This window comes from Somniosus microcephalus, chromosome 12, assembly GCF_052327205.1.
Source record: "Somniosus microcephalus isolate GS21.2 chromosome 12, FLI_Smic_1.0, whole genome shotgun sequence".
In the NCBI taxonomy this organism is placed as follows: domain Eukaryota; kingdom Metazoa; phylum Chordata; class Chondrichthyes; order Squaliformes; family Somniosidae; genus Somniosus; species Somniosus microcephalus.
This window is the reverse complement of record NC_140998.1, coordinates 25400147-25544325: the sequence shown is the minus strand read 5'-3', so window position 1 is coordinate 25544325 and position 144179 is coordinate 25400147. Positions and strand designations below refer to the sequence as shown.

Genomic DNA, 144179 nt, shown 5'->3' with positions numbered 1-144179 from the left:
GGGAGCAAGCAGCGAGAGAATGAGAAGAGTGATAAAGAGAAAGAGAAGTTGGCTAAGTAGATTGAACGGAAGAAATGAGGCTGGAGAAAGTGGGAAGGAAGAATAGGAGAGAAATTAGAAGCAAAGACTAATCTTGGCAGGTTGGCAGGCAGACTTAAGAGAGGGACCAGAGTGAAACTGGACGGATTATCGGAGGAGAAGGCATGAGGCAGGAACAGCTTTCCCCCAGGAGCTAATTGCAACTGGGCAACCTGGAAGTGCCTTAACAGACTTAGGACCGGTGTAGGTTGCTCAAAGGTGTCACTAAGCAAATGGGGATATTCAACCAGCCCGACAACTTGTGAATGTGGAACTGAGGCACAGACTATGCAACATCTCCTGCAATGCCCATCGTTAGAGGAACCCTGCACTGTTGCAGATCTTGCCGAATTCAACAACAAGGCGCAAAAATGTGTCCAGTTCTGGCTGGGCTATGTATAGACTGTCTGTGGACACTGTAGTGATCAATAGCATGTCATTCTATAGTGGACACTAGGTGGAGCTGTGTAGAGCTGTATATAGCTGTATGTATAAGACTACACTACCCAGCTGTATGATATTAAGACTACATTACCCATGAGGCACTAGGCGACCCACAAGGCAACAGTCAAGATGGCAGCATGCACACAGGAGCACACGTGCTGCATCTCTACAGATACTGTACCTAGAGAACGTGTACTGAATAAATGACTAGCTAGAAGCTAGCAGTGTTCATAATAAGAATGTCTAGTTATTAATGAACATAACAGACATGATAAGAAAAAGAAGCTGCTAAACATGCAGTGAGTTCTGACAGCGGTAAGGGGGAGAGGGAGGAGGCGGCACCAGTGTGGCGTACCGACCACAGAAAGGACACAATCCGCTTTTCGGTCCGTAGACTATAAATCAGGCGTCATGCCTTTAAGAAGGATCACACCTTTAAGAAACTCGATCTGCAACATAGTTAAGCCCAGAGCAGGGGAGGAGCAGTCGAAGCTGTGGACTGATGAAAGGCAGTCGGACTTGGTGTAGGCTCTGACGCCATTTTGTGTTCAACATGCAGTCTCAACAATTAAACCTTTTCTGTTGAACCTCTCTGAGTTCAGTATTTTTTGCTAGGAGTACGTAGACTCCTACACCAGCATATTTTCTACAGTCATTACAAGTAATGAATATTATAAAGTATAAAATACAGGAGTATACTGGAGCTCCTTCAGCATCTGAAAGAGAAAAGGCAGGTTAAAGTGTTGAATGGACTTGTTTCATTCGAGTCGCAGTGCACACCTGGGACACCGCAAGTGTGATATAATCTTCACTTGCAAGGCATGAAGCCATTTATGTCATTAAGTTTCACTTTTCAAAATTTGAAGTTTTAGTGTAAAAATTTGCTCTCTGTTCCAACAGCAATCAGACATTGATCACTTGCTAGTGAACCTGATAGTGGAGGCTTTCTACATCAAGGAAAACTTCAACATCAACTGGGTGGCTGAACTCGGTATTGTGGAGAGCATTCATGGCCTTATTAAAGAATACAAGCAAGCTCGAGGACTTCTGGTAAAGCTGTTCATTATCTCAATGATTGATCATTTCTTAAGAAAGTCCTTTTACACTCTATTGCACTTGGATATTTAAGTATCTGGTAATTTATATTCCTCTTCATACTCAATTCCTTCACATATAGGAAGAATGAACCAAGAGGAATGCACAAGCAACTGCACTCTTTCAAGATGTTTTGATGCTATCCACACTCCCCCCTCCCCCTCCTGTGCCTGATTTGGACCATTCACTTTTCCCCTATCGCTGACAGTGAGAAATCCTACTGTTATTTTTGCACTGGATACTTATTGAAAGTTGGAAGAGTGCTGTGTTTATTTCTATTGTTGCCCCTCTCCCTCCAATTTTCTCCAGTCCTGTTCTGAAGACCTTGATTCAGGTTGGGGTACAGTTGGCCTCCCTCTGTTCTCTCACCCAAGTGACCGTTCTTCATGGGTGAGCCTAGACCAGGGGTGTTCAAACCTGCAGCCAGTGCCACAAGCAGGTCCCAAGCACTGGCAATCTGGCCCTCAAAGTAACTCAGTCCATATTTAATTTTATATTTCTGCTTTACCTTGTTTGAATGTTGTGGGCCTGAAGGTTTGAAAGGGCTGTGTTAGCACCTCTGCCTCATTGGTGGATAAGTCCCAAATCAGAATAGCAAGCAGGAGTGCTCCTCTGAGCCCCAAAAGACGAGGTCCTCCCTGCCCCAGACTCACCCACCCCACCTCCCCCACCTTTCCCTCCTGAGAGACCCTCCTGAAACCCCTCCCCCACACCTTCCAGTAGCCACCGGTATCGTATTCTTCATCCATAGTTGGTGTTACTAACTGTGTCATTTTTTATTTATTGTTAAAATACAATTATTTATTGTGGAGACCCGAGCTGAGCCTCTATCGGGTGGGAAGTGGACCGGCAGCATGTTAATGAGGCCCGGGAGTTACAATACTCGCCCCGCCCAAAACACGGCTCGAGTTAAAATCGGGGCCTCATCTGTTTGCTAAATAAGGTGTTTCAGCCCTGCTACGTCTGTTTTTGTTTTCTGCCTTCCCGCCAAAGGATTTTTGTTATTTTCCTGTAGGAATGTTTCGCCGTTCAGACACATGCAGCCGACGGGTTTATGGTAGTGAGCTATTTTGTTTTTTCACAGCCACTAAAAATCGCTATTCTGGGACCATCTGCAGTGGGGAAAACCTCGGTGGCGGAAAGGCTGGCCAAGCACTACAAGCTGCACCATATCAAAATAAAGGATGTCATCGCAGACGCTATAGCTAATCTGGTATGTTTGCTCGAAATGGACATAAGAAAAGGCAGGAATGAGAAAAGGCCACTTGACCCATCCAAGCTCATCGCTCCAGTGCCCTAACTCTCTAATCGGACCATCCAATTGTATGTTAAACAATCCCAATGTTCTTGCTTCTTCTACCATGCCTGGCAGATTTTTCCAAACATCTATCGCTCTTTGAGTAAACAATTTATTCCTGAACTAGGTTTTAAGTTTACTTTTCACCAATTTCTATTGGTGTCCTCTGCTCCAATTTTCCTGGCTTACTTTGGAATAATAAGCTATACTATTTAATATTTTATATGCTTCCATGTGATCCACCTTAATCGCCTACTTTTTCAAGTGTGTAAAGCTTAAGTTTCTCTAATCTTTCCTAATAGCTCATTCCCTTTACACATGGGGTCAGTGTTCTAGTTCTGTGGTTACTTATCTCTTATCTTCATTGATTTGCTTCTCCAGAAAACATGCAGTTATTTTTGCATGTGTTCTTTTTTGTTGCTAGTTTTCTCTGCTGGATGTCCTGACTTCTGCCAGTGTACGGTTCCATAGGTGCTAGCTGCTCTCTGGCACCTCATCAAAGTGACTGTTCTTCATGTATAAGCCTAGATAACAATTGGCAGCAGGTTATTTAACCATGGGAGGATCACAGCCACGCTCCATCCTGTGGTCTACTGATGTCCACACACGTCACGTTCTTTCCAGCAGAGGGGTTACTGGGCGGCAATCGGAACTGCAAACCATGGTTGATCATTTCCTCCTTAGCCCAGGGGCACTGAAGCCAATTATTGCATACCTCCTTCTACCTTGGCTGAGACATGTAACTCAGCACAGACCAGTGATGGCTGATGTCCACATTACCTTTACCAACTGAGCCATTGGGGCGAGCTTAGGCCTCCTTTTTTTTTCAAAAAAGAAAATTGTGTTATTTTCGCAGCTTTATTTCAAACTGAACGTTTGTCATTTTAGGAATTAAAGTGTTCGCAGCCTGATGCTGAGGAAGCTGAAGAAAGTGAAGAAGAAGAAAATGATGAACTGGGAGTCGGAGAAGCCCAGGAACTCCTCGAGCAAGTCAAAGAAAATATGGACCAATCTGGTGGTAATGGGTGTTGTTAGATTATTATTTTTTGCATTTATTTTTACTTATGAATAAATGTACTAATCAAGATAAGAGTTGCAAAACCTTTTAAATGTTGCATCAAGTCGTAAGGCCATTTATGACCAAGTAGATGCAATGCATAGCTCCGTCTCACTACACTAATCCAGTAGTTCCTATGTTTGATTTTTTTTTCTCCATAGTCTGTCTCAGCAACACTGATTAATACCTAATGTCAGGACACATTTGCATTGCGAACTGCTGCCCATTAGGAACTTGGTTAACTTTAGACAAAATTAAGAATAGAACTTGGGAAAATAAAATGGACAACAATATTGGCAAACAATGATGTAGAACAGCAGCGGGAAATATTTAAAACGGTATTCAACAGAGTTTCGCTAAAAAACAAGAACAAGCTAAACACTAATGAGACACCATGGATGAATAAAGACATAAGGGAAACATTGAGGGTAAGGAAAGAGGCGTACACTAAGTACATGGACAGCAGGGGAGAGCATGACAAGACAGAATGTGACAATTCCAAAATTCTATCACTTCGTTGGTGTACAAGATTAATTGTTTTAGGAAATCATAATGGGCCATACTTTGCTGTGGCAGGGCATCTAATGGCGTCTGCCATTAGTTAAACTTGCCCTTACACGTTTAGGTTTTTTAATTTTTTGCGCGGCAAGTTGCTGAAAGTGTGAGCTGATAACGTCGCAGCGAGGGAAACAGGGCATCTGGAACCTGAGTGAGCAGGGAAAGTAACTGTGTACCTCCTTAACCAATCAGATTGACGGATTGGGAAATAAACAGTGCAAGGACTGAGAATTAAGTGTAAATCAGAGTGCGCGAATTCAATGCCAAATCAGGTACAGGAAGAGAAATAAAGGGAGGGAAAGAAAGATTGAATTAAGAGAGAGAGAGAAAAAAGAGACGGAAAGGAAAAGTAAAAAAAATTTAATTTAAAATTTTACATTTTCAAAATCTCCAACAACAATTAAAACCTCATGGAATGAGACTCCACATATGTAATAATTAATTTTCAGTGCCAGAGAGGTTGACTGGCAGTAATTAACACTAATTACATTGTTAAAAGGGTACTTAGACTGAAGTGGACAAGACTTAACTTTCTGTGGCAAGTTTAGTTTGTATCTACTGCACAAATGCAGCAACTTCCATGCCATTCAATTCATTGCAATGGTGAGGCAAGCAGCCTTTTACACAAAGCTAACGACGGAGCGGCACAACATTTGGATATTTGAACTTAACCACGCATCTGCCCCTCGCCTGAAGTTGCTGCAGCATTTGTGCATAATGGCGAGCGCCATTAGCCTCACCGTCATTTTGACCGCAAATTCTGGCCCATTGAATGACTTACAGTTAATTTGCATAGCTGGGAAAAATACTGCGTTCTTTGCCACGACTATCCCCCACCTTGCAGAAACCTATTAATCTTAAATGTGGTCGTTTGGAGAAAAATAAACTTCCTTCTACAATCTAACTGTTGGACTCTTTGGCTATTGACTCTGTAGGTCGTCTGGATGACTCCTATGTCATCAGGTTTATGAAGGAGAAACTGTCATCCATGCCTTGCCAGAACCAGGGTTTTATTCTCGATGGCTTTCCCAAGACCTATTTACAAACCAAGGACCTCTTCACTTGTAAGCTATGTACATTTTGCTATTATAGTTTCACAGTTGTCATCTTGAATTGCAGTTAGCCCCAGTGCTGCCTGACACTCCAGTCAAAGACACACATTGGTGCTGATTAGAACGAGGCTAGGGACGTACTGCAAGTAAAGCAACATCCCATGATAACATACATATTTTGTTCAAATCTATTTGTAACAAATATCGAATCCCGTTCGTTGCCATTTTTCAGTCAGTCGATTGATCCGCCTGTCATGGGTTGCAGAAAAACAGCAGAAGGTCAAACAGAGTACAGAAAAATGACAAAGTGAATCCGATGCCGGATGAAGTCCATTCTAGATGATGCTAATGCACCTGGCCCTGATTCACACTGGCTGTCATTTTGCTGCCTGGCCTGGCTTTTAAAAACAGTAAAGTAGTACAGGAAAAATGCATGTGAGGCATACAGAGACAGTGGGAGAGAAACGGAAGGGAGAGGAGACAAAGGGAGGGACAGTTACAGAGAATGGGAGAGAGAAAGAGTGATAGTATGAGTGAGAATCAAACAGTAATAACTAGAAAACAGCACTTGTTGAGAGAGCCATCCAGAGAGAAAGGACAAAAGACAAATAGAAAGACAGAAATAGAAAGAATTAGAGACTGGGAAAGAACCGAGAAACAGAACAGGAAGACAGACAATGGGGCGGGTTGCGATAGCAGGGGTGGCGGAGTTTCAGACGGGAAACCTGGAAGTCTGGGTTTCCCCACATGCTGTGGAGTTTCAACTCTACAGCGTGCGACTTTTGGCCCCGCCCAGAAGTCAGCCTGAGTGACAGGCTTTGCTTCCAGTCAAGTGGGGGGGGGCACTTAGGAGGAGTCCGCAGGACAGGGTAGGTCCGATCCCCGACCCAGGGGAGGGGGGTCTGATCCCTGACCCCGGGTGAGGGGGGTCTGATCCCTGACCCCGGGTGAGGGGGGTCTGATCCCTGACCCCGGGTGAGGGGGGTCTGATCCCTGACCCCGGGGGAGGAGGTTCTGATGGTGGGGGAGACTGGGGGGCCGGGAGGAAGCGCTGCTGCTGCTCCCGGCCGCAGTAAATTCCGAGGTTACATCCGAGGCTTCCAGTCTCATTAACATATTTAAAATGCCAACCCGCTTCCTGGGAGCGGATGGCTGCTCGCTCCTTGTCCCGCCTCAGTGAAACCCGGAAGTTGGCGGGTTGGAGCCGGCTTCCTGACATGCTGAGAATTTTAGCCGATTTATAACAGAGGAGTCAAGGGAAATTTAATTGCAAGTGGAAACTTTTGCCACGAATCAAAATTTGATCCTGACGAAAATCCCGTGAATATTCTGTAACCCACTGCTACAGCTGAGTTGTGCCAATATGCCATGCCATGGAGTGATAGGATGTCGATTGGGTGTTCAGTTCCCCGTATGGTGAGATCCTGACTTCAGCTGGGTTGCCTAAGGGAGCTGCTGAAAACAGGGAATGTACATCACCAGCGTGAGTGAGGGGACATCACCCAGAGGGTGGCTCAAACTATGGTGCTCTCAAACTATGCCTCCCAGTGACCGTCCACAGAGCCAAAGTGGCCGAGGCGCGAGCGTAGAAACGTCCTGGTCAGGAAATGGGGGTGGAAGGAGAAACCTAAAGAAGGGGGAGAAAAACATGAGGGCGGGAGTCAAAGAAAATTTCGGGATTACCAGATTAAAACCTTTGACTGTATTATTCAAGCGTTTATAGGTTGAAGATCTTTGCGAGTTACTTAGAGGTCTGGATTTATGAGCATAGTCAAGGGTAGAATAAAAAAAAAGCCTTTCAGCCCATTGAGCACACTTCTTCCAACAGAACAGATGAAATTGGACTATCATGGACTGTGCCCAATATACAATATAGGGAGCTAAATAGCCACACACAACTTCCAAAATGATAAATCTATGTGAAATGTCTCCTCGACTCGCAAAACACAAGCATATATGCCTAACATTACTGTCTATTTCATTCAATCCTGATCAGTTACATTCCACACGTCACATTTCTGCAGTCCCAGCAGCGCAGACACAACAGTGTTCTTTAGAGGCTGTATTCATCCTTGTCTGTACGCATCCTTGTTTTTGTCTTGTCTTGTAATGCAGCTGAAGAGGATGAGGAAGAAGAAAGTGGCAACAGCAAATTACCACAATATGACAAGACAATTACTCCTGGTTAGTAATGTTTCATTGTATTTATAATTTTTTAAACTATCTCAATAATATCAGTCACACTTTATTCTTTGCCACGGCCATGCTGCAAATACCTGTGAAATCTACTGTCTTCACATATAGAATCTATCTGTTGATGGTCCAACTTAACCGAATTAAGGGACTTCAGAAAGTCATAAGAGCAAATGAAAATCATGGAATGAGAAAAGGTCATTTGGCCCATCAAGCTTGCCCTCTCCACATGCATAATCTACCCTATTGTGGATTTTATTCTACCTCTTTTACCTCCTAAGGGAAACATTTGTTTGAAACTCCCTGATCCTCAAAGGTAATCAAGGAAAACTCCACAATATCTACACATCACTGCAGTTTAAACCTGCCGTGAGTGACTCCGCATCTTTGTTGCATTCACCTACACCTAAACTCCCCAACCCCTTCTCTTCTGACTTCTCTACACACCTACCCTCGCTCAATCTCACCGTACACGGAAATTCTCAAATCCACACCCATTGCCATGTCGTCAACATCGCCTTTTCTTTGCTCCCGAGGTCTCAATCACCAACAAAGCTTCCTCTGACCACTTCTCTGCCTCCCTTACCACCCACACCCCCCCCCCCCCAACCCCTTACCATCTACCCTTAAAAAAAACCTCACTAATTCACTTTAAAAACTCCTGTGCTCTTGCAGAGAGCCGACACGGGCTCGATGGGCCGAATGGCCTCCTTCTCTGCTGTAACCATTCTATGATCCCTCTGACCCGGCACCTGTCACAACTTCTGCTGATAATTCAAGTCTCTCTATGCCTTCTCTCCACAGAGTACATCTTTTCTTTGGACGCCTCCGATGAGTTCCTGAAGAATCGTGCCTTGAACCTGCCAGAAAGCGTTGTCGTGGGAACCCATTATACACAAGAAAGGTTCTTGCGCTATCTTGCCCAGTACAGGGAACAAAGCACAGAAGATGAGACCCTTCTTAATTATTTTGATGAGATTGAGATTCACCCTGTGCACATTGGTAAGCTTGATTGATGTCTATGAAATGGCTGACTGCAGTGTTGTCACTAGAATTTCAGTATATGCAAGGGTGGCCATGCAAATTTTTGTATTACGTCCACTTGAACTGAAAACAACCAGTAGCACAATTCTAGCTTTTGTCCATCCAACTTTGGATTAGAGAGAGTATTTTGAGCTGTATCACATTGGGGTGTAATACAGAAAATGGTCTTTTCCAGTACAGTCTTTAAATTACTGAGGACATTGGGGCAGATAGTGAGACTGGGTTGGAGGTAGCTAAGTATGCCTAATAATACGTCTTGAATAACCATGGCTTCTTCGAACTTGTTTTATTGCCTTAGAGAGTCAGGGAGGAATTTCCCAGAAAGTCGTTTTCTTCGCTTTTTTGTTTTGTCTCTGCCAGAAGTTAGCATCATTAGCCATTGGGGAGGGCCTAATGAGTAAGGTGAGTATTGAAGGGCTTGATAGTCCTTTCTCGTCTTTCTTTTCATTTGTATGTCACTGGTGGTGGTAGTGAAGGAGCAATCTGGGGTCATGAGTCAAGAGTATCATAAGACAAACATATCGACACAACATTTAAAGCGTATTGCCTTGTGTGCTTTTTACCTGCAGTGTATGGTACCAATGTGCTAAATAAGCATAATGATGACGTTATTTGTAGTAGCAGTTAAGATACATCTCAGTGGTGGCTAATATTAATCATTCTCAGCACAGCCACCAAGTAAAGTGTCTCAGCCTGGAAAGGTGCAGTGCCAGCTACAGGAAACTTTCGTTTAACCGGAGGTTAAATGTCCGGAAAGCTCTATCTACCGGCAAAATTCAGGAGCCGTTTCCTATAAGTTTTTTTACTTCTCGTTGCTTTTTTTTTCCAGTCAGGCTCTGCAAGGTCTAGCTGAAGCTGTTGCTTAGCTACAGAGACGCTTTTAAGCTGCGGCCTACTGTTTTGAAGCTGTTGCTAAGCAACAGGGTTTGTTGATTCACACGGAGCTCAAAAGCTCCGTATGTTTTAACATTAGTGCTGGTTTCTACGGCAGTTTTGATGGTACGGCACCAGCTCGGTCCCGTCAGTGCCGGATACCAGAAAGTTTCCTGTATATCTATAATCTATAAATCTGGCACATAATGTGTACTTCGTGCAACTGTAACACTTACTTCCTGTAACACTTTTCTGTCACTTTTCTATCACTGTTGTCTGTTATGCTTGAACTTACCTATTTATTATACTTGCCTCTGAGTCCTCCAAAGCAAGTGGTGCTACTTTCCACAGTTCCACCCACTCAAGGCCTGCAAAGTATAATAGGGACATGGAAAATGTTCATATTTTGTCCACTTAAAACACCCAATACTACAATAATAGATTTTCTTCTTCCACCCCCCTGCCCCTTTCTCCATTCGCTTCTGCCACCTCCTGCTTTTGAGTCCCCAAGCGTTGATGGACTTCCCCCACCCCAGCTTGCGGCTCCCTCGTCTCAGCTCCCCACCTGCACCCACCTGAGAGCCATTCTGCCACGGTCTGCTGCCTGGTGTCCGCTGTTATCAGACCTCGTACCTGATCTGACTTGCCACCTTTCCCAGTACTGGCCCGGCAATGGATGCCAATTGTTTAAAGCGCTCGGTGTGCTTCTATCATACTTATCAGCAAAAATTCACACTTCAGAGAAAAAAAAATGGTTCTTGCACGTATTTGTGATTCAGACCTCTTGTGGCATCACTCACGCTGAGTTTGAGGTCGTGTTTTACGGGAACATAGGAACAGGAGGAAGCCATTCAGCCCCTCGAGCCTGTTCCACCATTCAATTAGATCATGCCTAATGCTATGAAAAGTACAATATTTACCATACTTGTCTCTCGGAGTCCTCCAAAGCAAGTGCTGCTGCTCTCCGCAGTTCCACCCAGAGCCATTAATTGAACAAGTCAAACTGCAGCGAGGGCGGGGGCGGCGGTGGATGGTGGCTGGCTCGGCGGGCTCTCTAATTGCTTTCACTCGAGCCAACCACTATGAGATGTTGAACTGCGGCTCTAGCTGACTTTCCCTCTGATTTTTCCTTCTCTCCCTCCCTATGGGGAAGTACCTCAGCTGTATTCAGCCCTGGCCCCTGGTGGCACAGTGTGTATGGAAAATCGTGGGTGCTCGCGCATTTATTTCTTAAATATAGATAGCTATTTTAATGTATGGTTTACTTTTAGCTGTTGACAGAATCATTATTTCTGTGGCTAATAATAAAAGGTGTAACTCATTAGAGTGTGATGTAAATTAAAAGGAAACACACGAATGCTGACACTCTGAAATAAAAGCATAAAATGCTGGGAATACACAGTGGGCGAAAAATTGAGTCGCGCCCCCTTTGGGGCGCTAACTTCGCCGGGGCACTACTTTTAGCGCCCCGGAAAAATTAGCGCCCCCGTGACCGAAATTGAGTGGTAGCGCCCCAAGAGGAAAGCGGGGTGCTACTGGAAGCACCCCGCCTCCCTCTTGGGGCGCTGCAAGGGAATATCGCGTGGCACTGCGGCATGTCACGCCGCGGTATTGTAGGCCTTCCTCCCCTTCTTAAAAGGGAGGGGCCTTGCGCAGCGCGACCCGGGGCCCAGCTGGGCCCCCGGGAATCAGGAGTGCCGGCAAAAGAGCCCGGCACTCAAGAGAAGTGCCGGGCTCATGGAGCGCAGCCGGCACTCCGCGGGGGGGGGGGGTGGGGGGGGGGCGGGTATGGAGGCCGGGGATGGCAGCGGAGGCAGCTGCTGGCAGGCGGCCAGCAACAAAAATGGCTGCCCGGCACCTCGCCTTTAAATAGCGCCGCCCCGGCCGCAGGTAGGCCCCCCCCCCCCCCCGACCACGTTGGACATAGCGACCGGCGGTAAGTATGGGGGCGCTACCAAAGATCGCAGCCGGGGCTACAGTGGGTCGCTGTGCACGGCGATGATGTCATTGCCGACGGCGCAGCGCCGCGGGGCGCTAACGGTTAGGTGATCGGCTTTTAGCTGTGTACAGAGAGCGACTTTATGTATCTTTCGAGTACACTCTGACAAACTGTTGAAAACCATAATCCTTTATGTACCATATTTTGACTACATCAAAGGAAAATGTCAAAATGACGTATCTATTTCCAAAACCTTTGAAAACAATCTATCTATGTAAACAGTTTGCAATTGTTTACCTCAGAACCACTTCCCTTGAACAAGATTTCCTTTACCTACTGTTATCTTTAACAAATGGACTCGCTACCCCTGTTTTATTACCCTACACTTATTTCTTTACACAAGCACTTTACATATCAGAAGACAAGCCACGCTTTCTCCAAACGACACTTCAATGTCATTCTGTTTATATCTTGGAAAGCCTTTTGCTTTAAGATAAAAAAAAGTTCGACTGTTAACTCCCCAAGATGTCCAAAATACATCTCTCCAGGATCCCCAATACAGATATGCTACCTGGCATTACAAATGGTTTAATAACATGTAAGTAACAACTTAAAATAAAGGAGAGCGGTGTAAATCGCTGTATATGATGCAAAGGTCATTTTGGTCAGCTATACGAATCAGAAAGACAAAGTTAAACGTGGCTCTGTGACCTAGTACAGTAGAATTGTCTGTCTCCATAAATAATCAGGCACCATGGGTGGGGAAACTGCAAAATATTGTGATGCTGTGGTCAACGGTTGATTTTTCCAGTGTGTTGAAGATTGCAATGGGTTTAAAAGAAAACTTGACAATGCAGCCTGTAACTGTTCCTCTCAGATGTTTCGCACGACAATGATGCTGAAAACACTCCAGTGGTTGAAGATATTATTAAAATCGTGGGAAATGCCAAAAACTACGGGCCCACATCCGAAGAGTTGAAAGAGTTGCAGCGCAAAGAGGCAGACGAGCGTCTGGCCAGAGAGGCTGCTGAACATGCGGAGCGGGAACGCAGGGAGGCAGAGGAACATGCAGAAAAATTAGCACGCTGGGAGGAGTGGGTAAGTGAGGGAAATGTGCTCAAAGATGGAACTTTCTGCCTAGTTAGGATAAGATCCTGCACCCATGTGGCCCACGATGTTTGTTAAGATGATAACTGGGCACCAAAAGAAAATAGTTGAAAATGATCGAGTTAGGTACCAGGTCCATGCTTAAGGGTCACTTTTGACACTTGCTTTGGCTACCATAAATATTTTGATTATTTGCCACCTAATCATTATCAGAAGCTATTTTTTTAGTGTTTTGCTTTCCTCCCACCATGAATGTAAGTTGAAGATCTGCCATGAGATATCTTTAATAAAGCACAGAAAATCCAGGTCCATGTCTGCCTGATATTTTTTGACAGGAATAGTTACGTTACCCGAGTACAATTTCTCTTCAGTCTTTATGTGCTCCTAGCAACCACCAGGCTGAAATCCATGAGAACTGTCCTTGTTACATTTCTCTCTGCTATCAGCCCGTAGTTATTTCACCTAATGTTTAAACAAACAAACCTCTTGGTTCTTGAAATCCGATCCGTTAATAACAACATGGATAATTGGTAACCTCCAAATTACCAGGTGCGTTACATCTGCTGGTTCTGTTACATAATGTAATGGTATCTTCGTTGCAAAGTTTACCTTGAAAAGCTTAGCTAGGTCTTTATTATTTGAAAATGCTGGAATTTAAATATTATTTCATTTCTCCTATATTCTTCACCCTGTAATTTCCCAAGATACTATATCCAGTATTACTGTACTGTAGTACTATCGCCAACTGGTATCCTATTAGAACTGATGTCCAGGACCAATATGGCCAATCTCTAATGCCAGTGTTTCACAATCAAATAAAGACTTGTAGACGCTACTTTAAAACAGCCTCCGCATTTGTTAAATTGTTCTGATGAAGGGTCCGCACCCAGAACGTCACACCCTGTCTGTGCTCTTTGCGGATGCTGATGCCGTGTATTGCCAGCATTTTTGTTCTTATTTCAGATTTCCAGCATCTGACATTTGTCCTTTTTATTGTGCAAATGATTGTGTTGCTTTCTGAGCAAATGTAGCTGTTTTAAGTGTTTTAATTTGATTTGATTTTTTTTTAATATATCTGCAATATCTATAATAAAACACAAATACTATGTTCTTGCTGGAGTGAAGTCTGGATTTAGTACATATTAGCAATTCCGGGAACTTCATTTTCAGAGCCAAAAACTTTTCCTACTGTAAATCTTTCTTGCTGTTTTTGCATTTCTGGGGATTCCTGTGTAATATTCAATGTGGCTATTCCCTGATCATTTCTAATCTACTTCAGGTTGATGGAATTGACAATCAGTTCCTGAGAAAATAACTCTTTGACATGCTTATTACAGCTGCACTTACTGCAGTTTATGTATGTGTGAGTTTGCATTTCTGTGTACAGTATAAGCTGAAATGATAATGTCTCTGGGTTTTTCATGCAGAATAAGCGTCTGGAAGAGGTAAAGAGACAAGAACAGGAATTTCTTGAAGCTCATTCGGTCCCACTAAGAAATTATTTAATGCAAAACGTCATGCCTACTCTGACCCAGGGGCTGATTGAGTGCTGCAAAATCAGACCCGATGACCCAGTGGACTTTCTGGTAAGGGAAATAAAATATTGATTCCACCTCATGCCGCCCCCCCCCCCCCCCCACCCCCACCCCTTACCTTTTTAATTATCCTCCCTTCCCTCCTTCCCCAGGACACAAACCAACAGGGACTCATCTCTATACAACAGTATTTAGCTGTGAGGACATTGCGCTTGATGATAATCAATACCAGTGCCAGGTCATGATCAGTGTGGGGGTGAAATGATCAGTTTTCCATCCCAATCAGCAGCCTGGGCTGGCCTTCCACCACTGTGACTGGCCCACCGGCTGTGAAAGGAATACATGCTGTGAAGCGAGTGAACTACATTTGATTTAGTACCAAACATCTTTATTCCCATACACTTAACAATGACAGCAACTTTTCCCTCCTCTCCTCAAGAGTTGGCATGGTCTGGCTTCACAGGTGCCAGCAGTACTCTGTTGATTCATCTCAGAAAAATGTAGGGCAATATATATATTTGCACATAAATATACAGTGAATGCTCCACAATCCATATTTTGGAAACTACATTGGAGTCACTGGATAACAATCAGGAACAGCGGTCCTGGATGATTTCCCCCACCCCTATGAGGCATATTGTAGTTCCACAATGGAGGCAAATACTAGCTTCTCTGCTGCCCCGCCCCATCCCCACCCCCTCTCCCCCACCACCGCTGAGATCAGACAATGCAGCAAATCCCTGTTCCTCCTGTGACATTAAGTAAAAATATGAAGGTATGCTGAAACACAAAGGTATAGCTGGCTCCTCCCTCAAAGTTTAGTTTTCTAATCAATGTTCTGTAAAGCCAATGATCAGATTATCATAAAACAAGAAAAGGTTTACCGTCACCTACTTCAATTACACCTCCCCCAAATATCCCTACATACTCTAATGCACTCAACCTCACCCGGAACTGACCAACCATGCTAACATGTATTATATATGTATATATTTTTAAGGCTGAGTACCTGTTCAAGAACAATCCACAAATTGAATGAAGAGAACGGAGAAGAAGTTGATATACTTCCAGACATCAAATAGATATTAAAACCAGTTCCGATGAAATGCATTGATTAGAACTGTGTCTTTTTAAATTGTATATTAGCAAAAGAAATTGTAGTGGAAATGTAGTTTATAGTATTAAAATAAATCCTCCTTATATATTTGAATAAAGAGTCATCTATTCATTTGTACTCTTAAGAGTGCAACATCTTTGTACTATTCAGACTTTAGAAAAAAATCCTATTCCTCTATTGAAAAGTCTGTTGTTTTCTCATGAGAATTTGATTAAATGAAGCACAGGTCAGAAAAATCTTGTGAAACCAGCTGTGAGCAATGATGTGCTTTTTCAGGTCAGAAACAAAACCGGATGTCCATAATAAGCAAACTCTAGGTTTAATCAGCAAAACAATTTCAGAAAGAACAAATAAAGTACTTTCCAAACACCTGCACAAAGTGTAAAGCCAAAAAGAGGCTGATGTACGTCTTGGGCTGAGACGTCTTCTCAGCACCTCTCCCACATTGAATGTTGTTTTGCTGTCCGTACATGATACAGGTGACTGAACGGGCCGCTGTACGTCAATGCTGTCGATTGGTGTGCAGAAACCTCTCCCTACACCAGACAGGGAAAGCAGTTGCAGGTGTCACGCAGGAACTGCGATATGCTGATGTTGCTGGATTTCATTGTGTTTAATCCTAACTTTTCGATTCGTTTTTTAGGAGGTAATTACCGGGTTTAATCCTAAAAGCAGCTGTTAAATTCTGTACAAGTGTTGTTACTGGCACACAAATAGAATGACCCATATGAGCCACATAACTAATGTGTGCACTTTAAAGCAGCTAACCTTGTTTTGTTTCTTCAGTTTGAAGTACATAAATGTTATTTATTCCATGCACCTCCATATTGTAACTTTATTTTTTAATGTAGTATTCCAGTTTCTCGTCATTCCCTCTTAATGGCCTTCTGCATTAGGAACCACTCCCAGACGATAAGTTTGACGTGACCTGTTGCCAAGCCTCTGCCACTCAATCACGCAGTGTGTGATTGTGGCTGCAGCGATTCTTTCCTCCTGTTTTTCCCTGCTTTCACATGGGGAATGTGCTTGCCTTCTGATGGTGCCTGTCCACAATTGGATGGCTCATATCAGTGAGTTACCCCGTGGGAAATTGTGTCCCATCGGTGATCCACCACATCTGAGCTCCAGTATGTGGCACTACCACGTCATATTGTTTTTTAAACTTGTATTTTAAATATAATTTTAAAAATATTTATAGGAGCACAGTCAACTTGGGTGGTATCCATGCTCACCCTGGGCCCAACATATTGATAGAAGTGATGGCTGCTATTTGATGGTTGCCATAAGTGATGGTTGCCATAAACTTGAGCTTATCCAAAACTCTGCTGCCCATATCCTAACTCGCACCAAATACCGCTCACCCATCACCCCTGTGCTTGCTGACCAACATTGGCTCCCAGTCCACCAACGCCTCAACAACAACTTACATTTCTATCACGCTTTTCTCGTAGTAAAACGTTCCAAGGCACTTCACAGGAGCGTTATCAAACAAAATTTGACATCAAACCACATAAGAAGATATTAGGACAGATGACCAAAAGCTTGGTCAAAGAAGTGGGTTTTAAGGAGCGTCTTACAGGAGGAGAGAGAGGCAGAGAGGATTAGGGAGGGAATTCCAGCGCTTAGTGCCTAGGCAACTGAAGGCATGGCCAGCAATGGTGGAGCGATTAAAATCGGGGATGCTCAAGAGGCCAGATTTGGAGGAGTGCAGATTTCTCAGAGGGTTGTTGGGCTGATGAAGGTTACAGAGATAGGGAGGGGCGAGGCCATGGAGGGATTTGAAAACAAGGATGAGAATTTTAAAATTGAAACATTGCTGGGCCGGGAGCCAATGTAGGTCAGCGAACACAGGTGATGGGTGAACGGGACTTGGTGCGAGTTAGGGTACGGACAGCAGGGCTTTGGATGAGCTCAAGTTTACAGAGGGTGGAAGATGGGAGGCCAGCCCGGAGTGCATTGGAATAGTCAAGTCTAGAGGTAACAAAAGCATGGATGAGGGTTCCAGCAGCAAATGAGCTGAGGCAGGAGCGGAGTCAGGCGATGTTACGATGGTGGAAGTCATCGTTTAGTTGGAAGAAATTTCTGCTCATCCAGTACTGGATATCAGTCAAGTAGTGTGATAAATCAGAGACAGTGGAGAGGTCGAGATAGGTGGGGCTGAGGTAGAGCTGGGTGTCATCAGCGTACATGTTGAACCTGATGTTATATTTTCGGATGATGTCGCCGAGGGGCAGCATGTAGATGAGAAATAAGAGGGGGCCAAGGATAGATCCCTGGGGGACTCCAGAGGTAACAGTGCAGGAGCAGGAAGAGAAGCCATTGTAGGTGATTCTCTGACTACGACCGGATAGATAAGAATGGAACCAGGTGAGGGTGGTCACACTCAGCTGGGCGACGGAGGAGAGGCATTGGAGGAGGATGGTTTGGTCAACAGTGTCAAAGGCTGCAGACAGGTCGAGAAGGATGAGGAGGGATAGTTTACCATGGTCACAGTCACAAAGGATGTCATTTGTGACTTTGATAAGAGCCGTTTCGGAACTGTGCCAGGGGCGAAAACCTGATTGGCGGGATTGCAACATTGAGTTGTGGGAAAGATGGGCACGGATTTGGGAGGTGACAGCACGTTCAAGGACTTTGGAGAGGAAAGGGAGGTTGGTGATGGGGCAGTGGTTTGGAAGGACTGAGGAGTCAAGGGTGGGGTTTTAGAGGAGAGGGTGATGACGGCAGAATTGAAGGGGAGGGGGACAGTAGCTTAGGAGAGGAAATTGTTAACAGTACCAGCTAACATGGGGGCCAGGAAGGAAAGTTGGGTGGTCAGCAGTTTGGTGGGAATAGGGTTGAGTGAGCAGGAGTTGGGTCGCATGGACAAGATGAGCTCGGAGAGGGCATGATGCGAGATAGGAGAGAAACTAGAGAAAGATGCGAGGTCAGGGCTTGGGCTGGGGGAACCTTAGGGGAAGTTTGGCCCAATGGGCTAGGGGAAGGGAGGGAGGCGGCAGAGGCAGTTGAATGGATGGTCTCAATCTTTGGGACAAGTCCATGAGCTCGTCCCACTTCTTGTTGGAGGTGAGGGTGGAGGAGGCAGGGGAGAGGGTTTTAAGAAGACAGTTTGTAGTGGAGAAGAAAGTCCGGGGTTTATCTTTGCATTCCAGGATAATCCTGGAATAGTGAGCAGTTTTGGCAGAGGAGAGCAGGACCCGCTAGTGCTTTATGTGGACCAGCCAGATTTGACGATGAATGTTTAAACCACTGATGTGCCAAATAACTGCCTGAATCCATGAGGTTAAAGCTTAAAACTAAAGGTTTTTATTAAGTAAGAACATGGCATCAAGTTAACACAGTCATCACCGACCCAGCCCTTGGTAGAACATTCCAGAAGAGGGGTGGGGCTAGGGAGGAGCATTAGTGGTTACACCGGTGGAACATTCCAGACATTAACAAGTACAACAACAACAACAATACAAATGCCAGAACACAGAGTTATTTCATCACATTCACCCCCTGCTATAGATTCAGTCTGGCAGGAGGTCTGATAATCCTCTGGGAATGACGTAACTCTTGCTGAGGCTCCTCCCGGAGTACTAACTCCGGTTCATTCGAATTCCCAGAATCATCAGTATTTTCCACACTGAGGGTTTGTGTCTCTGAAGGTCCAATACCACGATTGAAAACTCTACTCTCAGAGTCGAACTCTTTTCGAGCTCCAGCAGGTGCAAGATCTTTAATAGAGACCGTATCCTCTCGCCCATCTGGATATTGAATATACGCATACTGGGGATTAGCATGGAGGAGTTGTACTTCCTCCACCAGTGGATCAGTCTTGTGGCCTCTCACATGTCTGCGCAACAACACAGGGCCCGTGGTCGTCAACCATGTGGGCAACATTACTCCATTAGTAGCTTTTCTTGGAAAACTAAACATCCTTTCATGAGGGGTGGCATTCGTCGCTGTACACAAAAGAGACCTTATGGAATGCAGCATGTCTGGCAGGACATCCTGCCAGCGAGAGGTCAGCAGGCCTCGCGACTTCAGAGACAGTACGATAGCCTTCCACACTGTCGCATTTTCTTTCTCGACCTGCCCATTACCACGAGGGTTATAGCTGGTAGTTCTACTCGTTGCAATCCCTTTTGATAGCAAAAACTGTCGCAATTCTTCGCTCATAAAGGAAGAACCCCTATCACTATGTATATAGTTAGGCATGCCAAACAAGGAAAACAGTTGGCAGAGGCATTTAATTACAACAGCACTGGTCACATCCGGACAGGGGATAACAAAAGGGAACTGAGAGTACTCGTCTATAATATTAAGAAAATAGACATTGCGGTCGCTTGATGGAAGGGGACCTTTAAAATCGAGACTCAAATGGTCGAGTTGCTTTAATAAGATGAGCTGGCTCGGACGGCTTATAGAAGCGGGGTTTGCATTCAGCACAAACACGACAGGCTCTGGTCATTGTCCGGACCTCCTCAATAGAGTAGGTCCGGACAATGACCAGAGTAGGTCCCTTCCGGAGGAGCTTAACAACTTCTATGCTCGCTTCGACAGGGACAACAAGGAGCCGGCTACCAAAGCCTTGCCACCCCCGGAAGACCAGGTGCTCACTCTGTCGACCTCCGACGTAAGGGGCGCTCTACGCAGAGTGAACACACGAAAGGCTACTGGACCGGATAGCATCCCTGGACGGGTACTCAAGGAATGTGCTGATCAGCTGGCTGATGTCTTCACCGCCATCTTCAACCTGTCATTGGCCCAGGCAGTAGTCCCTACATGCTTCAAGACCGCCACCATCATTCCTGTGCCTAAACAAGCGGCTGTGACGTGTCTGAACGACTATCGACCTGTCGCACTCACACCCATCGTAATGAAGTGTTTCGAGAGACTGGTCTTAGCCCACATCAAAGCCAGTGTTCCTGCCTCCCTTGACCAACACCAGTTTGCCTATCGGGCAAACAGATCAACGGAGGATGCAATCACAACTGCTCTACACTCGGCACTGAATCACCTAGATGGTAAGGAGACCTACATCAGAATGTTGTTTATAGACTACAGCTCAGCATTCAACACTATCGTCCCCAACAAGCTGGCCACCAAACTCCAAACTCTTGGCCTGAACACTTCCCTCTGCAACTGGACCCTTGACTTCCTAACAAACAGACCCCAGTCTGTCAAATTAGGTAACCACACCTCCCCCCCGCTGACCCTGAACACGGGGGCCCCACAAGGATGTGTGCTGAGCCCCCTCCTTTACTCCCTCTTCACCCACGACTGTGTGGCTGTTAATGGTTCCAACACCATCATCAAGTTCGCAGATGACACCACGGTAGTAGGCCAGATCACCAACAACGATGAGTCAGCCTACAGGGAGGAGGTCCAGCATCTCGTGAAGTGGTGCGCCGACAACAACCTGGCCCTTAACACCAAGAAAACAAAGGAAATAATCGTGGACTTCAGGAAGTCCAAAGGCGGAAGTCACACCCCCATCCACATCAATGGGGCGGAGGTGGAAAGGGTGGCCAGCTTTAAGTTCCTCGGAGTCCACATCACGGAAGACCTCTCCTGGTCCCTCAACACCTCCTCTCTGGTGAAGAAGGCCCAGCAGCGCCTATATTTCTTGAGGAGGCTGAAGGGATGTAATCTGTCACCCCCGATCCTCTCTAACTTCTACCGCTGCACTATAGAGAGCATCCTGACAAACTGTATCACGGTATGGTACGGCAGCTGTAGCTCCCATGACCGGAAAGCCCTGCAGCGGGTAGTCAAAACTGCCCAACGCATCACCGGCACCCGGCTACCGACCATAGAACATATATATCAGAAACGCTGCCTACGGAGGGCACGGTCCATCATCAAAGACCCTACCCACCCCAGCCACAGTCTGTTCACCCTCCTACCATCTGGAAGACGCTACAGATGCATTCGCACCCATACGACCAGATTTAGGAACAGCTTCTTTCCCAGGGCTGTCATCCTACTGAACTCCACAAATAAACACTAAAGCCTGCACATCTGCCGATGCACTTTATTATGGTCATATTTATGCTAACATATATGTACAAATGTATGTTGAAATGTTTAAGTGTCCTAATCCAAATTGTACACTCTCGGGAGCCGCAAGCCTACATTTCGTTGTACTGCACTTGTGCACTAACAATGACAATAAAAGTTGATTTGATTTGATTGTGGGACTTAATGAAGTGGTTCATTCTGGTAACCCCAGGGTGGCAGAGTGCGTCGTGGAGACTTTGAAGCTTATCTATACCTAGACTAGCACATACTCCTCGTGACAAAGCATCCGATGGCTCATTAAATACTCCAGGCCTGTACTGAATATCATAGTCATATGTTGACAGTTCTATTCGCCATCTTAAAATTTTATCATTTTTGATCTTGCCTCTCTGTTTAGTGTTGAACATAAAGGCCACGGACCGCTGGTCAGTAATGAGCGTAAAACGTTGGCCAGCGAGATAATGTCTCCAATACCTGACTGCCTCGTTAATCGCCTGTGCCTCTTTTTCCACTGAAGAATATCGAACTTCTGGTCCTTGCAATGTACGAGAGAAGAAAGCTACTGGTCTACCAGCTTGGTTAAGAGTTGCTGCCAACGCAAAATCAGATGCATCACTTTCCACTTGAAAAGGGATCTTCTCATCCACGGCACATACCACTGCCTTCTCAATGTCCCGTTTGATATTAAGGAAAGCCTCCTGAGCTTCCGCCGATAGTGGAAAAGATGTCGACTTAATAAGAGGTCGGACTTTATCTGAGTAGTTAGCCACCCACTGGGCATAGTACGAGAAGAATCCCAGACACCTTCTTAAAGCTTTTACAGTGTGAGGTAAAGGTAATTCCTTAAGTGGGCGTAATCTTTCAGGACCTGGCCCGATTACCCCATTCTCCACAACGCAACCAAGAATACACAAACGTGTAGTATTGAAGGTACACTTGTTTTCGTTGTAGGTCAGGTTTAACCTCTTTGCAGTCTCTAGGAACTTCGCGAGATTTTGATCATGCTCCCGTTGGTCGCGCCCACAGATAGTAACATTGTCCAGGTACGGGAATGTTGCTTCCAATGCGTATTCATCCACCATATAATCCATCTCCCGTTGGAAGACGGATACCCCATTCGTCACTCCAAAGGGCACCCTAAGGAATTGGTACAGGCGCCCATTAGCTTCGAAGGCCGTATAAGGTCGGTCTTCTATTTGAATGGGGAGTTGATGGTAGGCAGACTTTAAATCAATGGTGGAGAACACGCGGTACTGAGCTATCTGGTTCACCATCTCAGAAATACGAGGCAAAGGATAGGCGTCTAATTGGGTATACAAGTTTATAGTCTGGCTATAATCGACCACAAGTCTTTTCTTTTCATTAGTTTTAACCACCACCACCTGGGCACGCCACAGGCTATTACTGTGTTCGATGATTCCCTCCCGTTGAAGCCTTTCCACTTCCTCTTTTATAAATGTTTTATCTTCTGAATTATACCGTCGACTCTTAGTCGCTATAGGTCTACAATTAGGAGCACGGTTCGCGAACAAAGAAGGCGGATTTACTTTTAAAGTAGAAAGGCCGCAGACTGAGTGGAGGCTGAGATCCACCATACTTAAGGGTAACGCTCTCATGCTGACACTGGAAGTCCAAGCCTAAAATTAAGTTCACACACAACTGAGGTAATATGAGGAGTTTAAAGTCCTTATACTCCGTATCCTTAACAGTCAATGTGACTTTACAATATCCAGTTACCTCTGAAGTAAGGGACTTGGACGCCATCACAATTTCACTTCGAGTAGGATACACCTTCAATGAACAGGAGTTAACAAGGTTGGGGTGTATAAAACTTTCAGTACAGCCACAGTCTATCAAACACCCAGTAGGACGACCATTAATCTTGATGTCCATCATAGATTTCGACAAGGAACACGGTATGTGTGATGAAATATGCCTTCATCAGACCTGCTTGTATTTTACCTGCTTGTATTGTGTGAACCGCACCCTTTTGTTCCTATTGTGTGTATTGGCTACGCCCCTGTCTTTTGCCATATAAAGGTCTCAGGAGCTGCATGAGTCACTCACTACCAGACGAACCCGATGTGGGAAGACCTGCTATGTTCTTAGTGATTAAAAGCCTTCAGTTGAATCCTTGTCTTTGAGTCATTGATGGCATATCAATTTTAATCACTAAAACACCAAGATAGATCGACTCCTGAAACCAGAGCGCTTGGATCTGGACCCCCATGCCTCAGACGCAGCCACACAGTTCGGACACTGGTTCCAATGCTTCGAATTTTTCATTGCAAACTCATCCACTGCCATAGCCGCAGCCGAAACCGCTACCGGAGACATGAAACTGGGAATCCTGCGAAACTGGGTGAGCCATCGGGTCTCCCCTCTCATCCAAGATGCCACCAGCTACGAGGAGGCCTGCACCATCCTGAAGGCCCACTACGCGCGGCCAATAAACGTGGTGTACGCCAGGCATCTTCTGACTACTCGCACGCAGCGGCATGGTGAGTCACTAGAGGACTTTATACTAAACCTAAAAGTACTGGGCAGAGACTGTAACTGTAAGGCCGTGTCTGCCATCGTGTACACGGAGGAGCTGATTCGAGACTCCCTTATTGCGGGCCTCAGTTCAAATTATATTCGGCAGAAACTGTTTGAAAAGGAGGGACTGGACTTAAAACAGGCTATAGATATAGCGCGATCACTGGATATGGCCCAGAGGAACTCTGAATCCTGTTCCCCAGGCCACGCGGCCCACTCCGCCTCGTGCGCGCCGTGGGGGCCGCCATCTTGGAAGCCACCTTCACCTCCCAGGTCTCAGGCCAGCCCAGCACCATCGGAGCCCCAGCCTCCACCCAGGAGCCCCATTACTGCCGCGATGCATCGGGGCCCGAAATGCTACTCCTGTGGTCAGGACAAACACTCCAGGCATCTGTGCCCAGCGAAGGGCACCACCTGTTTTAAATGCGGGAAGAAAGGTCTGCAGAGGGAACCCCGCCTCCAACTCCACCACTGCCGCGTGCGCGCCGTGGGAGCGGCCATCTTGGAAGCCATCTTGTCCACCCTCATGGAGTCCACCATCTTGCCCCGACTACACGGACCTCCAGGACCCACTGGTGGCCTCGATCACAGTGGATCAATCCAGGCCACATCCGTTGTCTAAATCGATGATGGACATAGAGGTAAACGGGAACAAGGTTAAATGCTTGATTGACTGTGGGAGCACCGAAAGCTTTATTCATCCTAGCCTGGTAAAACGACTTTCTCTAACGATAGTCCCCACACAGGGCAAAATCGCCATGGCCGATAAGACTCATACCTCAAAAATTACAGGTTTCTGCGCGGTTATGTTGTCGGTAAAAGGCAATGATTACAGAGATTTTAAACTATTGATAATGCCAGATCTCTGTGTGAGCGTGATCTTGGGTCTGGACTTCCAGTGCCACCACCAAAGTATCACGCTTACCTACGGTGGCTACCCTGAAGGTCAAGCCGCCCTCTCTGTTCGCCAACCTCGCACCCAACTGTCGACCCATAGCGACCAAGAGTAGGCGGTACAGCTGGGAGGATAGACGGTTCATTGCGTCGGAAGTAGAAAGACTCAAGCGGGAGGGTATCATCGAATGCAGTACCAGCCCGTGGCGTGCCCAGGTAGTAGTAGTTAAGGGTAGCGAAAAGAAGCGGATGGTGATAGATTATAGCCAGACGGTTAATCTATACACCCAGCTAGACGCCTACCCTCTGCCCCGCATAGCGGATATGGTTAACCAAATCGCGCAATACCGGGTGTTTTCCACCATCGACCTAAAATCGGCATACCACCAGCTCCCCATTAGGCCGGAGGACCGTCCATACACCGCCTTCGAGGCGAACGGACGTCTCTACCACTTCCTCAGAGTCCCCTTTGGGGTAACGAACGGGGTCTCGGTCTTCCAGCGGGAGATGGACCGCATGGTCGATGAGAACCAGTTAACAGCCACCTACCCATACCTAGACAACGTCACCATCTGCGGCCACGACCAGCAAGACCACGACTCGAACCTCGCGAGATTTCTGAAAACCGCCCTCAGACTCAATCTCACCTACAACGAGGATAAGTGTGTCTTTAGCACCACGCGCCTCTGTATCCTGGGCTGCGTGGTGGAAAACGGGGAAATCGGTCCGGACCCCGACCGATTGCGCCCCCTACGGGAGCTACCCCTACCAAACACTCCCAAGGCCCTGAAAAGGTGCCTGGGGTTCTTCTCCTATTACGCCCAATGGGTCCCCAATTATTCCAACAAGGCCCGTCCCCTCCTGAAATCAACGTCCTTCCCGCTCACAGCCGAGGCCCACGCCGCCTTCAACAGCATTAAACACGACATTGAGAAGGCCGCGCTGCGGGCAGTGGACGAAAACATCCCTTTCCAGGTCGAAAGCGATGCGTCCGACTTCGCTTTAGCAGCCACCCTCAACCAGGATGGGCGGCCCGTAGCCTTTTTCTCAAGAGCCCTCCAAGGGCCCGAGATCAGGCACTCCTCGGTAGAGAAGGAGGCCCAGGCCATAGTGGAGGCAGTGCGGCACTGGAGGCACTACCTAGCCGGCAAACGCTTCACCCTGCTTACCGACCAGCGGTCGGTAGCCTTCATGTTTAACAACAAACAGAGGGGGAAGATCAAGAACGACAAAATTCTCAGGTGGCGGATCGAACTCTCCACGTTTGAGTACGACACAATATATAGGCCGGGGGCCCTCAACGAATCCCCCGACGCCCTATCACGAGGGATGTGTGCCAGCATCCAGGGGGACAGGCTACAGGGCCTCCACAATGGCCTCTGCCACCCGGGGGTCACCCGGCTATTCCACTTTATAAAATCCCGTAACCTGCCCTATTCCATCGAGGAGGTCCGGTCTATGACCAGGGACTGCCGCACCTGTGCGGAATGCAAGCTCCATTTTATCAGGCCCGACCGAGCCCACCTGATCAAAGCTACACGGCCATTCGAGCGCCTGAGCTTAGATTTCAAGGGACCACTCCCCTCCACCGACCGCAATGTGTACTTTCTCAACATTGTGGACGAGTACTCCCGCTTCCCATTCGCCTACCCCTGCCCAGATATGACCAGTGCCACGGTCATCAAGTGCCTCGGCAACCTGTTTTGCACGTTTGGCATGCCTAACTACATCCACACTGACAGGGGGGGCGTCGTTCATGAGCGATGAACTGCGCCAATACCTGCTGTCGAAGGGGATAGCCACGAGTCAGACCACTAGTTATAACCCCCAGGGTAATGGGCAAGTGGAGAGGGAGAACGCGACAGTGTGGAAGGCGGTCACCTTAGCACTAAGGTCTAAAGGCCTCCCCACCTCCCGCTGGCAGGAGGTCCTCCCAGACGTACTCCACTCGATAAGGTCGCTACTGTGTACTGCTACTAACGCCACTCCTCACGAGAAGATGTTTGTTTTTCCCCGCAAATCAACCTCAGGAGTGTCCCTACCCTCGTGGCTCTCCACCCCAGGGACAGTCCTGTTACGGAAGCATGTGAGGGGCCACAAAACGGATCCCCTCGTGGAGGCAGTACACCTACTCCACGCAAACCCACAGTACGCGTACGTCAAGCACGCCGACGGGCGTGAAGACACCGGCCTAGAAATTCAATAAGGCCCCGCCAGGTCTTTAGCGCCCGGAATTTAGCGCTCACCCGGATTCCCGTAGCGCCCGCCTGAAATTCAGTTGCGACGGGCCAAGACGGAGGCGGGCGCTACTGCAGGGTTTGGCCGCCTCGCTTGGGGTGATGAAAGTCTATTTCAGGCGTCCAGCTGCCGCTGCGCCACCCGATGCGGTGCGGCAGGCTGGGGTACTGCAGGCCTCCTCCTTCTCTTAAGGAGGAGCTGCCTGCAGCCGTGAGATCGCCGCTGGATTCTCCTGGCAAATGAGCCCGGCACCACGGAGAAGTGCCGGGCTCGCGGGAGTCAGACAGCAATGCCGCGGGGGGGTGGTGCAGGAGTCCGGGGAGGGAGGTGCGGCTATGCGGCCGCCGGGAAAGCGGCCGGCCGCCCCTCCACCTTTATGCGCCGGCCTCTCGGAGCTGCAAGGCCCCGTTTTTCAAACGTTGTTTGCGGCCGCTGCGGGCGAGGCGGCCGCAACTGAATTTGGCCTTCAGCAGGGAATCGCGTTGGAACCGGGGCGCTGCGCACACCGATGACGTCATCGGTGCCGGCGCAGCGCTACCGGCTAACGCCGATGTTAGGGACCAACTTAATTTCGGGCACTAAAAAACTTCCGGCGCAACCCACTCTTTCGCCCCTAAGTGGGCGCAAACGCAACTGAATTTCTAGGCCACCGTGTCCATAAAGGACCTCGCCTCGGCAGGAAGCGACGATGACGACCCATCACCAGCACCCCCAGAAGAACCTCCACCATCCCCAGAGGTATCCTCACCACCTCCAGAAGTACCTGCAACACCCCCAGCACATGGGTATGCCCAGGAGGGCACCACGGACTCCCGGTCGGAACCCGAGGTACTGTTGCGACGTTCAGGAAGGACTATCACACCCCCGGACAGACTAAATCTGTAGAAGGGGTGAATGTGATGAAATATGCCTTCATCAGACCTGCTTGTATTTTACCTGCTTGTATTGTGTGAACCGCACCCTTTTGTTCCTATTGTGTGTATTGGCTACGCCCCTGTCTTTTGCCATATAAAGGTCTCAGGAGCTGCATGAGTCACTCACTACCAGACGAACCCGATGTGGGAAGACCTGCTATGTTCTTAGTGATTAAAAGCCTTCAGTTGAATCCTTGTCTTTGAATCATTGATGGCCTATCAGTATGGTCTGGTCAACCGTAGCCCAGGCTAGAGTAAAACGATAGGCGGCAGCAGAGAAGACATCGGGTACAGGATTACCCTTACACACTTTACTAAAATGTCCCCGTTTCTTACATTTAAAACAGGTAGCCTCTCTGGCTGGGCATCTTTGCCTGGGGTGTTTAGATCGGCCACAAAAATAACACTTAGGCCCATGAGGTACAGCCGCAACAATAGGATTAAGTGGAGGCTCCATTGGTGTTATGGATGCCTCCATACTCGGAACACACGAGGCTGAGAGAGACGCATGGGCTGATGCATACACTTCTAAATTCTTCTGGGCTATATCTAACGATCGAGCAGTAGCGATGACCGTTTTTAAAACTAACGAGTCGTTCTCGAGGAGTCTCTGTCTAATATAATTAGATCGGAGGCCAGATATGAAAGAATCGCAGATGGCTTCTTCCTGATACACTATGGCAGAGACAGCCTTGTAGTTGCAATCCTTAGCCAAAGCCTTAAGGTCCTGCAGGAAATCGTCCAGAGATTCCTCGGGTAATTGCCTGCGAGTAGACAAAAGATACCTGGCGTATACTTCGTTAACCGACTTAAGGTACTGGGCCTTAAGGGCTGCGAGGGCCTCTTCATATGTAGTAATATCTTCAATTATCGAGTAAGTTTGATGACTTACCAAGTTGGTTAGAAGACCCAACTTGTTCACCGTCGAATCGACCGATGCGATGAAGTGTTCAAAACATCGAAGCCAATGCGTAAATTTCTTTGACGCGTCTGCCAAATGGGGATCGATATCCAGATGCTCTGGTTTCAAAAATCGATCCATCTTCCAAAAGTTGTTACTTAATAAAATTGATGTGCCAAATAACTGTCTGAATCCATGAGGTTAAAGCTTAAAACTAAAGGCTTTTATTAAGTAAGAACATTGCATCAAGTTAACACAGTCATCACCGACCCAGCCCTTGGTAGAACATTCCAGAAGAGGGGCGGGGCTAGGGAGGAGCATTAGTGGTTACACCGGTGGAACATTCCAGACATTAACAAGTACAACAACAACAACAATACAAATGCCAGAACACAGAGTTATTTCATCACAACCACTTGCCCGCCATAGACATTCAAGTCTGTGTCCCTCGGACTTAAGGGAGCGGAGATGAGGGCCATACCAAGGGGAACGACCAGGGTGAGAGTAATGTTTTTAATGGGGACAAGGGTATCAAATACCTCATTTTTAAAATTTTCATCCCTGTCGTTAAATCCCTCCATGGTCTCACCTCTCTGTATCTCTGTAACCTCCTCCAGCCTTACAACCCTCCAAGAACTCTGTGTTCCTCCAACTCTGACCTCTTGTACAACCCCACTCCCTTTGCCCAACCATTGGCAGCTGTGCCTTCAGCCGTCTAAGCTCTAGAATTCCTTCCCTAAACCTCTCTACCTCACCTCCTGTCTCTCTTCCCTTAAGACGCTGCTTAAAAGCTACCTGTTTGACCAAGTTTTCGGTCACCTATCCTAATATCTCCTTCTTTGCTCAGTGTCAATTTTTGTCCGATTATGCGCCTGTGAAGCACCTACGGGCGTTTGACTATGTTAAAGGCGCTATATAAATGCAAGTTGTTGCTTCCCATTGTTTGTTATTTTTGCCTTTTAAATAAAAAGTATAATTCTTCCTCATTTGTTCAATCCTGCATATGCAAATAGCAACTGTTACCATCCACTGGGTGAAAAGAAGTCACTTCAAGAAATGTTCATGACAAGCAGTCAGTTAAACTTTCCCCTCTCTGCCATATATAGGGTTATGGCAGAGAGGGGATGCCTCTCTGTTGCCTAGGCCCTAAGCTCTGGAATTCCCTCCCTAAACCTCTCCGCCTCACTACCTCTCTTTCCTCCTTTAAGACGGTCCTTAAAACCTACCTCTTTGACCAAGCTTTTGGTCACCTGCCCTAATTTATCCTTATGTGGATCGGTGTCAATTTTTTTGTCTTAAAATACCCCTGTGCAGCGCCTTGGGGACGTTTTACTACGTTAAAGGTGCTATATAAATACAAGTTGTTGTTGTTGTTATTTCTTATGCTCAGCTAATAAAATAAAATACTAAAAAGAAAAAAGACTTGCATTTCTATAGCGCCTTTCATGACCTTAGAATGTCCCGAAGCGCTTTACAGCCAATGAAGTACTTTTTGAAGTGGAGTCACTGTTGCAATGTAGGAAACGCAGCAGCCAATTTGCACACAGCAAGCTCCCACGAACAGCAATGTGATGCTGACCCAGATCACCTGTTTTTTTGTGTTGTTGATTCAGGGATAAATATTGTGCCAGGTCACCGGGGAGAACTCCCTCCTGCTCTTCTTTGAAATAGTAGTGCCTTGGAATCTTTTACCTCCACCTGAGAGAGCAGACGGGGGCCTCAATTTCACATCTCAACCGAAAGACGGCACCTCCGACAGTGCAGCACTCCCTCGGTACTGCACTGGGAGTGTCAGCCTAGATTTTTGTGCTCAAGTCTCTGGAGTTGTCTTAAGGAGAACTCTCCTTTTTAGGTGACTGCTTAACTGACTGTTTAAAGTTTAACTGACTGCTTGTCATGAACATTTCAAAGGTGTTGCTATGGGTCCCTGCATGGGCCCTAGCTATGCCTGCCTTTTCGTGGGATATGTGGAACACTCTTTGTTCCAGTCCTACTCAGGTCCCCTCCCTCACCTCTTTTTCCGATACATTGATGACTGTATCGGTGCCATGTCCTGCTCTCGCCCCGAACTAGACAATTTCATTCACTTTGCCTCCAATTTCCACCCTTCCCTCACCTTCACATGGTCCATCTCTGACTCTTCCCTTCCCTTCCTCGACTTCTCCGTCTCCATCTCTGGGGATAGGTTATCGACCAATATTCACTACAAGCCCACTGACTCCCACAGCTACCTGGACTACACTTCCTCCCACCCTGCCTCCTGTAAGGACTCTATTCCATTCTCCCAGTTTCTCCGTCTCCGCCGTATCTGCTCCGACGATGTCACCTTCCACACCAGTGCTTCCGACATGTCTTCCTTTTTCCGCAACCGAGGATTCCCCTCTACCGTGGTTGACACGGCCCTCGACCGTGTCCGTTCTATCTCCCTTCTGCCCTCACCCCTGCCCCTCCCTCCCGGAACCATGATAGGGTTCCCCTTGTCCTCACCTTTCACCCCACCAGCCTCCACATTCAACGGATCATCCTCCGCCATTTCCGCTACCTCCAAAGTGATCCCACCACCAAACGCATCTTCCCCTCCCCTCCCCTTTCAGCATTCCGTAGGGACCGCTCCCTCTGAGACACCCTAGTCCACTCCTCTATCACCCCCAACAGCTCTTCCCCTTCGCCTGGCACCTTCCCGTGCAAGCGCAGGAGATGTAACACCTGCCCCTATACCTCCCCCCTTCCCACTGTCCAGGGCCCCAAACACCCCTTCCAGGTGAAACAGCGATTTACTTGTACTTCTTGCAATTTAGTATACTGTATTCGCTGCTCATGATGCGGTCTCCTCTACATTGGGGAGACCAAACACAGATTGGGTGACTGCTTTGCGGAACACCTCCGTTCAGTCCCTAAGGGTGACCCCGAGCTTCCGGTCGCCTGTCATTTTAATTCACCGCCCCATTCCCACTCGGACCTCACCGTCCTTGGCCTCTTGTATTGTTCCACGGAAGCTCAACGTAAACTCGAGGAACAGCACCTCATCTTCCGATTAGGCACTTTGCAGCCTTCCGGACTCAATATCGAGTTCAACAATTTCAGATCATAACCTCGGCCCCTATTACATTTTTACTTATATTTTTTTCCACCCCTTTGTTTTGGGTCTTCCCTTCCCCCCCCACTTCCTTTTTTTTTTCTCTCTCCCACATGGCAGCTCTGTCTCATCCTGCCAGTCGATCTATTTTTATTTCCTTTCCAGTTTTGAAAAAGGGTTTCAACCCGAAACGTCAACTCTAATTTCTCTCCACGGATGTTGCCTGGCCTGCTGAGTTTTTCCAGCATTTTCTGCTGTTATTTCTCCTTTTTAGGTGTCAGCCTTGGCTCAGTGGTAGCACTTTGGGATATCCTGAGCTTGTAAAAGGTACTATATAAATGCAAGTCCTTTCTTTCCTTTATTTAAGAAAGGAATCCTAAGTATGTCATTTTAGACAAAACCAACATCACAATGTTAGTAGGAGCCAAAATGTGATTTGAAGGGGCAGTACACAAATGGAGTGGACACAGGCCAGCCGGTATGTAAACTCTCTGGCTGTACACATTTAATAGTTCACACACACAAACGGAAGATATTACATTGTTCACCATTATCGTCACACACGAGCAGCGGTTCAAGAAGACAAGGTCGTCTTAAATCCAGCCCTGGTAGACGTGTGCAATAAAAGATTGGTTAAGCAAAATGAACAAATATAAGACACACTGGAAAAAGCTTCTGTTCCTGACTGCAGCCACACAATGTTTACAGTACAAAAAAAAACCGTCCACTTTTTCACTTCATTCTTTCAAAATAACATTAGAGATTAGCCAAATGGAGGCTTGCTAAAATCAGAACACATTGAAATACCTGAGGTTAAACATTAAAGGCTAAATTAAAATCTCTGGATAACATCTTCAGCAAACAACTTCTGCTTTTGTTAACTTTCCCCAGTAAACAGAATTATCTGCAGAACAAACCATGATTATATAGGCACTAACCGGCATGTCTGCAACTCCATTACGCCAGGAACAAGAACAGCCAGTACCGAACCAAAGCTGCAGCCGCTGCAGGTCACACTGCAGCCAGTGCAGAATCTTCCCTAGGCAAGGGGCCAGGATTCAGATCTGCTCCAAAGGCCTCTGTCCTTGTAATCAGCTACAGGCACTGAACTGGATGAAGATATCTGGGAGGAAGTACAGGTCAGAGCAACACTGCAAATTATTTATTTCATTCTTTCAAGGACTTGCGTGTATGGAAGAGCATAACTAGAGGCCATCAATATAAGATAGTCACCAAGAAATCCAACAGGGAGTTCAGAAGAAACTTCTTTACCCAAAGAGTGGTGAGAATGTGGAACTCGCTACCACAGGGAGTGGTTGAAGCGAATAGTATAGATGCATTTAAGGGGAGGCCGGACGAGCATATGAGGGCGAAGGGAATAGAGGGTTATGCTGATAGATTTAGATGAGGAAAGACGGGAGGAGGCTCGACATAAAAGCCGGCATGGACTGGTTGGACCGAATGGCCTGTTTCTGTGCCGTATATCCTATGTAATCCTATGTGAGATTCCCTGCCGAACAGGCAGACATCCCAAATTGTAGCATCACTAACTGAGCTGCCTCTGGAGGTGCACATGGTCCTGTCAGATCACCTCAATTATTACAATAAGGCCCAGGGCCCGAGGCCCAATTTCAGGTGAGCCTTGAGGCTTTCGATTCGGAGACACGCTGTGTGCACGCCATCAGTTTATGGCCCGGCCATAATGAATTTCTACCCCAATGGCTCTCCATCATCAGCACAAACTAAATCATCTCTAGGAACTCAAAACTGTAGAATCCTTCCCTTCCTCTTGCAATCAACAAACCTTTAAACCCCAAGCTTGGGATCACCTAACCACTAAGATATTTTTGGCTTCAATACTGAATTTCAGTACACTTCAAAATGCTGGAAAATGCAGCAAACACTGTAAAAAAAAATATTTTTTCTTCAGGGTTGGGTGGGGTGCAAGTATGCCTCCAGACCTCCCCAAGGAAATACATTTTGCCCCATCAGAGCTCACTTCCCCTTTCAAAAAAAAACAGCACTGCAAAAATTGCAATATTGGGTATATCTGCATAAGAACATAAAAAATAGGAGCAGGCATAGGCCATTCAATAAGATCATGGCTGATCTCCTACCTCAACTCCACCTTCTCACGCTATCCCCATATCCCTTGATTCTGCAGCTAACGTCATGGCGTTCCACTGCACTCCCATTGTAACCACCTCTTTTCATACAGGTGAGGTCACTGGATTTCCATTTTCACTGCAAAACAAACTTAATCATGGAATATATGATTGTGAAACATTAATAAATATCCTTAAATCTAATTTAACATAGTCAGCCATCTTGAAGAAGAGGCCTTGGTTATTGGCCTTTAATCAGGACTGTTTTAGACTTGTACATTTAAAAAAAAACTTGTCAGTTTTTATCTTTAAGCTTGTTGGTCATCTTTCCCTACTCTGTAGACTGACCTTTTGCATCGGTCTCTACTCATTTTGGCTAGCAATTAGGATGATTAAATCATCAATAAGAATCAGTTATTTTGAGGAACCAACTTGGGAACAGGCTATTTTAGATCTAGTATTGTGCAATGAGAAAGGCTTAATTAATAACCTTGTAGTAAAGGGGCTGATGTAAGAAAACTACTAGGCACTTGGTCTAAGCGTTAAACAAAGCTTTAATCAACTGTTTTTCAACATGGAGATCTAGTTGTGTCCTTCACTAGCTCCTGTTAAAGAATGTCCTGAGCAAGCTGGGCCCATGCCCGAGTATTTATACTCTCCCTGGACAGCATCACCAACAGGCCGCCCGGTATTATTTCATAAGTCATTTCCACATGAATTCATGTCAGGGGCCCCTCGGGAAGAGTAACCATAAGATGATAAAATTTTATATTAAGTTTGAAAGTGATTTAGTTAAATCCAAAACTAGGGTCTTAAATCTAAACAAAACAAACTACGTAGGAATGAGGAGCGAGTTGGCTAAGGTAGATTGGGAAACTACATTAAAAGATATGACGGTAGACAAGCAATGGCTAGCATTTAAAGAATTAATACATAATTTACAACAAATATACATTCCTTTAAGGCACAAAAACCCCACAGGAAAAGTGGTCCAACCGTGGCTAACAAGAGAAGTTAAAGATAGTATTAGATCAAAGGAAGAGGCTTATAATGTTGCCAAAAAGAGCAGTAAGCCTGAGGATTGGGAGGATTTTAGAATTCAGCAAAGGAGGACCAAGAAATTGATAAAGAAAGGGAAAATAGAATATGAGAGTAAACTAGCGAGAGACATAAAAACAGACTGTAAAAGCTTCTATAGGTATGTAAAAAGGAAAAGATGAGCGAAAGTAAATGTGGGTCCCTTACAGGCTGAGACAGGAGAAATTATAATGGGGAATAAGCAAATGGCAGAGAAATTAAACAAATGCATAGGGAGTGATTTTCCCAGCCCCAAAGAGGTGGGTTTGGAGGCGGGACAGTTGGCAAAATCGCAAAAAGTGAGGGGGGGGTTCGGAACCCGCCTCCAACCTACCTCCACGCAATTTTGCCGGAAGCGGGCTTGATGGGTGCGATTCGGTCCCGTCTCCATCAGTCGGGAGAGGTAGTTAAGACCCTTAAATAGTAGTTAAGGGCCTCTATAATCCTATTTTGACAGGCCTTTGTTATTTTGCCACATTTTGTGCATGTTGCACAACCCTCCTAAGCCACGCCAGCTAATCCTGGTGGGTTGACAAGTGGGTGGCCTCCTCACAGCTGCAGCTCCACCATTAAAACTGAGCTTTCATCAGGGAGCAGTTGCAGGTGGCAGAATTTTTGTTCCACAGGTCTTTCAGCACTTTTAGCAGGCCTACCGAAGTCGGAGGTACTGCAGCTTCTATCTCTCAACTGTGGGACCTCCTTGGAAGACCCTCTCCCCGCTTGGACTGAGCGCTTCCCCAACGGAGGTATCTGCCAGCAGCATGGGAACTATTTATTTCCTTTCACCATGGGCCTCAGTTTCGGATGAGGAGCAGCCACGGCAGCAGCAGAACCGGGCAGCTCAGCAGCAACAGCAGCAGGAGCCCCAACCTGCTGCTCACCCACCTGATGCTGCACAGGGCAGAAGGCGCCAGTGCATCGAGGCACCTCACCGCAGGAGATACCCCCCTCTCAGGGTTTACAGACAGAGGATGAGCTACCTCAACATGACTGAGCAGCAGTGCCAAAGGAGGCTGAGACTTTCGCGAGAAGTTGTTGGAGACATCTGCGCACTGCTGCACCAACACCTGGAGCCCAGAGGAGCGGGTGGACACCCCTTACCAGTGGCTGTCAAAGTCACCACCGCACTCAACTTTTTTGCCTCAGGCTCCTTCCAGGGATCATCAACAGACATCAGCGGGATCTCCCAGTCGGCCGCCCACAGTTGCATCATGCAGGTTACCGATGCCCTTTTCGCAAAGGCACACAATTACATCCACTTCTCAAGGGATCAAGCAAGTGTAACCGCGCATTCATTTGGCTTTGCAAATATGGCAGGCTTGCCAATGGTGCAGGGCGTCATAGACTGCACACATGTGGCCCTTAGGGCACCCCATCACAACCCAGCTATCTTTGTCAATCGCAAGGGCTTCCACTCCCTCAACGTACAGCTGGTGTGTAACCTCAAGAAGGAGATTTTGCATGTTTGCGCTAAGTTCTGTGGTAGTTGCCATGACTCGTTCATCCTGCGGAACTCTAGTGTTCCTCCGCTCTTCAATCTGCCAAACCAACTTAACGGATGGCTCCTTGGTGACAAGGGCTACTCCCTGAAGAAGTAGCTAATGACGCCGATCAGGAGGCCAGCTAACGAGGCTGAGGAGCACTACAACACCAGCCACATTTCGACCAGGTCCATCATCGAGCAAACCATTGGCTTGCTGAAGATGCGATTCCGATTCCTTGACAAATCAGGTGGAGCCCTGCAGTATTCTCCAGGGTCTCCAGAATGGTCATGGTCTGCTGTGTACTGCACAACATGGCACAGCGTCATGGCTTGCAGCTTCCTGATGAGCAAGTGGCTCAGTTCACAGCCTCCTCAGATGAGGAGGAGGAGGAAGAGGAGGACCGAGCAGCGGCGTATCTACCAGCAGCAGCGGCAGCACGCGAGCACATGGCTGCCTGTGATGCAAGGGATGCACTCATCCTGGCCAGATTTGCATAGGTTGCTCATTGTGGCACATGTGCTTGGCTCCTTCTTAACACATGATAGACAATGGACATGACTCTCTGGCTTCCTTTCACTCTGACCACCAACCTGACCACGCAAGTGTACCGGAGCCCGCAATGTGGAGCTGCCTAAGCCGAAATAACAGATGCCATCACGCCAACAGTTTGCCATCACCTAATTTTAATACATTCACACAGGGATGACATTTCATCAATAAACAGAAACAATCACCCAACCTGCACACAGATCTGGAGGTTATATCCCTTGCCAGCTGGACCCACACAGCCTTGGTTTCTTTGGGAGGCCTCTTCCTCCCAGATGAGGGGAAGAGCACCTCCCTGCTGGCTCTCGCCCCCTCAACCAGCATATCCAGCGCCTCATCCAAGAACTTCGGGGAGGCCCTTGCCTTGGAGCTGGCCATTCTTCAAGGAGATAAAAGTTTGGAGGTGGTGCACCATCGACCAAAAACCAGTGGAATGAGCCAAGGCAGCAAGCAGCCCTTAAATGAAGCTGGATAAATGACATCAGCAGAGGCGAGTTTCAGTTCCAAAAGACTAATTGGCCCAGGGGAACCCACACCTCTGAAAGTAACTGGCCAACTAGAGAAAGATCGCAAATTTTTCCCACCTGACAGTGGAGGCAGGTTTGGAACCCACCCAAACCGAAACCCGCCTCCAATGGGAAAATCGCGCCCCATGGTGTCTGTCTTCACAGAAGAAGACGCAAAAAACCTCCCGGAAATAGTGGAGAACCAAGGGTCTAGCGAAAATGAGGAACTGAAAGAAATTAGTATTAGTAAAAAAATAGTACTGGAGAAATTAATGGGACTGAAAGCCTATAAATCCCCTGGACCTGATGGCCTACATCCTAGGGTTTTGAAAGAGGTGGCTATCATTGGATGTCATCTTCCAAAATTCCATAGATTCTGGAATGGTTCCTGCGGATTGGAAGATAGCAAATGTAACCCCACTATTTAAGAAAGGAAGGAGAGAGAAAACAGGGAACTACAGACCAGTTAGCCTGACATCAGTAGTAGGGAATATACTAAAATCTATTATTAAGGTCGTGCTAACAGGGCACTTAGAAAATAATAATAGGATTGGGCAGAGCCAACATGGTTTTATGAAAGGGAAATCATGTTTGACGAATCTGTTAGAGTTTTTTGAGGTTGTAACTAGCAGAGTAGATAAGGGGGATCCAGTGAATGTGGTGTATTTGGATTTTCAGAAGGCATTCGAGAAGGTGCCAGACAAGAGGTTATTAAACAAAATTAGGGCTCATGGAATTGGAGGTAATATACTAGCATGGATTGAGGATTGGTTAGCAGACAGAAAACAGAGAGTAGGAATAAACGGGTAATTTTCGGGTTGGCAGGCTGTACTAGTGGGGTACTGCAAGGATCAGTGCTTGGGCCTCAGCTATTCACAATCTCTATCAATGATTTGGATGAGGGGACCAAATGTAATATATCCAAGTTTGCTGATGATACAAAGCTAGGTGGGAATGTAAGTTGTGAGGAGGATGCAAAGAGGCTTCAAGGGCAAATGGAATATAATGTGGAGAAATGTGAAGTGTCTATTATAAAGGATGTAATAACAGGACACTTAGAAAATATCAACGGGATTAGACAAAGTCAACATGGATTTATGAAAGGGAAATCGTGTTTGACAAACCTACTGGAGTTTTTTGAGGATGTAACTGGTAGAATAGATAAGGGAGAACCAGTGGATGTGGTATATTTGGATTTGCAGCAGGCCTTTGATAAAATCCCACATAAGAGGTTAGTGTGCAAAATTAAAGCACATGGGATTGGGGGTAATATACTGGCAAGGATTGAAAATTGGTTAACAGACAGGAAACAGAGAGTAGGAATAAATGGGTCTTTTTCGGGGTGACAGGCGGTGACTAGTGGGGTACCGCAGGGATCAGTGCTTGGGCCCCAGCTATTAACAATATATATCAATGATTTGGATGAGGGAACCAAATGTAATATTTCCAAGTTTGCTGATTACACGAAACTAGGTGTGATTGTGAGTTGTGAGGAGGATGCAAAGAGGCTTCAAGTTGAGTGAGTGGGCAAATACATGGCAGATGCAGTATATCGTGGATAAATGTGAAGTTATCCACTTCGGTAGGAAAAACAGAAAGGTAGAGTATTATTTAAATGGTGACAGATTGGGAAATGTTGATGTACAAAGGGACCTGGGTGTCCTTGTACACCAGTCACTGAAAGCGAACATGCAGGTGCAGCAAGCAGTTAGGAAGGCAAATGGTATGTTGGCCTTCATTGCAAGAGGATTTGAGTACAGGATCAAGGATGTCTTACGACGGTTATACAGGGCCTTTTTTGTTGGGGGGGGGGGGGAGTTATACAGGGCCATGGTGAGACCACACCTGGAGTACTGTGTGCAGTTTTGGTCTCCTTACCTAAGAAAGGATATACTTGCCATAGAGGGAGTGCAGCAAAGGTTCACCAGACTGATTCCTGGGATGGCAGGACTGTCGTATGAGGAGAGATTGGGTCGACTCGGCCTGTATTCACTAGAGTTTAGAAGAATGAGAGGGGATCACAGTCTCAGGATACGGGGTAGGACATTTAGGGCTGAGATGAGGAGAAATTTCTTCACTCAGAGGGTGGTGAACCTGTGGAATTCTCTACCACAGAAGGCTGTGGAGGCCAAGTCACTGATGTTAGGCTAACCGGTCTGTAGTTCCCTGTTTTCTCTCTCCCTCCTTTTTTAAATAGTGGGGTTAAATTTTCCACCTTCCAATCTTCAGGAACTGTTCCATAATCTATAGAATTTTGGAAGATGACAACCAATGCATCCACTATTTCCATGGCTACCTCTGGGATGCAGATTATCAGGCCTTGGGGATTTATCTGCTTTCAGTCCCATTAATTTCTCCAGCACTATTTTTTTACTAATACTAATTTCCTTTAATTCCTCCTTCTTGTAGAAGCTTTTACAGTCCGCTTTTATGTTCCTTGCAAGTTTACTCTCATACTCTATTTTTCCCCTCTTAGTCAATCTCTTGGTCCTTTTTTGCTGAACACTAAACTGCTCCCAATCCTCAGGCTTGCTACTTTTTCTGGCAACTTTATTTGACTCCTCTTTGGATCTAATACTATCCTTAATTTCTTTTGTTAGCCATGGTTGGGCCGCTATTCCTTTTGTGTTTTTGCACCAGAAAGGAATGTATAACTGTTGCAATTCATGCATTCGTTCCTTAAATGTTAGCCATTGCCTATCCACTGTCATGCCTTTTAATGAAGCTCCCCAATTGAAATTATAATCAAACTAACGGGAAAATGAAACTTATATTAACAATTTTGTCGTTGCACAGCTCTCTGAGCCGCCATGTTGTGGTACCGGTTGGTCACTTTGATCCCTCCCCCTGCGTTTGTCGCCAAGATACAGAAGAAGCTCATCGACTTCTTCTGGGACAGAAGGATGCACTGGGTCTTCTGAGTCTCCCACTTAGGGAGGGCGGTCAGGCGTTGGCGTGCCTTCGCACCCAGGCTGCGACTTTCTGTGTTCGGACCCAGCTGATATACCTGTACGTCGGGGAATCCTCCCAGATGGTGTGCGCTGGCGATGTATTTCTTCTGCCAGCTGCACGGCCTCAATTATGACACGCAGCTCCTGTTTGTGAAACTGGGTGGTACCCGTGCCTGCTTGCGGGAGCTGCCTGTCTTCTACCAAGAACGGCTATGCTCGAGGCCTTCCGCGACCAGTGGACACCACAGGGGCTGGAGTGCATCATCACCCCGACCAACCAAATTTTAATTTACGATAGCAAAATATTGCAGATGCTGGAAATCCGAAATAACAGCAGAAAACGCTGGAAAAACTCAGCAGGCCAGGCAACATCCATGGAGAGAGAAATAGAGTCAACGTTTCAGGTCGAAAGTCTTGACAAAGGGTTTCGACCTGAAACGTTGACTCTATTTCTCTCTCCACGGATGTTGCCTGGCCTGCTAAGTTTTTCCAGCATTTTCTCAAATTTTAATTTAATTTGTTAAGTTTCATTTAACGTTTTAAGTTTAGTTACAGTTTATTTGGTTTAATGTGCATCAAAAAAAGTACACAGCTAGCTCTCTGTGGGTGTGATTGGATTAGTGACACAGCGCAATGAGCTGACACTTGCTGGTCCCGCCCTTCTTTCGCGTTAGTACGCATGCGCAGGCGGGAGCGTGCGTGCGCGGCGGCGCCGAGATGGGGGGTCACGCGCGCGTCCGAGCGTGTGGGGCGCGCACGTCTTTACACCCTTCCACCAAGTCTCCCACTACGCATGCGTGGATGTGAGCGAGCGCGACGGACGGGACGAACGAACGCGCACGTTGGGGTTTTTTTTGCGTGCGTCTGGGGGGGAAGAAGTGATGTAAGGTGACGCCGAGCACGTCGAGCCGGCTGGCGCTGGCTGCGGCGGGTTTGTTGTTTTTGTCCGTCTGTCGCCATGTTGGGATCGGGCGCTTTGTTATAAAGAAGAAGAAGAAGGAAAAAAGGGGAGGCGAGAGGAAATTAAAAAAAATAAAACCTAACGGATCTTTTTGAGGAAACCCCCCCCCCACCAACCCGAGGAAGCGATTAGAATAAATCTCGGGGCACAAGATGAGAGTGAACCTCGGCGACCGTTAGTGAGCGGGGAGCGGAACCGGGCCGAGCCATGCCATAGTAAGTGTCGTGAGGGAAGAGAGAGGCGAAAGGCCCACAGCCGGCCCGGCCCAGCCCAGCCCGGCGCCCTCGGGCCTCTGAACCCACCCAAACCCCCCGGCGGGGTCCATTGTTAACATCAATTGAGTCGGAACGGCGCCACCGGCCCTCGTCTGGCAATATTCACCTTTTTATTGTTTTCTTCTCTCTGGGCCTGTTGGCTTATGGAATATTCTGTTTTTAAACATGGTTTTTCTTTTAAATTTATCTATTTTAATAACCGTGGCTTTTTCTTGACTGTTGTGTACGGTTATTTTATCTGACTGACTGGATCACCGAGTTTGTGAAGGATTTTTTTTAAAAACGAGGTTTTTCTGGAACCTGCTTTAAATCGCCCACTTAATTACAGTTTCATTGCCCCAAATTCTACCTGTTGAAATGCCATTTTCCTTCCAGACCCGCTGAAAATATGTTCCTTTTTTTTAATATAAAAAATACATTTGTTTTATATAACACCACCCTCGTTGTGGTAAATTGTATGTGGGATGTTGATGTAATCAAAATGGGATCTCCACCTTCTGGCATGTTTAAAAAGATGACCTTGGTAAGCAACTTTAATTGAAACCATTACAGCGTGCAGTGCTACATGCCCCTTTGGTCTTGCTGTGCAGATAATCCATTTTAAAAACTTTTCAAAAATGAGTCCTGATGAAAGGTCATCGACCTGAAACGTTAGCTCTGTTTCTCTCTCTTCCCCTGGATGCCGCTTGACCGGCTGAGTATTTTCCTGGCATTTTCTGTTTTTATTTCAAAAATGAACTTGTTTCATTTGGGGGACGTGAGGAAAGTTGACCTATGGCAGGGGAACTTTTTCTTCCCTGCAAATGGAAGTAGCTATTTTGTGTTTTTAACAGAAATTTATTTTCCAATATTATACTGTTTAGAGAGAGTAAATTGGCTGTATGTGAGAGAGAGAAGGCAGCTACACTTGCAGTGACAATTCATCTTCGCATCCTGTGGGGTGATGTGGCTTACTAGAACTAGTAAGAAGGCTGAGGGGGGACCTGATTGAGGTGTACAAAATGATGAGGGGCATAGATATAGGGTAGATAAAGAGGAACTTTTCCCCTTAGTAGGGGGGTCAATAACAAGGGGGCATAGATTCAAGGTAAGGGGCAGGAGGTTTAGAGGGGATTTGAGGAGGAACTTTTTCACCCAGAGGGTGGTTGGAGTCTGGAACTCACTGCCTGAAAGGGTGTTAGAGGCAGGAACCCTCACAACATTCCAGAAGCATTTGGATGAGCACTTGAAATGCCATTGCATACAAGGCTATGGACCAAATGCTGGAAAATGGGATTAGATTGGACAGGGCTTGATGGACGGCGCAGACACGATGGGCCGAAGGGCCTCTTTCTGTGCTGTATAATTCTATGACTCTATAACTAGCATGAAGATCATGTAGATTTTTGGATACTATGGGAATGGGGGGAAAGTGGAGTTGAGGTTCAAGATCAGCCATGATCTTATTAAATGGCAGAGCAGACTTGAAAGGCTGAATGGCCCACTCCTGTTCCTATTTCTTATGTTCTTGTATAGATCTCTTGGAATAATTGCATAATAAAAAGGCACAAATATCTGCAAGTGCTGGATACCTGAAATACTGAAAATGCACAACAGGTCAGTCAGTATCTGTAAAGGGAAAAGGTGTGTGAACATTTTTGGTGTAAGAGCCTTCCTTAGAACAGAAATAAAGTGGAAGAGAGGGGGGGGGGAAAGAAGGTAACGTATACCACATAATAGACTTGTTAGCAAAATTGAAGCCCATGGAATTAAAAGTACACTGTCAACATGACTACGAAATTGGCTAAGGGACAGAGAGTACATAACATAAATAGGAGTAGGCCATTCGGCCCTTCGAGCCTGCTCCGCCATTCAATGAGATCATGGCTGATCTTCTGCCTCAACTCCATTCACCGGCCCTATCGCCATATCCCTTGATGCCCTTACTAGTCAGAAATCTATCGACTTCTGTTTTGAATATACCCAATGACTGAGCCTCCACAGCCCTCTGGGGTAGAGAATTCCAAAGATTCACCGCCCTCTGAAGAAATTTCCTCTCATCTCCGTCCTGAATGGTCTACCCTTTATCTTGAGGCTGTGGCCCCTGGTTCTAGACTCCCCAGCCAAGGGAAACATTCTCCCAGCATCCACCCTATCAAGCCCTGTAATAATTTTGTATGCTTCAATGAGATCCCCTCTCATTCTTCTGAATTCAAGAGAATACAGGCCTAGTTTACTCAATCTCTTCTCATATGACAATCCCGCCATCCCAGGAATCAATCTCGTGAACCTTTGTTGCTCTCCCTCTATGGCAAGTATATCCTTCCTTAGGTAAGGAGACCAAAATTGTACACACTACTCCAGGTGTGGTCTCACCAAGGCCCTATATAATTGGAGTAAGACTTCTTTACTCCTGTTCTCAAATCCTCTTGTAATGAAGGCCAGCATACTATTTGCCTTCCTAATGGCTTGCTGCACCTGCACATTCACTTTCAGTGACTCATGTACAAGGACACCCAGGTCCCTTTGAGCATCTGCATTCCCCAATCTTTTACCATTTAGGAAATACTCTGCCTTTCTGTTTTTTCTACCAAAGTGGATAACTTCACATTTATTCACATTATAATCCATCTGCCATGTTCTCGCCCACTCACTGAGCCTGTCGAGAGCCCCTTGAAGCCTCTTCACATCCTCTTCACAACTGACACTGCCACCTAGCTTTGTATCATCAGCAAATTTGGAAATGTTACATTTAGTCCCCTCATCCAAATCATTGATATAGATTGTGAATAGCTGGGGCCCAAGCACCGATCCTTGCGGTACCCCACTAGTCACAGCCTGCCATCCTGAAAACGACCTGTTTATCCCTACTCTTTGTTTTCTGTCTGTTAACCAATTCTCAAGCCATGCTAGTATATTACCCCCAATTCCATGTGCCCTAATCTTGTTCACCAACCTCTTGTGTGGGACCTTATCGAAGGCCTTCTGAAAATACAAATACACCACATCTACCGGTTCCCCTTTGTCTACTCCACTAGTTACATCCTCTAAGAACTCCAATAGGTTTGTCAAACAGGATTTCCCTTTCATAAATCCATGTTGACTCTGCCCAATCTTACTATTAGTTTCTAAGTGCCCAGTTATTGCATCCTTTATAATAGATTCCAGCATTTTCCCAACTACTGATGTGAGGCTAACAGGTCTGTAGTTCCCTGTTTTCTCTTCCTCCTTTCTTAAATAGCGGGGTTACATTTGCTATCCTCCAATCTGCAGGAACCATTCTAGAATCTATAGAATTTTGGAAGATGACAACCAATGCGTCCACTATCCCAATGGCCACCTCTTTCAAAACCCTAGGATGTAGTTCATCCGGTCCTTGGGATTTATCGACTTTTAGTCCCATTAATTAGTAGTCGTGAACAGTTGCTTTTCAGGCTGGAGAGAAGTATGTAGTGGTGTTCATCGGGGATCGGTATTTGGACCACTGCTCTTTTTTGATATATTAATGACCTGGACTTACAGGGTATCATTTCAAAGTTTGCTGATGGCACAAAACCCGGAAATGTAGTAAACAATGAGGATGATAGTAACAGACTTCAGGAGGGCATAGACTGGTGAAATGGGCAGACACATGGCAGATGATATTTAGCAGAGAGAAGTGTGAAGTGATACATTTTGGTAGGAAGAATGAGGAGAGGTGATATAAACTATATGGTACAGCTTTAAAGGGGGTGCAGGAACAGAGAGACCTGGGGGTGTATTAACACACATGTTTGAAGGTGGCAGGACAAGTTGAGAAGGCTGTTAAAATAGCATGAGATCCTTGGCTTTATTAAGAGAGGCATAGAGTTCAAAAGCAAGGAAGTTATGCTAAACCTTTATCAAACACTGGTTAGGCCTCAGCTGGAGTACTGTGTTCAATTTTGCGCACCACACTTTAGGAAGGATGTCAAGGCCTTGGAGAATTTACTAGACTGGTACCAGTTATGTAGAGAGACTGGAGAAGCTCTCTTTAGAGCAGAGAAGGTTAAGAGGTGAGTTAATAGAGCTGTTCAAAATCGTGAATGGTTTTGATAGAGTAAATAAGGAGAAACTGTTTCCAGTGGCAGAAGGGTCGTAACCAGAGGTGACATGAGGAAACATTTTATTTACGCAGCGAGTTGATGTGATCTGGAATGCACTGCCTGAAAGGATGGTAGAAGCAGATTCAAAGGTAACTTTAAAAAGGAATTGGATAAATACTTGAAGGGGAAAAAAATTGCACAGTTATGCTGAAAGAGCCTGAACTAGTTGGATGGCCCCCATACTGTATCATTTGAGGCACAGTCTGGATGAGTGCCTTCCCTGCTGGATGTGACTACTTAAAAATGCAGGATGCTGAACAAAGGTGTAAAAGAAGTCAATGCTGGGGTAAAGGGAGTGAGGGATGCACAGGAAGCCAGAGTTGGAGGAACGCAGAGCTCTTGGAGGATTGTAGGGCTGTCGGAGGTTACAGAGATAGGGAGGGGTGATGTCATGAAGAGATTTGAACACGAGGTTGAGAATTTTATATTGGAGGTGTTTGGTGTCGGTGAACACGGGTGATGGGTTAGCGGGAATTGTTGCGGATTAGGATACGGGCAGCAGAGTTTTGGATGAGCTGAAGTTTATGGAGGATGGAGATTTGTGATGGAGGGGATATCTGGTCCAAAGCTCAGCTTGGAGTCAAATAGAAATGTCAGAGTTGTGAACAGCTGAATGGATGGTCTCAATCTTAGTGACAAAGATGTCCATGAACTCCTCACACTACTTGGTGGAGGATGCAGGCAAGAGGTGTTTCAGGAGATTGTTTGTAGTGGAGAAAGGAAGCCAGGGGTTATCTTTGCATTCGAGGATGATCCTGGAGTAGTATGCAGTTTTGGCTGAGGAGATTAAGGCCCGAAACTACTTGATGTGGTTTAGCCAGATCGAACGATGGTTGGCTAAGCCAGCTGTGCACAAGACTTTTCCCCTTGTACTCAAGGGAGTGCAGATTGGGCCATACCAGGAGGAACATGCAGGGTCAGTATATTCCCTAGTAAAATACATTTTTCAAATGTGAAACGTCTTGTACACATAAGCCACTAATATTAGGCTGATGGCCAAATAATGGCTAGAGACTTGTGTAGCAGATTGATCCACTGGATCTAAACAGAAATAATCTAAAATAATAAATTCAAATTTGTAATACGGATAGGAGAATTGGATGGACTTTCTTTAAATGAAGGCAACCTGAAAATGCTATTGAAGACTTTATCTCAAATTTATCACACGCCAAAGACACTTGGGTAACTATGATGCATTGGAGTTTTTATTTGGTCCTTTGAATCAAAACGTGACCCATTTCCTGGAGAGTTTTCAAATTTATTTTAGTCTATTTTTAATTTTTCCAGCAAACATTTCATACGTGCATGTTACAGATTTCTTGCATCTGAAAGTGAGATGTGTCCCATTAACTATTGTGTAGGTAGGACAGCAGTTTAACAGACTGGGAACCCAGAAACACTCCAGTGTATTGTGGCTGCATATGATTTGTGTGCTCTTGAGTATCTCCTGTATTATTGTTCTACAGTTAAGACTATGAACAGTCACGTGTGAACAAGGTTCTGTGGAAAAACTTTACTGGAAGCTACCTTATGGGCTAAGTGTTTTGAGGTTTCAATCAGGATTCCTACAGATTTAAGTGAATTATGAAAAGTTGTTGAGAAGGATGTACTTTTTTCCCTTATGTTTATGGTTTTGTATTAAGTGCTAATATTCTGAAACTCTTTTTGAGAAGTTGCGTGTCCATTGATAGTAGCTATGGGCGTCCTTCAAGAAGTGTAGGGTTCAGCAAAATGTTGTTCCTGATTCACTTCTTAAAGTAGTATTTACTGAGTTTTGTATTCACAGATTGGAAACCCCAGTGGGAAGGTACATAGTCTGTCATTTCCTCGGAGAGGGAGAATCCTGAAGCTGTTGAAAATATGATTAATAGCTCCTTTGATGTCTTGGGTGGTTTCTTTAGTAAGCAGCTGAGCCTTAGAAAGTCTTCTATAGGCATATAAATAGTAAATGGGTAGTAAGAGGAGGGGTGGGGCTGGTTAGGGACCGAAAAGGAGACCTACGCATGGGGGCAGAGGGTATGGCTGAGGTGCTAAATGAGTACTTTGCATCTGTCTTCGCCAAGGAAGATGCTGTCATAGACATAGTGAAAGAGGAGGTAGAGGAGATACTGGATGGGATAAGAATTGATAAAGAGGAGCTACTAGAAAGGCTGGCTGTACTTAAAGTAGATAAATCACCAGGACTGGAGGGGATGCATCCTAGGACGCTGAGGGAAGTGAAGGAAGAAATCACGGAGGGACTGGCCATAATCTTCCAATCCTACTTAGAAACGGGGGATGGTGCCAGAGGACTGGAGAATTGCATATGTTACACCCTTGTTCAAAAAAGGGTGTAAAGATAAACCCAGCAACTATAGGCCTGTCATAAGAACATAAGAAATAAGTGCAGGAGTAGGTCATTTGACCCCTCGAGCCTGCTCCGCCATTCAATAAGATCATGGCTGATCTTCTACCTCAACTCCACTTTCCTGCACTAACCCCATATCCCTTGATTCCCTTAATATCCAAAAATCTAGCGATCTCTGTCTTGAATATACTCAACGACTGAGCCTCCACAGCCCTCTGGGGTAGAGAATTCCAAAGATTCACCACCCTCTGAGTGAAGAAATTTCTCCTCATCTCAGTCCTAAATGGCCGACCCCTTATTCTGAGACTGTGACCCCTGGTTCTAGACTCCCCAGCCAGGGGAAACATCCTTCCTGCATCTACCCTGTCAAGCCCTGTAAGAATGTTGTATGTTTCAATGAGATCAGCTCTCATTCTTCTAAACTCTAGAGAATATAGACCTAGTCTACTCAATCTCTCTTCATAGAACAATCACCCCATCCCAGGAATCAGTCTGGTGAACCTTCGTTGCACTCCTTCTATGGCAAGTATATCCTTCCTTCAAACATGATTTACATAGGATATCTCGTATGCTTGTCTGGCCTCCCCTTAAATGCATCTACAATATTCGTTTCAACTACTCCCTGTGGTAGCGAGTTCCACATTCTCCACTCTGGGTAAAGAAGTTTCTTCTGAATTCCCTATTGGATTTCTCAGTGACCATCTTATATTGATGGCCTCTAGTTATGCTCTTCCCCACAAGTGGAAACATTCTCTCTCTATCCACTCTATCAACATTTTTCATAATTTTAAAGACCTCCATTAGGTCACTCCTCAGCCATTTTTTCAAGAGAAAAGAGACCCAGCCTGTTAATTCTTTTCTGATATGTACACCCTCGCATTTCTGGTATCATCCTTGTAAATCTTCTCTGCATCCTCTCCAATGCCTCTATATCCTTTTTATAATATGGCGACCAGAACTGTACGCAGTACTCTAAGTGTGGTCTAACCAAGGCTCGATACAGGTAACCAAGGCTCGGTACAGCATAACTTCCCTACTTTTCAATTCTATATCTCTAGAAATAAACCCCACTGCTTGGTTTGCTTTTTTTGTGACCTTGCTAACCTGTGTTACAACTTTTAGTGATTTGTGTATTTGTACTCCTAGATCCCTTTGTTCCCCTCATAAATCCGTGTTGCCTCTGCCCAATCCTATTATTATTTTCGAAGTATCCTGTTAACACGTCCTTAATGATAGATTCTAGCATTTTCCCTACTACTGATGTCAGGCTAACTGGCCTGTAGTTCCCCGTTTTCTCTCTCCCTCCTTTCTTAAATAGTGGGGTTCCATTTGCTACCTTCCAATCCGTGGGAACCTTTCTAGAATCTATGGAATTTTGGAAGATGACAACCAATGCATCCACTATCTCTATAGCCACCTCTTTCACAACCCTAGGATGTAGGCCATCAGGTCCAGGGGAATTATTGGCTTTCAGTCCCATTAATTTCTCCAGTACTATTTTTTTTACTAATACTAATTTCAGTCAGTTTAACCTCGGTAGTGGGGAAGCTTTTAGAAACAATAATCAGGGACAAAATTAACAGTCACTTGGATAAGTGTAGATTAATTAAGAAAAGCCAGCACGGATTTGTTAAAGGCAAATAGTGTTTAACCAACTTGATCGAGTTTTTTGATGAGGTAACAGAGAGGGTTGATGAGGGCAATGCAGTTGACGTGTACATGGATTTCCAAAAGGCGTTTGATAAAGTGCCACATAATAGGCTTGCCAGCAAAGTTGAAGCCCATGGAATTAAAGGGACAGTGGCAGTGTGGATATGAAATTGGCTAAGCGACAGGAAACAGTAGTGGTGAGCGGTTGTTTTTTGGACTGGAGGAAGGTATACAGTGGTGTTCCCCAGGGGTTGGTTCTAGGACCACTGCTTTTCTTGATATATACGGTGGCATAGTGGTTAGCACTGTTGCCTCACAGCGCCAGGGACCCGGGTTCGAATCCGGCCTCGGGTGACTGTCTGTGTGGAGTTTGCACGTTCTCCCCGTGTTTGCGTGGGTTTCCTCCGGGTGTTCCGGTTTCCTCCCACAGTCCAAAGATGTGCAGGTTAGGTTGATTGGCTATGATAAATTGACCCTTAGTGTTAGGGGGATTAAATACGTGGGGTTACGGGGATAGGGTGGGCTATGTGTTGGTATAGGGGTTACGGGGATCGGGTGGGATATGTGTCAGTGCAGGCTTGATGGGCCGAAATGGCCTCTATCTGCACTGTGGGGTTTCTGTGATATTAATGACTTGGATGTGGGAGTACAGGGCATAATTTCAAAATTTGCAGATGATGCAAAACTTGGCAGTATAGTGAACAGTGAGGAGGATAGTGATAGACTTCAAGAGGGCACAGACAGGCTGGTGGAATGGGTGGACATGTGGCAGATGAAATTTAATGCAGGAAAATACGAAGTGATACATTTTGGTAGAAAGAATGAGGAGAGGAAATATAAACTAAAGGGTACAATCCTAAAGGGGGTGCATGAACAGAGAGACCTGGGGGTATATGTGCACAAATCATTGAAGGTAGCAGGGCAGTAAGCAGTTTTTTAAAAAAGCTTACGGGATCCTGGGTCACATGAATAGATGTATAGAGTACAAAAGCATAGAAATTATGATGACTCTTTAGAAAACACTGGTTCGGCCTCAACTGGAGTACAGTGTCCAATTCTGGGCACCACATTTTAGGAAGGACGTGAAGACTTTAGAGAGGGTGCAGAAACGATTTAAGAGAATGATTCCAGGGATGAGGGACTTTAGTTACATGGATAGACTGGAGAAGCTGGGGTTGTTCTCCTTGGAGCAGAGGAGATATAGAGGTGTTCAAAATCATGAGGGGTCTGGACAGAGTAGATAGAGAGACACTGTTCCCATTGGCGGAAGGGTTGAGAACCAGAGGACACAGATTTAAGGTGATTGGCAAAAGGACCAAAGATGACAGAAGAAAAAGCTTTTTTAACGCAGCAAGTGGTTAGGATCTGGAATGCACTGCCTGAGGCTGGTGGAGGGCAGACTCAAATCACAGCTTTCAAAAGGGAGTTGGATAAGTACCTGAAAGAGAAATACAGGAAACTTTGGTTTATCCGGAGGTTAACTGTCCGGAATGCTCGAGCCACCGGCAAAATTCAGGAACTGTTTCGTTAGGTTTTTTTTCTTTTCGTTGCTTTTTTTTCACCAGTCAGGCTCTGCAAGGTCTCGCTGAAGCTGTTGCTAAGCTACAGAGACGCTTGCAAGGTACGGCCGACTGTTTAGAAGCAAGCAACATGGTTTGTTGCCAGATACGGAGCTCAAAATCTCCGTATGTTTCAACATTAGCGCTGGTTTGTCCGGCAGTTTTGATGGGACGGCAACAGCTCGGTCCCGTCGGTGCCGGATAGCACAAAGTTTCCTGTATTTGTAGGGCTGTTGGGAAAGGGTGGGGGAGTGGAGCTAGCTGAGGTGCTCTTGCAGAGAGCCGGCACAAGTTCGACGGGCTGAATGGCCTCCTTCCGTACTGTAACCATTCTATGATTCTACGAGTTAGGAAGGCCCCAGGTTTGATTTGCAGTCTAGGCTGAATTAGCTTGTTTCACCTAGGGTGGGGGTAGAAAGAAGCCCCAAGTGGCTTTATCATGCCTGGGTTTAGGAAAGGGAAAATCAGCCTGCAATCCTGCTCTTCAAGGCTATCCACTAACCCCGCTGGAGATAAACTTGTGGATAGAATTAAGCTTGGTTGTGATGCTTGCTGTATTCAAATCGCCTGCCAACATTCATTGTTTAGGCGTGCATGTGAAAAGTGAGCAAAGCACTGGAGGCTGTTCGGTTCCTTTGGACCCGTTGCCCAACAAGGAGTCAACGGCTTCAGTCGAGATGGGAGCAGATCAAATTGGCAAGAAAAGGAGGAAGAAACCAAAATGTTTTATTTTAAAACATTCAATAATAGGTCACTATAGCTTCCTGATGGCGCTCCAGGTTAAAGAAGTAAGTAGCTGAGCTACACCCGAAAGGCTTCAGGTTTGAACTCTAGTATGTACTGAAGTGGCCACCATGCTCCTGGATGAGCTAGGGTAAGAATCAGGTTTCCAGTTCCACAAGAATGGACACTTCAACATACAGAAAGGTGACCAGAATCTCTGCAGTTGTGCAAGATGTTGATATCTTCAGGAGCTGAAGAAATTGCTAGAAAAAAGTAGTCATTTTTGCTCAGAAACCTGACTCTCTTTATTGATATGAGACTTTTGCACTAAAGGATAGAGAATGAAACCAAAAAAGTTGCACCCTCAATTGTGGGGATTGCACATGTTCATAAATAGTCTTTGGTGTGCTTATTTGAATAACGGCAGATTTATGTAGTGAGGATATAGCCATGTGATTTTAGGGGAGAGGGTATATTAAACCAGAAACTTAACTGGACCAGCCACATAAATACAGTGGCAACAAGAGCAGGTCAGAGGCTAGGTATTCTGCAGCGAGTGTCTCACCTCCTGACTCCCCAAAGCCTTGCCACCATCAGCAAGGCACAAGTCAGGAGTGTGATGGAATACTCTCCACTTGCCTGGATGAGTGCAGCTCCAACAACACTCAAGAAGCTCGACACCATTCATGATAAAGCAGCCCGCTTGATTGGCACCCCATCCACCGCCTTAAACATTCACTCCCTTCACTACTGGCGACTGTGGCTGCAGTGTGTACCATCTACAAGATGCACTGCAGCAACTCGCCAAGGCTTCTTCGACAGCACCTCCCAAACATGTGACCTCAAGAAGGCGACTCGCCACCACTTTCTCGAGGACAATTGGGGATGGGCAATAAATGCTGGCCTTGCCAGCAGTGCCCACATCCCGTGAACAAATATAAAAAACATGATAAATGCCAGGAGCTGCTTTTCTCCTGTGGTAAAGTTCCCTAAGTACTGCTGTTGTAATAGTGCCATGTGTTTCTACTTTCTGTCTTGTCCCAGTGGAACGGTTAATTGTACTTCAGAGGATACAGTACCCTTGGGTAGTTTTTAAAAAGTAACATTGTTTGGGTTCACTTGCCCATGTTAATGCAAAGTATTCTGCATGACTACAATTATATGGATCTCTGGTTTGTCAGCCATGCTCAGCTGAATGACGATTGAGCTGAGCTTTGCTGAGGCAGGCTTTATCTCCAGAAGTTACATGAGGTTGTTCTGTTGTACAGATTAATGCAGGCTGCTGACTGGGCCAGAGAAATGACTTCTGTTTTGTAGATTTTAAGCTGACACATCGCAGTTCTGAATTTAAGAGTTTCTTGACCATAAGTTGCGAGCACCTGATGAGAACAGAAGCATGGTAGATTTGAGGGGGTGGGGTGGCGGCAGCTGAAGAAAAAGACATTTCAGAATCACTGGTTTTGAAAGTTGTGTCAGCAGAGGAAATATGACGAAGACTGAAGAACTGAGCGAAAAGGCTGGAGTCTTTACAGGGAATAGGGAGGGCAGAAATATAATCCAGTGAGTTATGGGATTCTGTGATCTTAAAATAAATGCCTTTTGGAAAGCTTGTTACCAGAGATGGAGAGGGAAGAGGCAGACGGGGATGGACCATGTTAAGAGTAGAAATAGGAAGTGCAGTCAGTGGAATTCACATCTGGTTGAAAGCAGGAAGCAGCACTAACACATCAGTAGTGTAATGAAGTTTTAAGGGAGGAGGTCTGACACTGATGGACCTGCTGCATATTTCTAGCTTTTCTATTTTTAATTCAGATTTTCAGTTTTAGCAGTTTTCTCCTTTTGTCTCTAACGTAGAATGGTGCACTCTGAGCTTGGGAGGAACGAGAGAGGAAATGTCATTGGCGTAATGACTAATATTACTCCATATATTGTTGTCAATAAAGTGGGCACTTTGGGGAAAAATTGAGATATTGGAACTGGAAGTTGTAAAAAAAAAACTGGAATGTCCATTAGTGAAGTTGGAAAATTATTTGGGTGTCATTTATTGATCATTCACTGAAAGCTTCCAGTCAGCATGAAGCAGTTATCAAGAAAGCTAATCACAGCTTACTTTCCCACCTAACTTGACCTTTTCAAACGGGATGGAATTCTGCCCAAGAACAGGATTGGAGGGTGTAGGAATCGATACAGACTGAGGTGATCGTGGAACACGACGGTCCCTGTGCTGCTAGAAGGGGAGCTGTGTTTTCTATAGATTGCAGCTAGCCAGGGTTTAAGGATGGAGAGGGTTTTTTTATAATGGTCTGCAGTTTTGTTTGATACCTTTGGACATCAGGGAGTAACTGCTGAATATTCCATTAGGGGAATGAATAATCAGGGTAAATCCATAATAGATTGTGCCTGGTCTGTGGAAGAAGTGGGCCTGATGGGTGAAGAGATTTTTTTCTTTTCAATTTTGTTTTTGTATAAACTGGGAAACTAAAAGCAAACGTGATGCTAGGGCTAGCCTATAATTGTGCTGCTGTTCTGTCTCCGTCACCCTTTGTTTTCATCCTATTCTGACTTTCTTGACTGTCGCATCAATCCAGATTTGAAGTTTTCCTAATGTTGGTATGAAAGCTGCATTGATGTAGCCTACCAGAAAGACAGTGTTGTGCACATAGCTGCAGCTAAAATGCTTTAAATTTAATATAAGCTTAAAATGTAATCCTGTACAACACGGGAACTTTTATAAAGATAATTAGTTTTAACTTGCTAATGGGCATGCTGGCTGTTGTGCTTGTGGTTGTTGTATGTGGTCATGCATCAACTTCTTGGCTTTGTTTGCTATTGTGCTCACATCTTCCACGGCACTCTTGTTATCCTGCTCCACATTGCCAGCTGGTGTCAAGTTGACTCACTTAGAGAATGTTTTGGGCAAATGTGTTCAACATTAACACAATGTATTTTCTTGGTGACTGCTGGATCTGTAATGTTAATATAGACAGCCCTTCTTGGTGTCAATCGTGGCTGTTGGTAGCACTCTCGCCTCGGAGTCAAAAGGTTGTGGGTTCAAGTCCCATTCCAGAGACTTGAACACAAAAATCCAGTGCAGTACTGAGGGAGTGCTGCACTGTTGGAGATATTTGGACTCTAGGGGAATCAAGGGATATGGAGATCGGGCAGGAAAGTGGAGTTGAGGTCGATGATCAGCCATGATCTTATTGAATGGCGGAGCAGGCTCGAGGGGCTGTATGGCCTACTCCTGCTCCTAATTCTTATGTTCTTATGTGCCGTCTTTCGGGTGGGATGTTAAAACCGAGGCCCTGTCTGCGCGCTCAGGTGGATGTACAAGATCCCATGACACTATTTTGAAGGGGAGTTATCCCCAGTGTCCTGGGCCAATATTTATCCCTCAATCAGCATCACTAAAACAGATGATCTGGTGAGTATCACATTGCTGTTTGTGGGAGCTTGCAGTGTGCAATTTGGCTGCTGCATTTCCTACAACAATGACTACACTTTAAAAAGTACTTCATTGGCTGTAAAGTGCTTTGGGACGCCCTGAGGTTTGGAAAGGTGCTATATAAATGCAAGTTTTTCTTTTTGCATCCGCGGTGGCCGTTCTTTGGACATTGCTACTTGCAGTGCTTCCATGCCGTGAAACTGTTCGATGTGCATTGTACCTCAACAGCCAATTTTGTAGAAATCTCGATTAAATATGTTAAGTTGATTTTTTAGGGTAACCTGTACCCTGCTCAGGATACTGGCTATATTCTTAATTTACAAATTCATAAGCTGTTTCCTGTAAGCATATACTGGATACAATACTAATAAATTAAGATAATGTGAGATTCCCTTTTGAAGGAGTTTCTAGGGTCTTCCTGTGGGGTAGGTGAGCTATTTGCCATTATATATGCGCCAATCATGGCAGCTGTAGACAGAAGCAAAATTAGGCTGAGAAGTACCTTCATAGGTGACATGACTTGAGCTTTGCAAACTTCAAAATGTCTAACATTGATCAAACCTGTTGTAAATGTTCACTGGTGGTGACTGGAAGAAGAGGGAATTAATCCACAAATGTTGAACAAATTTGGATTATGTGGGTCATTTTGAGTAGCGTAAGCAGCACATTTGGTTTGTACATCTTTTAAAATAGAGGTAAACTAACCGGATTCGAATCCACAGCAGCTGCCTGTAGTCTGCACTGTAAGTTCCGCTAGCCCTTCGCAACCACCATCTCTCTTCCCCTCCCCCAGGTAAATATGCCCCTAGTTCCCTGCCCCCCTCCCCCCCACCCCCCAAGTGTATTGAGTTTAGCAACAACTTGCATTTATATAGCATCTCTAATGTAGAAAAATGTCTCCAGAAACACACGAGGAAAAATGAATGTCATCAAACCAATAAAGGAGATACTGGGTGGGGTCACCAAAAGCTGGTTAAAGAGGTGGCTTTTAAGGAGTCTCTTACAGGGGGAGGTGGAAAGGCAGGGAAATTTAGGAAGGAAGTTTGAGTCTGGGGATAAAGCAGCTGCTAAAGTGAGGTGAACGGCAGAGGGGATGCATGAGTCCTGGGTTGGAGGAACAGAGTTTTTTTTTGGGGGGGGGGGGGAAGATTTATAGTGTAGCAGGACTTGGAGATGGGGAGGACCTAGGCCAAGAACGGTTTTATACAAGGATGAGAATTTTAAATTTGAGGCTTTGGGAGTCTAGCAATTCATGTAGGTCAGCAAGGGCTCAGGTCACGGGCAAGTGGGATTTGATGCACGGTAGCAAATGGACGCAGAGTTTTGGATGATCTGACATTTATGGATGACTGGCAGCTGGCCAGTAGAGCATTGGAATAGTCCAGTCTGGAGACGAGAAAGGCATGAATGAGGGTTTGAGTGGAAAATGGGCTGAGGTAGGGCAGGAGGGGTGATATTACAAAGGTGGAAGTAGGGCAGTCTTTGTGGTGGAGAGGGTACAGGGTCAGAAGCTTTGTTTGGGTTGAATAGGATGCTGAGGTGTAAATGTAAAATCCTTGTTCTTGTCTTTAAATCTTTCCAAGGCTGTCTCTGCCATCCTCCAGCATTACTTTCTCTCCCTCATCCACCAGTGCTCCGACTCTGACCTTTGTAGATTAAGTTGTTTCTGTCTGTAGCGGCAATGATATTTTCCTTTTTAATTTGGATGGGTGATCACTATGGCAGCAATACCAAATGGAATTCATATGTCATGGTGTGTTTTTAATGTCTTTATTTCAGTTGATGAATTTCATTGTGAAGTGGTAATGCTCGAGTAAGCATGTTTCACTTGTTGACTGAGTTAAATAATTTTGATGTACCCATAGAGATTTAATAAATATAATATGCTCTTCCAAACTGAAATGTTGTTGCAGAGTTATTTAATTGCTGTATAGTTTTATATTTTTGCTGTTTTGTTCCACAGCCCTGCTGCAAATCAAGGATCTCTGCAGCCCCAAACACACAAACATTATGGTATTACATCTCCAATTAGTTTGGCTTTGCCAAAAGAAAATGATTATGTGCTTACTCAGAAACTTATTGAAGCACTGAAACCTTTTGGAGTCTTTGAAGAGGAGGAGGAGCTGCAGCACAGGTAAATCTTAGCAGAATCTTACAATAATAGGCCATCTATTCAGCCTCATTGTAAATCTAGTTTTAGATAGCCTTTGCTTTTCCAGATGTTCTGATTATCAGTGAAGTTTTTATTTTATTTAATCGTTGACTAACTTGCTTTAGATGGTGTATATTTTGCATGCACATTTGTGCAGATCAGGGAAGGGGCATGACTCCCTCCTCCCAGAAATGTATGCCCAGGGCTCTAGTCAATTTTTTGACCATAATACATTTTCAATCTCTGCATACAAACATGGTAATTTACTGTCTCTTTTGGGATTGGGGGATTGTGTGGAAAAGAAACATTCACCTGGGGTGTAATTCCTTTAAGAATTTCCCACCTCTGTGGCAAGTGACTGTTTCCAACTTTGCTGTGTTTAAAGTCTTGCTCTGCTCACATCCTTCATCATCAGCACTAACTGGCCATTGGCTGTGGGTCATTCTCCAGAGAACATCTGATCTTAATTTTCTAGCTTCTGTGCATGCATAAAAATGTTTAAAAAGAGGGAACGGCCATTTGGCCCATTGTGTTCATCTCGCTTTCAGATATCAACCCTATGTATCCACCTTTTTACCATATCCTTAATCCCTCCTTGGAGCAACACATTCATTTCTCAATTTCAATGCACTAAAAAATCACTCCAGAACTAGCTGTGCCTCTAGCCAAGCTGTTCCAGTATAGCTACAACACTGGCATCTACCCGACAATGTGGAAAACTATCCATGTATGTCCTGGCCACAAAAAACAGGACAAATCCAATCCGGCTAATTACTGCCCCATCAGTCTACTCTCAATCATTAGCAAAGTGATGGAAGGTGTCGTTGACAGTGCTATCAAGCGGCACTTACTCACCAATAACCTGCTCACTGATGCTCAGTTTGGGTTCCGCCAGGACCACCCTGCTCCGGACCTCATTACAGCCTTGGTCCAAACATGGACAAAAGAGCTGAATTCCAGAGGTGAGGTGAGTGACTGCCCTTGACATCAAGGCAGCATTTGACTGAGTATGGTATCAAGAGGCCCTAGTAAAATTGGAGTCAATGGGAATCCGGGGGAAATCTCTCCACTGACTGGAGTCATACCTAGCACAAAGGAAGATGGTTGTGGTTGTTGGAGGTCAATCATCTCGGCCCCAAGATGTTGCTGAAGGAGTTCTTCAGGGCATTGTCCTAGGCACAACCATCTTCAGCTGCTTCATCAATGACCTTCCCTCCATCATAAGTTCAGAAGTGGGGATGTTCGCTGATGATTGCACAGTGTTCAGTTTCATTCCCAACTCCTCAGATAACTAAGCAGTACATGCCCGCATGCACCTGGATGATAAGTGGCAAGTAACATTCACGCCAGGCAATGACTCTCTCCAACAAGCGAGAGTCTAACCACCGCCCCTTGACATTCAACGGCATTAGAATCGCTGAATCCCCACCACCAACATCCTGGGAGTCACTGCTGACCAGAAACTTAACTGGACCAGCCACATAAATACTGTGGCTACAAGAGCCGGTCAGAGGCTGGGTATTCTGCGGTGAGCGTCTCACCTCTTGACTCCCCAAAGCTTTTCCCCCATCTACAGGGCACAAGTGGAGAGCGAAGAAATTGACTCAGAGACTAAGGTCCTGAATTTAAACAAGGGGAATTATGATGCCATGAGACGGGAACTGAGTAGGTCTGATTGGACAACGTTCCTGAGAGGACTGGAGGTAGATAAACAATGGCAAACATTTAAAGATAGAATGACAAAATTGCAAAAATTGTTTATACCAATCTGGCATAAAAGGAAATCTAAAAAGGTGACTCAACCGTGGATAACAGGGGAAATTAGAGACAGCATAAAATCCAAAGATAGGGCGTATAAAATAGCCAAAAAAAGCGCCAGAGCGGAAGATTGGGAACAGTTTAAGATAGAGCAAAGGAGGGCAAAGGGCATGATCAAGAGGGGCAAAATAGCTTACGAAAACAAGCTGGCGGAAAATATAAAAACTAACTCCAAAAGCTTTTATAAATATATCAAAAGGAAAAGACTGGTGAAAACCAAAGTTGGTCCATTGCAGTCAGATACGGGGGAATATATAATGGGAAATAAGGAAATGGCAGATCAACTAAATGCATACTTTGGGTCAGTCTTTACGAAGGAAGACACAAAAAACCTCCCTGGGATATCGGGAAAAATAGGGACATTGGCAAAGGAGGAACTGACGCAAATCAATATCTCTAAGGATATGGTGTTAAGGAAGCTAAAGGGATTGAAGGTGGACAAATCCCCAGGGCCTGATAACATGCATCCTAGGGTACTGAAGGAGGTGGCCCTAGAGATAGCGGATGCACTAAGGATGATTTTTCAGAATTCATTAGACTCGGGAACAGTGCCGATGGATTGGAGGGTAGCTAACGTTACCCCACTATTCAAAAAGGGGGGTAGGGAAAAAGCAGGTAATTACAGACCTGTAAGCCTTACATCAGTTGTGGGCAAAATGCTGGAGTCCATCATTAAGGATGAAATAGCGGAGCACTTAGCAAATGGGGACAGGATAGGACAGAGTCAACATGGATTTACAAAGGGTAAATCGTGCTTGACTAATCTATTGGAATTTTTTGAGGGAGTAACTGGTAGAATAGATGGGGGAGAGCCAGTAGATGTGGTGTACCTGGACTTCCAAAAGGCCTTCGATAAGGTCCCACATAAAAGATTAGCATGGAAAATTGAGGCTCATGGGATAAAGGGGAAAGTTTTGGCGTGGATAGGGAACTGGCTGTCAGATAGAAAACAGAGAGTTGGAATAAACGGCTCATTTTCTGAATGGCAGGCAGTAACAAGTGGGGTACCACAGGGATCTGTCCTGGGCCCCCAGCTGTTCACAATTTACATTAATGACCTGGATCAGGGAGTCGGATGCAGCATTTCCAAATTTGCAGACGACACTAAACTAGGAGGTGGGGTGGGCTCAGAGGAAGAGACCAGGAAGCTCCAGAGCGATTTGGACAGACTGGGCGATTGGGCGGATAAATGGCAGATGCACTATAATGTGGACAAGTGCGAAGTTATCCACCTTGGGTGCAGGAACGGGAGGGCAAATTATTATTTAAATGGCAATAGATTGGGAGAGGGGGAAGTACAGAGAGACCTGGGTGTTCTTGTACACCAGTCACTGAAGGCGAGCATGCAGGTGCAACAGGCGGTCAAGAAGGCAAACGGTATGCTGGCCTTCATAGCAAAAGGGTTAGAATACAGGAACAGGGATACCTTGCTGCAGCTGTACAGGGCACTGGTGAGACCACACCTCGAGTACTGTGTACAGTTTTGGTCGCCTCATCTGAGGAAGGATGTTCTTGCCATGGAGGGGGTGCAGCGGCGATTCACCAGGCTGATACCAGGAATGGCGGGAATGACCTATGAGGAGAGACTATGTAGTTTAGGGATGTACACACTGGAGTTTAGAAGATTGAGAGGGGACCTCATAGAAGTGTATAAAATTCTGACAGGTCTAGACAGACTGGATGCAGAAGGAATGTTTCCCTTGGCGGGTGAGAACAGAACTAGAGGACATAATTTAAGGATAAGGGCTAAACCATTTAGGACAGAGATGAGGGGGAATTTCTTCACTCAGAGAGTGGTGAACCTGTGGAACTCATTGCCACAGAGGGCAGTGTACGCCAGCTCATTAAATATATTTAAGAGGGAATTAGATATATTTCTACGGGCAAAAGGGGTTAAGGGTTACGGAGAGAAGGCGGGGACGGGATACTGAATTAAAGGATCAGCCATGATCTCATTAAATGGCGGAGCAGGCACGAAGGGCCGAATGGCCTACTCCTGCTCCTATCTTCTATGTATCTATGTATCTAAGTCAGGAATGTGATGGAATACACTCCACTTGCCTGCATGAGTGCAGCTCCAACAACACTCGAGATGCGCAACACCATCCAGGACAAAGCAGCCCGCTTGATCGACACGCCATCCACGACCTTAAACATTCACTCCCTCCACCACCAGCGCACCGTGGCTGCAGTGTGTACCATCTACAAGATGCACTGCAGCAACTTGCCAAGGCTTTTTCGGCAGCACCTCCCAAACCCATGACCTCTACCAACTAGAAGGGCAAGAGCAGCAGGCGCATGGGAACACCATCACCTGCAAGTTCCCCTCCAAGTTACACACCATCCTGACTTAGAAATATATCGGCCGTTCCTTCATCGTCGCTGGGTCAAAAGTATGGAACTCCCTCCCTAACAGCACTATGGGAGTACCTTCAGCACTCGGACTGCAGCGGTTTAAGAAGGTGGCTTACCACCACCTTCTCAAGGGCAATTAGGAATGGGCAATAAATGCTGGCCTTGCCAGTGTCTCCTACATCTGTGGAACTAATAAAAAAAATAAACTCCAATGGCTTTCCCTGGTAACTTAGTCCAGAACTAAATGTAAGACTCATTAAACATCTACTCCCTCCAACACCGACACACCATGGCTGCAGTGCATCCTATTTATAGGATACACTGCAGCAACTTGCCATGTCTTCAACAGCACCTTCCAAACCTGCAACCTCAATTGCCTAGAAGGTCAAGGGCAGCAGGTGCATGGCAACATTATCGCTTCCAAGTCATACACGTCCTCACTTGGACATATATCACAGTACCTTCATTGTCACTGGGTCAAAATCCTGGACCCCACAGTGGGAGTACCTTTGCTATACAGATTGCAGCAGTTCAAGAAGGTGGTTCACCACCACGTTCTCTAGGGATGGGCAATAAATGCTGGCCTTGGTAGTGATACCGGCCAATTACCTCCCCATCAGTCTACTCTCAATCATCAGCAAAGTGATGGAAGGTGTCATTGACAGTGCTATCAAGCGGCACTTACTCACCAATAACCTGCTCACTGATGCCCAGTTTGGGTTCCGCCAAGACCACTCGGCTCCTGACCTCATTACAGTCTTGGTCCAAACATGGACAGAGGAGCTGAATTCCAGAGGTGAGGTGAGAGTGACTGCCCTTGACATCAAGGCAGCATTCGACCGAGTCTGATATCAAGGAGCCCTAGTAAAACTGAATTCAATGGGAATCGGGGGAAATGCACCACAGGCTGGAGTCATACCTAGCACAAAGGAAGATGGTTGTGGTGGTTGAAGGTCCATCACCACAGCCCCAGGACATCGCTGCAGGAGTTCCTCAGGGCAGTGTCCTAGGCCCAACCATCTTCAGCTGCTTCATCAATGACCTTCCCTCCAACATAAAGTCAGAAATGGGGATGTTCGCTGAAGACTGCAGTGTTCAGCGCCATTCACAGCTCCTCAGATAATGAAGCAGTCCATGCCCGCATGCAACAAGACCTGGACGACGTTCTGGCTTGGGCTGATAAGTGGCAGGTAACATTCACGCCACCGAAGTGCCGGGCAATGACTATCTCCAACAAGCGAGAGTCTATCCACCTCCCCTTGACATTCAATGGCAATGGCATTACCATTACCACTATCAACATCCTGGGGGTCACCATTAACCAGAAACTTAACTGGACCAGCCACATAAATACTGTGGCAACAAGAGCAGGTCAGAAGCTAGGTATTCTGCGGCGAGTGTCTCACCTCCTGACACCCAAAGCCTTTCCATGATCTACAAGGCACAGGTAAGGAGTGTCTTGGAATACTCTCCACTTGCCTGGATGAGTGCAGCTCCAACAACACTCAAGAAGCTCGACACCATCCAGGACAAAGCAGCCCATTTGATTGGCACCCCATCCACCACCTTAAACATTCACTCCCTCCACCACTGGCGCACCGTGGCTGCAGTGTGTACCATTTACAAGATGCACTGCAGCAACTCACCAAGGCTTCTTCAGCAGCACTTCCCAAACCCACAGCCTCTACCACCTAGAAGGACAAGGGCAGCAGGCGCATGGGAACACCACCACCTCAAGTTCCCCTCCAAGTCACACACCATCCTGACTTAGAAGTATATCGCCGATCCTTCATCGTCGCTGGGTCAAATCCTGGAACTCCCTACCTAACAGCATTGTGGGAGTACCTTCACCACACGGACTGCAGCGGTTCAAGAAGGTAGCTCACCACCACCATCTCAAGGGCAACTAGGGATGGGCAATAAACGCTGGCCTTGCCCGCGACGCCCACATCCCATAAGTGAATAAAAAAAATAAAAAAAAATCTTGAATGAATTAAAAAAAATACCTCTTTCAATAAATAAAATTGCACAAACTTCTAATTTTTAACCTGTTTCCTCATGTATTTGCCATGGGCAACAATTTGCTTGGATCAATTCTGTCAGATTTTGTAAACTCCAATTGGATTAACTTGATGTTTCTGCTTTTTCAAAGAAGGCGAGGAGTTTGACTTCCTTAATCTTTCTTTAATTCTTCATCTAATACGTTCTGTTTCATGATTTAAGATACCCAATTAAATTGGATTTGTGCATAGTGTAACAATGGGAAAGTGGTTCAAGTGGCCATGTTTTGGGAATAATCTGCTTGTTCTCATATGCAAAATTGCCTTGTTTATGTCACACAAGGTGATTGCAGTGGTGAACCTGTAGGGAATTTGCACAGTCACTGACTCCGTCCAGCATGGAGCCTCTAGCCCGAGTGTTATTTTTCTGTTTGAACTCCATTTGGAGCACTGACTTTATTGTAGTTTTACTCCCAGTTGGTCATTATTAAGCTGAGAGAAAATGAAAAGCCATGAATGCTGGAAATCTGACATAACAGTAAATGCTGCAAATACTGAATAGGTCAGCCAGCATGTGAAAGAGAAAGATTGATTGCAATATTGAGTGTAGCCCTTCATCAGCATTTCCAACATTTCCTGTTTTTATTCAAATTTAAGTTGACCACACAGTAGGTTCACTTGTATAAATATTATAAACCACTAACTAAAGGGAATAAAATGAGTGGTGAAGTAATTTCTCCAATTAACATTTTTTCCTCTGATACATTCAGTGATGACTATTTTAACTGCTTCCTTATCTTGCAGAATTGCAATTCTGGGGAAACTAAATAGCTTAGTTAAAGAGTGGATCCGGGATACCAGTGAAATTAAGGTAAGGATAATACTTAATTGAAATTCAGTTTATTTAGTGCTGTATGATATAAGCTGCCACTTGCAACATATATTTGGATTAGATATGACCATGTTTCAGGAAGAAACTGCTTGTTTTGATCAAGTGGGAAAGTGTATGTGGTCCTTCCCAAGAAATTAGAAATCCATGCTCGGGAATAGAGCAAACGGGTACTTAAAAATTCATTTTGTGTAAATAGCTGCAAGAATATTTGAAGTATGTCCTATGTTGAATTCTTGAGCAGGGTTTGGTGATTCACAGATCAGGGAATTAAATTAAACTACAGTTTTGCGAAGGAGCGCAAGCTCTTGTAAATCTGTAAATGTACTGAGATGGCACCGATGTGTACCTTCAAATTTGGAACACTGAATAAGCCTAGCTTTACTACAGTTTGGGAAAACAGTGTACTTGTGTGCACTTATTATAATAATCTTTAATTGACTCATTCGGTAGCAAATTCGCCTCCTGAGTCGGAAGGTTGTTGATTCAAGTTCACACACCACTCCAGGTCTTGAGCACATAATCTAGGCTGACATTACAGTACTGAGAGTGTGCTGCATTGTCAGATGGGGTGTCAAACCGAAACCTGTCTCCCTGTTCGGCTGGACTTTAACATTTCTAAAGCACTAATCGGAGAAGAGCAGTGAGGTCTTTTGACCTCCTAGCCATCGTTTTCTTCAGCTAGCGTCGCCTAAAATGTATTTATAATTCATCATTGTTGCTGTTTGTGGGAGCGACTTGTTCACCTTTTTACCAAGGGTCATTTCAATGTATGTGAAGCATTTTGAGACATCACGAGAGACCTGTTAAGGCACTATAGATATGCAGATTCATTCTTCCTTTATGGAAGAACATGTGAATTGCTGATAAACTATTTTACAGAATCAATTAAATTTTTTTCAGAACCTTCCACCATCAGTAATCGAGAATGTTGGTGGGAAAATTTTTACATTTGGTTCGTACAGATTAGGAGTACATACAAAAGGTACGTTGTATACATACATTAATATATTTGGGAATAACAACAGAAAATGCTGGAAAAACTCGGCAGGCCAGGCATCATCCGTGGAGAGAGAAATAGAGTCAACGTTTTGGGTCGAAACCCTTCGTCAGGACTGAGAAAAGAGGCAGGAAATGAGACAAAAGGCAGTTTGGGAGCTGGGAAATGGGGGAGGGGATGAAAGAAGAGACATTAAGAGATATTCAAGGTGAGACGAGATGGTAATAGGACAGGTAAAGAAACAAACAATGGCTCTAAATGAAGTGTGAAATGCGCTGGCAGTGAGAGACAGCTGCTAAGTGGGAGAGAGAGGAAAAAAGGAAAAGGCACAAACCAAAAGTGTGGATAAAAAATATAAAAATATAATAGGGGCCGAGGTTATGATCTGAAGCTGTTGAACTCGATATTGAGTCCGGAAGGTGAAACAGCGATTTACTTGTACTTGCAATCTAGTATACTGTATTCGCTGCTCACGATGTGGTCTCCTCTACATTGGGGAGACGAAATGCAGATTGGGTGACCGCTTTGCGGAACACCTCCGTTCAGTCCGTAAGGGTGACCCCGAGCTTCCGGTCGTCTGTCATTTCAATTCACCGCTCCATTCCCACTCAGACCTCACCGTCTGCGGCCTCTTGCATTGTTCCACGGAAGCTCAGCGTAAGCTCGGGGAACAGCACCTCATCTTCCGATTAGGCACTTTACAGCCCTCTGGACTCAATATCGAGTTCAACAATTTCAGATCATAACCTCGGCCCCTATTATATTTTTATATATTTTTTATCCACACTTTTGGTTTGTGACTTTTCCTTTTTTCCTCTCTCTCCCACATGGCAGCTGTCTCTCACTCTGCCAGCGCATTTCACACTTCATCTAGAGCCATTGTTTGTCTCTTGACCTGTCCTATTACCATCTCGTCTCGCCTTGAATATCTCTTAATGTCTCTTCTTTCATCCCCTCCCCCATTTCCCAGCCCCCAAACTGCCTTTTAATCTGTTTCATTTCCTGCCTTTACTCTCAGTTCTGTAGAAGGGTTTCGACCCGAAACGTTGACTCTATTTCTCTCTACACGGATGTTGCCTGGCCTGCTGAGTTTTTCCAGCATTTTCTGTTGTTATTTCGGATTTCCAGCATCCGCAGTATTTTGCTATCGTATTAATATATTTGGGTAACGCCATTTTGTCACCCACATACCTGCAGATGCATACTTCTACCACTAGATGGAATTTCTGAAGCTCCAGATCCCTCCCTATATCTATATCTACAGCATCGCTAATGCACTGAGGGAAATTTGTTTTGTCATGACTTTCTGTCGGCAAAGACACACTCGATCCACTAGTACTGGTTAAATTTCCAGCCTGTTGATAATGACTTTTCGTTACATGTCTTCCATAGTGTCTCGGTGCGATCAGTTAGGTACCTTTTTTAATGTGGTGGGGAGGGGGGGTGCGTGGCAGGAGTGGGAACAAGAACCCCCAGTTTTGGATTGCGTAGAAAATTTCCTTTAAAGCAGTGGTGTTCAAAATCCAGCCGATGGATCAGATTCAGCCTGAGTTCCTTCAACCTGGCTTGTAGTTCTACATGAGTCCTGGGCAGTTTAAACTCCCCAGGTGTTCAGGATTGAGAAAACTCCCTCCTAGTTGGTGCATTTAGACCAACGAAGGAGCAGAGTTTTGCACTAATTGGGAAGCAGTTTCCAGGCTTAGTAAATTTCAAGAGCTTAAAAAAAAAAAGGTCCACTCGCAAGTCATGGGGCAGCAGAAAGAATAGCAAGGGAGCAGATTAAGGTGGACCAAACCAAGCTGTAGAATAGAAAAGCTTGAAATCTGAAATAAAAACAGAAAATGCTGGAAATGCTCAACTGTTTCTCTCTCCACAGATGCTAACGTTTCAGGTCGATAACCTTTCATCAGAACTAGAAAAAGTTAGAGATGTAAAATGTTTTAGGCAAGTTCAGAGGCAGGGAAAAGGGGGGAGGGAATGTCCGTGATAAGGTGGAAGGCAGGAGTGATTAAATTGGACCCTACATCAAGAATAGGAACAGAAGTAGGTCTTTTAGCCCCTCGAGCCTGTTCTGCCATTCAATGAGATCATGGATGATCTGTGGCCTAACTCCATATCTTTGCCCCATATCTCTCAATAACTTTGGTTAACAAAAATCGATCGAACTCAGATTTAAAATTAATAATTGACACTGCATCAACTGCCGTTTGCGGAAGAGAGTTTTAAACTTCTACCACCTTTTTGCATGTAGAAGTGTTTCCTTAATTCCTGAAATGCCTGGCTCTAATTTTTAGACTACAGATGTGTAGGGGAGCTGTCCAGGCCAGGAAGAGCAAAAAGGTAAGTGAGATCGAGTTTTTGGATTGCTGAAGAGCAGTGGAAGGGAGGGTTTAGCTTTTTACTGCACAGGGATTGGATTTCTTTTGCATATGAGGTGCTTGTACTTTTGCTTTTAGTTTGTGGGGTGGGGGGCAGCGGGGTGGTCTTTGTATTATGTGGGGCTGGGATTCTTAGTGTGGGAGGGCTTTGCTGATTTAAAAAAAAATCAATCTGACCACCTAGTGATTGGTTCATGTGCATCTGTTGTAAAAGATTGGACACCCCTGATATATAAGACAGCTCCAGAGGAGCTGCTACTTCTATTACTCAATTCTACTTGTGTTTTTATTTGTTCTTGGGATGTGGATGACACATCCTCATCCCAAAGCCCCATTTATTACCCACCCCTAGTTTCCCTGAGAAATTGCTACACTCCTTGTGATGATGCTGATCCCATGATGTGTTAGGGAGGGAATTCCGGAATATTCACTCATTGACAATGAAGGAGCAGCGATTATATGTCCAGGACAGCAGATTGTGAAATTTGGAGGTGATTGTACCCCCCCACATTGCTGCTTTTATCCTCCTTGGTGGTAGAGGTCATTGGAAAGGAGGTGTTGTTGAAGTAACCCGGGTGAGTTGCCTTCTTGTAGATAGTACCTAATGCAGCCACAATGGTAGAGCTGTTGGATAACAAGCATGATGAGTATGCACGGTAAAGCAAAAATCTTTATTCTTTTAGGTGCTGATATTGATGCTCTATGTGTTGCACCTCGCCACATTGAAAGAATTGATTTCTTTGCATCTTTCTGTGAAAAGCTGAAGCAGCAAGATGAAGTGAGGAATTTACGGGTAGGTGTAGTAAATATCGTACTACTTGGTGTGTGGTATTTATTGCATTTACACACTATTGACCGATATCTGTTTATTTTGCAGGCTGTTGAAGAAGCTTTTGTACCAGTAATTAAACTATCCTTTGATGGTATAGAGGTACTTTCTTAAATATTAACTGTGGTTTACATCATGCTTCAGTTAAATTTGTGATTTCTTTTATATGGTAATTTAATTTAAAAAGGTAATTTTTGTATGGTGATAATCTTCTAATAGTCACATAGCTAGTGTGATTCTACAATTATTAATATTTCAAGTCCATAAATGTGAAATCAGTATTACTGAAACATTGGTATGAGTTAACTCCATATACTATTAGAGGCTTGTATGCCTGAAGATTAATTTGACTAAAATCAAGTGTACTATGTCAAAGTGTTGTATTCTTGTGAAATTTAGATTTATTGCATTCTAGGAAAGTGGTGATTTAAATCTAAATGAATACAAGAGTTTTAGTTAGATATATGCATTCAAGACTAAAGAAATCAAACTTTCTAATATTTGAATCATAATGTAGGTTATCTTTTCGGAAAGTAACTGAATGGTGACCAGTTCAGAGTGTCAAATCTTCTGTTTTAGATTGATATTTTGTTTGCAAGATTGGCACTTCAGACAATCCCTGAAGATTTGGATCTTCGCGATGATGTGCTACTTAAAAACTTGGACCTGAGGTGCATTAGAAGTCTTAATGGTAAGTGGCTGTCAATTGTGAATGCGTATTGGCGAAATTGAGGGAAAGTTGTTCTTTCATCTCTTGGCCACTCTGAGAATGTGTACGGGTTAATGAGGAAAAAAGAGACGTAAAGTCATGCATGATGAGTGGGATGCAAAAGTGTGATTGTAATCTGCTTATACTTTTCATTTAAATATTTTAGACCTTGGTGAATGGGGACTGTCCCAATGTAAAGAAAATGGACTTTGGTTAATGTAAAATTCAAGTTGGATGCTTTTATTACTTTTTGTTCTCTCCACCTGTTCTGCAAAAAGCTGCAATGGCATCGCGTAGAAGCATTTGGGTTTCAGAACGTTGTGCAACAGCTGCAGTTGACTGACCTGCAGTGCACAGAGTACTTGTGTGCAATCATCCACTGAAAGTAAATCGGTCAATGTGGGTGACCGAGAAATAAGATTTTCCAAAAATAGGATATTTTTTAAAATCGTGCTTTGAAGACAAATGGGCGTCACAGTTTTTGGACTGAGTGCTAAACTGATGTGTATTTTTTTCCTGTTTGAACAGGTTGCAGAGTCACTGACGAGATATTACATTTAGTACCAAACATTGAAAATTTTAGGCTGACGTTGAGAGCAATTAAATTATGGGCAAAACGTAAGTTTTTCACAAATATTGTTTACAATAGAGTTTTTTTAATAAGTAATGTTCTGCTCTGGATGGTGTCCAGCTTCTTGAGTGTTATTGTGGCTGCATCCATCCAGGTGAGTGGTGAGTATTCCATCACAATCCTGCCTTGAGCCTTGTAGATGGTGGAGAGGATTTGAAGGGACATTCTTTAGTTGATTTGCATGATGCATGTCTATGCATAACTCGGTGAAGTCTGCTTGAAAGACCTTGGTGTGGTTAATGCAAGGTGATCAGGCCTATAGAAACATCAAGGCTAAATTGCTGTCGGCAGACAGAACGTAGGATTCCGTTTGGCATAGAAGTGCTGCTCTGCTCCCTGGATCAGTTAGTGTATTAAGCAGAAGTAAGGAGCATTCTGATGGTGCACTGGTTAGGGTTCAGTTAGTAGATGCACTGCCCTATGTGGAACTAAGCTATAGATCAGGTTCAATCCCTGGCCTGTGTTGAATTAACTAAGTTCACCTGGGGCACTGCCTTCAGTCCTGAAAGAAAACAATTACCCAAGGTTCTTGCCCCTGATAACTGTCCTGATCCCTGCTGGGAAATGCATGTTTGTGGATGCACTGTGAGGGTGGAGTTGTGTTTGGCTGTGATGCCCTCCAGCTGAATGCTCTATTGACACTCTGCATATAGCTTCTGATTTGATGAATGACTGCTTGGACAAAAAGGCACTGTTCTGGAATGGTTCATACAGCTGGGGACAAGCTGTTGGATTCTTCATGTCAGACAAAATCGTTCTAAGTGGGCAATGTTTCAGCAAAGAGCGTTGAGTAGGGTTCTGCATGGGATTGCTGCCTGTGAGATGTTGGACACTCTGGGGTTTCCACACAACCTCCTCCAAAGCTAGTCCCAAGTCTCTCTAAATTCTGGGCTGTGTAGTCTCTGCTGCTTGACCAACTACCAATAACATCCAATCCTGATGGGTGATTTTTAGCACTGACTTTGGCACTGTTCTAAAGGCTCAGTGCTCGTCTCTATATGTGATTGATGTGGATACCGAAGCACAAAAGGGAGTGACCGCAGCACTTAATCATCTGGAGTCCTCTGGGGAAACTGGCCTTCATAAATCAGATATGGGAGATGACCAACGGAGCTGCTGTCCATGACTGGATTTAATGAACAAACAGTGGGACCCAGAATCAGGCCATATATAAGAGAGTGAGAGTAGATTATCTGAAAGCATGGAATAAATGTGTTTTTTCCACCTGTAAAATAATGGCGCTATAATATATATATCACAGTACATAGTAAGTAGTACATATAAAGTGAATTTTTTTCAGAGTGGGGAAGGCTGAAGCCGCAGCAGGTATTCAATATTTTTTCACTTGACCCTTCCTGAGGGAAAAAAAATCTGTGACTCAAATGTTTCTCTGTGCCCTCCCCCAGTAGTTTCTTCTTTCTGCAGTTTGAACCAACCTAGTGGAGGTGTAAAGTAATATTATCTGTTGGAGAGTGTGATTCTTGGTTAGTGGTTCTCAACTTTGCTTTGGCCCCCCATAGCAACAGTTGTCAAAGCCATTTGCAGCCAACTAGCTGGATCCCAGTAAAAGTTTTAAAAATGCCTGCAAAACTTGTTGTCTTCATCCCTGCTTTCACCTGCCTCTCCTCCCTTCTGTTTGTCTCCAACACACTTTCCCCCCCCACTCCCCTTTGTTTTCCACTGTATGTGCTGTCATGTGGAAAGATTCGGTTTGAAAGTCGGGCTCCCCTCTGCACCCTACAGGTTACATGCCCACTGTTGTGGCGTTACCTAAAGTTTGAGAGGTGCTGATGTAGGTTAAAGAAGTTGCAATAACGTCCCAGAATTTATAAAGTTAAATTGTAAATTAAGTGTTGTAATGGGTAAAATATTTTAATCACTCCATGTTAAAAAGGAATGTGTGTGTTTTTAAACAGGCCACAACATTTACTCAAACATACTAGGCTTTCTGGGTGGTGTGTCATGGGCCATGTTGGTGGCAAGAACGTGCCAACTGTACCCCAATGCTGTTGCGTCCACCCTAGTACACAAGTTCTTCTTGGTCTTTTCAAAATGGTGAGTATTGCTTTCTATGGATCTGATTTGTAAAGTGATGTGGCAACATAGACTTGCTAACATTTATTACACTTCACTTCTGCTAGTGGTTGTGTGGGTGTACAAAGGCTTTTGTCGCCATGTTGCATAAACTTTTCTTTTATTCCCTTCAAGTTTAGAAGGTTGAAGGGTGATCTAACCGAGATGTTTATAAAATAATAACGGGATTCGATAGGGTTCGTGTAGAGAAACTATTTCCTCTAGTGGAAAGGTGAACAAGGTGGCATAATCTTAAAATTAGAGCTAGGCAGTTTAGGTGTGAAATCAGAAAACATTTTATCACACACAAAGGGTAATCTTCCTCCCCGAAAAGGCTGTGGATGGTGGGTTAATTAACATTTTCAAGATTTGAGATCGGTACATTTTTGTTAGGTAAGGATAATGAGGCTGGAGGGGCTGAATGGCCAACTTCTGTGTCTTCCTATGTCTCTGTCCTACAGTTTTATGACGTATTTATAGCCCAATAGGTCCATGCCGGTGTTTATGTTCCACATGAGCCTCTTCCCACCCTTCTTTAACCCCATCAACATTCTCCCTCATGTACTTATCTAGCTTCCACTTAAATGCATCTATGCTATTTGCCTCAACCGCTCCTTGTGGTAGCGAGTTCCACATCCTAACCGCACTCTGGGTAAAGAAGTTTCTCCTGAATTCTCTATTGGATTTATTAGTCACTATCATACGTTTATGGCCCCTAGTTCTGGTCTTGCCCACATGTGGAAACATCTACCCTATCAAACCCTTTCATAATCTTAAAGATCTCTATCTGGTCACCCCTCTGTCTTTTTTCCAGGAGTAAAGAGCCCCAGCCTGTTCAATCTTTCCTGATGGGTATAACCTCTCACTTCTGGTATCATTCTAGTAAATCTGTTTTGCACTGTCTCCAGTGCGCCTCTATCCTATTTAAAATAGTGAGACCAGAACTGTTCACAGTACTGCCAAGTGTGGCCTAACCAATGTTCTATACAAGTTTAGCATAACTTCTCTACTTTTCAATTCAACCCCTCTAGAAATGAACCCCAGTGCTTTGTTTTTTTTATGGCCTTTAAACCTGCATTGCTACTTTTAGTGATTTGTGTATCTGTACCCCCCAGATCCCTCTGTTCCTCTACACCATTTAGACACTTATTTCCAAGGAGTATGTGGCCTTATTCTTCCTACCAAAATGTACCTCCCACTTCTCTATATTGAAGGTCATGTGCCAGTTTGGTTTGGAAGCAGTGCACACATTAACTTACTGAGATGTAGCTTGCTAAACTTTGAACTCTTGGGTGTGATGAAAATGGCCCCATGGTATTTGCAGGGAGTGATGTCCCATATTCATTTAATGTACTGTGTGTATTAGTAAGGTTAATAGATGTCTTAATTAGCTACAGAAATAAATACAGATTTAAAAAAAAAAAAAAAAATACCTATGTTATTTTCATTTTTTAAGTTTTCTGTTGCTAGGACAGTTTTTAAATTTTGGATTACTTATCCTTAGGCAGGTTTTTAAAAAAAAAAAATCTCTTGTTTTCAGTATGTGACCACAGAGATTTGTCTTGGCTTAACTGCTAATGGGGCTGGGGAGGAGGGGAAAAGGTAAGAGAGGTGGATGATGTTTGACAAACAAAAGCAAAAAATAGAAAGTGGAAGTGTTTTTAAAAAAAAATGACATATGGGCACTGTGGCAAACCACGTTTGTAGCTTGATGTCTTCACCTATAAGAGCATAGACACCCATGTGAAAACTGCTGGTGCTGTTAAAAATCAACATCTTGACTCAGCCCTCCCCAGTGTTTCTTATTGTTTGTTTTAACCAATAAGTCATCCAAACTAAATTTCATCAAGACTCTTATTTAAAAATGCTGGACATGGGGATGCTTAATGTATACTAATGCATAAACACTTACAGCAAAGTATCTCATTTGTGGATCTTATGGTGGACAATAAACTCAAATGTATGCATCTGTTTCTTAAAAAAAAAAAAAAATACTATGGTGGTGATGAATCCAGGATGGGGTAGTGGCTGACTCACTAAAAGCTCTGCTGGAGAGCACTGCATGGGCGCACAGATTTTAAGTTGTACAGCTAAAACTGTTTGAGATCACTAGCTGGGAAAATTGGCAAAAGTACAGGGTTGGACTGGAGTATTGGTTACTATCAGCACAAATTATGTTGGGAGGTCCAAAAGGGCCTTCAAATGACTAAATAACCTGTACAAGTTAAGCTGTAATATCCAAACATTGTAACTTAAGTGGTCTTTAAATGTTACTGTTATATCCGAGTGGTAGGTCCAATATAACTGATATAAGTGAGACTTCAGGAACCCAAAACTTATCTTTTTAATTACACAGTTTAGGAGAGAACATAGCTCTTACAGCTGCAGGCATGCACTTCTATTTCTACTGCATGAAAAAACCAACATGGAGGATGAACCTCTGAGTCATCATACCCATAATGCAATTTTACCTTAATACTAGTAAATATAAACCCTTAGCATTTGTCTCCCTCTGGTGGATAACTTAAGCATTACATCCGAGATTACTATATCCCCCCCCTCAAGTTACAACAATTCTTAACAACATTCTTAAAAAGTCCATAAGGAAACTCCTTTAACGATAGTCCATCCTGAACGAATCTAGCAGGTCGTGATCAATCTCTCTGGCGGCTTGTGAGACCTTGTTGAACGTCTTACAGTCAAGTCCCTGCTTGGTTGTGGTAGAGCCACCTGCTGCTCCTAAGCAGTACTCAGAGTATCTGACTCTGCTACGATGGTTTCCTCTTGATGAAGGGGTCCAGGTATAACTGTCTCTGTTCGTGGTGCTGGTACCACCAGTGCATTTGGATAACTGGGGACCAACTTGTCCTCCAACATTTCCTCTGGAACCTCCAGTTCGATTTCCCTTTGTCTGGTCAGTATCTGATCCACATGTCTGCGTACTACCTGACCAGTTCCCAACATGACCGTATATGAAACTGGACCGGTCATTGAGTCTGACGCCAGGAATCCATTTTGGACCATAACTGAAATTTCTGGTAAGGACCGCATCTCCTTCTCCAACACTGCGGCTCTTTGTCCTTCTGTCATGGTTCTCCTTTTTGTTTGATTTGTCGGTTTTCCACCTTTTTTAGATCTGGGTGAACCAGGTCAAGAGTGGAGCGTAGTCGACGTCCTAACAATAACTCAGCAGGAGAGAGTCCTGTGGTAGATTGAGGTGTTAGTCTGTAGCTGAACAGAACTCGTGACACCTTTTGCTGTGAAACTCCCTTCCGCACTTTTTTTCATCATCTCCTTAAATGTTTGTACGGCTCTCTCCGCAAGTCCATTTAAAGACGGATGATATGGAGCTGAAGTCATGTGCACTATGCCATTGTTTCTCATGAACTCTTTTGTTTCTGTACTCACAAAACACGTGGCATTGTCACTTACTACGATCTCCGGTATCCCTTGATTACTAAAACTCCTACGCAGGCAGTCTATAGTAACAGTAGATGAAGCAGAATTTACAGGATACACATCCATCCATTTGGAATGTGCATTAATGATTATGAGGAACATCTTTCCCATGAATGGACCCGCATAATCTACATGTAATCTCCTCCATGGTTTATCCAGCCACTCCCAGGGGTGGAGTGGAGCCGCTGCTGGTGCCTTCCTGTGTTCTTGACAAGTGCTGCATGTCTTGACAAGATTTTCTATCTCCTCATCTAGCTTTGGCCACCACAAGTAACTCCTTGCCAAGGCTTTCATACGCGAAACTCCAGGATGACGCTGATGTAGTTGCACTAGGATAGACTCGTGCTGGCTGTGGAATAATCACTCTTGCTCCCCACAACACGCAACCATCCTGCACACTCAGCTCTGTCTTCCTGACACTAAGGTGTGAAATCAGCCCCTTCCGGATGTTGTGGCCACCCCCTCATTACATATTCTCGGACTCTAGACAGTACTGGATCCTTACCAGTCCAAGTCCTTACTTGTTCTGCGGTCACAATTGCCGTGTCCGTGTCGTCCAACATCAAAACTCTGTCCTCTGGAGCTGCACGGATAGGTGTACCTGGTAGTGGAAGACGGCTCAATGCATCTGCGTTCCCATGGTACTTGCCCGCTTTGTCGACATAAATCTTAGCTGGGGGGCCATTAAATGTTCCAAGTTCTTCCTTGAACACATTCTCATGTTCAATCAAAACGTCTTGCAAAGACAACTGTTTGCCTCTCTCTAGTTGATTTATTGCTCCCCAATCTAATTTAATGTCTCGTATCCAGCCCCGACCTAACAAGTTTGGTCCAGAACCCGATACTACAACTACAGGTAGCTGTTCCACGGTGTCCCTGTGTTTCACAGTTACAATAGCTGTACCCAATGTTGCCACTCGTTCACCGGTATAGGTTTTAAGCTTCATAGAGCAAGACTTTAACTCTGGAACTTTTGCACGGTTCCACAATTTTGAATATTCCTCCCTGTTCATTATGGTTACGCCACATCCAGTATCTACCTCAAAGTTCACCTTGGTGTCATTTACTATCAGTTGCCAAGTGATAGGATCCACTTTAGGAATGTCCTCTACCATAACTATGCATTATGAACACGTCGTCTTCTTTCTCAGCTTCTCCACTGATGTGATGTGCTCCCTGTTTTTTCACTTCTCTTACTAGGTTTTGCTTTTCTCCCCCTTTTAGGTTTGTATTCCTTTTCAGGGGCTATTGCCCTGCATGCACGTTTTATATGTCCTTTTTTCCCACACTTGTGGCACTTTTCCTCCAGAAACCTGCATTCCCTTGCCAGGTGATCTCCATTGCATCTATAACATGCTTTTATATGCTCATGTTGTGATTTCGGACCCATATTTAACTTGTGCACAACCATCTGACTTCCAACTTGCTTTGTAGTAGACCAGTCTGAACCTTGTATTTCTTGTACATCACGGTTAGCTGTCTCTATTAATTGAGCAAGTTCCAACGCTTTTTCATACGTAAGCCCAGTCTCGGACAATAATCTCCTCTGCATTCGAGCATCCATTATTCCGCAAACCAGCCTATCTCTCAGCATGTCTTTCAAACTGTTTCCGTAATTGCAATCATGTGCCAGTTTTCTCAACACCGCAACATAATCCAATACAGACTCTCCCGGGTTCCTGTTCCGTGAATTAAATTTGAAATGCTGTACAATCTCACTCGGTCTGGGATTGAAATGGTCCTTCAGCAAGGCCACTAAGTTAGCAAATGTTACGTCTCCAGGCTTTTCAGGACTGCATAAGTTTCTCAGTAAACTGTACGTCTGACTTCCCACGGAAGTGAGCAAAATAGCTCTCCTTTTCCCGACATCAACTATATCATTTGCCACAAAGAAATGCTCTAGTAACTCACAGTATTCGATCCATGTTTGTTTTTGAACATCAAAAGCAGAAATCTCTCCTACTCGAGTAGCCATGATTCAGATGCAGTGACCTTGTATTTTCCCTTCTTCAAGTTGAGATCTGTTAATCCTCGTCGCCAAATGTTATATCCGAGTGGTAGGTCCAATAACTGATATAAGTGAGACTTCAGGAACCCAAAACTTATCTTTTTAATTACACAGTTTAGGAGAGAACATAGCTCTTACAGCTGCAGGCATGCACTTCTATTTCTACTGCACGAAAAAACCAACATGGGGGATGAACCTCTGAGTCATCATACCCATAATGCAATTTTACCTTAATACTAGTAAATATAATCCCTTAGCATTTGTCTCCCTCTGGTGGATAACTTAAGCATTACATCCGAGATTACTATAGTTACATATGCTCATATATACATCATTGGCTGGATGAGATTGTATTGGAGAGGGTGCAGAGGAGATTCACCTGGATGTTACCTGGGCTGGAGCGCTTCAGCTGTGAAGAGAGACTCGACAGGCTGGGGTTGTTTTCCTTGGAGCAGAGAAGGCTAAGGGGGGACCTGATTGAGGTGTACAGAATTATGAGGGGCATAGATAGGGTAGATAGAAAGGAACTTTTCCCCTTTAGTAGAGGGGTCAATAACTAGGAGGCATAGTTTCAAGGTATGGGGCAGGAGGTTTAGAGGGGATCTGAGGAAAAGCTTTTTCACCCAGAGGGTGGTTGGAATCTGGAACTCGCCATCTGAAAGGGTGGTAGAGGCAGGAACCCTCAACGTTCAAGAAGCATTTAGATGAACACTTGAAACGCCATAGCATACAAGGCTACGGACCAAGTGCTGGAAAATGGGATTAGAATAGATGGGGCTTGATGGGCCGAAGGGCCTCTTTCTGTGCTGCACAAATCTATGACTCTATGACTGAGAAGCTGAACAAAGGGGAAAAAAATCCGAAAGCAAAATGAAGCAGGTTTCCATCTGAATTAGGTTTCACGATAGCTTCTACCTGTGCCTTGTACAAGTAATAAAATTACCTTTTAACCAGCAGCCTTTTCAACTGCCTAAGCCAGTAAATGACTTGTTGGTGAAACTGTATGAACATAATCACTGGAAACACTGGTGTGAAACAGCACTCGAGTTACTCGGAAACAGAACTGTTATCAAAAGTGTGCTTTTACAGTCTAGAATGTTTTTGAAATATCAACACTGTTGCTTTTTCTTGGCAGGGAATGGCCCAACCCCGTCTTGTTAAAGCAACCGGAGGACTGCAATCTGAATCTACCAGTGTGGGACCCGCGGGTAGGTTTATAGTGAGTTGCCAGCTTTGAGTGCGGTAGTGTTGGTTCATGTTCTTGGAGGATAGATGTACAATGTTGTACTTTGTTAACTGTTGGCCTGGATGAGAGAAATGCATTCTGGTGAAGATACATCAGATATGTAGACGCTAAACAGAAGACCGTGATGTAGGGAAAATGAGGTTTGGGAATTGATTGGTAGATTATATTTTGTATGTGAAGTACCGAATACTTTTCGGATCAGTTATACTTGTGTAAGATAGCTCGGTTTCATCAGCTATCAACTCTTCAGTTTATACCTTGAGTGCATATTTAATTTTTGTAATAATTAAAGCATGCCATAGGTGCATTTAAGTATAGTATATTCTAGCATGGATGCATTTAAGGGAAAGCTAGTTACATACATGAGGGAGAATGAGGAAGGATATGTTGGTGGGAGGAGTCTTGTGAAGAATAGACCTGCTGGGCTTCTATGTAAAAAGCACGCGAGAATCTATAATGTTGTTGTTCTCGAAATTTAAAATGTCACCATCCGAGAAGAAGACATTACTTCAGTGATTTAACTTCTCATTTAAAGATACAAATAATATTTTGACTCTTAATTTTGAGTCCTTGTGTACTTGCAAGGTGTAACAATTATGGGTTATTATCTCGTGTGTAGGTTAACCCAAGTGACAGATACCATCTCATGCCAATTATCACACCAGCCTACCCACAACAAAACTCAACATACAACGTCTCTGCATCTACACGTGCAGTAATGATGGAGGAGTTTAAGCAAGGTGAGTAATTTTATGACTTTTTTGAAAGATATCGTGCTGTATTATATCACTTTTTCCGAAGACTCCAGTTTTGCCTTTCGGGCCTTGGTGAGACCACACCTGGAGAACTGTGTACAGTCTTGGTCTCCTTACCTAAGGAAGGATATACTTGCCTTAAAGGGAGTGCAACAAAGGTTCACCACCAGACTGATTCCTGGGATGGGGACATTGTCCAGTGAGGAGCGATTGAGGAGACTAGGCCTATATTCCCTAGAATTTAGAAGAATGAGGTGTGATCTCATTGAAACATACAAAATTCTTCAGGGGCTTGACCAGGTAGATGCTGGGAGGATGTTTTCCCTGGCCGAGGAGTCTAGAACTAGGGGCAGGCCATTTAGGATTGAGATGAGATGTCTTCACTCAAAGGGTTGTGAATCTTTGGAATTCTCTGCCCCAGAGGGCTGTGAATACTCAGTCATTGAGTATATTCAAGACAGAGATTGATAGATTTTTGGATATTAATGGAATCAAGGAATATTGGAATAGTACGGGAAGGTGGAGTTGAGGTAAAAATCAGCCATGATCTTATTGAATGGAGGAGAATGCTCGAAGGGCCTACTCCTGCTCATTGAATGGTGGAGAATGCTCGAAGGGCCTACTCCTGTTCATTGAATGGAGGAGAATGCTCGAAGGGCCTACTCCTGCTCATTGAATGACGGCGAATGCTCGAAGGGCCTACTGCTGCTCATTGAATGGCGGAGAATGCTCGAAGGGCCTACTCTGCTCATTGAATGGCGGAGAATGCTCTAAGGGCCTACTCCTGCTCCTATTAATTATGTTAAGCATTGTAATGTATTAAGTGTAAATAGATGTAAGCAATCTGCTTTGTTTCCTCACAGGCCTTTCAATCACAGATGAAATTTTAATGGGTAAAATGGAGTGGTCCAAACTCTTTGAAGCTCCAAACTTCTTTCAGAAGTACAAGTATGTATTCAATTACTTATGAGTAGGACAAAGATTGTGAGGGTTAGCTTGTATTTCACTTGCGGTTCACATACCCTGAGGCAACTCCTCTTGCTCTGGCCCCCAAGAAAAAAGAGGTAAATGCCACAAACATTTGTGATTTGACTGCAACCCAACACAATGAGCACCCAAGTAGTAACATTTCAAACTGATTAAAAATTTTGATTGAGCCAAGAAAATTACAGTTTCAGCCAGGTAGTCGGTAATCTACAATTGTTACCTGTGACCACTTAACTAGAACACCAACTTTGAAGTATGACCTAATACAAATATGGATTATTTGATTATTTATTTATATTTGAACTCTAGAAACTCACTTAATCGCTATTGAATTATTTAATATTTTGAAATACCTTTTCACTTCCCCTTTTCCTTAAAGTACTTGTACTCTTTTTGACACCTATCGCCAATTTTCAATAGCTCAGAAATTACATTTATTACATATTGACAGACTTACTTGGTTTCTCTGAATTGCCACTGGGAGGCACATTCCACCCTCCAACCACCACATATGAGACTGCTTGTAATGCATATTCAAAAGTTCCTCAGATGACTGTTAAATATTTGCAAATGCATTAAAAATATAAACTTTTAATGTACCGTGTCCTTTTGAGTTTTTCTACACTGCGATTCATTTTAGGAAACATTTATATAATTTCTTTGAAACGCTTATTCATCAATTACAACAAGCCAGCTTAATCAAGGCCTAATAGCTAAAAGTTGTTAAATTTCATATCAACACCTAGTTCCCCTGATGCCTCCGTTGAGTTCACCCAGTGAGTAGCTGAGCCATACAGGCCAGGAAGACTTCTGATTTGATCCCTATTCACTGCTGAGCTAGCTGATCTTGGCATTAGTAGAGGTGTTGCATTTGGCTCCAGCATCCCTCAGTCAGGGAAGAGAAACCTGGCTAGCAGTCCATCTGGTCGTATGTAGTGACTCCTGCTGGAAGTGCACGTGAGGACTGGATTGGACTTGGCTGCGATGCTTGCCGTAGTCGAATGGCCTGGGTATGCTCACCGTAAGGCTGGCACATGAAGCATGCCCACATTAGTGAGGTATCAGAAGACAGGCAGCAGCCCTTTTTTTAACAACATCAGCAAGGAGCCAATGCCTTTAACAGACTATGGCTTGTGTATCTTATGAATTCCTTGTGCAGAAGGAATTGGTTCAGATTTGGCTATTGTATAAATATAGGGCAGTTATACCTTGAGATATGATCCTACATCGGACCAGCTAGTGACAAGCTGGTGAATTTGTAGAATTGCTGACTGAAGTAGTGCATATTGGAAAGGAATAACAAAATTGTGAATCTTCCACTTAACATTTCCTTGAAATTAATATCTTAATTGCCCCATATCCAACCTGAATTCAGTTGCAAAACATGGGAGGTTTTATAAATATAGGGTTGGTAGAAGAGGGATATCATAATCCTGGTATCTACCCTGTGACTTCACCTTTGGGTGATGAGGTAGGTATGGTGGGATATGCTACTTACCAAATTCTGTGTTGGCTGTAATGCTGACTAAAATGGTGACAGTTCAAATATATACAAACTGTTATTTTCCTGATAACTTGAAGTCGCTTGTGAACTTGGAGAAGTACAATTGTTCAATAATTAGAATTAAGCCACATATGTGACACAGCAAACTAGGTACTCAGTGCTAACTATCAGTTAAATTAAGCACCCTTTGAATTAAGAGGATTAAACTGTAGTTTTAGATTGAGGTTTTGGAGCCTTGTCAGTCTTTGGGCCTTCCCATATATGTCAGGCCCATAACTAGCGCAGAAGGTTTGTTAAATTTAAGCCAATATACCCCATTAAGCTCTTGTATGAATGGCGGCTTTTACAGCAGCAGTAGTTAAGACTGCTGATTTTATCTATTGTAATAAATTAGCCTTTGAACTAGCCTTGTACAATATCGTGTGCTTATTTGAGTAGGCTGTTTGCATTCCATTGGCAGGATACTAGTGCTATAATAAATCCGTTATGTTGGCTTTACTTGAAAGTTTACCTATGCGTTGAAAAATACAATATTAAGATAGATTTCTTTCAGAAGAATATTGTATTCTAAGTGAGAGTCTTGATGTTTAGGATCTAACATAAGTACTTGTTTTCTCATTATTTGGCGCATCCTAAATGCAGTCGAACTATAGATTGTGGGATAACGTGCAATATTATCAAACTTGTCAGAACAATTCTCCTAATAAAACATTTTTTCCTAGCAAAATGGTGGACTGTCTGTCTGTTAACAGCTGCCCACAAGAAAGTCAGAATATCGGTAGTAGAAAGATAAAATATATTTGAAATTTAAACAGCTTGTAAAGTAGGAAACATTGGTTTTACTTTCTCTGGGTATGAACCTAACTTTCATAGCTTCGTTTCCCAGCCCTTAGTGAACCAGTTATGCTTTGCCATAAAGACTAGGGTTTGACTCATGGTCCGTGTTGAGATAGCTAATTTCAGCGGGACAACACCGGGTATATTATAATTGGCCTTGGGGCACCTGCGCTCCAGATCGGATGATAAAAAATAAAACCGGGCTCCCAATCCTAATCGGTATCTAGTGATCATCCAGTGGAAATGCATGTGTTTTGACTTGAAGACAGCATTGTAGTTGGACTGCAATGATCCCAAGGTCACAATTAAAATTGAGACACAAGTTAATAAAATTAGAATCATAGAATGGTTACAGCACAGAAGGAGGCCATTCGGCCCATCGAGCCCATGCCGGCTCTCCAAGAGCACTTCAGCTAGTTCCACTCCCCCACCCTTTCCCCGTAGCCCTGCAAAATTTTTTCCTTCGGGTACTTATCCAATTCCCTTTTGAAAGCCATGATAACTTTTTTTTACACAGCGAGTGGTTTTCTCTCCTGTCGCCTTTGGTTCTTCTGCCAATCACCTTAAATCTGCGTCCTCTGGTTCTCGACCCTTCTGCCAATAGGAGCAGTTTCTCTCTATCTACTCTGTCTAGACCCCTCATGATTTTGAACACCTCCTCTGAACCTTCTCTTCTCTAAGGAGAACAACCCCAACTTCTTCATTCTATCCACATAACTGAAGTCTCTCATTTCTGGAACCATTCTTGTAAATCTTTTCTGCACCCTCTCTAAGGCCTTCACAGCCTTCCTGAAGTGCGGTGCCAGAATTGGACGCAATGCTCCAGCTGAGGCCGAACCAGTGTTTTATAAAGGTTCATCATAACTTCCTTGTACTCTATGCCTCTATTTACGAAGCCAAGGATCCCGTAAGCTTTTTTAACCACTTTCTCAACCTGCCCTGCCACCTTCAACGATTTGTGTGCACATATCCTCAGGTCTCTCCGTTCCTGCACCTCCTTTAGAATTGTACTTGTATAATGTGTGGTTAAAATGCGATTATGTAATTAACTGGTTTGGATGGACATGTATTCTAGGATCACATTCATTGAATTTCAGAACATAGTAAAGACAGATTGCCTGTTGAGATCTTTGTATCTGGTGTCCTTTTGATTGCAGATCTATGGTCGTTTGCTGAATTGAACATGTTGACGCAGGACTATGGGAAATCAGACTTTCACTTGAGTGCCAACAGACAGTTTTTTCCCCCCCAAGTCTTTTAATGCTCTAAGCAACACCCAGGGGCACAATCATAAGATGTTAAAATCTGTACCTTGCAGTCACTGCTGACTGCAGCCTGTTATGACATTAGATATAAGAAAGTTAATGTAATTTGGATAATTTCCTCCAGTGCAAAACGTTACTTTCCCTTCAACAACTCTTAACTTGCTATAAAGCCAGTCTGAAAAAGGCTCTACTATTATTGGTCTATCTGCTGGACAGGATACAAGAAAAACTTGTCTGATTGGTCATCCGTCTCATCACTGGCTCTCAATCTATGTCTCACACTATATCCCTCTGTCGTGCATTCATATAATCTCTTGTGCTCTCTCTCTCTCGATTTATTGTGGTTAGTGGTCCTCTGAATTTTTGCCATTCATTCGAAGCTCCAAATACATTGTCCTCTCTACCATCCCCACTGTTTTGAAATCTGATATGGCAGAGCAGGTTGTGTGTCTGGACTGCAGTATGAGAGTTTGTGGACAGCCACACTGTTCCGAGTGAACACGTCTGCAATAGATGTCTCAAATCAAGATAAAACTAAAGAAAAAAAAAAAACATCCTGGCGAATGGAAGAGATGTAAAGAACAGCAAAAAATGACAGAACAGATAGAAAGAGCTATCAAAATCAACACAAAATAAATTAAAATTATATTAGAGAAAAGAGGTTTGTCGAGCAATGTGAGCCCCTTAAAAACTGAATACTATAAATGAAAATAAGGAAACGGTGGACATGTTAAATTATTTTGCCCCAGTATTTACATTAGAGGAAGAGTATTTACAGTATGCCAGACACCCCAAGGAAATTAATTTTAATTAGGGACAGGAACTTCCCCATAATTAATGTAATAAAGTTAATAGTAATGAAAAAAATAATGGCACTAAAGAGTGACAAATCCCCAGGACCAGATGGCTTCCATCCCAGGGTTTTAAAGGAAGTAGATGAGAACATTGCAGATGCCCTAACTATGATCTTCCAAAGTTCTCTCAATTCAGGAACCGTTCCTTTAGATTGGAAAATTGCACATGTCATTCTGCTATTTAAGAAAGGTGGGAGAGGGACACCAGGGAATTCTCGACCAGTTAGCCTAACCTCTGTTGTTGGGAAATTACTGGAATCTATAATTAAGGATAGAGTGACTGAACACCTCAAATTGCCAGCTGATCAGAGAGAGCCGGCATGGATTAGTGAAAGGTGATTGCCTGATTAACCTGATTGAATTTTTTGAAGAGGTGACTAAAGTAATGGGCAGGGGACTGGCTATGGATGTTATTTATATTGACTTCCAGAAAGCATTCGATAAAGTCCCTCATAAGAGACTGTTAGCTAAAGTTGAAGCTCATGGAATTGAGGGCAAATTATTGACATGGTTAGGAGGTTGGCTAATCGGTAGGAGACAGAGTATGCATAATGGGCAGTACACAAATTGGGAGGATGAGACTAGTGGTGTCCCACAGGGCTTTGTGTTGGGGCCTCAACTATTCACTCTTTATTAACTACTTAGATGACTGGATAGAGAGTCACATATCCAAGTTTGCCGATGACACAAAATACACAGCATTGTAAGCAGTGTAGATGGAAGCATAAAATTAGAAATAAATCTTAATAGATTAAGTGAATGAGCAAAACTGTGGGTTTCGATGTAGGCAAGTATGTGGTCATTCACTTTGGACCAAAAACAGATAGATCAGAGTACTTTCTAATTGGTGAAAAGCTAGAAGCAGTTGAGGTCCATGTACATAGATCATTAAAATGGCATGGACAGGTACAAAAAAATAACCAAAAAGGCTTATGGAATGCTGGCCTCTCTATCTAATGGGGTGCCACAGGGATCAGTGCTGGGTTATGAGTGAAGGGTTATGGGGAGCGGGCGGGGAAATGGAGTTGAGCCCAAGATCCGATCAGCCATGATCTCATTAAATGGTGGAGCAGGCTCGAGGGGCCAAATGGCCTACTCCTGCTCCTAGTTTTTATGTTCTAAAGGACTAGAATACAGGGGGTTAGAAGTCATGCTACAGCTATATAAAGCCCTGGTTAGACCATACCTGGAGTACCATGTTCAGTCCTGGGCACCACACCTTAGGAAGGATATATTGGCCTTGGAGGGAGTGCAGTGTAGATTTACCAGAATGATACTTGGACTCCCAGGGTTGTATTCCCTGGAATTTAGAAGATTATGCGATGATTTGATCGAAGTTTTCAAGATATTAAGGGGAACTGATGGGGTAGATAGAGAGAAACTATTTCTGCTGGTTGGGGAATCTAGGACTAGGGGACATAGCCTAAAAATTGGAGCCAGACCTTTCAGGAGTGAAGTTAGGAAGCACTTCTACACGCAAAGGGTGGTAGAAGTTTGGAACTTTTCCGCAAATGACAATTGACGCTAGGTCATTTGTTAATTTTAAATCCGAGGCTGAGAGGTTTCTGTTAACCAAAGGTATTAAGGGATTCGGGGCAAAGGTGGGAAATATGGAGTTGGGGCAAAGGTGGGTATATGGAGTTGGGTCACAGATCAGCCATGATCTCATTGAATGTCGGAACAGGCTTGAGGGGCCTACTCCTGTTCCTGTGTTAAAGTAAGACATTTTTACTGTTGTCAGAATCTGCTGATGTGGCCCTCAAAAAGAGAGCACAGTTAAGTAACCAGTTCTCCGATCTCTTCAGGCTTGGGATCCTTTCTTCCTGAAGAAGTGCCTTCGTTACTTTTCAAGAATGGTTTGGAGGGAGTGGGAGGAGTGGGAATCCTAGTTTCTCATTTCTTCTGTACCACAAACAATAACTGACTGTGAGGAAGACTGTAAAAGATTTCAGAAAAACAGAAAACACTGGAAATACTCACAGTAGGTCAGGCAACACATGTGGAGAGCGAAACAGAGTTAGTGATTCATGTCGATGACCTTTCATCAGTTTCCACCAAATTTTCTGTGTTTTATTTCAGATTTCCAGTATCCATGATATTTTGTTTTTGTAAAGGGCACCAATAGGGCATTGGTTTGTGGAATAGGCAGACTGATGGCAGAAGTGTGAAGTAATACATTTTTGGAAGGCAAAATGAGTAAAGAGAGTATACATAATGAAAACCTACTGAAGTATTGATGAACAAGACATGCGTAGGGGTATAGATACACAATTCCCTGAAAATGTGCAATGAAAGTAAAAAAAAAAATTATAAAGTACAGAGCAATGGTTAGGCCATAGTTGGAGCACGATGTGTAGTTTTGGTGCTGCCTCTTTATAGAAGAGACATTAAAGCTACACTGCATAAATTCACCAGGATGATGCCAGGGATAGGAAACAATAGGCATGAGATACTGGGAATATTTCCCCTGGAATAGAGAAGACGAAGAGTGGTTTTAAAGGAGCTTTTTAAAGTTATGATGGGGGTGAGTAGGGAAATACTATTTCCTTTGGTTGGTGAGTCAGTGCTGAGGGGGTGATCAATTTAAAATTGTCACTGAGGAGATGTTGTGAGAAATGTCTTTATACAGAGGGTTGTTTGAACATAGAATGCTTTGCCAGTGGGAATGGTTGAGACGCAGACCATTGCATCTTTTAAGGGAAAATTGTATAAATATTTGAAGCAGAGGAGGACACAGTGGAAATGGGGAGGGTAGTAGGATTAGTTTTGGATTGCACTAGCAAAGAGCTGTCAGTCACAATGGATCAAATATAAACTTAATTGTATACCTCCTTGGTTTTATGGGTTTGTTTTCAGAGTAGTCGTAGTTGGTCTGTAGGGCTCACTGAGCAGTTTTTGCATTCTACAGAATCACCAATAAATAGTTTATCATCGTATTACACGTTTTAAGTGTGAATAATTTTGGATTACTGCATACTAATTATCCATTTTGCTGGGATGTCCACAGAATAGAAGATGCCCCACTAGGAATTTTACATATTTTTATCAATGACTTACACACACATAATGGAACATGTGCAATTCCACTATCAGTGGGATATTAAGTTAATTCTGTTGGTGTTTAAGCAGTTTTAAAAAATTGGTTCTGGTATATTGCAAACTCTTAGTTGACAACAAAATGAACAAGATTATCTATAATCATGTAATCAAACTGTAAAAATAATCAACTTCCAAACGGGGTGGAAGTTCAAACCAAGCACAATTTAAAAGTTTGTTGAAAATATAAGTATGGTTACCACAAAGGAAACCGAGTGCAAATTGCATTGTAAATGTTGACCCTGAAAGTTCTAAAATATGTACTCTGGTAGATATTTATTTTCACACCAAATAGAGAAACCAAATTTATACTTGTAATGTATTGAAAAGTTCTGCATTTGCACACGCATCCTGTCAACTTTTTCCATCCTAAATTCCTGTGTCCACATTTATAATGGGAACTTGTGCTGTAATTAGTCTGCTGTCAGTGGGAGTACTGCATTGCCACCACTGGCAGATGGGTGTAGTTACAGCGTGACTCGTTTACATAGGCAGTTTCCATTCTAAATGTGGACAGAATAATTTATAATGGAAAAAGAAAAATAAGAACAGAACGTACGACTTTAAAGTGGGAACTGAATTACATCTCCACGGCCTGGTCCAGTTATCCCTCAACCTCTAGTTCTGCTTCACCCGAAGACTACACTTGGTCTTGACTACTACCCTTGCGCACGCCACAGGCGATCAACTATATATAGTGTTAATTTTTTGCAATGTAGGGAGAAGCTCTGCTCAATTTTAATATGAAGTTACTTATTTTACATCTCAATCCGTGCATTCAGGGTTTTGTTAAACATGTTTTTGGAAGTTCAATTATTTTATTGTACCACTTACTCATTACCTACTCCATGACTGCAATTATGTAATTTGTTGGGATGTTGCTACTATATCACGATTTATATTTTTTTCCTCTCCATCCTTTAACGTTATGTTGTCTCCCATCTGAGATGGGAAGATATCTGCCTTGATCTCTATCTGCATTTAGCCATTTAAAAACTTAGCCTCTGGGCTTGCACTTTTTTCTTCAGAATTCTTTATGAAACTAAGTGACAAGCAGTAATGGCCAAAGACTTGTCTGATATAAGTAGGCAGCTTTCCTTTTGGGGACAAAGCAGAGATAGCTAGGAACATAAATAGGGTAACAGTAATGCACAGATGTTCTCCCTCAGTTCTTGTTTTGGTTACTTCAGGCTCTTTGTTGTTTGACCATTGGGTCCAATGACATTAAGTTGGATTTCATTGTATGGCAGCATTACAGTGGAAAAGTACTATAACTTTCTTTGCCTCCCTACCCCCACTATTGCTTTGAAGTTGAAATCTGGCGGGACTAACCCGTACCACTTCGACCTTCAATAATTTTAATTTTTTTTATAGCAATATTCGTGATACCTAGTGACATCATTAAAGTCAAGTAGCATGACAGTTAGTGAAGGTACTCTAGGTTGGAACAAATGTTGTCCTCTGATTTTGAAAATACTCCTGCACAATGGTATTAAACCTGTATTACTCTATGTTGGCCACTAGCCACATGTGACTAATTGGAATCCTGGTGTGGCTAATTGCATTTTTAATCTTTAAAAAGAGTTTCAGGCACCATTGGGCATGTGATTTCAATACTCTTATTAACACAGCGCATGGATGTGTACTTTAACCTTTTCTGTGCGATTGTTGGTAAAATGGTACGACACAAAGCAGCATGCACGAGTGTTTTTCATTGTGTGTGCTTTACTTCCTTGGTTACTGCTTATTGATTATCTGTTAAAATGGTGTGCAACACGGGTGAAAATGGCAAACTACAGCACCATGGAAACACCAGCAACATTGGAGTTGGGAGCTGTCATCGTGGTCAGCTTGACCAATCGGAATAACCGCAGACAGCAAGCCCAACCAATAACGAGCAGCTTCAACAGGGCACGTCATGGCACGGGGCAAGCTGCATCCATCCGTGCTCTGGATGGAGAACAAGGTCACGTCTCGTTGTGCGAGTCAACATTCTCCGCAATCCCTCTGATGAAGTCAAAGTACCGCTTGCAACTGCTGGGCAAAAATCTAGAAGCTGCAGTAAGATGTGCTGTCTGATTAAATTCACGGCAGAATTCCAAACTTTGAAAGAGAAAGATTGCAAAATTTTGCACTAAATGACGGTAGATGTTTAAATATACACTTGAAGCACATTTACCTGTATTGTGTGTAAGGTGTTTTCTACTAAAATTAGTTCACATAGCTAAAATGGTGTCGTTGTAGCCATGCCTGTGGCTAGTTAGCGATTTCTATTGGACAACACTGTATTAGACCAATGTCTCCAAGGTTTCAATTTTGGGTGGGTCACCTTCAGATTTTTCCCATCTCTGCTGTTGCAGGAGCGAGAAATGATCAAACCTAGAAGTGCTAGGCTAAATATATGTACAAGTTCAGGGAAGGAAGAGAGCGCACAGGCATGTGGATCACTAATTTTGATCTATCACATTTTGTTTCCTGAATTTCTTGGGTTATTGATCAGCGTTAATAATTGCAAATGTATGTGAATTATATTTTTAAAAATAAACAGACTAGTTTTTAATTATTGGGTGTGACTCCTTCTGTTTGTCGCTGCTACCTGTAAGTAATGGGCACACGTGACAGAAGCTCATTGAATATACGTTACTGGTTAGGAGCCAATTTCTGTAAAACAAACAATTGTATCAGTAATGAGGTTGAGGGGATGCAAGCATGACCGCATGCATGTCTGGTTGTGGTAAGTGAAGTAGGATCAAGATGATGGGCATAGCCTTGCCTTCATTTTTTTTCTTTTCACCATTGTAGTGGTAGAAGGAATTGTTGAGAGGGGCACTGTGCTTTGTGCCTTGTGGGGATGATTCGCAACCCTGATGAGATTTAAAGTCATCCTGTGGCTTCAGGTGAAAATGCTGCTAACATCCCATCCAAGTGGGCCTGGACCATGGTATAAGTAGTATGGTGGAACACTGTCAATATAGTTGCTTGGAGTTCTTGATGGAGACATTTTCTGGTTGCAGCGAGGTGTGTCGTTCCCCCCCCCCCCCCCCTCCCTTAGTACAAGATTCCGCAGATCATAAAATAAATTTTATTAGGATATTGACACACCTATTCGCCTTGTAAAATTGTGGCATTCCTACTGGAACTACGATTCAATTTAAAAGGCAGAACCCAGAATTATACTTTTATGTATAACTGAGGAGTCAAAGTAATGGTAGAGGTGAGATTCAACTCTGGAAATTGATAGAAATTCACCAAAGGTATGTAAGTTAGAGGTGAGATTAATTTTCAAGTAATTTCCAAAGGAATATTGAAAATTGAGCATTTCGCACCAAGATTGAAGTACTTATTTTTGTCATTTAAATGCTCAAAGTAATTTATCTCCTTTTTCAAAGGCATTACATTGTGCTGCTGGCGAGTGCCCCAACAGAAAAACAGCACTTAGAATGGTAAGTACTGGAGACTGTTGTAATAAACATTTAAATTGGTTATTGGGTTATGATTTTATCATGTGTCTGAGAGACGTGTCCCTCGCTAAAAAGCCTGTTCCTTTCATAATTTGGCAATTTTCTCACATTGCAACCTTTTACAAAGTTTGGGTACAACACAGGTGATATGGTGACCCCTATATCATCTCTGATGTCTCCTACAGTTGAATAGCCTATGGCATATGCCCAGTCGCAGTGCAGCTTTTCATATGAAGAGTGGGCATTTGAGAGATACAGCTTGGCTATCGACACCCAGTGAACTATACAGCAGTGTAAGTCAGGAGAGTAGGAAAGGGTGAAAGTTTAAACATAATACACAAAATAACTTGTGGAATGCATTCGCTTGTGTTCCTTGGTGAGCATGATTTTTTTAAAAATAGATAAGCCAGCATGATCTGTGCCCAGAGTGAGGTGCACTTGAGACTTTTAGTGGCTGTCAAAGGATAACCGTTCTTCACCAAAAATTTTTTTTAAAGTTGGTTTATCACTTGAACAAAGGGCTGGAGACTTTCTATTGTGTGTCAGTTTAGCTTCGTGAAAGTTGTGCATTTAAACTCTAGCCAGGGCTCGAGCACAGAATCTAGTCTGAAATGCTGAGGGAGTGCTGTATTGTTGTTGGAAGTGCTGTTTTTTGGATGAGACAATAAACCAACGTCCCATCCACATTTTCAGACGTGTATAAGATTTGCGCTATTTGCAGAAGAACAGGGAGCTCTTCAGATGTCCTGGCAAACATGCCTCCCTCAAGCATTGTCATCAAAAGCAGATTAACTGATTATTCACCTCATTGTGGGATCTTGCTGTATGCATAATGACTGCCACATTTGTCTACAGAAGTCGCTGCATTCCAAAGTAACTCATTGTATGTGAAGCGTTGAGTTGCTTGCGAGAAGTGATAAAGCACTATATAAATGCAAGTTTTTTTAATTCTACCACATTAAATTGTATTTGCATACCTGCTTAGATGTATAACTCAACCCAGGTGCACTCGCACTTTTTAACCAAATTAGATGGAAACTGGTTTTAGTTTTGTCAAGCCTTGACAAAGTGCCGCGCCATATGTAGTTTGCTGGAGCTCCTCATCTCCATTCAGTAACAATGTTTTTTGTGTTTAGGGTGGGATTGGTGGAATCCAAAATCCGAATTCTGATTAGCAGCTTAGAAAAGAATGAGTTCATTACTCTGGCTCACGTTAATCCACAATCATTCCCAGCTCCCAAGGACAATCCTGAGAAGTAAGTAATTTTGTCAGTTTGTGACCATTTTTAGGATTATGATTTGGTTTATTTTAAATGGTTGCCGAACAAGAGAATAAAAATGCAAGATTAACATTGAACATTGCTAAAGATTAGAAGGTGGTTTGACCCAAGAGAAGGAAAGTTTTGCAGCATACTTTTATACAGTTTTGCAAGTGATGAGGTCTCCCATTATACTGTGCTTTTCTATTGCAGGGATGAATTCAGCACAATGTGGGTCATTGGGATAGTCTTTAAGAAAGTGGAAAACAGTGAGAACCTGAGTGTTGACCTGACATACGACATTCAGTCATTCACAGATACTGGTAAGAGCCATTTTCTGTCTTGAGAATACTGCAACTATTATACACTGAATTCGGTACTTTTTCATCCTGTTTGATAAGCGAGTCTGCTGTTATTTTATGCAGGAAATCCATGCAGATATGTCTTTGGGGAAAGTATGCTAGTGTGGAATAAGATTCTTGGTTAGTTGATACTTTGGGTAGAATTCTGCTTCAGTTTACCCGTGGTTAAAATGCATGAAGAAATGGGTCTGTAGGATGTTTACATACTGCGTTAATAATAAAGCAAATCATACCAGAATATACTAAGCTTAAACTGCCCCTGACGGTGGTGGGGGGGCATATTTAGCGGGGGGCCCCTGGACACTAGCTCCATAGGCCCGTGTATTAATCCGCCTTGCTTCAGCCCAGATAAAAGTTTATTGTCCAGCTGGCAAACTAAATTTGACAGTACGTTTTTAGTGATGCTAGTTCTAATTGAATACAAGCTTTTAATTTATTAAGTGTCTTATTATGGTGAGGTCAGCAGTTTTGCTGCAGGACAGGTTTTGAATGCATCTCCTATTCATGGCAACAGTCGCTCAAAGCTGACTCCCAGCCCTATACATGTGCCATTCATCTGAACCATATGTTCTCGTCCTTCTGATACCTTCAACCCCAATGACCTTTTCATTTCTAGAGTTCGGTTTTAAAACAAATCCTTTTGATTTTTGGATACTTTCGTGGCTACTGTTTTTTCAGTCCCAAGACCATCTGAATACTCCCAGCTAAACTTGAAATAACACTTTCTGTGGCGATTGACTCCTCCATTTTCCTATCTGCTATTTGAAGGTTAGGGAGAAATTCCTACCCATGGCGTCATTTCCATTTTCAGGAAAGTTAGGTGAAGATGGAAGCCCTTGAAGGAGGAAAGGAGTGTTGATTGTAAAATAAGCCAGTAGCAGAAGGCTAATTTCTCCTACCGTTACAGTTTATAGACAAGCAATGAACAGCAAGATGTTTGAAGCAGATATGAGGATTGCAGCAATGCATGTGAAAAGAAAACAGCTCCATCTGCTTCTACCCAGTTATGTTCAACAAAAAAAGAAAAAGGTAACCTATTACATTTTGATGATCTGTAAAAGGAATCGTGTCTCTCCAATGTCTATGGCACTTGAGCTAAATGAGTGGAAATTGAAAACTTTCTGTCTACACCTGTTGTTACAAGGAGCTAATAAGTAACTAGAGAAAGTGAATCTTTGGTCCCGGTTACGCATTATCAGCGCTCATTTATTCCATCTTTTGTAAATAAATTGCTTGTTTGTTAGGCTGCAAAAATAATTTGATTTGTTTTCCATCTATCTAAATACTGCAAGTTATAGCTATAACCAATCCGTTTCCATTTTTGGAAGATACTCCATTATAATTGATCTTTAGGCAATTGTCCAACAAAAATGATTTGATATTTTTTGTTTCCATTAAGTCTGCCAGGCCACCGACCAATGAATGGCTCTTATTGATTTTTGTTTTAGTGATACTGGTTCTAATTGAATTAGCAAACAAGAGGATATATTAAATTCCTTGCATTGTGCATTGAATGGTGGGATGCAAGATGCATTGCTGAATTGCCAGGCTCCACTGGCGCCTTGATTCTTTCCTGGTGGGGGAGTGGTATGGGGAAGAGAGAGAAAAGCCTTGCACGATGTGTACCCTGAAGGTAGCGAGGGATTTGATACCTATCAATACTAAACTCCTGGAGGAATCGAGAGTCCCATGTGCTGCACATACTTTTGCAATACTGCGATTTTCATTGTGAAGGAAAACCACCACGCCCCTTGTCTTATTCTGAGTCACCGGATGTGCTTCAGAATAAGACCAGTCACATTCTTGGCTAAGCTTGTAGTACCAGCCCTTAAATGAAACCTATTTGAGGCTGGTCTCTGTGGCATCCTGAGAGGGTCTGACTTGTGTTTTAGTTTTTCTACTTGTTTAATGGTTTCCCTTCTCTTTTTCCCCCCCCCACCAACCCTCTGAGATACATATTCTGTGATCTTTGAGGGGTAAAGTTACTCGCCTTCTGTGAGCCTGCTCATGTCCAGTCAAACCTAATTCTCTTAATACTGTTTTTCCCATTCTGACTATCTTGTTTTACAAACAGCTGGTACATAAAACTTGCCAAGAAATGCAGATCCTGAATCCGGTATCTAACTTTTTAAAACTTCTTTTTCATCTTAAGCATTCAGTGGAGGGGAACAAAGCCAACTGTGAAGATGAAAATAGTATGGAGGCCTCTCTGGACAGTGACCACAGCCTGCTAGTGCCTTCCAGTCCATTACAGAATGCCAACAGCCCACAGAGGTAACATGGATGTTACTGCTCTCTTTTTTAAATAAGGGTTTAGTTGAAATCACATGCGTGTGATCTGATGAGGTGGGATTCGTGGGAACATAAGAATAGGAGTAGGCCATTTAGCCCCTCGAGCCTGTTCTGCCATTGTGAGATCATGGCTGATTCCTGCTATTAACATATAGGAATATGGCAATTTAGTATTTTTTAATAGAAAGCTTAGTTTCCCCATCCTATAACTGGAGCTCAGCTTGATTTTTTTTCTTAAATTACCCAGATGTGTTACTGAAGGTGAAGTTTGAGGTAAGGGTTACAGTTTTTCATTTCTATACCTGATTAAACTCTTTGGAACAATTGCAGGTGAATAAGTTGGTCATTGACATATCTGAACTTTAGGGAAAGTGGAAGTGATTTTTTTTAAAAACCCACACTAAATATGATTCTTTTTGAATTTTTCTCGTCTTTTCTTAGCTGTGCGTAAGTATGTCGTTCAATTTTTTTTTCTTCTCACTTGAAATAGTCCTGTTACTGCTGCATCGACGGCGAATGTGATCAGTGTTCAGAATTCCGAGGCCCAGGCAGAATCAGAGACTAGTCCTTCCAAAAGAAATTCCATTTCCAGCTCAGGGGGTAAGTAGCAGCCCTTTCTATTTACTTTAGATGAGTAGAAGTTGAATGAAGGAATGTGTGGGGGGGCGGCAGGGCAAGAGGAAGAAAGACTGACTTCTCTCCACTTTCATAGAATAGAATCATAGAAAGTTACAGCACGGAAGGAGGCCATTTCGGCCCATTGTGTCCGCACCGGCCAACAAAGAGCTATCCAACCTAATCCCACTTCCCAGCTCTTGGTCCATAGCCCTGCAGGTTACAGCATCCCAAGTGCACATCCAAGTACTTTTTAAATGTGGTTAGGGTTCCTGCCTCTACCACCCTTTCAGGCAGTGAGTTCCAGACCCCCACAATCCTCTGGGTGAAGAAATTTCCCCTCAAATCCCCTCTAAATCTTCCACCAATTACTTTAAATCTGTGCCACCTGGTTTTTGACTCCTCTGCTAAGGGAAGTAGGTCCTTTCTATCTACTTTATCTATGCCCCTCATAATTTTATACATGGCAATAAGGTCTCCCCTCAGCCTCCTCTGTTCCAAGGAAAACAAACCCAGCCTATCCAGTCTTTCCTCATAGCTAAGATTCTCTACTCCCGGGAACATCCTTATAAATCTCCTCTGTACCCTCTCTAGTGCAATCACATCTTTCCTGTAATGTGGTGACCAGAACTGCACGCAGTACTCTAGCTGAGGCCTAACTAGTGTTTTATACAGTTGAAGCATAACCCCCCTGCTCTTGTATTCTATGCCACGGCTAATAAAGGCAAGCATTCCGTATGCCGCCTTAACCACCTTATCTACCTGGCCTGCTACCTTCAGGGATCTGTGGACATGCACTCCAAGGTCCCTTTGTTTCTCTACATTACTCAGTGTCCTACCATTTAATGTGTATTCCCTTTCCATGTTAGACCTCCCCAAATGCATTACCTCACACTTCTCCAGATTGAATTCCATTTGCCACTGTTCTGTCCACCTGACCAATTTATTGGTATCTTCCTGCAGTCTACAGCTTCCTTCTTCAGTATCAACCACACAGCCGATTTTAGTATCATCTGCAAACTTCTTAATTATACCCCCTATATTGGAGCTACTCTAAACCCTTTCACAAGATGCTACCATACCCTTTACTGTACCTGTATCGTTTTGGTTCTTTGACGACATTTTGCTTCTCCTAAATTCTTGCTGTACCTGGGCTTAGTTAGATCAGACAGTAGCTTTGAACCTGGTTGTAAGATGCACTTGGCTTGCCTGCTGTGCACGGAGATACACAAATATGTTGCTGATGTACAGTCTCTGCCCTCTCTTCTATCTTTCGCCACCCCTCAAAAAAATAACTGCTTATCTGTGTTTTATGGGGTCAAGGATTATAAAAAGGAAATTGTGTTTTCTATTTTGCGGTTTATGTGTGGTAAGAGATATGTGGTAACCAATGTTCATGTTAAACTGCGTGGCCGCGCAGTGGTCTTGATGTCCTGTGCAGGTCACTCACTGGCTTTACAAAGGAAATAACTGCACAGGCACGAAATCTTGAATGGACCGCACAGCCAGTTAAAGGGTCCGTGCACCCAAATAACAATTACAGGGAACATTGATGGTAACATCTATGTTTGTGTACTATTTTGGGGTTTCCTAAAGAACTGTAGATTATTATAGGTACAGTAATGTTTTTGAAAAACATAAAGCTCCCTCCCAAGTTGCCCCATGTTTCTCGTTCTGATTGGGTCTGGATTACAGCTGCCCTGCTGTATTATTGTATTGTTTGTATTCTACCTGTTACTTGGGATCTCAGTGCTAACTGCTGTAGGTAAAGACTTGGAGCTCAGACCATGACAAGGCCATGTATAGAAAGGGCAGAAAATTCCCACATATTGTTGATTTCTTAAAAGAGCAGGTGTTTTTCCCCTGTCTAAGGGCAGCATTATCCTATTTGCATGTGGAGGTTGAACTTGTTTTCCAAGAATGAGGAAGATCTCAATTACACTAGACACTTTTTCGTATGGGTTAACATTTTAGCTTATGAGGCTCGGTGTCATTTTTTTGTCTTGCAATACTCCTGTGCAGTGCCCTGGGACGTTTTATGTTGTTATGAACTGACTTAAAGATAGGAGGGTCATACCTGGATGCCGTGAAAGACTGGGTGCTTCAGTTTTTGGTAGAAATTGAAAGACAATGGTTCCACTTAAAGAATGCTATTATTTCGAGCCCAGTTTATGTGAATAGTAAAATAACTAGCGTGGATTTGTTTTCTCTTCTAGGCTCATCTTCGTCATCCAGTGAACACATTCCTCAGGCCTCTCCCATATCTGCTTCTACTGCACAGCCAAAATCAGTAGTTAACCGGGTTTTGTCTACATGTGTTAGCAATCTGCCTCCAAGTGCAACCACAAAACCATTCAGTCCTGTTGCCGCAGGGGGAAAGAGACCGACATCGCCTCCTACAAATGAATCCGCAAAGAAAGAGGTTTGTACACCTGTTTTTGTGCTGATTTTCTGTATTTCCCACAGTTGAAGGATCTCAACTCAAGTACTTTTTCAATTATTCGAAGATAACATTTGTTTCTACTTTAGTTTGTTTTCTTGCCATTTTTGCTAGTTAGCATGAAGGCAGTTTACTTTGCTGTCTTTTTGGGAAGGTGGGGGGCGGTGGGGGAAAAGAGAAAGAAGCCTTGTAATGGGAGAATGGAACTGAGCTGGTTCTCTGTAGCAAAGTTGACAATCTGATACCTGAGCCAGGCAAATCTGCAATGCTCAAGGATGTTAATGATTTGGTTAATGACTGACCAGCTAAACTGGCTCAATAATCTGATCTAGGAAGTAGCAGTCATTGGCGCCGGGGGGGGGGGCACTGGCTAGGATTCTTCCCATTCTGCTCTAGGTAACCCTCAGTCAGTGGATGGGGGTGGTCATAAGTTGGACAAATAGTGAAAAATTTACCAGTGCTCTGTGCTGGTAACCTTGGATTTATTAGCCAGTTAAACTCTTATCCATACCGTGTTGCACTGTGGCTCTTACAAACTATTTGCTAACTTTGTTGGGCTCCGTAAAATCTCTGCGTCTCCATGGGAAGAGTGCCTGCACTCCATAGGAGGCAAATAGAAACTCTGCTTACGTGGATCATTCAGTAGTTCAGAATAGTCTCTTGAAAGCATGGTGATGGGTTTCTGGTGTGTTGAATGCCCAGCTGAACAAAAAGAATTGCTGGTTAGCTGAGAGAAAGCACTAGCATGGTATGGAGCTTGTGAGATTGGAGGGTAGCTGTTTTTCTTTTTACTTGTTATAAACTGTTTAATAGAGGGACTTTTACTCTGCACCCCACACTTAGTCATTATTTTGCTCCACTTGTCAAACTATGGCCCCAACTCAATAGTTTCATCTTTCACAGACCAAAATCTGCGATGTATTTGTTGAAAATGTATAGTTCTCATTTTAAAAACACTTGTCAGCTGGTTTGCTAAAGAAAGGAAGTAGTTATGTGTTGTATGCTGGATCTGGCAAACTTGAATGGCTATTTTTTTAATCTGTCCAGAGGATGGCTTTAGAAATCATCATCTTGGACTGTTCTGAAATTAGGTCATGTGTCCAGGATGCTGTTAATTGGTGCTTGTTGACCACAACAAACACCTAAAAGGTGCATCTAACTTGACTACTTTTTTACCATAAAATTTCAATTCTTGTATGAAGGATTAGCAGAATAAAAGCTGATTACAGCAGCATAATCGAGCACTCAATACAGAAACACAATTCACGCTCCACTCCTAGCATCCTCCTTGTTACAATAACTTGCTCTGCCATTGAGAGATTCTTTTCATCCAGATTTTAATTTCATACTAAAAGGAATTGTGGATAATTGTAGATACGTTGTACAATGGGGAAATTGCTTAAAAAAAAAAAACCCTGTAAATCTAATTACAGGCAGACTATCCTTTATCCGAACTTCCGAAAACCTCTGAAAACCGAAAGTTTTTTTGTTCAGCGTAAGTCGTGCGCACGACATGACCTGAGTGGCGCAAAACATGACCAGAGTGGTCCTCCGGGGCCCAGAACAAGAATTCCTGCAGATTGTCGACATGCCGGCCGTCGCTCTCGATGTTAAGTGTGACTGAGGGAGCTCTGCCTTTCCCTGTGAGCAGGGCAGAGGGTCACAGAGTTCCCTCCTGGGTAGGAGATTGCAGGCCGAGCCGGGCAGTGTGAAGGAGGTACCGGGAGAGTGAACCCAACAATACAGCGGCCCGTCCGATAGCTGCAGCGGCCCGTCCGATATTCTTTTCTCTTTTTCCCCCCCCCCCCCCCCCCCCCCCCGACCTGATTTGCGGGCCAGCTTAGCGTAGGAGTCAGCCGATATCCGGCTTTCCCACAACTGGCGGCGGCAGTCGAGCCCCAGACCCCCGCTAAGTAAAGGAATTCAGACACGGAGCAGGGGGAGCTGTAAACAGACTGTGAGCGGCAACACAGAGAAGCAGGAAGGGGAATGAGACACGGAGCAGGGGAAGCTGTAAACAGACTGGGAGCGGCAGCACAGAGAAGCAGGAAGGGGAATGAGACACGGAGCAGGGGAAGCTGTAAACAGACTGGGAGCGGCAGCACAGAGAAGCAGGAAGGGGAATGAGACACGGAACAGTCGCAAGAGGTAGCCTGAACTTTTAAAATTTATATTAAATACAAATACTAATTACCAAATTAATTTAATGTTCAGAGTTTTCCAGTCTGAAATAATACCTTTGAAATCCGAAAACCGAAACCCAGCTCGTCCCAAGGTTTTCGAATAAGGGATAGTCAACCTGTATGTCTGTTACATTAATTGTAGGTTAACAAGGGGAGGCTTATTTCAATGTTGTTCAGGAGATTCCACTGGAAACGAAGTAGTCCCAGGACCAAGATAAAAACGGTCTTTGTACATTGAGGCAATGCATTCTAGGTTTTCTATTTATTTTCCGAACCCTATGTCCTCCCATTTTGATGCACCAGAATTTTAAGTGCTGAAATCTTTCATATGTTTGTGACATTCAAAAGTTGGTATATTTTTTCCCCCCACCCAATATACAGATGTGTGGACAATAGATTGCATTGCAATTAAGGTGAATACCTGTTCCAAGAATACATAGGTTTTTGTGTTCTCAGATATAGACTTGGGTTTTACCTATTTTATAGTGGCAGTTATTCATCCTGTCCTACAAAAGGAACAACAATCAACGGGAAGCTCACCTCTCTCGTTTTCTGTTACTTGTTTAGGAGCCTGCAACAAATGGCGTAACAATGGATCCAAGTCCATCACAGAACTTGAAGAGAACATCTACACAGACATCGGAAGGTTCACCAAAGAGAAAGAAACTGGATGTAAGTGGTCGATTCCCTATACAGGCTGTTAAACTTGTGCCCATATTGAAGCTTTTCTCTGACTTGCTGCATGCCTCCTGTTTGCTTCTCTCCACTATCTTTAGCAGTTCTTTCAGCCACTACACCTTTACTCTTTGAAACTTTGTCCCTAACCCACCTTGCCTTGCTACCTCTTTCCCTTCCTTCAAATGCCTACCTCGTGAACTGTGCATTTGGTTCACTCCCATCTCGCCCAGCATTTCCCTATATTAGGGTTGCTTCAAAATGCAAATTGTTTTTCTTAAGAGAAGACTGGGAAAGGTGGAAAAATACTCAAAGCCCAGTTCTGCTTTTTTTTTTAAATAGTCTATTTATACAAGCTGGAATTTAGAGCAAACCAACTGAACAATCAATGCAACTTGAATATGTTTCTTGCTTGCCAGGGATCCGTCTCTGTGAAGGAGCAGGGTGACTGTTCGAAAAGTCCTGTCAGCGAGAGAAAAATGGATGAAAATGTGAAGGTAAGACACAGCTTCCAGTGGAATATCAACAGTTGAATTTTAATACTAGTTGTGTGGAAAAATAGCTTCAAAATGTTCTCTAAACTTCACCAATTTGGATTTGCTACAGAAATACTTTTTTCAAAACTTTGGAAATTATGAAAGCAGGAAAAATAGAGGCCTTGTATTTATAAAAAAAAAAAAAAATGGGTTATTCTAATCTTGTGTATACTGTTCAAGGTGTTAATATAATTCTGTAATACATTTTAGGTAAGTGCTAACCTATATTTGGCTTCCTTTTTTGTGCAGGAACTTGAGCCTGAAGAAAAGCTGACGCCAATCCCATCCAAGGCTTCTGTCTCACAGGTAAGTATTCAAGATAGGTAGTGGAATTTAATTACCAGAGATACACAACCAGCTCTGGGGATTACTGCGACCAGATGGGGGGCCTGCTTTAATAATTCTCTCCCTCCCCTCCTGTAGGCACTAATTCATGTTTGGGAGTACAGTTCCACAGACGTGGGCCACCCACTAGTACCTCTTAAACGGCCATTCTTCATTTATGTACATAGGCAGTGAGTGTCTGCAGGCTTTGTAACTGTGAGGGACATCACAGTTAAGCCTGGCCCCGCCAATTCCCACGTGTGTATTACCTAACCGGGGTAATGGTTAGGAGCAGTAACCCTGGCTATCTTTCCCCTTCATTACCCCCCAAAAACCTCAGGGGCACAGAGGCCAATTGTTGTGCCCTTTTGCCCAACCTAACTGAGGTATCAAGAATCAAGTCTGGGACCTCCCTGTTCTGTATTGCACAGTGCCAGGCTAGAAGTCGATCAGCTGAGCCAAGCAGAGTCTCTTCAACTTTTACGGTAATCTGTTTTTCTCCCCTTGCACTGTGCACCATCTGGAGCCAAACGGCAGACTACTTGCTGCTAGATCTCTGATTAGAGCTCTTGCAACTGGTGAAACAGTGGCCCAGGGCCTTGTCTTTTCACTCCCATTGGAAGTACGTGAGCTTCAGTTGACATCGGTGCATGATTGCCAAGTAGGAAATGGTGGCTGGCTGTAAATCTGTGTTGGCAGTGGGTTGGAACACACGATTTCTGTGCCATGCGACCAGAAACGGACTTTCCCAAGTCCCGGAAGTTCCAAATTGTTTTTACTTTATTTGATGAACCAAAGTTTAAGGTCTGAAAGCTACCAAGGTTGAAGAGAGATGAGATCAACCATAAAATAGAATCATAGAAATTTACAGCACAGTAGGAGGCTGTTCAGCCCATCGTGTCTGTGCCGGCCGAAAAAGAGCTATCCAATCTAATCCCACTTTGTAGCTCTTGGTCCGTAGCCTTGTAGGTTACGGCACTTCAAGTGCATATCCAAGCACTTTTTAAATGCGTTGAGGGTTTCTGCCTCTACCACCCCCTCGGGCAGAGTGTTCCAGACCCCCCCACCTACCCTCTGTTCCAAAGAAATGAAACCCAGCCGATCCAATCTTTCCTTATAGCTAAAAATTCTCCAGTCCTGGCAACATCCTCGTAAATCTCCTCTGTACCCTCTCTAGTGCAATCACATCTTTCCTGTAATGTGACTAGAACTGTATGCAGTACTCTAGTTGTGGCCTAACTAGTGTTTTATACAGTTCGAGCATAACCTCCTTGCTTTTATATTCTATGCCTCAGCTAATAAAGGAAAGTATCCCGTATGCTGCCTTAAACAACTTATCTACCTGCCCTGCTACCTTAAGGAATCTGTGGGCGTGCACTTCAAGGTTCCTCTATACTTCAGTAACCTCCCATTTATAGTGTATTCCCTTGCCTTGTTAGGCCTACCCAAATACATTACCTACCAGAATGAATTCCATTTGCCATTTTTCTGCCCACCCGACCAGTTGATTGATATCTTCCTGCAGTCTACAGCTTTCTTGCTCACTATCAACCGCACGGCCAATATTTGTATCATCTGCAAACTTCTTAATCGTGCCCCCTACATTTAAGTCTTAAATCATTGATGTATACCAGAAAAAGCAAGGGACCTAGTACTGAGGGCTGCGGAACCTCGCTGGAAACAGCCTTCCAGTTACAAAAACACTCGTCGACCATTACCCTTTGCTTCCAGCCACTGAGCCAAATTTTGATCCAACTTGCCACTTTCCCTAGGATCCCAGGGGCTTTTACTTTTCTGACCAATCTGCCATATGGGACCTTGTCAAAAGCTTTGCTAAAATCCATGTAGACTACATCAAACGCACTACCCTCATAAATCCTCCTTGTTACCTCAAAAAAATTCAATCAAGTTAGTCAGACACGACCTTCCCTGAACAAATCCATGCCGACTGTCCTTGATTAATCCATGCCTTTCAATGCTAGCAGTCCTCCGACACCACACCCTTAGCCAGGGAGGATTGGAAAATGATGGTCAGAGCCTCTGCTATTTCCTCCCTTGCTTCTCAACAGCCTGGGATACATTTCATCCAGGCCTGGCAATTTATCTACTTTCAAAGATGCTAAACCTCTTAATATTTCCTCTCTCCGTATGTTTATCTCATCTAATATTTCACACTCCTCCTCCTTAACTACAATGTCTGCTTTGCCCCTCTCTTTTATGAAGAACAAGCGTAAAGTATTCATTAAGAGCCATACCCATGTCTTCCGCCTCCACACGCAGGTTACATTTTTGCTCTACAGCAGATGTGATTAGATGGTGCCAAGCTTGGGTTTTAAATTCATTAACATTGTAGGAGCACGGAAAAGCTGATGGTAGGCTAGAAGGGAGAGCGAGAGCGGTGCTGGAAGAGCATTCTCGGATACGAGAGGAGTAATGGTGTACTGAGCTCTGTTCCAGTGCTGCCCTTGTTCCTCTCCTGATTGATATCTCTAACTGGTGCCAACAAGCTGATAATACTGAAATCCGCCTTCGTTGATTGTAAGTTGATCCTACAGCACTACCCTACGATGCACAAGAGCCCACTTGGGACTTTTCCAGTGTCCTCCACCATTAACAGTTCACTACAGTGTAACTTAATTTGTTTTTTTCCCCAATATTTTCCCCTCCTTCTGCCCTCTTGTCTTTTTAAAAGTTGAATAAAGGGCGTAGATAAACAATCCTGATAAATTGTATTAACATAACCACAAACACTAATCGGGGGCCACTGATGCCAGATCAGAAGAGGGAAGGTGAGCAAACCATTTAGATTTAACTGCTTTACATGGGGGATGGTGAATGTGTGGAACAGGCTGTCTAGGGAGACAGTGGAGGTAGATAGTGGCAGCAAATTTAATAAGGAGCTTGATCATTTTGATGCAAGAATCAGTGGCTGGCTATTAAACTCTGGGGCTGGTCAGATGGACTACAGTGGTCGCTTCAAGTCTTGTACATTCCTAAGTTTTTGTATACTCGTCTGACTATACTGAGCCTTTTGAATACTTGGTTGCAAGTGTTTACAGTTGCTAGCACCATCATTATCTGCCACCTCCCTGATGCATAAATTAATCTTATTTTTTTTACACACAGGAACCAACGAGCACGGAACTTTCTGATGTCTCTTCCCTTCCTGTAAACCCTGTTCCAGTAGTTAAAAACTCGATAAAGCTGAGGCTGAATCGGTAGAACTGCTACCACTCCCGGGGCCATAGAACACAAAAATAACCAGGACACACACACACTCTCGAGGAAAAAAAAAAAACACCTACAGGAAGAGTCATCTGTTCGCTGGCTGCAGCTTCCTCCGTGGAAACATTTAAAAAAGTTCTTTGGACACAGGTGATCGTGGTATATGGTGAAGTTGGACGATAAAGGCTGTAGATTTTTTTTTTTTAAAACCTGTCCTATAAGACTTGATCATTGTTGAATCTGGAGTCTGGTAGAACTCGACCAGTGATGACGATGCACTGCGGACTGACTGGTCATGCAGCGAGTGCATCTTGGCGGAGTACTGCTGATGTGTTGGCAACAGTTATGTTAGTTGAAACAGTTTTTCCCCCGCCCCCACCCCCCCCCTTCTGAGAACCTTTATTTCTCCTGTTACCTTTGCTCTTAAACTGCCTTGCAATTGTGAAAAGATTTTTAAAAATTTTGTTGACCAATTGTTCAGTCATACGGGCATTATTTGTGAATTTAGGTTAGTGATGGTATTGAGAGATTTAATATTGCTGGACTCTTGTACCAGGCCATGCCATTATTGATTTCAGGGCACTAATCTACGTGATCCAGTTCTTTTCTTTCTAATAGCAACAAAAAAATCAGAGCTTTGTTTCTGGGGCATCTTGCGACCTGGAAAAGGGGCAAAAGCTTCTGTGAGTTCTTTTTCCCAGTTGCTTCCATTGTTTGTGTGCTGCTTTTTGACGCATTAGATATTAATTTGACTATTTACTTCTAGTTTGTGCCACTGTCAGGGACTGTTCGGGACTTATTTTGCCTCAGAACTAAATGGTTTATGCGTGACTGGTGGGTGTCATGTTAGGGCACGTGACAGTTCCACTTGGCGCTGGTTTCGAATCAAACCTTAAATGGGTGGGATTTAAGATCTGCTGCCGTTGGGATGAGTCACCACTTGACCCATGTTAAATCAGTTCCCAGTCAATTTGAAATCCACAGTGGAAACCTCATCCATATTTGACATTGATTGAACTCATGTATATTTGATCTTGATTGAAACTCCTAGGTGGTTTGCTCCTGCTTGGAAAAAGCAGACTGTGTGCTTCTGCATGGCTCATGGGCTTGCAAACTGCACGGCCATTATGCATCCATGAAGCATGGCAAAGTGGGTTTACGACTCCCCTCTTCTTGTTTAGCTAGGAACCTGGCGTTTGTCTTGTACAGTTGTCTACATTGACCCATTTGACCATTGGGCGCAAACATTTTTTCTAGCACTTGCAGTTCCATTACGCATCCTGAGTGTGCAAGCAAATAACTCCTCCTTTCCCCAGAGCTACCATTAGGAAATGTATTAAAAAAAAAAAAAAAAATCTAAAACCTCCTCCTTTGGATTAGTGCAAAAAGTCTGCATTTTCTTGTTGGCCCTCCAACATATGTCACTTTTAAATCCCTCTGGAACAGGTGTGTGGGATGGATATTCTCCAAGCATGTGATAAGTAAATTGAAATCTCTGTGTAACCAATCAAATGTCCAGTTTAAATTGTGTCTCAAAACTACATGAAGAAAAATCTTTTTGTTGCTTTTATGATCTGAGATGTGTTGTGGCAACGTGAGATGTGTATGGCAACATGTTCAAAAAAACAGGCTCTTCCTCAGATTTAACGCATTCAAACAGGTCAGTAATGATCGTACCATTTTTAAGATTTACATAATTTTTTTTGGCACTTATTCATAGTAGCAAATTATCAAAGAGCTGCTTGCTATACTGGGCAAGCAGGTTCTGAGAGCCAGTCACATGTGCATTTTTTTTTATAAAATAGAACATGTGTTTCAAGTTTTGTGCCATGCTGGAATTTGAGCCGTTTAATGTGAACAGTTTATTGACTCAGTCTGTAACCATTTCACTCGAAGAGTCGAGCTTTACTAAAGCAGATCTGGGCACTTCATCTGCAGGTGGATCGGGAGTCAGAATCCTATGGTTCTCCATTGTAAAACTCCTGTGCTTGAGTTTTTAACGAGATGATGGAGGATTACCTCCATGAATTGAATCTTTTGTGTTTGCATAGACTTCAACAATTCCTGAAAATATTTTTCATCAGTTTATTAAAAACAAAAGTGTGAGAGATACAATGTTGTAAACTTTTTGGCTATGAGAAGCGCTTTCGAAAGTACAAATGCATTTTACTGTTTTAATTTTTTTTTATTTAACGTTTAAATGCCCTTTTTCCCCCCCTCCAAAACCCACACCAAGTGCCTAAGAGTGACTGAAACTTCACCGCTGACTGACGAGGTAACACATTTGTAAATCACATTAACCTTGAAGTGTGGGTAATTAGATTTCCTCCGTGTGACCAGTAGGAATTGGGAAAGGAGCAGAGAGCTGCATTTGAAATGCATAGCTCTTGTGTTAAATGCACACGCATGCATTTCTCTCTTGGGTCCTGTAGACAACCTGTTCTTCCTGTCCTGGAAAACGTTTCTAATTGTGAAATGGTTGACCCACTATGGCAGAGCTGAACAATGTATCCTTGCAAAACATGTATTGTAAACTCAGTTGCCTGTGCTCTATTAAGTTTATTAATATTTTTTCAGGAGTTCCAGGTATTTGAGTTTTTTTACTTTGGATGTACTGTAATTGGTTTAACACATCTATCAAGTAATTTACAAAGAGGATCTCCCAGAAAGTTCCAGGCTTCAATTTGAAATGTGCTGTCATGTAAATTTCTTTTTTTCCCCACGTTTTGATATGCATGGTGGTACTGCAGTGTTTGACTTTTTTTGGGGGGGAAGGGGGGAGAGCACGCTCTTGAAACTGAAAGCCATTAGAATTCCAGTGGTGATCGACCAATGCAGTCTCTGCAGGACATAGAGCTTTGCTTGTAATTTGCCTGCCTCGCCTTCACCAATTTGGATATAAAAATATTGGTTATGGTTACTGATTAATTTATATAACTGAAGTTAAAGGAGCTATTCTGCTTACATGGTAGCAGTTCTAGTAATATTAACAACATCTTTTTAGATTTGTTTCCTTTTCAACACCTCCTCTGTTGGTAAGAAGAGGTGGGGGTGGTGGTATAATGAAGATTGAGCAATTGTGATTCCCCCTTCCAGTGGACCTGTCATTGAATTGGAGTTCCTCAAAGCTCTGCCCCCCTCTGCTTTCTTGTAGTGCTGTGCTGGGCACTACAGTTCAGGGAGTTTCAAAATTGATTTTTAGTCAAGAAAAGTTACAGGTTAAGAACGTAAGTAAACAGATTTAGGAAAGTGAGTTCTCTGTATAAAAGCCAGTTTTGGCCACTGTTGAAAAAGGGGCTGCTCTTTTAAATGAGTTTCCTGCTGTAGAGAGTAAATGCGGCAGATTCTTGCTTCAGAGCATCGGAAAGAAAATAGCTAGCCTGGTCTTTCCCACCCAAAGAGTTACCCCAACTAGTTGCATGTCTGTAGTAGGGAGAGAGTTATCCCAATTAATTTTACATAGTAGAAATAAGATGTAAACTGACTAACCATGAAAGTGCTTGCATAGTAGATTGTAGTATATATTGTGATGTCTGATTTGAGTTTCTTTTTGCCATGCATTTACATAAAGCCAATTTCTTTGAGTTTTTGAGACATTGATAACACCATCGCGGATCCTGTCTTATTTTTATTGCCAATATCGTAAGAAATTGGGTTGAGAAGAAAACTTGAACCCAACTAAGATGTGCAGCTTATCGCAGGGAGTAACCTTTTTGCCATATATTTGGTACAATACACTTCCACTGCCTGTGTCGTCTCACCTGAGTCGCGCTATGAAATGCACTTCAAATGTACGCGTGCATTTGCGTCACTTGTACACGGGGTCCAGGAATGCTAGGGTTCATACTTGCTGGTTTGTACGGTATTGAGAGACACAAGGCTGATTTGCCCTTCCCATTAATAGCATACTCTTTAAGTTTACTGTCTCTTTGGGTGCATTTATAATACAGCAGAATGAGACTCTTTCTATCCCTTCCCCCCCCCCCCCCCCCCCAATCCTCCCCAGCCAAACAACTTTAGCCTTTATTCCAAACATTCCTATTAAGAAAATATTACAAGTTATATATGCCCATCCTGGTTGACCGGAACATTTTTATGTGCTAACGGCATTAACCCATTTTTAGGTTTGCATTAGATGACCAGGTGGGAAATTGGCCCGTTGAACTCCATAAACACTGGGTCTTTTTAATATGGCAGCAGCAGGTTATATGAAAGCTGCTCAATGGTGCTAGATACAATATCTGCTTGGGGCTTTCATGAGTGCTCTGTTTTCAGTGTGTTTAAACCAACTATGTTTAATGAAACCTTTGACTGTGTTGCTTCTGTTTTGAATGCTTTTGTCCGCTAATACACTGATGGTTCCATTGCCACATTGCATGAATAGTGGTTATAAAACAGTAACTGCAGCCTAAAGTTCTTTCTATAAACCAGTGTTTTTTTATTTTTCCATGTGAATGAATTGGTGCTGGAATGACCTGTTCCCATTTAACAGGGTGATCATTAACTGGCTTTTACTGAATCAAAGTTTTTAAAACATGAAAGATGTCGCAACGGTCACTCTTTTCAGGAATTAAAATGTTTGTTTACCTGCCTGAATGTGAAATCAAGCTGTCGCCGATTGTGGTTGGGCGGGTTATTTGTGGACAAGCAAGAATTGGAAAAAGCTTTCACGTGAATGCACCTAGTGTTCCGCCAAGAAGATTGCTAAACTATTATTATTTTTTTTCATTGTTGGTGAACTCGTCATAGTAGTTTTCCCTTCCTCACAGTTTAACTGTTGCTTTCGCAAGCTGTACTCTGCGGCTCACAGATGGAGTTCTGTTTTTTTCATAGTGTCTGTACACTAGTAATTTTCAGAAGCTATTTTGTATAGAGATGTATTTCTTCATTTAAAATAAAAAATAAAAATGCAGCACAAAATTGAGTGAAGTGTGGGTTCTTTGAGTGCCGTGTGGGTTCTTTGTGTTTAGGTTCAGCCTTGACTACAGTGTTGGCCGTGGCTCCATTGGGAGTTGGCAGGTTGTGGGTTCAGGTCCCATTCCAGAGACTTGAGCAGAAAATCTAGGCTGACACTTCAGTGTAGTACTGTAAGGGAATACTGCACTGTTGGAGTTGCCGTCTTTCAGATGAGACGTTAAACCAATGTGAAAATTGGCTGCTGCGTTTCCTACATTAGAACAGTGACTACGCTTCAAACACACTTCATTGGGCTGTAAAGTGTTATAGAAGCTGGAAAATGTGTTTCTCGTTTGTCCAGCTCCACTCAATTAGGAAAGTCCCTTCCATCTTCTGGGCACCATTGACTGTGTTTAGGGCCATGGGTGTGTCCCCTGGCTACCGAGCCTCCTGCCATTAGAAACAATTTCTCCTTATTCACGCTATCGTTATTAATTTTGAACACCTCAATTAAATCTCTCCTTTACTGTCACTGCTCTAAGAAGAATCCTTGATCTAGTCTCTGTCCTGCTGCCATGGCTTTGAGTCCATCTGCTCTTGAGTCCTAAAGTTTTGCCAGTTTTCCATTCCGATTGACCAATGAGCCCTACTCCAGTGCCCATATTAAGAGCTGGGATGAATAATCTACTTTCTTCACTGGTGCAAGATGTTTCTGCAGATGAGCGAAGCAAGTCTGCTAATTCAGGAATGGTAGCATAGTGGTTATGTTAGTGGACTAGTAATCCAGAGGTCTGAGCTAATGAGCCAGAGGTCTGAGTTCAAATCCCAACATGGCAGCTAGGGAATGTAAATTCAGTTAATTAAATAAATCTGGAATAAAAAGCTAGTATTAATGGTGAACATCGAATTATCAGATTGTTGTTAAAAACACCTCTGCTTCATTAATGTCCGTTAGGGAAGGAAATCTGCCTTCCTTACCTTATGTGACTCCAGTCCTACAGCACTCTGGTTGACTCTTAACTGCCTTCTGAAATGGCCTAGCAAGCCACTGTGGTATAAAACTGCTACACAAAACAAAGAATAAAACTGGATGGACCACCAGGTATCGACCTAGCCACCGGCTTTGGACATGACAACGTCCCACCCAGTCCAGTTGGCCCTGCAAAGTCCTCCTCACTAACATCGGGAAACTTGTGCCAAAATTGGGAGAGCTATCCTACACACTAGTCAAGCAACAGTCTGACCAAGTCATACTCTTGGAATCATACCTCTCAGCCAAAGTCCCAGACTCCTCCATCACCATCCCTGGGTATATCTTGTACCATAGGCAGGTAGCTCCACCAGAGGCAGCAGCACAGTGGTATACAGTCGGGAGGGAGTGGCCCAAATGTCCTCAACGTTGACTCTGGACCTCATAAAGGTTCATGACTTCAGGTCAAGCATAGGCAAGGAAACCTACTGCATACCACAGACCGCCCTCCCTCAGCTGATGACTCAGTACTGCTACATGTTGAACACCACTTGGAAGACGCACTGAGAGCAGCAAAGGCACAGAATGCACTCTGGGTAGGGGACTTCAATATTCATCAAGAGTGGCTCAGTAGCACCATTACTGATGGAGCTGGCCGAGAGCTGAAGGACATAGCTACCTGACTGGGCCTGCGGCAAGATGGTGAGAAAACCTACTTGACTTCATCCTCGCCAATCTACCTGTCGCAGATGCATCTGTCCATGACCGTATTGGTAGCAGTGACCACCGCACAGCCCTTGTGGAGACGAAGTCCTATAATTACCATCAAGCCCGGGGACCAACCCTGGTTCGATGAGAAGTGCAGGAGAGCATACCAGGAGCAGCATCAGGCGTACCTAAAATGAGGTGCCAACCTGGGGCAGCTGCAACATGGGACTATATCCATGCTAAAAAGCAAAAGCAGCATGCTATAGCCAGAGCCAAGTGATCCCACAATCAATGGCTCAGATTAGCGCTGCAGTCCTGCCACATCCAGTTGTGAATGGTGGTGGACAATTAAACAACTAATGGGAGGAGAAGGCTAATGTTGATAAATGCAAGGTTATGCACTTTGGTGGCAAAAACAGGAAGGCAGATTATTATCTGAACGGCAATAGATTGGGAGAAGGGGAAGTGCAACGAGACCTGGGTGTCCTTGTGCACCAGTCGCTGAAGGTAAGCATGCAGATACAGCAGGTGGTTAAGAAGGCAAATAGTATGTTGACCTTCGTAGCGAGGGGGTTCGAGTACAGGAACAAGGATGTCTTGCTGCAGTTGTACAGGGCCTTGGTGAGACCACACCTTGAGTATTGTGTGCAGTTTTGGTCGCCTTATCTGAGGAAGGATGTTCTTGCCATGGAGGGGGTGCAGCGAAGATTCACCAGGCTGATACCTGGAATGGCAGGAATGACATATGAGGAGAGATTGGGCTTATACTCGCTGGAGTTTAGAAGAATGAGGGGATCTCATTGAAACTTATAAAATTCTAACTGGACTAGACAGATTAGATGCAGGAAGGATGTTCCCGATGGCTAGGGAGTTCAGAACCAGGGGTCACAGTCTAAGGATAAGGGGTAAGCCATTTAGGACAGAGATGAGAATTTTTTTCACCCAGAGAGTGTTGAACCTGTGGAATTCTCTACTACAGAAGGCAGTGGAGGCCAATTCATTAAATATATTCAAGAAGGAGTTAAGATATATTGCTTAAGGGATATGGGGAGAAGGCAGGGACAGGGTACTGAATTTGGATGATCAGCCATGATCGCATTGAATGGCGGAGCAGGCTGGAGGGGCCAAATGGCCTACTCCTGCTCTTATCTTCTATGTTTCTATGCTCCATGAATATCCCCATCCTCAATAATGGCAGGGCCCAGCTTGCAAGTACAAAAGCTGAAGCGTTTGCAACCATCTTAGCCAGAAGAGCTGAGTAGATGATCCTTCTTGGCCTCCTGAGGTCCCCACCAGCATAGAAGCCAGTCTTCAGCCAATTCGATTCACTCCACGTGACATTAAGAAACAGCTGAGTGCACTGGATACAGCAAAGGGCTTTGTGCCCCGACAAAATCCTGGCTGTCGTGCTGAAGACTTGTGCTCCAGAACTAGCTGCGCCTCTAGCCAAGCTGTTCCAGTACAGCTACAACACTGGCATCTATCCGACAATATGGAAAATTGCCGAGGTATGTCCTGTCCACAAAAAGCAGGACAAATCCAACACGGTCAATTACCGTCCCATCAACCTACTCTCAATCATCAGCAAAGTGATGGAAGGTGTCGTTGACCGTGCTATCAAGCGACATTTACTCAGCAATAACCTCACTGATACTCAGTTCGGGTTCTGCCAGGACCACTCGGCTCCAGACCTCATTACAGCCTTGTATAATAAATGTAAATGTAAGTCTGTCTTTCTTCAAACATGGACAAAAGAGCTGAATTCCAGAGGTGAGGTGACATCAAGGCAGGATTTGACCGAATGTGGCAGCAAGGAGCCCTAGTAAAATTGAAGTCAATGGGAATCAGGGGGGGGGAAGGTCGCCACTAGCACAAAGGAAGATGGTTGTGGTGGTTGGAGGTCAATCATTCCATCTGAGGACATTGTTGCAGGAGTTCCGCAGGGCAGTGTCCTAGGCCCAACCATCTTCAGCTGCTTCATCAATGACCTTCCCTCCAACATAAGGTCAGAAATGGGGATGTTTGCTGATGACTGCACAGTGTTCAGTGCCATTCATAACTCCTCAGATAGTGAAGCTATCCATGCCCGCATGCAACAAGACCTGGATGACGTTCAGGCTTGGGCTGATAAGTGGCAAGTAACATTAGCGCCACACAAATGTCAGGCAATGACTATCTCCAACAAGCGAGAATCTAACCACCGCCCCTTGGCATTCAATGGCATTACCATGGCCGAGTCCCCCACTATCAACATTCTGGGGGTCACCATTGACTAGAAACTTAACTGGACTAGCTACATAAATACTGTGGCTACAAGAGCAGGTCAGAAGCTGGGTATTCTGCGGCAAGTGCCTCACCTCTTGACTCCTCAAAGCCTTTCCACCATTTACAAGGCACAAGTCAGGAGTGTGATGGAATACTCTCCACTTGCCTGGATGAGTGCAGCTCCAACAACACTCAAGAAACAACACTATCCAGGACAAAGCAGCTCACTTGATTGGTACCCCATCCACCACCTTAAACGTTCACACCCTCCACCACCAGCGCACCATGGCTGCAGTGTACCGTCTACAAGATGCACTGCAGCAGCTCACCAAGGCTTCTTCGGCAGCACCTCCCAAACCTGCGACCGCTACCACCTAGGACAAGGGCAGCAGGCGCATGGGAACACCAACACCTCCCAATTTCCCCTCCAAGTCCCACACCAGCCTGGCTTAGAAGTATATCGCCGTTCCTTCATCGTCGCTGGGTCAAAATCCTGGAACTCCCTACCTAGCAGCATTGTGGGTGTACCTTCACCACATGGACTGCAGCGGTTCAAGAAGGTGACTCACCACCACTTTCTCAAGGGAAATTAGGGATGGGCAATAAATGCTGGTCTTGCCAACGACGCCCACATCCCAGGAAGGAATATTTTTTTTTTTTTTACAGTTTTCTGTATGGTACTGGCCTCTGCCTTTGGTTATTCAGGCTGTCTGAAGAGAAGCCTCTCAAGTTAATAGTATTAGTTAAAATAAACTCCGCTCCCCTACGCTGTCAGAATCAGTTTGTTTTTTAAAAGCTACAAAGTAGTACATTCCTCTCCTCCAGATAATGAGGTAAAAATTCGGTTGCTTTGCTTTGCGCCAACGGGGCGCAAAGCAACGAGTGCCCGGGTGCGGTGCCACCCACACCTCTCGCAAAATCCAGCAGGAGGTTAGCGGCGGCGCTAACTGGTTGCGCCCCGCGGTGCTGCGCCGCTGACGATGACATCATCGCCGTGCGCAGTACCCCGGCCGCAATCTTTGGGAGCGCCCTCTGACACTGCTGGATGCTATGTCTGACGTGGTCAGGGGGGCCTACCCGCGGCCAGGGAGGCGCTATTTAAAGGCATAGTGCGGGGGCGGCCATTTTTGTTGCTGGCCAGCACCTGCCTGCGCTCCTGTTCCCGGCCTCCTGATCCGCACCGCCCCCTCCCCCCCCCCACCGAGTGCCGGCTGCGCTCCAAGAGCCCGGCGCAAGGCCCCTACCCTTTAAGAAGGGGAGGAAGGCCTGCAGTATCACGGCACATAGCACCGCGATATTCCCTCGCAGCTTCCACTAGCGCCCCATTCCCTCTTGCGGTGCAATAACTCAATTTCCGTCGCCGTGGTGCTAAAAGTAGCGCCCCAGCGAAGTTAGCACCCCAAATGGGGTGCTACTCAATTTTTAGCCCAATGTCTTCTATAAAACAAAATAATAGAAAAACTAGATGTTCAAGTTGGTCATCCAATAGTGGATGAATTAGTTTTGATCTTCCAGAATTCCCTAGATTTTAGAACAGTCCCCACTGATTGGAATATTGCAAACATAACCCTGCTATTCAAGGAAGGAGGGAGAGAGAAAACAGGGAACTATAGACTAGTTAGCCAGACACCTGTAGTAAGGAAATTGCTAGAATCTATTATTAGGGACTTGGTAACATGGCACTTAGAAAATCACAATTATTGGGCAGAGTCAGCATGGATTTATGAAAGAGAAATCGTGTTTGACAAATATGTTAGTTTTCTGAGGTTGTAACTAGCAGGGTAGATAAGGGGGAACCAGTTGAGGTTGTAACTAGCAGGGTCACTAAGGGTGAACCATTGGATATACAGGAAACTTTCTGGTATCCGGCACTGACGGGACCGAGCTGGTGCCGTTAGATCAAAACTGCCGTATAAACCAACGGCAATGTTAAAACATACAGAGCTTTTCGGCACCGAGTGAATCAACAAACCCCGTTGCTTAGCAACAGCTTCAAAACAGTCGGCTGCAGCTGCAAGCGTCTCTAGCTGAAGCTGTTGCTTAGCTACAGACCTTGCAGAGCCTGACTGGGGAAAAAAAAAGCAATGAGAAGTAAAAAAACTTATAGAAAACGGCTCCTGAATTTTGCCGGTAGATAGAGCTTTCTGGACTTTTAACCTCCGGTTAAACGAAAGTTTCCTGTAGTGTATTTAGATTTTCAAAAAGCATTCGATTAGGTGCCTCATAAGAGGTTATTACACAAAATCAGGGCTCTTGTGATTGGGGGTAATATATTAGCATGGATTGAGGATTGGTTAAGAGACAGAAAACAGAGTAGGAATAAATGGGTCATTTTTGGGTTGGCAGGCTGTAACTAGTTGGGTAGTGCAAGGAACAGTGCTTGGGCCTCAGCTATTTCCAATGACGTAGATGAGGGGAACAGAGTATAATGTATCCCAAGTTTGCTGATGATACAAAGCTAGATGGGAAAATAAGCTGCAATTAAGCAAATGGTATGTTCGTCTTTATTACAAAGGTATTGGAGTTTAAGAGTAAAGGGGGGGAAAATTTGGTTGGTTTGCGTCTCCCGTTAGCGCCTTTAAGAGGGCGCTAATGGGGCATAAAGCAACTAGTGCCCGGGCGCGGTGATGCTTGCGCCGCTCGCAAAATTGACCAGACATTTCGTGGCAGCGCTAAACACTACCGCCATGATCTCCTGCGCCCGCAGATGATGATGTCAGTCGAGCGTGCAGTGCCCTGGACCAGATATTGAGTGGCGCCCCCTGCCTTACCGCCTGCCGCTAGCAATGACAGGTTGAGGGGAGCGTTTTGCAGTCGGGAAGGGACGGGGGAGTGCTATTTAAAGGTGACCGCTTCCTGCCTTTTTTTGTCGGCGACATTTTTGCACCATGCATTCTGAGTGAGAGAGATTTCTGGAGATATTCAACGCTGTTTTGGGTATTGAGTAGCCACTTTGCAGGTTCATTTTGATTTGATCTTGCATCGATTTAGAAGAGACAATGGGGGCTGCAACCTGAGCTCGTTCCTGGGCCTCTCCATTGTTCTTTCCAGCAGATTTGATGTATAGGTCTCTCCAGCCGAGATTCAAGGCTGCAATGAGCAGGGTGTGGATGGAGAGCAAGATCGACCCTCCCCTTAAGAACTGGCCGGTGCCAGCGTGCCTGTGTTCCATTGCTGACTGACATCACGAGCTTCGCCAGTGCTCTGAGTTAGCGCCTCGCTCCTCGTGTTAGCACCTTAAGAGAGGTGTGTAGCGCCTGATTTAGCGCTCCAATCACCTCCAGGGGCGATAGAAGCCAAGTTTGCAGTCAGGCGATAATTAGTACCAGGCGCTAAACTTTGCGCCCGGCCAATAATTGCGCCCCAAATGGGGCGATACCAAATTTCTCCCCCAAGAAGTCTTACTGCAATTATATAGGGCCTTGGTGAGACTACACCTGGAGTACGGTGTGCAGTTTTGGTCTCCTTACATAAGGAAGGATATACTTGCTTTAGAGGGAGTGCAACAAAAGTCCACTAGACTGATTCCTGGGATGAGGGGGATTGTTCTGTGAGGAGAGATTGAGTTGACTAGGCCTATATTCCCTAGAGTTTAGAAGAATGAGAGGTGATCTCATTGAAACATATAAAATTCTTCAGGGACTTGACAGGATAGATGCTGGGAAGATATTTCCCCTGGCTGGGGAGTCTAGAAATAGGGGTCACAGTCTCAGAATAAGGGGTCGGCCATTTAGGACTGAGATGAGGAGAAATTTCTTCTTTGGCATTTTCTACCCCCGATGGATGGATGCTCATTCGTTCAAGACAGAGATCGATAGATTTTTGGACACTAAGGCAATTGAGGGACATGGGGAAAGAGCGGGAAAGTGGAGTTGAGGTCGAAAATCAGCCATGATCTTATTGAATGGCGGAGCAGGCTCGAAGGGCCGAATGGCCTACTCCTGCTCCTATTTCTTGTGTTCTTATCAGAGTTCTTTGAAACAATTTGGTTTTGAAATAGGGACACTTAAGTATTTTTTTTGATGTGGTACTCATCTGCACCTTCAGGCACACCTTGACATTCCTGACAGATCAATCAATAAGAAATGCCCTTTCATCTTTGGGACCTACTTTAAAATCAAGCCAGACTCGTTCTCTTTTCTTTCTTTTCTGAGAGGCTGAGAAAAAGCCGGTAAACTTAAAAAAAAAACACAGTTGTTCTACCTCCCTTGATTTTATCTGTCAAGAAATTTTAAACAGGTGAATGTTAATGTTAAGTGACCTGACGAGCATTATGGGAACAAATAACTTTACTGTGCAGTTTTGACTCTCTGCCGCCAGGGGGTGTAATTGTACTTTCAAATACAGAAGACATCAAGGAGCAAAAAAGTGAAAGAAAAGAAAGACTTTCATTTTTACAGCGCCTTTCACGACCGCCAGACCTCCCATAGCGCTTTGCAGCTAATGAAGTACTTTTTGAAGTGGAGTCACTTGTAATTTAGGAAACGCGGCAGCCAATTTGCGCACAGCAAGCTCCCACAAACAGCAATGTGATAGTGACCATAAAATCTATTTTAGTGATGTTGATTGAGGGATAAATATTGGCCAGGACAGCGGGGATAACTCCCCTGCTCTTCAAAATAGTGCCGCGGGATCTTTTACGTCCACCTGAGAGGGCAGACCGGGCCTCGGTTTAGCGTCTCATCCGAAAGACGGCACCTCCGACAGTGCAGCGCTCCCTCAGCACCGCACTGGGAGTGTCGGCCTGGATTTTTGATTGGGAACATAGGAATTGCTAGACAGAAAAAGACCGAGGCCCATCTAGTTCACTTTCTACCATCCTGGAAGTCGCATGATACAACGACAATGGGAGTTGTTGACTAATCTTAACAATCAATTTCTATCAATTAGTCTGCAATAGACCCAGACACGAGGCGAGGAAAACCCCCCCAGTGGTGGAGAGCTCTGGGAAGCAGAGATCCAAAGTCACCTGTTCCTCCTGAGCAGACTACACTCACCACACGTCATGTCTCAAGTTACTCATATACTGTATCCCAAAATGTTATTTTCTGAATGTTATCTTTTATTTGAATGAATCAATCCTTACTGCTTCCATTGTCTCCTGGGGGAGCCTGTTCCATAGATTGACCACTCGCTCACTGAAATTTTCTTTACCCAGATTAGTTTTGAATTTACCGCCACCCCCCCTCCCCCCCCAAGCTTGGGCGATGTCCTCTGGTTCTGCTGTTCTGGACGCATTGAAACAGCTTGTCATGGTCTGCATTATCCAGTTCCTTCAGAATCCTCAGAACAGTGATCATATCACCTCTCAACCTCTTTTCCAGTGAGAACGCGCCCAATTTACATAATCGCTCCTCACAATCCAATCCTATCGATCCTGGTTGCTCTCTTCTGCGTCCCATTTCCTACATTACAACAACGACGACACTTTTTTTAAAAAAAGGTACTTTGTTTGCTGTAAAGCGCTTTGGGACGTCCTGAGGTCGTGAAAGGTGCTGTATTAATGCAAGTCTTTTCTTTTAATCGTTGCAATATCCTTTTTGTACCATCGTGAGCAGAACTGTACACAGGATTCTAAGGGTGGTTGATTTATAAAGGGGCAGATGACTGATTAAATATTGGCCAATATGAAATAGATTGGCTGATTGAAATTCTAGCCCAGGCCCACTGCTCTCAATATTCTCCCTCTTCTTCTCTTTCCACCACCCAACCACCGCCCCCCCGGCTCCCATCATTTATTTCCATATGTCATTAGGTCCCAGTAACCCAAGCACGAGAGTAGACAGGCAATCTATGATAAATTATAATCTGTAATTCACTTCGATGTTTCTATCATTCCAAATATAAGCTATTATAATCCCTTAATTAGAGTCCAGTCTGTAACTCTCCTCAATATTCGTGAATATTTAATATCATTTTATTTTCATTTAGCAGTGTTTTATCTGCCATACTTAAGGTGTGAACAGCTATAGGCAAATATCTGTCATGCTTGCGTTTGACTAAACCAGCACCAAGTCAGAGGGTGCGGAATTCCTAAAATGCATCCAGGAGAACTTTTTTAGCCAGTATGTAGCAAGCCCAACAAGGGAAGGGGCGGTTCTGGACTTAGTTTTAGGGAATGAAGCTGGGCAGGTAGAAGGTGTATCAGTGGGGGAGCATTTTGGTGCTAGTGACCATAATTCTGTTAGATTTAAGGTAGTTATGGAAAAGGACAAGGATAGACCAGGAATAAAAATTCTAAATTGGGGAAAATGCAAATTTTGTTAAGCTCAGAGAGGATTTAGCCATAGTGGACTGGAATCAGCTACTTGAAGGTAAATCAATGTCAGAGCAGTGGGAGGCTTTCAAGGAGGAGATCCGGAGGGTTCAGACCAAATATGTGCCCTTGAAGAAAAAAGGTGGGACTAACAAATCTAGAGCCTCCTAGATGTCTAGGGACATACAGGGTAGGATAAAGAAAAAAAGGGAGGTGTATGACAGATACCGAGGACTAAATACTCCAGAATCTTTAGAGGAGTACAGAAAGTGCAGGGGTGCAATTAAAAAGGATTTTAGGAAAGCAAAGAGAGAGCATGAAAAATTCTTGGCAAGTAAAATCAAAGATGTTTTATAAATATATTAAGAGTAAGAGGATAACTAAAGAAAGGGTAGGGGCTATTAGAGATCATGAGGGTAATTTGTGTGTGGAGGCGGGAGACGTCGGTAGGGTTCTTAATGAACACTTTGCGTTTGTTTTCACAAAGGAGAGGGGTGAAGCAGACATTGCTATCAGGAGGGAGGAGTGTGAAATATTAGATGAAACATAGTGAGAGGAAGTATTAAGGGGTTCAGCAGTTTTAAAAGTGGATAAATCCCCAGGCCCGGATGAAATGTATCCCAGGCTGTTAAGCAAAGCAAAAGAGGAAATAGCAGAGGCCCTGACCATCATTTTTGAATCCTCTCTGGCTTCAGGTGTGGTGCTGGAGGACTGCTAATGTGGTGTGGGAGACTGCAGTCTCCCGCGTAAAGAAACAGGCAACACAGCGAGCTACAAGAAATAGGTCTTTACTCCAACTCTCACAATACAGTACTGAATTCGTAAAGCCTGCGAACCTGTGATGACTCACGGATTGGTCACCTGCTGGAACCTGATTGGTTTTCCTTCTCTCAGCAGCAGGCAAGTCTGAACATGCCTTATTCCTCTCAGCTTGCAACTGTCTTGCGGGGGGAGGGGAATACAGCAGTTAAAAGGGGATTATACAGGTTTATCTACATACACACAGTGTTTCCCCAATGTGGCAACGCCACAGTGGTACCCTTGTTTAAAAAGGGAGAAAAGGATAGACCAAGTAATTACAGGCCAGTCAACCTAACCTCAGTGGTGGGAAAATAATTGGAAAGAATTCTGAAGCACAGGATAAATCTTCATTTAGAAAGACACGGATTAATCAAGGATAGTCAGCACGGATTTGTTAAGGGAAGGTCGTGTCTTGATTGAATTTTTTGAGGAGGTAACGAGGGTAGATGAGGGTAGTGCGTTTGATGTAGTGTATATAGACTTTAGCAAGGCTTTTGATAAGGTTCCACATTGCAGACTGGTCACGAAGTTAAAAGCCCATGGGATCCAGGACAAAGTGTCAAGTTGGATTCAAAACTACCTCGGAGACAGGAAGCAGAGGGTAATGGTTGATGGATGTTTTTGTGACTGGAAGGCTGTTTCGAGTAGGGTTCCGCAGGGCTCAGTACTAGGTCCCTTGCTTTTTGTGGTATATATCAATGATCTAGACTTGAACATAGGGGGTATGATTAAGAAGTTTGCAGATGATACTAAAATCGGCTGTGTGGTTGATACTGAAGAAGGAAGCTGTAGACTGCAGGAAGATATCAATAAATTAGTCAGGTCGGGTGGGCAGAACAGTGGCAAATGAAATTCAATCCGGAGAAGTGTGAGGTAATGCATTTGGGGAGGGGTAACAAGGAAAGGGAATACACATTACAGTCATTGGTAGGTCACTGAGTAGTGTAGAGGAACAAAGGGACCTTGGAGTGCATGTCCACAGATCCCTGAAGGTAGCAGGCCAGGTAGATAAGGTGGTTAAAAAGGCATACGGAATGCTTGCCTTTATTAGCCGTGGCATCGAATACAAGAGCAGGGGGTTATGCTTCAACTGTATAAAACACTAGTTAGGCCTCAGCTAGAGTACTGCGTGCAGTTCTGGTCACCACATTACAGGAAAGATGTGATTGCACTAGAGAGGGTACAGAGGAGATTTAGAAGGATGTTGCCGGGAGTAGAGAATCTTAGCTATGAGGAAAGACTGGATAGGCTGGGTCTGTTTTCCTTGGAACAGAGGAGGCTGAGGAGAGACCTTATTGAGGTGTATAAAATTATGAGGGGCCCAGATAAAGTGGATAGAAAGGACCCATTTCCCTTAGCAGAGGGGTCAAAAACCAGGGGGCACAGATTTAAAGTAATTGATGGAAGGTCTAGAGGGGATTTGAGGGGAAATTTCTTCACCCAGAGGATTGTGGGGTCTGGAACTCACTGCCTGAAAGGGTGGTAGAGGCAGGAACTCTTAATCACATTTAAAAAGTACTTGGATGTGCACTTGGGGTGCTGTAACCTGCAGGGCTATGGACCAAGAGTTGGGAAGTGGGATTAGGCTGGACAGCTCTTTGTTGGCCAGCGTGGACACGATGGTCCGAATTGGCCTCCTTTCGTGCTGTAACTTTCTATGATTCTAGAAGAGGGGGTAAGGAATGTACAAATCAAAGGTGAGGAACATCGATCGAAGAACTATCGGGACATAGGTAAACGTAGCTTGAGCAGTCAGCAAAATCGACCAATAAAAGAGAGGAGAAATGGAGCCAATTAAATCAATCAGGCAGCTCCTGATTAAAAACCCTGAATTAAAGTATATTTATTTAAATTAGCAGAACCTTTTAGTAACATTAAATATTGTTACAGAGATAGCTGGTAAAGAAGGAAGACTGCAAAGTAGTTTAATCTTTTTAGAGTTGGATATATTTTTTGGCTCTTGCCATATCCTAAACATGTGCATAGTAAAGGTAAAGAGCTAATACCCCCTTGCTGAGATTTATTTATTTTTAATGTGATATTTATCTACCTTCACTAGGTAAGGAAAGCATTATCTAGTTTCTAGGAAACAGCGACAACTTGCATTTATATAGCACCTTTACATTGAATTACATAGGAATTGCACAGAAACAGGCCGTTCGGCCCAACCAGTCCATGCCGGCATTTATGCTCCACTCGAGCCTCCTCCCGTCTTTCTTCATCTAACTCTATCAGCGTAACCCTCTATTCCCTTCTTCCTCATATACTTCCCCTTAAATGTATCTCTACTATTCGCCTCAACTACCCCCTGTGGTAGTGAGTTCCAAACATAGTAAAACGTCCCAAAGCGCCTCACAGAACCAATCGAAAGACCCAGGCCGGCATCTAACCGGAGGAGGTGCGTTGGGGGCGGGACTGCTGGTTTCCGGGTTCTAGTCCCGCCCCCAGTGACGTCTGACGAGCAAACGCTATTTTCCCCTGAATGGCCTTGTTAAGCCCCGCCCTGCGGGCTTGCCAGCCAATTAAGGGAAAGCCAGTGTCAGATGACGTCAGTGCATGATGCTTCATCTGCTGGTTTTGTTAAAGTGACAGGCACCGTAATTTTTTGACAGATGAATTGTCAGTGTTTGACAGCATTGAGGTGCTGTCAAACACTGACAATCACTGTCCAAAGGTGAGCCCTTGCACCCAGGCTCACCAAAGACTTTCTCCTTAGGAGAAAACAGATGGCAGCTGCACGTGAGATTGCAGAAGCCATCTGTCAATTCTCCCGATCAGATGAGGCTTCACAGAAACATCAAATCTTGCCACCTGCAGATACATATAAACAGAATAAAAATATTTCTCACTACATTCTCTCACCTGTCATACTTACCTGTGCACCATTGCGCCCATCACACTACCTCTGCAGCTGTCATTTGCACCCTTACACTGCAACAGACCCACAGCTCGCCTCGCTGACCCTGGCGGGGTTTCCCGCCGTCGGGAAGGTCGCATCAGCAGGCTGAAAATGGGGAAAAGCCTCTAAACTGCCTGTTAACAAGCAGTTAATTGGCTCTAATCACCTTCCCGCCGCTAGGAGACGGGTCCCTGCGTGAGTCGGGGACCCGCCTCCCGGGAAGATGGTTCAAAGGCGGGTTGGGAGCGGGGTTGGGACCCGCTCCCAATTTTTCCCATTTTCCCAGCAATCCTGCCTCCTCAGGGCTGGTAAAATCCAGCCCTCAGTGTCTGAGGAGATTTTGCAAACCTCTTTTGAAATTCTTTCAGTAGCGATGTGCACTTTTCCTTCACTTCCACACCCCTGCCTTGTAACAGTATTGATGTCTGGGTCATTGCAAGACTATATATATATAATATTCCTTCTCCCTCTGTCTTGCTTCCAAGTGACACTTTATTACAGATCTAAAGCAATCTTTTAAAAAAAAAAATACAGTTTTTGACCTGCAGCCTGAAATTTACAATCAGTTACAGCTGTCCTTTGATTCACCTCAGTAGTTTATGACCCCCTACAATGACCTGGATCTGCCTATCGAGAGCAGTTGTCTAAAAACATTGTTTTATTTATTCTTATGATGTGGGCATCGCTAGCAAGGCCGTCACGTATTTCGTTCCACAGATGTAGGAGTCACTGGCAAGGCCAGCATTTATTGCCCATCCCTAGTCACCCTCGAGAAGGTGGTGGTGGGCCGCCTTCTTGAACCGCTGCAGTCCGTGTGGTGAAGGTGCTTCCCCCAGTGCTGTTAGAGGGGGACTTCCAGGGTTTTGGCCCAGCGACAATGAAGGAACGGCGATATATTTCCAAATCAGGTTGGTGTGTGACTTGGAGGGGAATGTGGAGGTGGTGGTGTTCCCGTGCACCTGCTGCCCTTGTCCTTCTAGGTGGTAGAGGTCGCGGGTTTGGGAAGTTAGAACCTAAACATCACAGCCACAATTCAACGACTGTTCCCCCATGTCCATACCTTCACACAACAGATTATTTTATATGGGTAGGAAGATTTGCTGAACTTTCCAAGTTAACTTTTTACCCCATTAAAAACTGCTGACTGCCTCGGAGCAGTGGGACTTGTGTCCACCACCCCACGCCCCCAACACCCCCCATCCCACCCCCCTTCCAACCTGATCAAGCACGCAGTGACTCCCTGACTCTCAGCCTGGCCTTCTGGAGATGAGGGACTTTCCAGAGGGAGGGAAGTAGCTCCTTTGCATTGCAGGAGCTGTCCTCTCCTGTCTCACTGTGCTGGGCCTCCACCCATTGCAAGGCGGAGGTTCGGCTCCGTACATTTAGGGAAGGCTCAGAAATGCCATGACTGTGTAACGAGGGTGCAGACTAGGCCCAACAGGTCTCCATCACCCCCCCCCCCCCACCCCGCACCCCACCATTCCCTCTCTTTGGCTCCAGGGTAACAAGTTTCCCCAGGACACCAAAGGAAGGAATAAATTGGGCTAAAGTTTCCAAATGGTGTGACTAACCAGTTAGTTGGATATCAGCACAGTGCAGACACGACTCTATGATAGATTTTTGGACTCTAAGGGATATGGGGATCAGGCGGAAAGTGGGGTTGAGGTACCCATGATCTTATTGGTTTGGTTTTTTCTCCAGAAATGTTCTTCCCCTTTCCTCCCCTGGAGGCTGGGCTAACAGGTGTCATCATCCCTCCTGTACTTCACTAAGCAAAATGTTTTCATGCATGAATGCAGATAGGATCAATGATCCCCCTAATTTTTTTTGGCTGCGTGTACCCTTGAGCTGACTGTGTCACCCATTCAAAATGTTGCGCATGTGCGAAATGTCCCATTGAAAAGCCAGTGTTCGGTCTGTGCGGGACCTCCACCTCACAGCTTAATGGGAACATTGCATAAGCTCTATCATATATATATATACAGTATATTTTTTATCCACACTTTTTTGACTGTCTTTTTTTCTTCTCCCCCACATGGCAGCTGTCTTCCATTCTGCCAGCACAATTTACACTTCATCTAGAGCCATCCTTTGTTTCTTAACCTGCCCCATTACCATCTCCTTTTGCCTTGAATATCTCTTAATGGGCCAGTAATTCCGGTCCCAACGCGTGAGTACAGACGTGGGCCCGTTGGAAGTGCCGGATTACAGCATGCACAGCGCATGCACGGGAAACCGGCATTTCCTCCAAGGGTTTCAGAGGTCCAATGCGTGTGCGCAGGACTCTGCGTGTACGCGTTGAACTTCCTTCTTTTTGACAGGTTTGCCCGTGTGCAAGGGCCTGAACTTTTTACACATATAAAAAGGAGGCGTAAGGACTGGATACTTGAAGGTAAGTGGTCTATTATTTAAAATTATTACATTTTTTCCATAGCTTCATTGTTTTTAAGGACTTTACAGTAAGGTAAGTTTATTTTTAGACCCGATTTCTTAAAAAATTATTTTTTTCAAAAATTTTATTAGTTGTTTAAAATAGTTTTTAAAAGTTATTTATAGTTTATTTAACTATTGGGATGTTTTTTAAAATTTTATTTAAAGTTAAACTAGTCTTTTGGGCGCCCGTACTTTTCATGAGTTTGACAGTCCTTACGATCAAACTCATGAATGAAGTTTCCCCTCCCCTGATTGGCTGCACAGTGCTCACCTGATCCCAGCCGGCACATCGCACTAACTACGCCGCTGGATCAGGCAAGCGCAGCGCGCCGACATCTGAACCGGGCCAGTGACAGGAATTCCAAGCAGGCCCAGGCTTCAGATGTCGGCGCGCCGGGTGAGTGCACATCGGGGGCTTGCACACGCGGCAAGCTCCCGAACCTAATTTCTGGGCCATTGTCTCTTAACCTCTCCCGCCTTCCAGACCTTCCCTTTTGTTCTTTCATCCCCCTCCCCCCTTTCCTTGCTTAAAAATCTGTTCCATTTCCTGCTTTTTTCCAGTTCTGATGAAAGGTCATCGACCTGAAACGATACTGCCTGACCTGCTGAGTTTCTCCAGCATTTTTTGTTTTTATTGCATAAGGCGTGTTGACTAGCTATTAACCGATAGGAGACATCACATCCAAACCTGATTGCTTCCTCAAAGGCAAAATACTGCGGATGCTGGAAATACTCAGCAGGCCAGGCAGCGGCTGTGGAGAGAGAAACAGAGCTAACGTTAAGGTGAACGAAGTTCTGCTCTTCTCTCCGACGGGATTTTTGCTTGTCTCTTTTAACTTGTTCATCTTCTTTGCTTTCTGTTTCCCTTCTCCTGTTCAATCTCTCCTGCCCTCCACCCTGTCACAAACCTTCCTCCCCTTCCCCCCTTTCCCAGCCTCTGTGCTTGCTTAAAACCTGTTACATCTGCGACATTTTCCAGTTCTTCACTGAGGGTGGTGAATCTTTGGAATTCTGTGAGAGGGCTGTGGATGCTCAGTCGTTGAGTATATTCAAGCTTGGGATCGATTAGAGCAAAAGAGGTTGAGGGGTGAATTGAGAGAGGTGTACAACATTATGACGGGTTTGGATAGGCTAGACGGGGAAAAGCTGTTCCCACCAGTTGATGGTACAAGGACTAGGGGACACAGATTTAAGGTTTTGGGCAAGAGATTCAGGTGGGGATGTGAAGAAAAACTTTTTTACGCTGTGAGTGGAACTCGCTGCCGACGGAAGTGGTGGAAGCGGAGACACTCAATGTTTTCAAGGGGAGACTGGATAGGCGCCTGAGGGAATAAAACGTGCAGGGCTACGGGGATAGAGCGGGGGAATGGGACTGACCGGATTGCTCTACAGAGAGCCGGCATGGACTCGATGGGCCGAATGGCCTCCTCCTGTGCCGTTAGGACTCCATGACTCTATGGTAGATTTTTGGACTCTAAGGGAATCAAGGGATATGGGGATCAGGCGGGAAAGTGGAGTTGAGGTACCCATGATCTCATTGAATGGCGGAGCAGGCTCGAGGGGCCGTGTGGCCGACTCCTGCTCCTATTTCTTATGTTCTTTCTAATCGATCGTAACCACTGCTCCCATTTTTCAGGACAACTAGAGCTGGTAACGATTCTGCTATAACTATTTACACCTTTTGTTTACAAAAGCAAAATACTGCGGATGCTGGAAATCTAAAATAAAAATAGAAAATGCTGGAAATACTCAGCAGGTCAGGCAGCATCTGTGGCGAGAGAAACAGAGTTAACGTTTCAGGTTGATGATCCTTCGTCAGAAGAAGAACACCTTTGCTTCTTTACTTGTCCCATTACCACCGTCTTTTGCCTCGCACCATCATCCCTTTTGTCATTTATTCACTCCTGCCTTCCATCAACTTTTTCCTTTTTTTTCCTCCCCACCCCCACAACCCTTTTCCCTGACTCTAAACTTATTTGAAAGCTGTTCATCTCTCCAATTCTGACGAAGGGTCATCGACCTGAAACGTTAACTCTGTTTCTCTCTCCGCAGATGCTGCCTGACCTTGCTTATTGATTCTGGCATTTTCTGTTTTTACTTCAGTAACTCTTTCCCCTTACTTCATAATTATATACCTTAGTGATGCCTTCTAACATATACCAGCCATCGCAAAACATGGCTCAGTTATTGACATCTGCTTTGAATAAAATTTTTTTAAATACCTTGAATGTTTTGATGTAACAGATATAAGCAGAAGAGGTTGTGGAGCTATTGAAGTTACCAGGCAATGTGCATTTTGAGGTCCTTTCTTGTGTGGGGGGACCGTTAATCTCACTGATTTTTATTCCTTTTGACTCTATTATTACAGTTTCATTCACTGGAAATCATTAAAACATATTTGGAATAAACGGGTCTTTTTCCGAGTGGCAGGCAGTGACTAGTGGGGTACTGCAGGGATCGGTGCTAGGACCCCAGCTATTCACAATATATATTAATGATCTAAACGAGGGAACTAGATGTAATATCTCCAAGTTTGCAGACGACACAAAGCTGGGTGGGCGTGTGTGCTGTGAGGAGGATGCAGAGAAACTCCAGTACGATTTGGGCAATTGGGCAGATGCATGGCAGATGCAGTATAATGTGGATAAGTGCGAGGTTATCCACTTTGGTGACAAAAACAGGAAGGCAGATTATTAGCTGAACGGCAATAGATTGGGAAAAGGGGAAATGCAATGAGACCTGGGTGTCCTTGTGCACCAGTCGCTGAAGGTAAGCATGCAGGTGCAGCAGGCGGGTAAGAAGGCAAATGGTATGTTGGCCTTCATAGCGAGAGGTTTCGAGTACAGGAACAAGGATGTCTTGCTGCAGTTGTACAGGGCCTTGGTGAGACCACACCTTGAGTATTGTGTGCAGTTTTGGTCGCCTTATCTGAGGAAGGATGTTCTTGCCATGGAGGGAGTGCAGTGAAGATTCACCAGACTGATACCTGGGAATGGCAGGAATGACGTATGAAGAGAGATTGGGTCAATTAGGCTTATATGCGCTAGAGTTTAGAAGAATGAGAGGGGATTTCATTGAAACTTATAAAATTCTAACAGGACTAGACAGACTAGATGCAGGAAGGATGTTCCCGATGGCAGGGGAGTCCAGAACCAGGGGTCACAGTCTAAAGATAAGGGATAAGCCATTTAGGACTGAGATGAGGAGGAATTTCTTCACCCAGAGAGTGGTGAACCTGTGGAATTCTCTACCACAGAAGACAGTTGAGGCCAATTCATTAAATATATTCAAGAAGGAGTTAGATATATTTCTTAAAGCTAAGGGGATCAAGGGCTATGGGGAGAAGGCAGGGACAGGGTATTGAATTTGGATGATCAGCCGTGATCGCATTGAATGGCAGAGCAGGCCCGAGGGGCCGAATGGCCTCCTCCTGCTCCTATCTTCTATGTTTCTATGAACCTCCACCCCACCTCACTCAAGCTCAACGGAAGCTTGAGGAACAGCACCTCTTCTTTTGATTAGACACTTTAAAGCCTTCCGGACTCAACACTGAGTTCAACAAATTCAGATCATAACCACTGCTCCCATTTTTTCGGACAGCAGCTGCTGGTAATGATTCTGCTGTGGGCATTTACAGCTCCTCTCGACCCATCTTTTGTTTCTTTACTTGTCCCATTACCATCTCCTTTTGCCTTGCACCATCATCCCTTTTGTAATGTAATCTCTCCTGCCCTCCACCCTATCACAGACCTTCCCTTTTGTTCTTTCCTCTCCTCCCCCCTTTCCCTGCCCCTGCACTTGCTTAAAACCTGTTATATCTCTAACTACTGCCAGTTCTGACCAAGGGTCATCGACCTGAAACGTTAACTCTGTTTCTCTCTCTCCACAGATGCTGCCTGACCTGCTGAGTATTTCCAACATTTTCTGACTTCAATATCACTTATCGTCCGTTTTATCCCAGACTGCAGGGAACAGAGACACAATCAGTATTGGTTGTTGATCAATCTCAAATCAAATCAAATCAAATCAAATCAACTTTTATTGTCATTGTTAGTGCACAAGTGCAGTACAATGAAATGTAGGCTTGCGGCTCCCGAGAGTGTACATTTAGATTAAGACATTTAAACATTCAACATACATTTGGCTTGTAGTATATTAACATAAACATAACCATAATAAAGTGCATTGGCAGATGTGCAGGCTTTAGAGTTTATTTGTGAAGTTCAGTAGGATGACAGCCCTGGGAAAGAAGCTATTCCTAAATCTGGTCGTACGGGTGCGAATGCATCTGTAGCATCTCCCAGATGGCAGGAGGGCGAACAGACTGTGGCTGGGGTGGGTAGGGTCTTTGATGATCGACCGTGACCTCCGTAGACAGCGTTTCTGGTATATATGCTCTATGGTCGGTAGCCGGGTGCCGGTAATGCGTTGGGCAGTTTTGACTACCCGCTGCAGGGCTTTCCGGTCATAGTAGCTACAGCTGCCATACCATACTGTGATACAGTTTGTCAGGATGCTCTCTATTGTGCAGCGGTAAAAGTTAGAGAGGATCAGGGGTGACAGGTTACATCCCTTCAGCCTCCTTAGGAAATATAGGCGCTGCTGGGCCTTCTTCACCAGAGAGGAGGTATTGAGGGACCAGGAGAGGTCTTCTGTGATGTGGACTCCAAGGAACTAAAAGCTGTCCACCCTTTCCACCACAGCCCCATTGATGTGGATGGGGGTGTGACTTCCGCCTTTAGACTTCCTGAAGTCCACAATGATTTCTTTGGTTTTCTTGATGTTAAGGGCCAGGTTGTTATCGGCGCACCACTTCACGAGATACTGGACCTCCTCCCTGTAGGCTGACTCATCGTTGTTGGTGATCTGGCCTACTACCGTGGTATCATCCGCAAACTTGATGATGGTGTTGGAACCATGAACAGCCACACAGTCGTGGGTGAAGAGGGAGTAGAGGAGGGGGCTCAGCACACATCCTTGTGGGGCCCCTGTGTTCAGGGTCGGGGGGGGAGGTGTGGTTACCTAATTTGACAGACTGGGGTCTGTTTCTTTCAAAACCAGTCGCTTTCTTTTTAATTTTTCGTCTTTCCAATCGATTTGTCTTTTCTCCCCACCAGAAACTTGACCACAAAAGTCTAGGCTGACACTCCAGTGCAGTACTGAGGGAGTGCTGCACTGTCAGAGGTGCCGTCTTTCGGATGAGGTGTTAAACCGAGGCCCACGTCTGCTCTCTCGGGTGGACATAAAAGATCCCATGGTGTTATATCGAAGAAGAGCAGGGGAGTTCTCCCCGGAGACCTGGCCAATATTTATCCCTCAACCAACATCACTAAAACAGATTATCTGGTCATTATCAAGTTGCTGTTTTTGGGAGCTTGCTGTGCGCAAATTGGCTGCCGCATTTCCTACATTACACTAAATGTACTTCATTGGCTGTAAAGCGCTTTGGGACATCCTGAGGTTGTGAAAGGTGTGATATAAATACAAATTTTTCTTTCTTTTATATCACATCAGACCATCTCAAAGTGCTTTGCACAATTAATTCTTTTGGAACGCAGTGACGGTTGTTACATAGGATAACGTGGCAGTCATTCTGCACCATCAACAGCAATGAGATGAAGTTAATCTGATGGCCAGAATACCAGAAGAACTTCCCTCCTCCTTTTCAAATAGTGTAATGGGATCTTTAACATGCACCTGAACCACGAGAACAAGCGGACCAATCTTAGTTTAACGTCCCAACCAAACAACACAAAACAGGCGGACAGGACTTACTATAATATCTCATCCACAGGACGGCACTTCTGGTAATCGAACAGTCCCTCAGTACTGCCTAGATAATGCGTTCAAACCCTTGTATTGAACTCAAACCCACAACCTAATCAAAAACACACATACTTATTGCACAGGATAAAAGTCTGCCGTAGGTCATTGAGGGGCATTGTAGCTAAAACGCTAATAAAAAGCAGCAGTTTGCTTATAACAGATATCGTTTGTTGTTACGGCAATCAGTGGGGGGGGGACCAGAACCGTACTGATGCTCTTAAATTAGACCAGCCTGAACTGTCTCAGAGGGCTTGTCCCTGTCTGAGGAGATCAAACCCCTACCAGATTTTGCCACATGGATCTCCTCACCCAAGCCAAGAGTCGGGCGAAATTCTGAGAGTGCTCACTTAAGTGGGAGTTGAAGTGTCCTACACTCTGACCTGTTGCCCAGCCTTACCTCCTCTCCTGTCTACTTGTTTACAACCTGTCTGTGCTTTCCGTAATAGAGGGCAGCAGCCAGGACTATTAAAAAAAAGGGGAGGATAAAGGATCGATCCAGATGGAGCTAGTACAACTTTTGATATTTCTAATGTCTAAGATGTAGTTGGGGAGGAGCCTATTAGCCCTGGCAAGGGTTGTATATTATCTTCTGCAGCTCTCCCTCGCTGTTGCTGGTATTTGCCAGTGGCCTGTTTGGGTTCCCAGAATCCCTTGCATATCTCTGCTCCACACTCCCAGAATCCCTTGCATATCTCTGCTCCACACTCCCAGAACCCCTTGCATATCGCTGCTCCACACTCCCAGAATCCCTTGCATATCTCTGCTCCACACTCCCAGAATCCCTTGCATATCTCTGCTCCACACTCCCAGAATCCCTTGCATATCTCTGCTCCACACTCCCAGAATCCCTTGCATATCTCTGCTCCACACTCCCAGAATCCCTTGCATATCTCTGCTCCACACTCCCAGAATCCCTTGCATATCTCTGCTCCACACTCCCAGAATCCCTTGCATAACTCTGCTCCACACTCCCAGAATCCCTTGCATATCTCTGCTCCACACTCCCAGAATCCCTTGCATAGCTCTGCTCCACACTCCCAGAATCCCTTGCATATCTCTGCTCCACATTCCCACGATTCCTTGAATATCTCTGCTCCACACTCCCAGAATCCCTTGCATATCTCTGTTCCACATTCCCAGAATCCCTTGCATAACGCTGCTCCACATTCCCAGAATCCCTTGCATATCTCTGTTCCACATTCCCAGAATCCCTTGCATAGCGCTGCTCCACACTCCCAGAATCCCTTGCATATCTCTGCTCCACACTCCCAGAATCCCTTGCATAGCTCTGCTCCACATTCCCAGAATCCCTTGCATATCTCTGCTCCACATTCCCACGATTCCTTGTATAGCTCTGCTCCACACTCCCAGAATCCCTTGCATATCCCTGTTCCACATTCCCAGAATCCCTTGCATAACTCTGCTCCACACTCCCAGAATCCCTTGCATATCTCTGCTCCATATCCCAGAATCTCTTACATAACCCCGCTCCACATTCCCAGAATCCCTTGCATAACTCTACACCACGTTCAGCCAAATTCTTACTTAAGTGTTTTATCAATGATTGTTGGGAGAGGTGAAAGCAATAATCAGTTGGCATGTTTAAATGCTGCCACTCCTCACCCGACCTTCCCATGAGAAAAACAAAATGATTTCCGTTTTAACATTCCCTTCCCCTTCCCGAAATTCTCAAGATAATTCTAATGATGGCAAATGATGTGACCAGTCACTATGAGAACTGTACAAAAGACATGTGTTGCCCATCATATTATTTCATAGAATCATACAGCACAGAAGGAGGCCATTCGGCCCTTCATCCCTGTGCTGGCTCTTTCGTAGTGCTATCCAATTAGTCTCACTCCCCTGCTCTTTCCCCGTAGCCCTGTAACTTTTTTCCCTTCAAGTATTTATCCAATTCCCTTTTGAAAGTTACTATTGAATCTGCTTCCACCGCCCTTTCAGGCAACGCATTCTAGATCACAACAACTCGCTGCGTAAAAAAATGTTTCCTCGTGTCGCCTCTGGTTCTTTTGCCAATCACCTTAACTCTGTGTCCTCTGATTACCGACATTTCTGCCACTGGAAACAGTTTCTCATTATCTACTCTATCAGAACCATTCGTGATTTTGAACACTGCTATCAAATCTCCTCTTAACCTCTGCTCTAAGGAGAACAACCCCTGCTTCTCCAGTCTCTCCACATAACTGAAGTCCCTCATCCTTGAAACCATTATAGGAAATCTCTTCTGCACCCTCTCTAAGGCCTTGACATCCTTCCTAAAATGTGATGCCCAGAATTGAACACAATACTCCAGCTGAGAGTGGTATTTAACGAAGTGCACTTAAACAGAATTTGGGAATTTGGAGAGAGTGGGAATTCAAAGAGGGGGAAGGAAGTGTTGCTTTTTGCTTCCACTACTTGTAGTGCTTTGTGTTACAGGGAGATATTTAATTTCATTTATCCATAACTTAATCTAGATCAAATATGTAGTCAAGAACCTAAACTCTAAACTAAGTTACTTAAATACAAATTTAATTAAATAAAACAAGGTCATATAGGGATGGCAGTCAGGTGGTGTGCCGCAGCTGCAGCATGCGGGAGTTTGTGGAGAGCACTGTGATCCTGGACAACCATGTTTGCAGTAAGTGTTTGCATCTTGAGAAACTTCAGCTCAGAGTTGTTGAGCTGGAGTCTGAGGTGCAGACATTGCGAGGCATCAGGGAGGGGTAGAGTTACCTGGACACTTTGATCCAGGCGTCACACCCCTTAGGTTAGGTAGTGGTACAGGTCTGGTTAGTGGTCAGGGACAGGAGGGTGTGACTGCAACTCAGGCAGGTAAGGGGACCCCAAGTGCATTGCTGGAGGAGCCTCAGCCTTTGCCATTGTCCAACAGGTATGAGGTTCTTGCTGCCTGTGTGGATGAGGGAAAAGCCTGCAGGATGGATGAGCAAGCTGACCATTGCACCATGGTGCAGGAGGCCATTCAAGTGGGGGGAGTGAAAGGGAATGTAGTTTTGGTAGGCGTTGTTCTCTGTAGCCACGACCGGGAGTTCCGAAGGTTGTGTTGCCTGCCTGGTGGCAGGGTTAAAGACATCTCCTCGCGGCTGGAGAAGAACTTGGAGTGGGAGGGGGAGGATCCAGTTGTCGTGGTTCACGTAGGAACCAATGACATAGGTAGAACTAGGAATGAGGTTCTGCTGAGAGAGTTGAGGAGTTGGGGTCCAAATTTAAAAACACAGGACCTCAAAGGTAAAAATCTCTGGATTGTTACCTGAGCCACGCGCCAATTGGCATAGGAACAAACAGATTAGAAGGTTAAATGCGTGGCTGAAAGAGTGGTGTGGGAGGTAGGGGTTTTGCTTCATGGGCCACTGGTACCAGTACTGGGGAAAGAGGGAGCTGTTCCATTGGGATGGGCTCCACTTAAACTGGGCTGGGACCAGTGTCCTGGCAAATCGAATAACTAGGGCAGTAGACATGGCTTTAAACTAATGAAGTGGGGGGGGGTGAGGATTCAGGAAAGAGTAAATTTAAAAGCAGCAAGAGAACGGTCAAGGTTCTAGAGCAGAGTAGAGTTTCGGGTAAAAATAAGCAGCGTGTGTCAGGAAGGGACAGAGAGAGTAACAAAGGTAATAGGGCATCAGTGACTAAGATGACATCAGGGAAAAATAGAAAAAGTCAAAGCTAAAGGCACTCTATCTGAGTGCACGAAACATTTGCAACAAAATAGATGAATTAATAGCGGAGATAGAAATTAATAGGTTTGATCTAATAGCCATTAGGGAGACATGGTTGCAAAGTGACCACGGTTGGGAACTAAATATCCCAGGATACTTAACTTTTAGAAGAGATAGGCAAAATGGAAAAGGAGGAGGGGTAGCCCTGATAATAAAGGATGGGATAAAGACAGTAGAGAGAAAGGATCTTGGCTCCGAAAATCAAGAAGTAGAATCAGTTTGGGTGGAGCCAAGAAACAGCAAGGGGCAGAAAACATTGGTGGGAGTTGTTTACAGACCCCCAAACAGTCGTCGTAATGTAGGGCAGAGTATAAATCAGGAAATTAGAGGCGCATGTAAGAAGGGTAATACAGTAATCATGGGGGACTTTAACCTACATATAGACTGGGCAAACCAAATTTGCAGTAATAGTGTGGAGGACAAATTCATGGAATGTATGCACGATAGTTTGTTGGCACGAACTCGATGGGCCGAATGGCCTTCTTCTGTGCTGTAACCATTCTATGTAACCATTCTGTAGTTTTCTAGATCAGTATGTTAAGGAACCAACTAGGGAACAGGCTATTTTAGATCTAGTATTGTGCAAAAGGGTTAACTAATAACCTTGTAGTAAAGGGGACTTTAGGGAAGAGTGACCATAATATGATTGAATTTTATATTGAATTTGAAAGTGATTTAGTTAAGTCCAAAACTAGGATCTTAAATCTAAACAAAGCAAACTACATAGGTATGAGGGCCGAGTTGGCTAAGGTAGATTGGGAAACTACATTAAAAGGTATGATGGTAGATGGCTAGCATTTACAAAATTAATGCATAATTTACAACAAATATACATTCCTTTAAGGCACAAAACCCCCACAGGAAAAGTGGTCCAACCGTGGCTAACAAGAGAAGTTAAAGATAGTATTAGATCAAAGGAAGAGACTTATAGAAAGTTGTGGGTTCAAGTCCCACTCCAGGGACTTGAGCATATAAAGCTCGGCGACACTCCAGTACAGTGCTGAGAGAGTGCTGTACTGTCGGAGGTGCCGTCTTTCGGATGAGGCGTTAAACCGAGGTCCCGTCTGCTCTCTCAGGTGGATGTAAAAGATCCCATGGCACTATTTCGAAGAAGAGCAGGGGAGTTATCCCTAGTATCCTGGCTAATATTTATCCTGCAATCAACATAGCAAAAACAGATTATCTGGTCATTATCACATTGCGGTTTGTGGGAGCTTGCTGTGCGCAAATTGACTGCTGCGTTTCCCACATTACAACAATGACTCCACTTCAAAAGTACTTCATTGGCTGTAAAGTGCTTTGAGATGTCAGGTGGTCGTGAAAGGCACTATATAAATGCAAATCTTTCTTTTTTTATAATGTTGCCAAAAAGAGTAGTAAGCCTGAGGATCGGGAGGATTTTAGAATTCAGCAAAGGAGAACCAAGAAATTCATAAGGAAAGAAAAAAAGAATATGAGAGTAAATTAGCAAGAGACATAAAAACAGATTGTAAACATTTCTATAGGTATGTAAATAGGAAGAGATGAGTGAAAGTAAACGTGGGCCCAATAGAGGCAGAGACAGGAGAAATTATAATGGGCAATAAGGAAATGGCAGACACATAAACAAATACTTGTATCTGTCTTCGCGGTAGAAGACACAAAAATCATTCCGGAAATAACGGGGAACCAAGGGTGCAGAGAGAATGAGGAACTTAAAGAAATCAGTATAAGTAAAGACATAGTACTGGAAACATTGGCCCAGAAATTTGGGTCGGGGGCTTCCCGCGGGTGCAAGCCCCCGACCTGCACTTAACTTGCGCGCCGGCAGTTGAGCTCTGTGGAATTCCGCTCCGGGGCCTGGCCCAGTTGCCGGCGCGCTGTGCTTGCGTGTCCCAGGGGCGTAGTTAGTGCGATGCGTCCCCTGGGATCACGTGAGCCATGGGCAGCCAATCGGAGGAGGGAAAAGCCCATTCATAAGATTGACAGGAAGACCTGTCTAAATTTATGAATACTCCGGCCCCAAAGTAGTAGTAAACCTTCAAATAAATTTTTTAAAATCATCACACTTTTTAAATAAACTATAAATTACATGAAATAACTATTTTAAACAATAATTTAAATTTTTGAAAAAATAATTTTATAAAAAAACGGGGCTAAAAATAAACTTACCTTGCTTTAAAGTATTTAAAAGTAATAAACCTGTGGGGAAAAATGTTTTAATTTTAATTAATTGACCACTTACCTTTTAAAATGCAGGCCTTACGCCTGGTTTTTACATTTCTAAAATCTAAAGACTTACGTTTTTTTTACAGGTTTTTCCGTGAGGGTAAGTTCAAAGCGCACGCGCAGACTCCCGCGTGCACGCATTCGACCTCTGAACCCCTTCGTTCAAAGGAACGGAAGTGCCGGTTTCCCGCGCATGCGCAGTGCATCCAAGAAACCGGCACTTCCATTGGGTCCATGCGTGAGTACCCCGTGCGTTCTCACGCGTTGGGACCCGAATTTCTGGGCCATTAATGGGACTAAGTGGCGACAAATTCGGTGGACCTGAAGACCTGCATCCTAGGGTTTTAAAAGAGGTTGCTGCAGAGATAGTGGATACATTGGTATTAATCTCCCAGAATTCCCTAGATTCTAGAACAGTCCCCAAGCATTGGAAGGTAGCAAACATAACCCCGCTACTTAAGAAAGGAGGAAGAGAAAAAACGGGAAACAATAGACCAGTTAGCCTGACATCAGTAGTAGGCAAGATGCTAGAATCTATTATTAGGGACGTGCTAACAGGGCACTTAGAAAATCGTAATATGATTAGGCAGAGTCAACATGGTTTTATGAAAGGGAAATCGTGTTTGACAAATCTGTTAAAGTGTTTTGAAGATGTAACTAGTAGGATGGATAAGTGGGAACCAGTGGATGTGGTGTATTTGGATTTTCACAAAGCATTCGATAAGGTGCCACACAAGAGGTTATTACACAAAATTAGGACTCATGGGATTGGGGGTAATATATTAGCATGGATTGAGGATTGGTTAATGGACAGAAAACAGAGAGTAGGAATAAACGGGACTTTTTCGGGATGGCAGGCTGTAACTAGCAGGGTACCGCAAGGATCAGTGCTTGGGCCTCAGCTATTCACAATCTATATTAATGACTTAGATGAAGGGACCGAATGTAACGTATCCAAATTTGCTGATGAAGCAAAGTTAGGTGGGAAAGTAAGCTGTGAGGAGGACGCAAAGAGGCTGCAGAGAGATATAGACAGGTTGACTGAGTGGGCAAGAACATGGCAAATGGAATACAATGCGAGGAAGTGTGGCGTTATCCACTTTGGTAGGAAAGACAAAAAAGCAGAATATTTTTGAATGGTGAGAAACAGGGAAATGTTTGCATTCAGAGGGACCTGGGTGTCCTTGTACATGAATCACAGAAAGTTCACATGCAGGTACAGCGAGCAATTAGGAAAGGAAATGGTAGGTTAGCCTTTATTACAAAGGGATTAGAGTATAAGAGTAAAGAAGTCTTACTACAGTTATACAGCACATTGGTGAGGCCACACCTGGAGTACTGTGTACAGTTCTGGTCTCTTTACTTAAGGAAAGACATACTTGCCTTAGAGGGAGTGCAACAAAGGTTCACCAGACTGATTCCTGGGATGAGGGGATTGCCCCATGAGGAGAGATTGAGTAGACTAGGCCTATATTCCCTAGAATTTAGAAGAATGAGAGGTGACCTAATTGAAATATTTAAAATTTTTAAGGGGCTTGACAGGGTTAATGCTGAGAAAATGTTTCCCCTGGCTGGGGAATCGAGAACACGGGGTCACACAGTGTCAGTCTCAGAATAAGGGGTCGGCCATTTAGGACTGAGATGAGGAGAAATTTCTTCACTCAAAGGGTTGTAACTCTTTGGAATTTTCTATCCCAGAGAGCTGTGGAGGCTCAGTCATTGATTCAGGGGTTGATACATTTTTGGGAATCAAGGGATATGGGGATAGAGCGGGAAGGTGGAGTTGAGGTAGAAGATCAGCCATGATCTTATTGAATGGGTGGAGCAGGCTCGAAGGGCCAAATGGTCTACTCCAGCTCCTATTTCTTATGTTCTTATGTAACCAGTGCTTTATAAAGGTTTAGCATAACTTCCTTGCTTTTGTACTCTATACCTCTATTAATAAAGCCAAGAATCCCATATGCTTTTTTTTAACAGCTTCTCAACTTGTCTTGCCAACTTCAAAGATTTATGTACACACACCCCCAGGTTTCTCTGTTCCTGCACCCCCTTTAAAATTGTATCATTTAGTTTATATTGCCTCTCCTCATTCTTCCAACCAAAATGTGGGAACACCACCACCTGCAAGTTCCCCTCCAAGTCACACACCAGCCTGACGTAGAAATATATCGCCGATCCTTCATCGTTGCTGGGTCAAAAACCTGGAACTCCCTCCCTAACAGCACGGTGGGAGTACCTTCACCACACGGACTGCTGCGGTTCAAGAAGGCGGCTCACCGTCACCTTCTCAAGGGTAATTACGGATGGGCAATAAATGCTGGCCTTGCCAGAAACGCCCACATCCCGTGAATGAATTTTAAAAAATGTATCACTTCTCTGTGTTAAATTTCATCTGCCATGTGTCTGCCCATTTCAGCACTGAGGGAGTGCTGCACTGTCAGCAATACTATCTTTCGGATGAGACGTTAAACTGAGGCCCTGTCTGCCCTCTCAGGCAGATGTAAAAGGACCCATGGTCTCCATTCGAAGAAGAGCAGGGGAGTCCTCCCGGGTATCCTGGCCAACCAACATCACTAAAAAAACAGATTACCCGGTCAGTTGCTGTTTGTGGGAGCTTGCTGTGCGGAAACTGGCTGCCGTGTTTCCTACATCACAACAGCGAATACACTTTAAAAGTACCTCACTGGCAGTAAAGCGCTTGGGGACGTCCTGAGGTCCGGAAAGGCACTATATAAATGCAAGTCTTTCCTTCTTTATGTGTGATTTATAAAGATGATTCTTAAATCTGCTCCTGCTGTCTCCTTTAGTGTTTTGGAAGTGATTGGTTTTCCGATTGAGTGCAGGCTTCAGTTTTTTCTGCCCTGTTGCAGGTCCCGGCAGTGAGCATGTTTGGCAGGCTGGGGAGGTAATTAGTCTCGGTGCCGAAGCGGTCACCCAGCAGATGCTGTCCGGCCGCGCAATCTCTCTCTTCCCTCTCTCCCCACTCACTCTCTCTCTCCCTCCCTCCCTCTCTCTCCCTCTCTCTCTCTCTCTCTCTCCCTCTCTCTCTCTCTCTCCCCCTCCCTCTCTCCCTCTCTCTCTCCCCCTCCCTCTCTCTCTCCCTCTCTCCCCCTCCCTCTCTCTCCCTCTCTCTCTCCCTCCCTCCCTCTCTCTCTCTCTCTCCCCCTCCCTCTCTCTCTCCCTCTCTCCCCCTCCCTCTCTCTCTCCCTCTCTCTCTCTCTCCCTCCCTCTCTCTCTCTCTTTCTCTCCCTCTCTCTCTCTCTCTCTCCTCCCTCTCTCTCCCCCTCCCTCTCTCTCTCTCTCCCTCCCTCTGTCTCTCTCTCTCTCTCTCTCCCTATCTTTCTCTCTCTCCCTCCTCCTCTCTCTCTCCCTCCCTCTCTCTCTCCCTCCCTCTCTCTCTCCCCCTCCCTCTCTCTCTCCCCCTCCCTCTGTCTCTCTCTCTCCCTCCCTCTCTTTCTCTCTCTCTCCCTCTCCCTCCCTCTCTCTCTCTCTCCCCCTCCCTCTCTCTCTCTCTGCACACTGCAGGAAGCTCGCTGCTTCAATGGCCTCGCTCTGTGTGTCAAAGCAACAAAAGCAAAAGGAATCAAGTCAGAGAGACAGTGATTAGGGAACCCTGAGCCGGGAGGTCAAGAGTGCAACCCTGACCCCACCACTCCCCAGAGTCCGGCGGACCAGCCGACACTGGACGGGGAGCAGCAGGGTGGTGGGGTGGGGGGCGGGGGGGGGGGTTGGCGGAGGAGGATGTGGGCAGCTGCAACAGGGCAGCTCAGTGGATGCTGCTCACTGTGCCAGATAATTGGCACAGAGTTGGGGTTGACACAAAAAGCCCTTTGGGAAATGGAGCTGATTGTGATGGATCACGTAATGGTCTCTCCTGCTCCTCCTCCCTTTTGTTACTCTCCTTCCTCTGTCTTTAAATCTTCCCCCTCTCTCTCCATTAATAAATCCTTCTCTTTGGCGCATAGCTCGCCATCAGTCCATCTCTTTCACTCTTCTCCCTGTCTCCCTTACATATCTTCTACATTTTTCACATTTTTTTTAGCTTCCCCCCCCCGCCCCTTTTTATTTCTAATTGTCACTGATTTTGCTCCATTTGGGATTATTCCTTAGCCCCTCCTTTCACCCTCTCTTCACACGTAACTTGTGCCTAAATTCTGTGTCTCTCGCTGGCCTTTAAAGGGGCACTGCTTTCATGAAAAGATGTTTGGCAAACTTTGTTTTGTTGGTGTGTGACAGATGAGAAGTTTTGTGCTCCATTTACTGCAGTTCTATCTTCAGCAATGTCTCAATGTTACACTTTGATTCAACTTACTCCTGTGTGTTCGTGACCAAAGGTTTGCTGACCATTTTTTTGCAATTTTTGCCATCTCTCTCTCGTTCTGACTTTTTCTCTCTTTCTCTCTCTTCCCCCTCTCTTTTTCTCTTTCCCTCTTTCTTTCTCTCTCTCGGACTTTTTCTCTCTTTCTGATTTTTCTCTCTCTATCTCTTTGACACTGGTCCTATCAGTAATATTTTCATGTAGAAATCTAGTGGTACACATCATGCGATGTGGAGAAGGATAGTGCGAAAAGCCACAGAGCATTGGGTGCACAGTGTGTTCGGAAGCATGGCGACCCCTGTCGCTCCCCACTCGGAGCCTTCCAAATCTTATCCAGCCTATCTGAAAGGGAGGGAGAAGCGATACAAGGGGCAGATCACCTTGTACTGTTCTTACTTCTATTCCTCTTTGTGGTTCGATATAGGCAGAGCACCCCTGGAATGGTAACAGACTGGTTCCCACATGCAGCCCCCCTCCATCATTCATGAAGAATGATGAAGAATGACTCCTCAGGGGTCCCAAGTCCACTAATGGCTACCCTGGCGTGAGTCATCACCTTCGGTGGGAGAAGGGAAAAGAAAGAAAGGGAAGACTTGCATTTATATAGCGCCTTTCACGACCTCAGGACGTCACAAAGTGCTTTACAGCCAATGAAGTACTTTTGAACTAGACAATTTCATTCACTTTGCCTCCAATTTCCACCCTTCCCTCACCTTCACATGGTCCATCTCTGACTCTTCCCTTCCCTTCCTCGGCTTCTCCGTCTCCATCTCTGGGGATAGGTTATCGACCAATATTCACTACAAGCCCACTGACTCCCACAGCTACCTGGACTACACTTCCTCCCACCCCGCCTCCTGTAAGGACTCTATTCCATTCTCCTAGTTTCTCCGTCTCCGCCGCATCTGCTCCGACGATGCCACCTTCCACACCAGTGCTTCCGACATGTCTTCC

General features: G+C 44.4%; 2 protein-coding genes across 5 annotated transcripts in view; both read left to right on the top strand.

Annotated features, from left to right (window-relative positions):
* ak7b (adenylate kinase 7b) overlaps nt 1–15474 on the top strand; it is a 62841-nt gene extending 47367 nt beyond the window's left edge. For both annotated transcript variants that reach the window (XM_086002669.1, XM_086002668.1), the window contains 9 exons: nt 1423–1572; nt 2702–2830; nt 3803–3932; nt 5465–5593; nt 7697–7765; nt 8579–8776; nt 12508–12728; nt 14165–14323; nt 15273–15474. In XM_086002669.1, the coding sequence (XP_085858795.1) occupies nt 1423–1572; nt 2702–2830; nt 3803–3932; nt 5465–5593; nt 7697–7765; nt 8579–8776; nt 12508–12728; nt 14165–14323; nt 15273–15311 (1224 nt within the window). In that variant the 3' untranslated portion in view covers nt 15312–15474. The remainder of the gene's footprint in view (nt 1–1422; nt 1573–2701; nt 2831–3802; nt 3933–5464; nt 5594–7696; nt 7766–8578; nt 8777–12507; nt 12729–14164; nt 14324–15272) is intronic.
* A 26014-nt stretch (nt 15475–41488) lies between these two features.
* papola (poly(A) polymerase alpha) lies at nt 41489–107270 on the top strand. Of its 3 annotated transcripts, XM_086002665.1 has the most exons (23): nt 41490–41804; nt 57655–57825; nt 64821–64887; nt 65809–65890; nt 68967–69076; nt 69161–69214; nt 69692–69803; nt 70350–70439; nt 72369–72507; nt 79128–79200; nt 79858–79978; nt 80857–80941; nt 91926–91979; nt 93134–93253; nt 93470–93579; nt 94526–94647; nt 95771–95892; nt 96401–96510; nt 98742–98947; nt 101716–101820; nt 102243–102320; nt 102609–102665; nt 105810–107270. In XM_086002665.1, the coding sequence occupies exons 1-23, from the start codon at nt 41797–41799 to the stop codon at nt 105903–105905; spliced, it is 2292 nt and encodes a 763-aa protein (XP_085858791.1). In that variant the 5' UTR covers nt 41490–41796; the 3' UTR covers nt 105906–107270. The 3 variants fall into 3 exon arrangements, 2 of the variants coding, with proteins under 2 accessions (XP_085858792.1, XP_085858791.1); XM_086002666.1 differs by lacking the exon at nt 69161–69214 and having other exon boundaries at nt 41489–41804; XR_015080172.1 differs by lacking the exons at nt 102609–102665; nt 105810–107270 and adding an exon at nt 100399–100460.
* The last annotated feature ends 36909 nt before the right edge of the window (nt 107271–144179 follow it).

Excerpts from the sequence above, each read along its gene's own strand:
- papola (XM_086002665.1), top strand. Across the intron at positions 64,888-65,808 it reads GGGATACCAGTGAAATTAAG|AACCTTCCACCATCAGTAAT; the intron begins GTAAGGATAATA and ends AATTTTTTTCAG. Across the intron at positions 79,201-79,857 it reads TACCAGTGTGGGACCCGCGG|GTTAACCCAAGTGACAGATA; the intron begins GTAGGTTTATAG and ends TCTCGTGTGTAG.